General features: G+C 43.3%; 1 protein-coding gene across 1 annotated transcript; it reads right to left on the reverse strand.

The window, feature by feature from the left end:
• Window positions 1-7,406: 7,406 nt before the first annotated feature.
• LOC309601555 (zinc finger protein 608-like) lies at window positions 7,407-109,661 on the reverse strand (the record flags this gene model as incomplete). Its single annotated transcript, XM_082334617.1, has 9 exons — window positions 7,407-7,519; window positions 8,553-8,612; window positions 9,865-10,018; window positions 12,135-12,307; window positions 12,828-13,242; window positions 15,027-17,478; window positions 17,943-18,030; window positions 45,215-45,473; window positions 108,771-109,661. 9 exons carry the CDS (start codon window positions 109,659-109,661, stop codon window positions 7,407-7,409), a joined length of 4,605 nt encoding a protein of 1,534 aa, XP_082190743.1.
• Window positions 109,662-144,179: the final 34,518 nt, after the last annotated feature.

The following is a 144,179-nucleotide window of genomic DNA, read 5'->3' on the forward strand; positions in this document are numbered from 1 at the left end:
GGTTTTGGTAGCTGGTTTTGGGCTGCAGGGGTGGCTTCTGTGAGAAAATGCCAGAAGCTGCCCCCATGTCCAACAGAGCCAGTCTCAGTCGACTCCAAGACAGACCCATTGCTGGCCAAAGCTGAGCCAATCAGCAACAGTGGTAGTGCCTCTGTGATAACATATTTAGGAAGGGCAAACAGCACTGCATAACAACAACTGGGAGAGAGGAGTGAGAATATGTGAGAGAAACAACCCTGCAGACACCAAGGTCAGTGAAGAAGGAGGGGGAGGAGGTGCTCTAGGCACCAGAGCAGAGATTCCCCTGCAGCCTGTGATGAAGACCATGGTGAGGCAGGTTGTCCCCCTGCAGCCCATGGAGGTCCACAGTGGAGCAGATGTATCCACCCGTTGCTGTAGGAATTATACAGCCACCACCTAGACTATGGTAGGAATTATGCAGATGCCACCTCAACAGGGCTCATCCCTAGGTTCCGCTTTTTAACAGATCAGATCAACTCTTTTGTATATATTTATTCATAATGCATGTGATCTACAGCTCGAGCTGAGTGCCTCCAAAGAGGGACCCCACCTGTCGATTGTTACCGGATTTTATAGTCTCTGTAGGTTGCTTGATTTCCTGATGGCACTTCTGTTCATCCAGTCCTGTTTGTTTGTGGATTCTGGTATATTTTGTTCTGATTCACTCTCGCAGCCTCCAGGCACCCTTTTTGTCTGTGTCTTGAGACATTTCCTTATCTTCTGTTACAGAGCATCCTGTAGTTAAAGTTTTACTTACACTTCCTTATCTACAGGTTACATTTACTTAGATAAAACCAAAGGTTAAAGTACAATTCATGCAGCCTAAGGCTTCCTTTAGTCACTAGTGCTAAGCTCTGGCACAAATTAGTCTCTCACTACACCTTGGAGGACGCCACACTGGAGCAGGTGGATGTGCCCTGAACAAAGATGTGACCCCATGGAGAGGAGCCCACGCTGGAGCAGGTTTTCTGGCAGGACCTGTTGCCCCACAGGGGACCCATGCTGGAGAAGTTCATTCCTGAAGTACTGTACCCCATGGAAAGGATCCATGCTGGAACAGTTTGTGAAGAACTGCAGCCTGTGGGAAGGACCCACGCTGGAGCAGTTCGTGAAGGACTATCTCCCGTGGGTGGGACCCCATGCTGGGGCAGGGAAAGAGCGTGAGGAGGAAGAAGCGGCAGAGACGAAGTGTTATGGATTGACCACAACCCCCATTCCCTCAGTATCTGAGTGTGCTCTGGTGAGGCACTGAACACCTGTAATATCAGTACCTTCGCTAGCCTGCCCTCTAAGGAGAAAATACATATATACTTTGGGGGTGTGTGGTGTCCGTGTACATGTTGGGCTGTGTGTGTTTATTTATGAAGGCCAGGATGCTTTGACTTACACCTTAAGATCTTTCTGTTGAGGAGCTGCATGTCTTGTCAGAAGACCCTAAAAACAATAAATTCCAATGGATCATCTCTGTGAGGTAAAATGAATATATTCGATAAACTCAATAAATTAGACACCTGCATGCATTTTTTTTAATGGGACAACATAAAAGAGGTCTTATAAAACAACAAAACCCTACTTTGAATATTTGCCAAGAGACGAAATAGGTTTTATAAAATAACATGATAATGAAGGAAAAAAGTTATCACTAATATATTTCCATTGTAGTATATCTCTGCTTTTACTTATAAGCATGGTAATTTAATCTTTTATACTGTATAGATAACAGATAAAGTCACAGAAAGGCTGGATTCTTTTTCAAAGGAATATGAATTTTAGTTGTTCAACAATGATGTAGATTCAAGAGCCATGTTGGCACAATCAATATAGCTTTATGAATACTTAGTTTATTATTGTCATAAATAATGAATTCAGTCCAGGTAGACTCCTTTAAAAAGCAAATCACTAAGCTGTCAACCAATACAAAACCAAAATACCAGGAATACATTTTACCAAGAGACATGACTTTAAAAAAAAGAATTAATTATTAGATTAAAAATATGATAAACACTTTTCTTCTGAACCCTGCAGTACAACTGCAACATTGTCTTCACAAAAAAATTATGATTATGTAAAATGGGGGACAAACAGAAGATTTTATTTTAAATAATAAAGATTTTTAAAAAGTGACATACTATAAGAGGTATTTCTCATCTAAAAGGGATGGTAAATGAATGCATTACTTCACAATGATTTAAATATTGTTCAATAATTAATGCGCTGCTGTGCTAACATGGCATTATAGAGAAGAACTAATTCAAAGGCAATCAGTAGTATTAGATGAAATTTTTGCTTTGGAGACTTTTATTACTTAGAAGTTATTTTTTATGATTAATTTAAACCTGATTGATAGCTTACATTTAAAGCTATGTGGTGTTTTGTTCCAGGAGGTGCTGTGTTGTCCCAAAAAGCAGGGTTCTTTTACCCAGTGTGCAAAAAAACCGAATAACACACAGAGTCGAGATATTTGTTTATTTCATGTCTGCGCAGAGATGGGTGCTAGGTGGTAACTCCACAAAGCTAGCACACCTTGGTTAACATACAGTGACATTTTATACATTCTGAGTAGCTGTTATCAGTATTTTCACAATTCCACTTATTCATCCTTGCTTCTATTGGTTCTCACAAGCTTCATCTCCACTTAAAGGTACAGTGTGTTTTAATTTTACAGCGCATGCTCAGTGGGTAGGGGTCTTTGCTTGGGCTGGGGGCTTCACTGATGGAGGTGTGGGTTTTACTATGTTAATTAGGATAGTCCACTCATGGTTCAAGTGATTCTTACTTCGGCTTTATCAGCGGCCTTGTTTTCTCGTGCTTATCTTGGTATTTCCTTGCTAGACTGTTTTGTGGTGTCCTCCTGTTTCTTCTCTCAGGCCAGGTCTTGTTAACTGTTTACAGAGGCTGATTAACATCCTCTGCCTTAGCATCCTTTGTCTTATTTCTCGCATATCTCCAACAAATCCCCCCTTTGAGACTTGAAGTCTCACCTGAGATCCTTTAAGTCTCACTCACTTTTCATAATATAGTTCTATCCTTTTCTCAAATTCTGTGGGGTTTTCCCATGCTAATAAATCTAGTTGGACATCTCTGTTTTTCAGAGAGAGATTGTCAGGCTTAAGAGATTTATCTCCCTTTGTCATGAGCATGAACATTTTGTGTGATTTCATTAGGGTTACTTGCTTAATCAAGTGCCAAACTTTAAAATACAATAAAATTACAAGCAGCAAACATAAACATGTTAGTGACAATAAAAAGGTCCCTTCCACTTTTCCTTCAACGGTCCGTCTTTCTAAGTTCAAATGTAGACCAAATCTCCTGGTTGGAAGTTGTGTGCAGTTGAGTTCAGAGGTAGAGGAGCTTGTTGATTAAGATACCTTTGTAAAGATGACAAAATCCGCGAAAGAGACAGCAAATAATTTTTCAGTATTAGCCAGGTAAGGTTTACCGTATAGGATTTCAAATGGACTTTACCCCTTCTCTAACTCTGGGAGTAATCCTAATTCTCATCAAGGCAATGGGTAAGACACCTACCCATTTAAGATGAGTTTCTTGGCATAATTTAGCAATTTGTCTTTTGATGGTCTGGTTCATTCTTTCTATTTTCCACTAGACTGTGGCCTCCAAGGGGTGTGCAAATTCCATTTGAACTGAAGGAATTTGGACACTCCCTGGACTATTTCTGCAATAAAATGGAGTCCATCATCAGAGGACAATCCCTTTGGAGCCCCAAATCTAGGAATTATTTCTTTCAATATCACCTTAACAACTTCTCTAGCCCAATTGGTACAGCAAGGGAAAGCTTCCGGCCATCCTGAAAAAGTATCTACTAAAACAAGTAAATACCTATACTGATTGCACCTTAGTAACTCAGAAAAATCTATCTGCCAGTGTTCCCCAGGGGTGATTCCTCTCTTTACATCCCCCGCAGGTGGTCTTCTTTGTATTTTTGGATTATTTGCACAAGAGGTCTGACATTTCTTCATTATAATGTCTGCAGCAGTTTGCATTTTTTGGTCCTATAGCATATCTTTTAACACTACTTAACATAGCATCTGCTCCCATATGAGTTTCTTCATGCAGCTTTTTAAGGAGGGTTTCCATCATTTTCTCAGGAACCAATAATTTCAATAAATAAACCAATAGTTTCACTGGTGTTACCCACCATCATCAATCATTTTTGGAGCAATCCAATTGTTTCGCCAATTGGTTTTCTTTGTCAGTGTATTTTGGTGGTGATAGTTCTAAACAAGATCCTGGAATCAAGGCTGCTTCTAAAGTTGGCTCCTTCAGGGCTGCCTCTTTAGCTAACCAATCTGCTTTTCGATTACCTCTTACAACTCCGCTATTTCCTTTTTGGTGAGCCTTACAATGTATGATTACAACCTCTTTTGGTTGAAGAACTGCTTGTAAAAGTTTCATAATTTCTGCCCCATATTTTATTGGAGTCCCTTGTGAGTTTAATAGTCCTTTTTCTTTCCAAATTGCCCTGCATGCATGCACCACTCCAAATGCATATCTGGAATCAGTATATATATCAACTCTTTTCCTATGACTCAGTTCTAGAGCTCGAGTCAGTGCTATCAATTCTGCCTTTTGAGCGGATGTATTACTGGGTAATGCTCTGGTTTCTAATGTTTGGGTGTTTGTTACCACTGCGTATCCAGCTCTCCGTTTTCCTTCCAACATGTAGCTGCTACCATCGGTGAAGAGCTCCGCTTCTGCGTCAGGCAAGGGTTCATCCTATAGATCTGGCCTGCTGGAATACAGTTGTTCAATAGTGGTTAGACAATCATGTTGCAAAGGCTCTTGTTCCGCAATTGACAATAGTGTGGCCAGGTTCAAAGACGACACTACTTCAAGGGCCGTGTCATCTTGTTTCAGTAGAGTGGCTTGGTATTTTGCCAGTCGACTCGGGCACATCCAATGATGTCCCTTTTGATTTAAGATGGTAGTTACAGCATGTGGGACAGACACCATAATGGGCTGCCCTAGAGTTAGCTTGCGGGCCTCTTCAATCAATAAGGCAGTGGCTGCCACAGCACATAAACAGGCCGGCCATCCTTTTCTCACTTCATCTAACTGCTTTGAGAAATATGCTACTGGCCTTTTCCCAACTAGATAGATTGGAGCACTGGGCAATCATTAATGGCATGAAATTTAACAAGACAAAATGCCGGATTCTGCACCTAGGATGGAGTAACACTGGGCACAAGTATAGATTGGGAGAGGAGTGGCTGGAGAGCAGCCCTGCAGAAAGGGATCTGGGGGTGCTGGTTGACAGCAGGCTCAATAGGAGTCAGCAGTGTGCCCTGGCAGCCAAGAGGGCACACTGCATTCTGGGGTGCATCAAACACAGTATAACCAGCCAGTCAAGAGAGGTGATGATCCCTCTGTATTCAGCGTTGGTGCAGCCTCACCTTGAGTATTCTGTGCAGTTCTGGTCCCCAGAATTTAAGAAGGATGTGAAGGTCCTTGAATGCGTCCAGAGGAGGGTAACAAAGCTGGTGAAAGGGCTGGAAGGCACGTCCTATGAGGAGCGGCTAAGGACTTTGGGCTTGTCTAGTTTGGAGAAAAGGAGGCTGAGGGGCGACCTCATTGCTCTCTACAGCTTCCTGAGGAGGGGAAGTGGAGCGGGAGGTGCTGATCTCTTCTCCCTGGTATCCAGTGACAGGACGCGTGGGAATGGTTCAAAGCTGCGCCAGGGGAGGTTTAGACTGGACATTTGGAAGCATTTCTTTACCAAGATGGTGGTCAAACACTGGAACAGACTTCCTCGAGAGGTGGTTGATGCCCCAAGCCTGTCAGTGTTTAAGAGGCATTTGGACAATGCCCTTAATAACATGCTTTAACTTTTGATCAGCCCTGACGTGGTCAGGCAGTTGGACTAGATGATCATTGCAGGTCCCTTCCAACTGAAATATAATATTCTAGTCTAGTCTAGTCTAGTCTATTCTTATTTCTCATTATCCTACTCTGATTTGATTGGTAATAAATTAAATTAATTTCCCCGAGTGGAGTCTGTGTTGCCCGTGACAGTAATTGCTGACTGATCGCCCTGTCCTTATCTCAACCCAGGAGCCTTTTGTCATATTTTTCTCTCCCCTGTCCAGTTGAGGATGGGGAGTGATAGAGCAGCTTGGTGGACACCTGGCATCCAGCCAAGGCCAACCCACCACAAATTTATAGTATACACAGCTGCTCTACAAAAGGCATTAGAGATTTAAGAACCACTAATATTACACAAGGTTATTAGGGGCCTTTTTCAAGCCTACTGAAGCCAATGGACAGAGCTCCACTTCTATTTTCTGGCTTGGGTCCCACACCACCACCCAGGAGAGGACCATATTGCAGGCCTAGTAGGGAAGGTATCGGATCACTGTAGGTGCACACTATTAACTGAGTCCCAGGAAGCACTTCTGAGGATATGGACTAGTAGCTGTGTGGTACCTTCAGACTCTGCTATCTATACCTATGACACATCTCTCAAAGTGGGCTACAGGAAAGCAAGTTGAAACAGACCGCAAGAAAGTACAAAACCAACTTTTTACTTTATTCTGATTGCCAAATTATTTAAGGCAGGTATAAAAATGAAAGCATTCAATATACGTTTTACATAAAATAAACTAGATTATAGCATAAAACAAGTAACCAGGCAGTTAAAAGTCTCTCTTCTAAAACTGTATAATTGTAAACATTAAGAAAAAGACTGCAGGACTATTCAAGTAAGAGAACAATCACAGATGTCTTCAGATATGCAGACTACTGAGTTATTTGCCATTCAAGACTATAAAAAAAGACATTTCATTATTCACAGATGCTTATTATTTCCCCATTTTAAATTAATATATTATGTACAACACAGTTTTTGTGGTACTGGCAACCCCATGGCTTCCAAATGTATATCTTTCACAATACACAATTACAATGAAACAGTGCATACAGTAACATTTTACACTGATGCATCCTAATAGGAGCCACCAAATAGACATCTACATTGTACCAAAGTGTCATCACAGTTAGCCTTTCTGAGAGCTTGTGGGAAATACCAGAAGGATATGCAAGATTCAGGCACACTGCTACATAACATTATTTATTTACAATTAGAAAGCAAGAGAAAAAAAAAAAAGAACAGAAAGGAAACAAAAAGCAGTCTTTCATGGTTGACACTTTCTAAACATGACAAATACATTTCTCCTTTACTGTGTGGTTTGCAACTTAGCAGCAGACCCTGTGTGTGAGCCTGGTTACCGATACAAAATAGTAAAGAATATATATATTTGTTATATATATATGCACACACATATATATATATATAAACAGAAGTCTAATTACAGCAACATTTGTTATTCTGTGATGAAATCTGCAATTTACAAAAATGAAATGACTGGGTTTTACCTGCCATTAAGGAATTTCAAATTAATACCATGGAAATGATGTCTGTAATAAAGCACTTCCTCATGTGATCCAGTCACATGACAATGTACATTTCCAAACTCATCATTCTCTGAAAAGAGAAAGAAGAATGTTTTACTATGGGGTGTCCTTTTTTCCTAACATTCACAGATACACTGTGAAATGAAATCTGCACAGTACTCTCAATCCCAAGTGGAAAAGACAGCAAGTCATGTCCTCTTCCCTCCCTTGCCAAGCTAACAAATAACTATACTAACAATGCTAACAAATAACATGTTGGGATTTATCTTCTGAGTTCTGAAACTCTACCATGCACCAGGTCTTTCAAAGCTAGAGACCTTTTTCATTCAAATAATTAAAGCTAAGAGTCTTATAATGGTGACTTGTTTTCAGTCAACTTTCAGAAAGACACCAATAACCATGGAACTTTATAGTGCTATCTAATACATTAAACACTCTGAGACTTAACATGGAAGTGATGAAAGAGAACCTACTGTTAAGGGTGCTTTGTGTTTTTCACTTAAAATGGGACGATTATTATAAAGAAGAGTCTCTTTCCTGTTGGAAGCTGAAGAGCAATTCCAATTGAAAAACTAGTAAATAACTGAGAGGCAAATGCATGGGATAAGTATGTAACTTAAAAATAATGTAACCTCCCTAGAAAACCCTTCTGGAAATAAAATCAGCAAACCAGAAAGATTTGCAGATTAGATAAAAGCATACGTTTACCCGGTAGTAGATCGATCTAACTGAATGTGAAGTTTAAACTACTTTTAAAAATCATTTGGATCTTAATTATATTTCATAACCACTTGTTTTATCTTAATAATAACAATACCTAAAACATAGCCTATAGAAAATCTCAGAAGACAGATTATTTGTTCCCTCTTAATGATTTGTATTACAATTAAAGGACACAATTCAAGTACAAAATGTCATCTTAAAGAGAATAAAACTACAATTAACCCAAAGTCCAGTCAACCTTTTTCCCCACCTTAAAAACTGTGTCTTACAAGGAAATATATACCAGGCAATAAAATCTATGATTTCCTTTCTCCTCTCTGTATTAAGATGTATAATTCAAGATTTACTAGATATTTTTCTTCTTTGTGCAGGAAACATACCAGAGGCAGATGCCTGAGCAGCCACCTGCTGAGTGGTAACAAGGGCATCAGAGGTCAGTCCTGAAGGAAAGAAGAAACAAAAGAATGTGGATGTACTTCTGGTTTTAATGGATTTTTGTGTTCAGAGAAATGGTAGGAAGACTCTCTAATGCAAACAAATAAAAAACCCTACCATCAGAAAATGGCTTTTAATACTACACAAACAGCACATTTCAGGCAACAATATCAAGACAGTCTGCCCAGCATGACCAATATGCCTTCATATAGTATACTGACTTCTCCTTGATAGGTATTTTACAAGAATATACAGCATTCCAACTTACTGCATTCCTTTCCAAGTATTTCACCGCATGATGCTAAACGGTTTGTATAAATTTCTGAATAGGAAGCCCAGTAGAAATAATAAGTACCAGAAAACAACAAGAATCAAAAGTCACAGTGAATTACAGAAATGACATGCTAGCTGCTCAGAATACAATACTTTGATAAAAACTTATCTTTTCTACAGTTTTCCTACTGAACAAGCATAATGCATTCCATAAGTCATGTAGAATCACTGACTCAAACTGAGAAATTTCGAGACTTTTACATAGGAAAAATAACTGTGAAGGGACTGAGTGAGCATAATGAATTTATGTCATTTTAGCTGCCAATTGTGATAGCATGTATTTTCTGTATGGGAGCAAATCTTCTTTGAATTCATCTAGAATCCAGGGTTAGAGAAAAACAGTCAAAGACTGGTATAAAACCTAAGGAGAATGAATCACGTCTTACTGTGATACTTTTTCCCCGACTGCAACTTTATGCACTGCATTTGCCAAAATACAAAGAATTCTCTTTCGGATGCTCCAACTGTAATGAACTCAAACCCTTGTGACTGCAATGCCTTGTACATAAAATAAGTTCAGTATAAAAAGTTTTTGTCTTTGCCATACTTCTTTCATTGCTTACACAACCCTAATTATATAAAAAGGGGGTTGTTTGGTTTGTTTTTTTGCCACCTTTCAGGCAGTTAATGTCAGTTTGCAGTAGGATTCAAAACATTCACGTGAACAACCACTTAACTGGTAAATCTTTAATAATGCTCTGACAACCAGTTTTGGAAACAAAACTTGATATTTCTCAGGCCTGAAGATATTTATTTGATGTTAGTCCTTGCTGTGAATTTTCAAGCCTTCTTCCTAAATATTAAGCACTTTTGATTTAACAGGGGGATCTCTATTCAAAACGCTTCATGTACACATGACTTGCAATGTCAAGGTAACAACTTCACAAGGCAAGCTAATCCCACCATTGGAAACCTTCTGCTCACCTTGAAATGGGTCATATTGACCAGGTATAAGTGGGTAACCCATTCCAACATGTGTGTGATGGTGTGTATGGAGATGCCTCTGGTTAAAAGGAGAATGATGGTCTCGTTCCCTCTCTGCTTCCCGTTCACACTCAGCTGCGGATTTTTCCACAGGCTGACAATAAAAAGGTGAAAGAAAACTGATGTGAGAATTTTAAAAGGGAGGAAATCACAAAGAAAATCCACTTACTAATATTACCCTGCAATGACCTTTCAAATTCAAATAATGAAGCTGATTTTTTCTGATGAAGAAATCTCTTTACTGGAGATTTGCACTTGATCTTAGCCTAAAGCTGGTGTATCTGGTTAATGGAAGATTTTCAAGGCACAGAGATTTTGAGGTGACACACTACAGCATGAAGCCATCATGCTGACTACAAGTTTTGGGTTCCCTTAAGCCTGGCTGACTTGCAAATGCCCGAACAACCTATTATCTGAGCTGTTAAGAGTTGATGTAAATTAGTTCTCAGCCTTACTTAATGCACTCTGGGGATCAAACCTGCCTGAGCAGGAAGAAAAAAATTCTTTTAAAAATAGAATCAAGTCAGTGACTTGCTCACAATTAAAACTAGAACCAACCTATCTGAAAGTAAATGTATTGGGTTTGTGTGGCAAGGTTTTAATAGAGGGGGGAGCTACAGGGGTGGCTTCTGTGAGAAGCTGCTAGAAGCTTCCCCTGTGTCCAATAGAGCCAATGCCAGCCGGCTCCAAGACGGACCCGCCTCTGGCCAAGGACGAGCCAATCAGCGATGGTGGTAACGCCTCTGTGATAACATATTTAACAAAGGGGGGGGGGGGGGGGAAACTGCGCAATGGGAATTGTAGCCGGAGTGAGAATAGGTGAGAGTAGCAACTCTGCAGACACCAAGGTCAGTGAAGAAGGAGGGGGCGGAGGTGCTCCAGGCGCCAGAGCAGAGATTCCCCTGCAGCCTGTGCTGAAGACCATGGTGAGGCAGGCTGTCCCCCTGCAGCCCATGGAGGTTAACGGTGGAGCAGATATCCACCTGCAGTCCATGGAGGACCCCACGCCAGAGCAGGTGGATGTGCCCGAAGGAGGCTGTGACCCTGTGGGAAGCCCATGCTGGAGCAGGCTCCTGGCAGGACCTGTGGGCCCATGGAGAGAGGAGCCCAGGCTGGAGCAGGGTTGCTGGCAGGACTTGTGACCTCTCAGGGGACCCACGCTGGAGCAGTCCGTTCCTGAAGGACTGCACCCCATGGAAAGGACCCATGCTGGAGCAGTTTGTGAAGAACTGCAGCCTGTGTTCTTCTCCAACTCATGTTGGAGAAGTTCGTGGAGGACTGTCTCCCGTGGGAGGGAACCCCATGCTGGAGCAGGGGAAGAGTGTGAGGAGTCCTCCCCCTGAGGAGGAAGGAGCAGCAAAGACAACGTGTGATGAACTGACCGCAACCTCCATTCCTGTGCTGCTTGGCAGGGGGGTGGAGGTAGAGAAATCAGGAGTAAAGTTGAGCCCGAGAAGAAGGGAGGGGTGGGGGGAAGGTGTTTTAAGGTTTGTTTTTATTTTCTCATTACCCTACTCTGATTTTGATTGGCAATAAATTAAATTAATTTTCCCCAAGTTGAGTCTGTTTTGCCTATGATGGTAATTGGTGAGTGACCTCCCTGTCCTTATCTCGACCCACGAGCTTTTCGTTATATTTTCTCTCCCCTGTCCATTTGAGGAGGGGGAGTGATAGAGCAGCTTTGGTGGGCACCTGGCATCCAGCCAGGGTCAACCCACCACAATAGAACAATAGTGTTTGCTCCAACATGGAAATTTCTGAAATTTCCATGGAAAATTTCAGAAACAAATGCTTTTCAGAAATAGAGGCAATCTGCTTTTCGGAAGATATGGATGGCTTCATGGCAAATATACTGAGGGGATATTACCAAATCCCACAGTCCAACTTTTTATTTCATTATCTGTTTACAAACAGGAGCTTCCTGTTTAAGTGCAATAAACTCTGCACCAATGGGTATTTCAGAATATAGGTTTCTATATGAGTCCATTCATTTACGTTAAGAAGACTGAGCACAGAACTCTGTTTTATGTGTCATTTCCACTTTATGCCAAGAAAGCATCCTGACTTCAAATTACTTTTATTTTAAGCAGCAGTATAAAGAAGCATCATGCATTCATAGCTTGATGCCAGATTGTGTGTGCTTCTTAAAATGATGATCTCTACCCCTCCCCAAATGTATTGCTCTTCAGTAACAACAGATGAAGCCTTACAACAGGGGACTTGCTGTGATATCGGTTGGCATGCTGCTGGAGCAAATCCAGTGCTTTGGACTCAGCGGTTGATTTCACATTGATGCTTGGACTGGTATTGACTTTCTCTGCCTCTTCTCTTCTTGACGTCTTCCCATAAACAGGAGAATGAAATCCTGGAGTGAGGTAGGTCCCTGCAGGTAAACAATAAATGCCACATCAAGTTACTGTTTTTACAGTTTGGTTATATCAAGGTAGGAGGAGAGGATGCCAGGACAGAGGGCAACATCAAAAAAGGATCATGTGATTATCAAATTGTATCTATTTTTTTTCACCTAATTTTCTCTGGTGAATGAAGGCTATAGAGGGCTGAGCTCATAGCCTTTTCAGACATTTATGGTTTCTCTTTAAGTGAAAGGAATAATAGTTATAATGGTTGTGACGGCAAGTGCTTAGAATATTTTTCTAGGCAATAAACTATCTGTCAGTCTAACAGCAATAGCAGACTGTCAAGGGTTGAAGAAACTGTAGCTGGGAACTCTGACAGTTCATAAAAGGAACATCCTGTATTAAATGAGTTTCATCTACAGAACTTTTCCTAGCATAAGCACAAGCAAAATGAAGCTGCTAACAGAAATATTAAAATGCAGGCTTTACTGAACTTTGAGCATGTAAATCTTTACCAGTGTGCAAGGCAAGTTTCAGAATACATACCAGGATAGCTGTGCATTAGGACAGGAGAGACTGCATGATAGGCTGGATGGTTGGGATCGTACATCTGTGGATAAGGATAAGCATGCAAGTACTGGATATATGACTGATGCTGACTCATTGGTGAGGAAACTGCCACTCTAGCATCCCAAGAGTCCTTCCAATTTACAGGAGTCTCTTGATCATTGTTTTTTATCTTGCGCTCATCCGCTGATTGAGAATCAGAATGCTTGACCTCTTTAGGCTCCTCTTTAATGCTTGCTAATGAGACAGGAAGGTTAGGCAAGGAACTTTCCTTGTTAGGTGTTTTTCTAGGGCTGTCTTCTTTTAACTTTTTCTCACGATCAAGTTCTGATTTTTGCTGATCAAGGTATTTGGGCTGATAGACATAATGATGCCATGTTCGTGAATCTGGGTCCTAATATGGAGCAGAAAAAAAGTTTTCTCAACTTCAATGTTGAAATAAGATTATTATTGATATTTCCAATATTTCAGTTAATGTATTTTTAATAGCTGTTTTAATAACGTATCTGCATTACATAGTGGAGAGGTTTGCTTGCTACACAGTGCCTTGAGCTGCAAGTCAAACCAATATTCCCATGAAAGAGTAAGAGACTATTATCAATATTTAATTCAATTGCTTCATCTTATATCCTCCTTCATGCCTTTAACTAGCTTAATCATGAAATACATATGCATTGTATCAAAGTTCTGAGACCATACTATATATAAAACATTTTAATTAAAACCCACAGAGAGATTTTCCCACTAGAGAGCAAAAAATATCTGTCAACCACAAAATTAAAGCTGCCTAATGATATGTCAGAGCACTTAGATTACCTGGAACAGTGAACCTGAAAAGCTGATCTAGCTGGGAGATGCTTATGCTGCCTCTGATATTACAAACATGAATGAATGGAAATCAGATATTTAGGCAGACTCCTTCAGCTGACAGTCACTCTTATTTTAAGTTTGTAAAATTGCACACACATAAGTATTTACAGGATCAGGACCACAAGGTTTAAAGAACATGTACAGGATATCACGAGTACATTTTTGCATATTATGTAGAGCTGTTTATAAGTATGTTCTAGAAGTAAGTAGGTGAGTTCTTAGCAAGACTACATCAAATCAGTACTGAACAATAACAGGAAACTGTTAAATACAAGATATGCAAGAGCTAACTGTAAACATTGTGTCTAACATATACATTCACAGCACATGCAACAGAAACATAAGCACAGAACTAGATGCTTGGATGGTCTGGTTCAAATACTCATTTGAATCAGCAGAAATCATCTCCTTCTCATGCCCATACCATCCCATTTCCTTTATAGCTCCCTAAATCCTACTCACCTGACCCCACTGTATCTTGAAAGACAGCCCATTAGGGTGAAGTCTGGGATGTATCATACACCAGAACATAAAAGCATTAAACACTGAGGCTCTGATTCAGAGCATAGAAACAGTAACATTGCCTCAAATGAAGGAAATCTGACGTCTAGTAAGGTCAGCATGAGCCACTAGATGAAATTTTGGTTCTATTGAAGTCAATGGCAAAACTATCACCAACTTCAATGGAGAGAAGTTTTCATCCATTGTATAGGTGTGCTGGCTGGGGTTAAACCACAACAATAGGTCTGTAGGGGTTTGGGGTTGGTTGAGGAGGGAAAGGGAACTTAACTATTTCAAAAAGGTCACCTTGAGTTAAGATAAAGAGCTGAGCTTCAAGCCAGCTCTTCAAAGGATCAGCTCACCCATCTTTAGTAAATGCCAACTATCATTTAACACACACAAAAAAGAAACACTCCAAACTGTGTTTCAAATCTACTTTGTCCTCTCACAATGAAAGCTGCTTATTTTGCTCGAAATTTCTCATTTCTGAACTTAGAAAATTGCTTGGAATTTACATCTAAAAGAGAAATCTAATTCTATTTTATTCTTGCATGCAATTTAAAATAGTCTATTCATATTTTAAGCCTGGATTCTGTCACCACCTTGCTAGTTTTTTTTTTCTTTTCAAATAGCTCAACTGAAAGGCCTATTGGTCTATTCACAGACTACAATACTATCCAGCATGAAAAAAGCATGGCGGAGATCGGTTGGCTGCAAAGGTAAAAGAACATAACAAAATCAGAGACAAAATCTCACATGATTTAATTATAAGTCAAGACACATTTGTTCTCTTTTCTGTGATCTCACCTGTTTAAATCTTGTGGTCAGATCTACTCCTGTTTGCTTCATGGAGTCCATAAAAGATTTCATCTCCACAGCCTCCTTTATGAGCTGGTGGTTCTCCATTTGTTTGGCTTTGAAACTGTCAGACTGAAGTTGCTGCTGGTGATTGGAAAGGATCTGTGATTTGCTCATCTCCTTGCCTTTGTTAGGGACTGATGACCCTATTTTAGTGTTATTTTTGCTTGACTCTGGAGTTGAAGGGGCCTTTGAAATAGTAGCAGATGGGTTATTTTTCTGCTTATCACTGTTGCCGATTTCCTTCAAGGGGGGTTCATTTTTCCCTTCACAGTCTCTCCCAGTTTGTGCCATTTTCTGTTCTGCTAGTCTCTGGTCCGCATAGTATTTTTCATACTGCTGTCTGTAAGCAGGGTTAGAGGCCATTAAGGACTTTTGGTCCATATAGAGTCCATAAGCATACTGTCCATAAAAAAGTGACTGGGCAAGTGCAGGGTGTCTTTGCATTATTACTGACTGATTTTGTGGCTGCAAATTAGTGGAATTGGTTTCACTTTTCTTTGAATCTGACAGTTCTGTCTTCTCTTTCTTTTCAGCCTCTCCCTCGGCCTCTTTTTTGATCTTCAGTCCCTGTGGGGTACTGCTGTTCCCATCTGCTGGGGCATTGACCCATCCAGAGTGCACGTAACTTGGAGAATAATAAGGTCCATAGCCATGGTAATAGGGAGAATGGGACTCTTTTGCTTGAGCCGATTGTGTTGTGGTTGAAGAATGTTCTTTTACAACACTCTCCTTATTAGATATAATATCTGAAGGAGAGCTGGCCTTTGAATTCATGCCCTCTGACCTGCTGTCAGAGCCACCGTCATCAGCCGCATCAGAAATATCTGAGTAAGCAGGACTGTTGGTTTTAGTGGCTGCAAAATCTGCACCACTTTGTGTCAACACATGCAGCAGCGCAATTGAAGATTGTCCATTCACCAAAGTGCTGCGTTCCATCCTGGAGGCACTTCCTATAGAAAGGCTAGGTGCATTGTCTGTGAACATGTAAACCTTATCAGCTTCAGCCTTAATACTTGCCATCCTGCTCTCTTGAGACTCTGACAGTCCATTAGTTAATACTTCATTTTTATTGAGATGGTCCTTTAAAAAATGTCCAGATAATTCTTTCCCAGACCCTTTTGAATCCTCCAGCTTTCCCAGCTTAGAATCCATCTTAGGGCTTCCAGTCTCTTTGCTTTCTTTGTCTTTTAGCTTTCTCTTCTCCTTTTTCTTTCTGTCTTTGAGTGATGTGAGAGCTGGGTTTACAGTGCTTGGCTCTCCCATAATTGTGGGCTTTGGTTGAATAGGTTTTAGCGGAGGGCTCTTTGGTGTAGCCTGAACAACAGTAGTTGTTAGAGAGGGCAGTCCTCGTATTGTCCCTGTAGTGGTGGTTGTAAAGGCTGCAGTAGGTATAGCTATTAATTGGGGAGGAGTTGGTGCTGGCGCTGGGGCAATGGGCCTGGCCGTTTTCAGTTTGGAAAGGTTTTTATCCACTTTGCAATGATTAGCTTTTTTGCCTTTGTCTTTATCACCCAAAATTTTCTTGTCCATCAACCCTTCAGCCTCCAATTTGGGCATTTCAGTTTGCAAATTGCCATCTGCTACCAAACAATTGTCCAGTTCGGATGCCATATTAGAAATTACTGGAAGGCTGGTCAATTCACTGTTCGGACCCTTCTTTTTGCCAGAATTCTTGCCAGTTTTGGAACTGATAACTGAACTGGGGCTATTGCTGGTCAGCTCCCTTTTTCCTTTGGGGGTCCCTGGGGTAGTAGTGATGGAGGAAGGAGACGTCTGTGCTTTTATTGGATCAAAGCTTGACAAATTTGTGCTTGGCTCACTGCATTCAAGTGCCACATTACTCAACACTTCCTCACAGTCTGAAATGTTGTCTTCACTGTCAGGCTCAAACTCCAGTTTGTTTTCTGGATCTAAATGTGCATGAGCCTGGTGGTATCGGAGTCCATTAATGTGCTTGTACTTTTTGTTGCAATTGGGGTGAGGGCAATCAATCAGCACTGGAGAAGAGCAACCTTGGTCCAAAAAAGTAGCCTCGAGTTTCCCCTGTGGGGTGGTGGGAGTGCTTCTAGAGTTAGTACAAGCACGTTTTCCAGATTTATTGTCCTCTGAACTGGAGTTCAATTCTAGCTCCATTGGAGGCTTATTTTTCCTCTTGTTTGTGGATGAGGAGTTGTCTTTGACATCATCCACAGCACAGTTTGGTGGTGTCCTGCACCCACTTGCATTAAGGCTGCCCCTTCTTCCCTTCCCATTGGCACCACCTCGATTCTTATTTTGAAGTCCTCTAGACTCTGTAAAACTTGCATCATTTCCAGGTACAGCTGCAGTGGACCTTGCCCGCTTTCCTCTGCCCCGGCCTCCTCGCATTTCCAGGTCACTTGTTGGTGATTCACAAAACCTATATAAACAAGAGCAGATGTCATCAGCAGGAGCCATGAACTGAATAAATACCAAAACAACACTGCTTCCCGTAACATAACCTTCAGCCATGTTAAAGAAAGGTTGTCCTTCTTCCAAATGAGAACATTGCAGTCTCAAGGGAATGTCATTAAAAAAAGACAAAAATGGAAAAGAAACATCTAACTAGAACAACAAACAGAAAAAGTTTCCAAACTTCTAAAAATGTATTTTTAAATTAATTCTCCTTTGAGTTAATTCCCCACATATTTCCCCTTCCCTCTCAAATAAAAACTTTCACCCTAATGTCCCCACTTTTCAGTGTGGAACACAGAATTATTCATTCACTGGTACATGTTTTCAATTATACCCAGTTGTTTTTTATTAATCTCTGTATAGTCTCTTGACAGAGATTGGGGAGTGAAAATACAGCAGAGAAAAAAGAGACCCAGAATGATTGCCTACCTGGGAGGGGCCCAATCATGCTTTGTGCAGTCCAGCAGTGTTCCCACATAAGTCTTGTTCCTCCACGTAACATTTACTACTAGGACACCTGCTGGTAGGAGAAAAACAATTATCACAGTGAGAAGAAGAACTGGAGTAGGTTTTTTGTCTTGTTCTTTTTTTTCCTTTGCTTTTCTTCCCCAAAGAGTGAGAACTTTATTATCATTTCTTTTCAAAAGTTGTGCTCTATACTCTTCCTCTTTTCTGGTTTCAGTGACCTCAAGATAAAACCTACAGGAAAGAGAGCGAACAAGAAAAAACAAGAGTACATGCGTAAATGTGTGTGGGTGTAAGAAAGAATGTGTGCCTGTGTGACTGAGAGTGTGTGTAATCAAGATACAGCTGACAGAAGGAAATGGTATTTCATAGAATCATAGAATAGTTTGAGTTGGAAGGGACCTTAAAAGGTCATCTAGTCCAGCCCCCCTGCAATGAGCAAGGACATCTTCAACTAGGGTCAAGTTGCTCAGAGCCCCGTCCAACCTGACCTTGAATGTTTCCAGGGATGGGGCATCTACCACCTCTCTGGGCAACCCGTTCCAGTGTTTCACCACCCTCACAGTAAAAAATCTCTTCCTTATATCTAGTCTGAATCTACCCTCTTTTAGTTTAAAACCATTACCCTTTGTCCTATTGCAACAGGCCCTGATAAAGAGTCTCTCTTCATCTTTCTTATAAGCTCCCTTTATGTATTGAAAGGCTGCAATAAGGTCTCCCCAGAGCCTTCTCTTCTCCAGGCTGAACAACCCCAACTCTCTCAGCCTTTCCTCATAGCAGAGGTGTTCCATCCCTCTGATCATTTTTGTGGCCCTCCTCTGGACCCACTCCAACAGGTCCATGTTTGTCTTGTACTGGGGACCCCAGAGCTGGATGCAGTACTCCAGGTGGGGTCTCATGAGAGTGGAGTACAGGGGCAGAATCACCTCCCTCGACCTGCTGGCCACTCTTCCTTTGATGCAGCCCAGGTTATGGTTGGCTTTCTGGGCTGCAAGTACACATTGCAGTCTCATGTCCAGCTTTTCATCCACCAGTACCCCCGAGTCCTTTTCCTCAGGGCTGCTCTCAATCCCTTCATCCCCCAGCCTGTACTGATAATGGGGATTGCCCCGACCCATGTGCAGGACCTTGCACTTGGCCTTGTTGAACCTCATGAGGTTCACAGGGCCCACTTCTTGAGCTTGTCCAGGTCCCTCTGGATGGCATCCCATCCCTCAGGCATGTCAACTGCACCACTCAGCTTGGTGTCATCTGCAAACTTGCTGAGGGTGCGCTCGATCCCACTATGTCATTGATGAAGATATTGAACAGCACTGGCCCCAGAACGGACCCCTGAGGGACACCACTCGTCACTGATCTCCATCTGGATATCGAGCCATTGACCACTACCCTCTGGATGCGACCATCCAGACAATTCCTTATCCACCGAACAGTCCGCCCATCAAATCCATATCCTTCCAATTTAGAGAGAAGGATGTTGTGGGGGACCGTGTCAAAGGCCTTACAGAAGTCCAAATAGATGACATCCGTAGCTCTTCCCTTGTCCACTAATGTAGTCACTCCATCATAGAAGGCCACTAGGTTGGTCAGGCAAGGCTTGCCCTTGGTGAAGCCATGCTGCTGCCTCTAATCACCTTCCTGTCTTCCATGTGATTCGAGATGTAGGACATGTATTTGCCATGTGCTGCTGTAAAACAGCAACACTCACCGCTTAATTTTGCTTTTATTGCACATAATTGCTATTGTTTGGCAGCCAGTCAGCATAAACTGATCACCAGTTACAGTTTTTAAATTAGTAGGTGACTGAGAAGAACCTGCTTTACTTTCAATAATATGATAATCATGCTTCTATTTATTTGAAATTGCATATATCCAAACACATAAAACCACATGTACATATGTGTTGTAAGTTTTCTGTTTAGCAGTGTGCTGTTTTTGGCTGGTATAGAGTTAATTTTCTTCCTAGTAGCTCCTGTATTGCTGTGTTTTGGATTTAGGATGCGAATAAAGTTATCGATAACACACTGATGTTTTAGATGTTGCTAAGTAGTGTTTATACTAGTCAAGGACTTTTCAGCTTCCCATGCTCTGCCAGATGCACAAGAAGCTGGGAGGGGACACAGCTGGGACAGCTGACCCCAACTGACCAAAGGGCTATTCCATACCATATGACACCGCGCTCAGTATATAAAGCTGGGGGAAGAAGAAGGAAGGGGGGGACATTCGGAGTTATGGCGTTTCTCTTCCCAAGTAACCATTATGCGTGATGGAGCCCTGCTTTCCTGGAGATGGCTGAATGCCTGCCTGCCGATAGGAAGTACTGAATGAATTCCTTGCTTTGCTTTGCTTGTGCGTGTGGCTTTTGCTTTACCTATTGAACTGTCTTTATCTCAACCCATGAGTTTTCTCACTTTTATTCTTCTGATTCTCTCCCCATCTCACTGCAGGGGGAGTGAGCAAGCAGCTGTGTGGTGCTTAGTTGCTGGCTGGGGTTAAACCACAACGGTCCTTTTTGGCGCCCAACGTGGGGCATGAAGGGTTCGAGATAATGACAGGTTTGATTGGAATGTGCTAGATCGAATTCATAGCTGTTAGTGCTTTTTAGCTATTAATTGGCAGACTCCTGTGCTTGCCATGGGGCTTGCTTGCCTTACTGTATATTAGAGTCTAGTGCTCGTTAGTGGCTGCTTTTTGCTTTTGCTGCTTGCTGAACTGCTTATCATCTTACTCTGCTGTGCCTGGGAACATTTTGATAACAACAACAGCCATGCACCTGGGCTGGCAGATGGCCAGGGCATCGCTGCTGTTTTTTCTGTGCTGCCTGTACTGGACAGGCTAGAACTCCAGTGTGAAGTTGAGTCGAAGGGACTGTGACCTGTGGATGAGTCCATGTGGGAGCAGGACACCCCGAAGCATCTGTGGATGTGGATAAGCCCATGCCAGAGCAGGTACATCTCGAAGCGCCTGTGGCCATGGTTATGTCTGTGCCGCAGCAGGTATACCTCTTGAAGGGATTGTGGCCCAAGGATAAGTCCACGCTGGAGAAGGTACACCTCGAAGCATCTGTGGCTGTGGATAAGTCCGTGCTGCAGCAGGTACACCTTGAAGCATCAGTGGCTGTGCATGAGGTCATGCTGGAACGCCTCAAAGCATGTGGCCATGGGTAAGCCCACAACAGAGCAGGTACTCCCCTGGAGGGACTGAAGCCATGGGTAAGGCCATGTCGGAGCAGGTTCACTTCTGAAGGGACTATGGCTGTGGGTAAGGCCACGCTGGAGCAGGTATATCTCTGAAGGCATTGTGGCCCATGGAGAAGGCCACACTGGAACAGGTGCACCTCTAAGTGACTGTGGCTGTGGATAAGTCTATGCCGCAGCAGGTATACCCCTGGAGAGACTGTGGCTCATAGATAAGGCTCCACTTGGAGCAGGTAAACCCCTAAGGGACTGCAGTCTGTGAATAAGTCCAAGCCGGAGCAGGGGCAAGGGGAGGAGTCCATTGCAGTGTTAAACCCAATGGTCTGGTCCAAAGGGGCCAGGGGTGGAGATGATTGTAATGTAAATACCTTTAAATTGTTGTAACCTATGACTTGAGTAGCATGTTATAGGAATTACTATAGAAGGAACCACCTGAATCAATGGAGGACAAACCTTACAAGAAACACAAAAACGAATACAAAATATGTATTGTCATTTAATTGCTTTTCTAATTAAGTCTTCTATTAAAATGTAAATACATCTGCCCATCTAAGGCAGACTTAGAATTTTGGTTTGTTCAAAATATCAGTGTAAAATGTATACATGGTAAGGATGTCTTAAACAAAAATAAAAAAAATGGGGGAGGGCAGTTCATTCAAATGTTTTCACGCTCCCCTCAAACACTCCTTCACAGAGATAATTTATCATCATGTTTATGGACTAGTCAACAGAATTACCCTTTTACTTCTTTAACTACTGCAGATAAATATGTGGTAATATTCTTGAATCAGCCATCTCTTCTCTTTAGAACATACACCAAAATAAACAATTATTTTCCTATCCAAAGAAAGTCATGTGGTGCAAACTGTTTCCAGTTTATAAGAGGCATTGCATTAGACACTAAATTGCAGCCTTGTGATTTTTCTTTTCTTTACACTTTCTTTGTTCTTGCTCTAGCTTTTCTACAATAGATATAATAATGGCATTGTGACAAAATATTTCTAGCCTGTCTGTTTGTTTTGTCTTACCAGTGTGATTTGTAATTTTGCACCAGAACTATCTCTCTATGCTTCACCAAGGTAAACTAAGCATGTAACTTTTGTCCCAAAAAGCAGGGTTCTTTTACCCAGTGTGCAAAAAAACCGAATAACACACAGAGTCGAGATATTTGTTTATTTCATGTCTGCGCAGAGATGGGTGCTAGGTGGTAACTCCACAAAGCTAGCACACCTTGGTTAACATACAGTGACATTTTATACATTCTGAGTAGCTGTTATCAGTATTTTCACAATTCCACTTATTCATCCTTGCTTCTATTGGTTCTCACAAGCTTCATCTCCACTTAAAGGTACAGTGTGTTTTAATTTTACAGCGCATGCTCAGTGGGTAGGGGTCTTTGCTTGGGCTGGGGGCTTCACTGATGGAGGTGTGGGTTTTACTATGTTAATTAGGATAGTCCACTCATGGTTCAAGTGATTCTTACTTCGGCTTTATCAGCGGCCTTGTTTTCTCGTGCTTATCTTGGTATTTCCTTGCTAGACTGTTTTGTGGTGTCCTCCTGTTTCTTCTCTCAGGCCAGGTCTTGTTAACTGTTTACAGAGGCTGATTAACGTCCTCTGCCTTAGCATCCTTTGTCTTATTTCTCGCATATCATCTCCAACATAACCAGCAGCTTAATTTCTCAGGGATCTTAACAGCAGAGAAGTATTTGAAGTGTTGTTTGCTGAGGTACATTGGAAGAAGGCCTTGGTTTCCTTGAAAATTCTCAATAGCAGATATGAAAATTATTTCCCAAATCATTTTAAGTTGCCATTATGATAAGGTGACTATAATATTTCATACATTTCATACAACACAGTCTAAGGGATAAAAGATGATAAACTACTCTTTCAGTCAGGGTCAGAACCAGACTTTGGATACATAAAAGGATAAAGCTAAAAATTGATACATAGGCAACCAGAATTAAGTTTATTTTTATGATCTATGCAAATTTAGTAGCCTGGAAAAATATATTTTAGTCTTACTCCCTTCAAATAAAAACAAACACCTGAAAAAGCTATTGAGGGGAAGCAATGTTTTTCTCATCTTTTGCTCTGTAGTGCTTCATGTGTGGTGTCAATGACCTTTCTGACTGCTTAAAATTCTTCAGCATGTCATCTATATTTACAGCACTGGAATATATTTATGTTTCCAGAAGGTTACTCTGTTTTTGCCTCAGACACAATAGGTTGAATTGCTGTGTTCCAACGCCTCTGATATAGCAAAAATCTATAATTAAAATTGCTTGAAATGAAACATGAAAGAAACAACAGCCCCCCATTTTTACAGTAATAAAATTAAACACAGGAAAGTCTGTGCAGACACTTCCCATTTGTCTGCAGTGAAAGTGTTTTGTTGCTGCTGGCCCCACAGGGCTCCCCAGGCTGCCCAGCCCCGCCTGCCATTGGGACATGCCCTCCGGCAATTCCAATCCCTGATAGTCCGTGCAGGGCTCTGCGACACTTGCCACAGCAAGCCGCGGCCATCCATTGGTGGGTTGGGGGTGGTGTGATGCAACACCCCAGCTGGGGCTGGGGAAGGGGGGAGGGATGATGGTGGGAAGGAGGATGTATATGCAGAAACTGTTTTATCATCAGGCAGGAATAATCATCTTAACAATGTCTAATGCTTCCTGTCCCTGTAAATCAAACCCGGGTTTGTTTGCATTAACTAGGCTTGCCAATGTGATGAAATGGTACTGTCTGTTCAACTGCATTGTGTTCATACATCAAAGCCCACATCGCTGAACTGTTTAAGTTAGCACTTGGGCCCACTCCAAACTGCAGGAACTGCATTTCCTCATAGGAAAACAGGATTAAGATGATCTAAGAACAAGCCATTAATCACTAGTTTTCTGCAGTGTGGCTATGGAAGGGCAACATTTGACAAACAGCACCCACACTGGTTCCTTCAACCACCCTCTATTATTTCTTGGGGTCTTATTCAAGGAAAGTCCCCAACAAAATCTGTGCAGTGTTACGTTGTGATTGATAAGCAAATACAAGTAAATGGAGGTAGTCTGATCTTCAAGAAGAAAGCAGGGAGACCATGCCCTTCAGGAAATCACATGCCTCTAAAAGGGTTAAAGCAATGCTCTTTTGATTGAGAGCCTTACAGCTGCATACTGAATTGTCTCTGACACTATTCTGTTTGTAAGCATGTGTCTGAGACAGGAACAATAATTTCCAGAGCTTCTCTTCTATCAGTCCCTGTGTGAATTGCTCTCATGTAGGAAGTATACATTCAGAGAATATATGCCACTAAAGCCAAAGGAGAATGGAGCATTTTGGTTCTGGTACAGGAAATGGTGTATCTTGACCAGTCCTGGTCAACCGGGGAGGTCCCAGCTGACTGGAAGTTAGCTAATGTGTTGCCCCTCTACAAGAAGGGTCAGAAGGAGGATCCGGGGAACTACAGGCCTGTCAGCCTGACCTCGGTGCTGGGGAAGGTCATGGAGCAGATCATCTTGAGTGCCATTACGCGGTACGTGTGGGACAATCGGGAGGGATCAGGCCCAGCCAGCATGGGTTTATGAAGGAAAGATCCTGCTTGACCAACCTGATCTCCTTCTATGACAAGGTGACCCGCTTAGTGGATGAGGGGAAGGCTGTGGCTGTTGTCTACTTGAACTTTAGCAAGGCCTTTGACACTGTCTCCCACAGCATTCTCCTGGAGAAACTGACTGCTCACGGCTTGGATAAGTGCACTCTCCACTGGGTAAAAAACTAGCTGGACGACCAAGCCCAGAGAGTGGTGGTGAATGGAGTCAAATCCAGTTGGCAACCAGTCACGAGTGGTGTTCCCCAGGGCTCAGTATTGGGGCCGGTCCTGTTCAACATCTTCATTGATGATCTGGATGAGGGGATTGAGTGCACCCTCAGTAAGTTTGCAGACGACACCAAGTTGGGTGGAAGTGTTGATCTGCTGGAGGGCAGGAAGGCCCTACAGAGGGATCTGGACAGGCTGGATCGATGGGCCGAGGCCAATTGGATGAGGTTCAATAAGGCCAAGTGCCGGGTCCTGCACTTGGGTCACAACAACCCCATGCAACGCTACAGGCTTGGGGAAGAGTGGCTGGAGAGCTGCCTGGCGGAAAAGGACCTGGGGGTGTTGGTGGACAGCTGGCTGAATATGAGCCAGCAGTGTGCTCAGGTGGCCAAGAGGGCCAATGGCATCCTGGCTTGTATCAAGAATACTGTGGCCAGCAGGACTAGGGAGGTGGTTGTCCCCTTGTACTCGGCACTGGTGAGGCCGCACCTTGAGTACTGTGTTCATTTTTGAGCCCCTCACTACAAGAAGGACATTGAGGTGCTGGAGAGTGTCCAAAGAAGAGCAATGAAGCTGGTGAAGGGTCTAGAGCACAAGTCTTATGAGGAGCAGCTGAGGGAACTGGGGTTGTTTAGTTTGGAGAAGAGGAGGCTGAGGGGAGACCTTATCGCTCTCTACAACTACCTGAAAGGAGGTTGTAGCGAGGTGGGTGTTGGTCTCCTCTCCCAAGTAGCAAGCAATAGGACAAGAGGAAACGGCCTCAAGCTGCGCCAGGGGAGGTTTAGGTTGGATATTAGGAAAAATTTCTTCACCGCAAGGGTAGTCAAGCATTGGAACAGGCTGCCCAGGGAAGTGGTTGAGTCTCCATCCCTGGAGGTATTTAAAAGACAGGTAGACGTGGTGTTTAGGGACATGGTTTAGTGGTGGACTTGGCAGTGATAGGTTAACGGTTGGACTCGATGGTTTTAAGGGTCTTTTCCAACCTTAACGATTCTATGATTCTATGATTTTTCTCAAGTGCTGAAATCATGTCATGTTTTGTAACCTCTAAACCTACTTAAACATATGGGCAAAAACTTAAAATGATGAAAAGAAAATGCCGGTAGAACCACATAGGAAATATTTGTGAGTGGAAATTTGGTTCCTCTAAACTAGCAGCTCCGAGCTAAATGACCACCTGCCACTTGTGTACTAGAGAGATGCATTACAATAGTTTCTCTGGTAACCTTGATGCTTTCATCTCACTTTAATAGCTTGTCAGCTGTGATTCCATAAAGCTAAGAGTCAAAATCATGGGTATTTTCCATCTCTAAATTCTATTATGTAATACAGTCCATCTCCCTGCAGCAGCAGAATTTTTCCCTCCAGTTAATTTACCAGGGTTTGTCCAATTTTCTTCTAAACATACAAAGCAAGGAGGGCTTTTTGACTTTCCACAGATGATTATGAGAGAATTAAGCATGCTTTTCATTTCCTGCTGACTACTCCACCTGTATTTATCTTTTTTAAATGTAATTGTTACTTTTTTAAAAAAATCACGTCATATTCCTAAATAAGTCACCATCTTCCTCAATATTTGTATTCTTGTCTCTTTATGTGTCCCATATTTATTTATATAATGGAGCCATGGAGACTCTGTTATCTATTAATAGAACAGAAGGCAAAAGAGAAAGCATAAGGAGTAGATATAATAAAAAAATAATTAAAAAAACACCAAATCAATAAACATTTCAGTAATTCTTAGAAGACATTTAAATGACCTTCCAGTGTAAGAAAATCAATAGTTCAAAGCAAACACGAGTAAGTTCCTCCCTTAAAGTCAGTTACATTTATCATTTTATTAATTTTGTTAATCTTAGCTAAGGCCCCAGAATGCAAGTAGGAAGGAAGATTAATCCCCATGCTGTGTTAAGTAACTGTGGTAAGGAATAAATTTCCTTTCCTTAATGAATAGTACATTACTAAGCCACAGGTAAGATTTCATAGAACAGGCAGTCAAAGCAGCTCATTTAATATACTAAAATTATCATCAAAATGAGTCAAAATAATAGATGGAACATGGGAGCTAGGACTGACCCCTACGGAAACATTCAGCTAGAAAATTTATTAGACCAAAGCACTGGTAAATGAAAATAGATATGAGAAAGATATGTAGTCTACTCTATATGCTAGACGCATTACTGAATAGAAAGGACTATTCTTGCTGCACCCAGTCAGGGTGTACTATTACAGGTTTCTTTGATCCAAATATTTGTCCTGACACAGAGCTTAATTACATCTGCTTCAAAACAAAATTCTCTGCTGGAACTTCTTTCCAGGTTTCAGAGGCAGTACACAAATAGTACTCTAGCAGTCTTCAATACACTTCTGCATAATGCATCTGAATACACAGGGCAAGTAGTCATGGATCCATGACCCCTTCTCTAATTTGTTCTCACTCTTTTGTGTTTGTGTTGGGGCATAGCTCTCCACATACTAACACTATCTCATGAGGTAAGTAACATATCACATACAGGGCTGTGGGGCTGTGTCAAGCCATAAGAAATCTCTGTAATGAGGGTGGAGGGGTTTTCCTCTACATTAGACTGCATGCCCTGTAATATTTACATGGCATAGCCAGGAGCAACTGCGGGAGATATAAACGCAGTGAAACCGTAAGCAACACTCAGTCGGCGAGAAGCACAGCGGCGGCAACAGTAAGTTCCATGGCTGAGCGCAAGGCGACGAGGCTAAGGGTGGGGTTCCTGGAGCCCGGGAAACCCGTGGACGTGCCAAGGGACGCAGCGAGAGCCGCCAGCTCTCGCGAGCAAGGCTGACGCAGCGGGGAGGGGCGTAGCCAGGAGCAACCGCGGGGGATTTCAACGGCCTCTAGGGAGCGTGGCAAACAGGATGGGCAGCCAGGACGCGGCGCGGCAGCCAGGACGCGGCGCAGCAGCCAGGGCGTGGCACGGCAGTTTGCGCGGCAGTGTGCACAGGCAGGGTGTGCAGGCAGGGTGCTGAAGCTCTGCCAGCTCAAAAGGTAAGTTCAGCTGGTGGTCATCACCCTCTCAGAAGGAGCTCAGCTATGGTCTCCACCCGGCAGAAGGCCATGTCCTCTACAACCACCAGAATGGATGTGGCAACCCCTCCCCAAGGAGGGGACACAGCTGGGACAGCTGACCCCAAATGACCAAAGGGATATTCCATACCATATGACGTCATGCTCAGCATATAAAGCTGGGGGAAGAAGAAGGAAGGGGAGACGTTTGGAGTGATGGCGTTTGTCTTCCCAAGTAACCATTATGCGTGATGGAGCCCTGCTTTCCTGGAGATGGCTGAATGCCTGCCTGCCGATAGGAAGTAGTGAATTAATTCCTTATTTTGCTTTCCTTGCGCGCGCGGCTTTTGCTTTACCTATTAAACCGCCTTTATCTCAACCCATGAGTTTTCTCCCTTTTACTCTTCTGATTCTCTCCCCCATCCCACTGCAGGGGGAGTAAGCGAGCAGCTGTGTGGTGCTTAGTTGCCAGCTGGGGTTAAACCACGACAGTCCTTTCTGGCACCCAACGTGGGGTGACCACCATAACAGATGGAGCCCAAAGTCATGGACTAAATGAACTCAATGGACATTTATGGACATTTCACGGACATTTCACAGGGATGGTCCATAGACTAAGGGAATGATATCTGTGTATTATATCAAAGGACGGGAAGGGGGGTGGTGGTTAATTAGGATGTGTTGGATAGTGTGGGACCTGAGCATGATGTAAATGGTATGGAATAAGGGGTGGAGAATGTGCTGGTTTTGACCGGGATGACAGAGTTAAATTTTCTTGATAGTAGCTAGTATGGGGCTATGTTTTGGATTTGTGCTGAAAATAGCGTTGATAATACAGGGATGTTTTCATTACTGCTGAGCAGTGCTTACACAGAGTCAAGGCCTTTTCTGCTCTTCAGACTGCCCCACCAGCGAGTAGGCTTGTGCTACAAGAAGTTGGAAGGGGACACAGCCACGACAGCTGACCCCAAATGACCAAAGGGATATACTGTACCATATGACATCATGCTCAGGAAAGGGAGACGGAAGAAGGAAGAAGAAAAAGGAAGAGGGGGACGTTCGGAGTTATGGCGTTTGTCTTCCCAAGTAACTGTTACGTGTGATAAATCCCTGCTTTCCTGGAGATGGCTAAACACCTGCCTGCCGATGGGAAGTAGCGAATTAATTCCTTATTTTGCTTCGCTTGCGCGTGTGGCTTTTGCTTTACCTATTAAACTGTCTTTATCTCAACCCATGAGTTTTCTCACTTTTGCCGTTCCAGTTCTCTTCCCCCATCCCACTGGAGAGGGAGTGAGTGAACAGCTGTGTGGTGCTTAGCAGCCTACCAGGGTTAAAACACAACAGATGATAACTATCTGAAACCATAAAAGTAATTAGCAAAACCAAACAAACACTGTTGTTCTCCCCACTACTTTCACCAACAAATTAAGAAGGCTTAGAGGGAGGGATGGAGTAGAATCACACAGAATCAGGACATTTTATCTGGAAAAGTAGAAAGCAGCACTGACAGAGACGGATTGCCAATGAGGAAAAGGTGTTCTCCCATAGATTCCAGTTCTCCCATAGATTCTCCCATAGATGTGTCCTCCCATAGATTCCAGTTAATGGACCATAGCTCCAAACAATAAATGACAAAACGCAGTAACAATAGATGCCTCCACAAGAAGTTTGTAACACTAAGAAAAGGTGTGAAAGGAATGACAGTTGGCTACCTTTCTTGATTCTTCAGCAGAAGCCTCTCTCCTCATCCAGAAGGCAGCTGTGGCTGTGGCACCATTTCCTCATAGTTTCACTGTGTTTAGAGCTTCTACCAACGATCCTTTGGGTATGATATTTTAGTCAATTAGTTACCTAGATTAAAGAGGATAGGTTTCTTTCTTGGGGTCTGTCCTCTGACAGACTGTCCTCTGACAGAGACAGAAAACAGTACTAGCAGCTTGGAGAAGAGAAGGCTGAGGGGTGACCTCATCACAGTCTACAACTTCCTCAAGGAGGGCAGCGGAGGGGGAGGTGCTGATCCCCTCTCTCTAGTGACCAGTGACAGGACACGAGGAAATGGAATGAGGCTGCATCAGGGGAAGTTCAGATTGGACCTTAGGAAAAGGTTCTTCACTGAGAGGGTGGTTGGTCACTGGAACAAGCTCCCCAGGGAAGTGGTCACAGCACCAAGCCTGTCAGAGTTCAAGGAGCTGTCACGTCCCACCTGGGGAGGAGCGGGGAGCATGTCCAAAGAAGGGAAACGAAGTTGGTGAAGGGTCTAGAGCACAAGTCTTATGAGAAGCGGCTGAGGGAACTGGGGTTGTTTAGTCTGGAGAAGAGGAGGCTGAGGGGAGACCTTATTGCTCTCTACAACTACCTGAAAGGAGGTTGTAGTGAGGTGGGGGTCGGTCTCTTCTCCCTAGTAACAAGGGATAGGACAAGAGGAAATGGCCTCAAGCTGTGCCAGGGGAGGTTTAGGTTGGACATTAGGAAAAAATTCTTCACCGAAAGGGTGGTCAAGCATTGGAACAGGCTGCCCAGGGAAGTGGTTGAGTCTCCATCTCTGGAGGTATTTAAAGAACGGATAGATGTGGTGCTCAAGGACATGGTATAGATGGACTTAGCAGTGCTAGGTTAACAGTTGGACTCGATGATCTTAAGGGTCTTTTCCAACCTTAACGATTCTATGATTCTATGATTCTATGATTATGACTCTGTTAGCAGTGTCAATTTGACTAATATGTCTTCATCCAGAAGGATAGGTATGTTTAATAGTCTAGTTAAAAACAACTGAAAGATATGGGAATGAGTACCTGGAAGATAAGAGTGGAGTGGGAACTTTTTAAACTGGCTCATCTGACACAGAATAAGGATTTTGGAGCTGTGCCTGAAGGTACAAGTTTCACATTGCAGGCTCTGGGGCAGAAGAGCCAGCCTAAAAGCTTCCTGCTTCTTCCCCACTCTCTGCTCAAAAGTTAATTTCTGGAAGTACCTGAGCTAGCTCATATAAAGGTAGCCCTGGAAAGTCCCCACAAACCAAATTCCCTCTTTCACATCGCATGCCCTAAAATATGTCACTGGTTGAATTGAACCTAGGGTGTTTGCAGACATGCTGTAAGAAGACAGCTCTTTTTTTTTTTTTTTTTTTACACAAATAAGGTCCAGACAGAGCTAACTGATGACTGCACAATGAGTGGACCAAGCTCAAAAACTATGCCAATTAATATTGCTGTATTTAAAATGCTAGCAACAAGCTGTTTGAAGTCCATCTCAATGGGCATGTTTATATTTGTATGGAGGAATAACTGCTCCCTTTGTAGGTATGTTCCTGTCTTGTTTCCATTCATTTATATGTAAGAAGAGTAAATCTCTAGTCAGCCATCCTGCATAGGAGTAAAGTAAATAGGAAAGGCACAATTGTGGGATGTTTGAAGACTAAAATGAACCTGAATATGAGATGGTAGCATTTCTACTTTAGTTTTTCTAAGAAGTTATTAATGAGATAAAGTAAATGGATGCCTTGAAGGCTGGCTAATTTGTTTATAATAGTAAATGTCTCTGGTTTTGAGGGAGAGAAAAGCCATCAAACACTTATGTGCATGGCTGTTTATTTCCAAATATCTGAATAATGTTTGAGGTTGTATAATTGATGTATTCAGGAAAGGGATGCATACAAGTTGTTGCCTTTATCTACCAAACAGAACTTTTGCATACTTCCCGTATGTTAGTGAAAAACATTTTATGAAAAATTAGCAGCTTCATGCTTTGTAGCTGATGCCAGGTTTTTCCATGGACCAGTTCAAGGCAGAGCAAAGAGAAAAAATGTCTTGTTCTAGTGCCTGAATTACTCAGACAAGCTTTTACATTGCCCCTCCTCTTTATTAATATTCTTTTTGATGTGAGCTTGTAAAACAGAGGATTGGCTGTTAATCTCTGGGATCTCAAGGGCTTTTGTCAGTGACCCATACTAGATGAATATTAATGACTAGACAGCAGTGTTATCTCCCAACTAAATGAGTGTTGCTTATAAATCACACTTGATAAATTGCAGTTTCATTTCTTCAAAGGGTCTGTACATGTCTATATGCTTTGATAGAACTGCCAGAAGCATTTTATGATTTCATGACAGTTTAGATTAGGTTTATTTTTTTATTTCAGTAGGGCAAAATATGTGAATTTCTACCAAGTGTAGAAAATTGTTTTTTGTTGGTTTTGTTATAAACTCATAATGCAGTGATTAGAATAGAAAGGATATGAATGATTAGGGCAGAGCAGAGAATAGAAGGTGCAAGTAACTGTAGAATATCACACACGAAATGTGGAATACTTGGACTAATGATTTATTATGTTTTCTTATTTGAACAGAAGGGAAGCTTCATTTGCAGCAAGTGTTGATCACTTTGTTAGGCTACAACAGTAGTCCATGAGACAATGTAAGAAAGGAGAAAGATTAAGGTTAGATTGATGTACTGAAACACAAGGTGTTTCAACTATGGTGTCTTGGATATTCTGAGTGAAATCATGTCCTCTCCATGCCTCTATTATTTCTCAGAAAAACAGGAATGATAAGCCCTAACTGAAACTCTGCAAACATTTTTTTTTTGTCTGTGTTTGGGTGCTTAGAGAGCATGCTAATGAGGATCCCTAGGTAAAAAAGCAAAATCAAAAGGAAAAATGTCTTTGAAGTAGGGATATGAGAACAGGGATCTCTGTGACTGACCACAGCTGTTGCAAAAACCCCCTGACTTTCTCTCATAGAACCATAGAATCATTTTGGTTGGAAAAGACCCTTGAGATCATTGAGTCCAACCATAAACCTAACACTGCCAAATCCACCACTAAACCATGTCCCTAAGCACCACATCTTTCGAATACCTCCAGGGATGGAGACTCAACGACTTCCCTGGGCAGCCCCTTCCAGTGCCTGACTACCCTTTCAGTGAAGAAGATTTTCCTAATATCCAACCTAAACCTCCCCTGGCACAGCTTGAGGCCATTTCCTCTTGTCCTATCACTTGCTACTTGGGAAAAGAGATAGACAGCCACCTCGCTACAATCTCCTTTCAGGTAGCTGTAGAGAGCAATAAGGTCTCCCCTCAGCCTCCTTTTCTCCAGACTAAACAACCCCAGTTCCCTCAGCCGCTTCTCATAAGACTTGTGCTCCAGACCCTTCACCAGCTTCGTTGCTCTTTTTTGGACACGCTCCAGCACCTCAATGTCCTTCTTGTAGTGAGGGGCCCAAAAATGAACACGGTACTCGAGGTGCGGCCCCACCAGTGCCAAATACAGGGGCACTATCACCTCCATGGTCCTGCTGGCCACAGTATTCCTGATACAAGCCAGGATACTATTGGCCTTCTTAGCCACCTGGGCACACTGCTAGCTCATATTCAGCTGGCTGTCGACCAACACCCCAGATCCTTTTCCACCAGGCAGCTTTCCAGCCACTCTTCCCCAAGCCCGTAGCGTTGCATGAGGTTGTTGTGGGATGGGGGAGACAATTGGAAGAGCAAAAGTAAGAACACTCATGGGTTGAGATAAGAACAGTTTAATAATTGAAATATAATAATAATAATGATGATGATGATGATGTAATGAAAAGGAAAATTATGAGAGAGAGAGAGCTCACCACTCGCTGACTGATGCCCAGCCAGTCCCCAAGCAGCGATCGCTGCTCCCTGGCTAACTCCCCCCAGTTTATATACTGAGCATGACATCGTATGGTATGGAATAGCCCTTTGGCCAGTCTGGGTCAGCTGTCCTGGCTGTGCTCCCTCCCAGCTTCTTGTGCACCTGGCAGAGCATGGGAAGCTGAAAAGTCCTTGACTAGTATAAACGCTACTTAGCAACAACTATAACATCAGTGTGTTATCAGCGTTATTCTCATCCTAAATCCAAAACACAGCACTATACCAGCTACTAGGAAGAAAATTAATTCTATCATCCCAGCTGAAACCAGGACACAGAGTTAGCCGGACCAGCATGGGGGAAGTGAATATGTGGCTCTGCCTACACAGTGTTATAAAGACTTTTATACTCTTTTTATACTCTTTTTATAAATGATCTGGACACAGGAATCGAATGTACATTAAGTAAGTTTGCCGATGAGGAGGAGCTGTGGACTCCCTCGAGGGTAGAGAGGCCTTACAGAGGGATCTGGATAGACTAGAGAGCTGGGCAATCACCAGCCATATGAAATTTAACAAGAGCAAGTGCCAGATTCTGCACCTGGGATGGAGACCAAGATGGTGAAAGGTCTCAAGGGCAAGACTTATGAGGAGTGGCTCAGGTCACTGAACAAACACTGGTTTGTTCAGCTTGGAGAAGAGAAGGCTGAGGGGTGACCTCATCACAGTCTACAACTTCCTCAAGGAGGGCAGCGGAGGGGGAGGTGCTGATCCCCTCTCTCTAGTGACCAGTGACAGGACACGAGGAAACGGAATGAGGCTGCATCAGGGGAAGTTCAGATTGGACCTTAGGAAAAGGTTCTTCACTGAGAGGGTGGTTGGTCACTGGAACAAGCTCCCCAGGGAAGTGGTCACAGCACCAAGCCTGTCAGAGTTCAAGGAGCTGTCACGTCCCACCTGGGGAGGAGGGGGGAGGAGTGTCAAAGATTTGCAAATTGTCTCGGTGTGGATTAAGGTGGGCCAACACTCAAGGTCCGTACACAAACACTAGCTTTAATAGAAAGCTTCTATAGAGACAAATATTGTCTCTATATATACAAATACATATACAAATATTCGATACCCGCCAACCCTCTCACGGTTATATCCACCCCAGCTATGCGGGTTTACGGAAAATCAAGGTAGGCCATGCAGTACTTGACTACAGTTTAACAACTTTAACAACTTAATCACCTTAGGAAAAGTGAAAGAGAGAGAGAGAAGGAAAAGAGAATCACCAGTCCTGGATCCAGCGTTGGTCCTGCCAACAAGGGTATTCGGTGAGGAAAGAAGGAGAAGAGTGAGGAGAAGTGAAGGTTCTTATAGAGGTGTTGATTCTGCGCAGGGGACTTGGTGATGATAATTCCACAAATCACGCACGCACGAACATGAGCACAAACACCAACATGAGGACCGGCACACACGAGCACACAAACTACAGCATATTTATCAGGCTACATGATTAGTATAAACCTGCCTAAATTTACACTTATTGGTTAGTGATTAACATTTCATACACTATTGGTTTACTGTATTTAAATTAGCCTCGCTTGCTATGTAAATTAGCACGCATGCTCCTTTCAGGTGGGGGGGGGCAAGTCTTTTTGGTCCTGATTTGAGTCGGTGGTCGTGATCTCCCCTCGCCGCATTTACCTTTCACCTACTTTCTGCAGTTTTATCTTCTCTGGCCACCGTCCAGTCTTTGGTGCCAAGATGTTCACTTTTATCGGCTTGTTAGCTCTTCTTCAAGGTTAGAGCTGTTAGTTTTCCACAGTTTGTTATCTTTTAGCTCCCTCCCAAATTCCTTTCCCAAGGCACAAGTGGTTAGTAGTTTTGCTAATTGGAAAATTACATCAGCGACCAGTCAAACCAAGAGAAATAATACCAGGACTGTCCCCCAGGCAGTAGGTGTGGGGAGGGGGGAATAAGACGCTTCACAGACCGCGGGGAACTGGGCCGAGGCAAGGCCGCCCTGTCTCCACAGGGCTCCCTCCCTCACCCTCGCTCCAGGGTACTGTCCGGTCCTGGGTCCTAGCGACTGTCGCTCTGCATTGTGGTTTTAGCACCCAGGCTGTTTGAGACATCTTGTTGTTTTGCACTAGCAGTTCTCTACAGCACTGGAACAGGCTGCCCAGGGAAGTCGTTGAGTCACCATCCCTGGAGGTATTTGAAAGATGTATTGCTTAGGGACATGGTTTAGTGGTGGACTTGGCAGTGTTAGGTTTATGGTTGGACTCAATGATCTCAAGGGTCTTTTCCAACCAAAATGATTCTATGATTCTATGAGAGAAAGTCAGGTTTTTTTTGCAACAGCTGTGGTCAGTCACACCCTGCATTATTTCCTGAGCTTTATGGGCATATCACCCTTGCCCATCTCCTCTGAGCCTTCTTCCATTGTAGGGCTTTATTGGTCAGTCACACTGTCCTAAAAAGCTTTCCTACTGAATTGTTTCTGATTGTGCATAATGCATTGGACTGTGCAAAGAAAAAGAGGGTATCTCATAAGACACTAGCTGGGTCTGGGTTGTTTTTAATATGATGAAAGGAAAAAGATATTTTGTATCACCTCTACAAATGTTTTTCATGGACATTTAAAAATCTAGCTTACTCTCTTTAGCGGGTATTCTGATAGCTATTTTAGGTGGTTTGGGATATTCAGTAAGAAGAATATATCACTCTGTTTTTAAGTCTGCAGTCCTCCATCTCCAGTGGTGTTCTTTGTTTCTTCAAAAGTGAAATGTATCCCCTTCTGTGGTGTTTTCATCGGTCATTTTAACATTTCTTTCTCAAAATAATATCTATATAAGCTTTTCAACCAGAATAGGAAAGGTCTTCCAGGAGAAAAGAAGATTTCTGTACACAGGATCTACTTTTTTCTACTCTAACTTTACCAATTGACGCAAGTCCTACTTTTGTTACATTCCCAAAATAGGCAGAAGACCCTCCATCTTCTTTAGTCCCTTGACAGTTACAATAAATGTATGGTCCTACCTTAAATTCTAGTACTGTTTTCTGTCTCTGTCAGAGGACAGACCCCAAGAAAGAAACCTATCCTCTTTAATCTAGGTAACTAATTGACTAAAATATCATACCCAAAGGATCGTTGGTAGAAGCTCTAAACACAGTGAAACTATGAGGAAATGGTGCCACAGCCACAGCTGCCTTCTGGATGAGGAGAGAGGCTTCTGCTGAAGAATCAAGAAAGGTAGCCAACTGTCATTCCTTTCACACCTTTTCTTAGTGTTACAAACTTCTTGTGGAGGCATCTATTGTTACTGCGTTTTGTCATTTATTGTTTGGAGCTATGGTCCATTAACTGGAATCTATGGGAGAACACATCTATGGGAGAATCTATGGGAGAACTGGAATCTATGGGAGAACACCTTTTCCTCATTGGCAATCCGTCTCTGTCAGTGCTGCTTTCTACTTTTCCAGATAAAATGTCCTGATTCTGTGTGATTCTACTCCATCCCTCCCTCTAAGCCTTCTTAATTTGTTGGTGAAAGTAGTGGGGAGAACAACAGTGTTTGTTTGGTTTTGCTAATTACTTTTATGGTTTCAGATAGTTATCATCTGTTGTGTTTTAACCCTGGTAGGCTGCTAAGCACCACACAGCTGTTCACTCACTCCCTCTCCAGTGGGATGGGGGAAGAGAACTGGAACGGCAAAAGTGAGAAAACTCATGGGTTGAGATAAAGACAGTTTAATAGGTAAAGCAAAAGCCACACGCGCAAGCGAAGCAAAATAAGGAATTAATTCGCTACTTCCCATCGGCAGGCAGGTGTTTAGCCATCTCCAGGAAAGCAGGGATTTATCACACTGTCCTGGTTTCAGCTGGGATAGAGTTAATTTTCGTCTTGGTAGCCGGTATGGGGGCTGTGTTTTGGGTTTAGGATGAGAACAATGTCGATGATACACTGATGCTTTGGTTCTTGCTAAGTAGTGCTAAGCTGTCTCTGAATAGGTGCTAAGTGGCGCTCACAGTGGTAAAGGACTTTTCAACTGCCCATGCTCTGCCGGGTGCACAAGAAGCTGGGAGGGGGCACAGCCAGGACAGCTGACCCAGACTGGCCAAGGGGCTATTCCATACCATATGACGTCATGCTCAGTATATAAGCTGGGGGAAGAAGAAGGAAGGAGGGGGACATTGGGCATGATGGCGTTTGTCTTCCCAAGTAACCATTACGCGTGATGGAGCCCTGCTTTCCTGGGGATGGCTGAACACCTGCCTGCCGATGGGAAGTAGTGAATGAATTCCTTGTTCTGTTTTGTTTGCGTGCACGGTTTTTGCTTTGCCTATTTAACTGTTCTAATTTATTTTACTTCAATTATTAAACTGTTCTTATCTCAACCCACGAGTTTTCTCCCTTTTACCCTTCTGATTCTCTCCCCCATCCCACCGGGGGGGGAATGAGCGAGCGGCTGCGTGGTGCTGAGTTGCTGGCTGGGGTTAAACCACGACACACACGTAACAGTTACTTGGGAAGACAAACGCCATAACTCCGAACGTCCCCCTCTTCCTTTTTCTTCTTCCTTCTTCCGTCTCCCTTTCCTGAGCATGATGTCATATGGTACAGTATATCCCTTTGGTCATTTGGGGTCAGCTGTCGTGGCTGTGTCCCCTTCCAACTTCTTGTAGCACAAGCCTACTCGCTGGTGGGGCAGTCTGAAGAGCAGAAAAGGCCTTGACTCTGTGTAAGCACTGCTCAGCAGTAATGAAAACATCCCTGTATTATCAACGCTATTTTCAGCACAAATCCAAAACATAGCCCCATACTAGCTACTATCAAGAAAATTTAACTCTGTCATCCCGGTCAAAACCAGCACATTCTCCACCCCTTATTCCATACCATTTACATCATGCTCAGGTCCCACACTATCCAACACATCCTAATTAACCACCACCCCCCTTCCCGTCCTTTGATATAATACACAGATATCATTCCCTTAGTCTATGGACCATCCCTGTGAAATGTCCGTGAAATGTCCATAAATGTCCATTGAGTTCATTTAGTCCATGACTTTGGGCTCCATCTGTTATGGTGGTCACCCCACGTTGGGTGCCAGAAAGGACTGTCGTGGTTTAACCCCAGCTGGCAACTAAGCACCACACAGCTGCTCGCTTACTCCCCCTGCAGTGGGATGGGGGAGAGAATCAGAAGAGTAAAAGGGAGAAAACTCATGGGTTGAGATAAAGGCGGTTTAATAGGTAAAGCAAAAGCCGCGCGCGCAAGGAAAGCAAAATAAGGAATTAATTCACTACTTCCTATCGGCAGGCAGGCATTCAGCCATCTCCAGGAAAGCAGGGCTCCATCACGCATAATGGTTACTTGGGAAGACAAACGCCATCACTCCAAACGTCTCCCCTTCCTTCTTCTTCCCCCAGCTTTATATGCTGAGCATGACGTCATATGGTATGGAATATCCCTTTGGTCATTTGGGGTCAGCTGTCCCAGCTGTGTCCCCTCCTTGGGGAGGGGTTGCCACATCCATTCTGGTGGTTGTAGAGGACATGGCCTTCTGCCGGGTGGGTCCCTTCCAACTTGAGATATTCTACGATTATATGATTCTATGAAAACAACTAACAAAATTATTTCGAAGAGAGCAATGGACTTGAGCTGGTTTCATCCCACGTATTCCTTCCCGGCAACTGGGGACACCCAGCGTCATGATGGTGAGCATATTACAGAGACTGGTAATGGAGATCACATTGGTATTGTGATTGAACTGTGTATTGCAATTGCTATTTTTTGCTAAGTGTAACTTAGATTTGTATTGTGTTTTCAGTATATTTTCTATCACTCTTTTAAATCAGAAATCCCATGTAACATCAACTATCTCCAAATACATTTCATATTAAACATTACACCCTCCACATGCGAAATATCTAAAAGAACCTGGTCAGAGAGTATTGGACTCTGACGATGACAAAAGGCAAATCTCCAAAAGTGCTGATAAGCTTGAAAAACTGGGATGTGGAAGTAAAACTTCCTTAAACCAAAATATTTCAGGTGATTCTGTCAGTAGCTAGCCTTCAAGAGTCCAGAAATGTTTCCATGCAAAATGACAGCTGAGTTTCCCTCAAATACTTTAAAGTCTCACAGAGCAACACACACTGTTTTAGAAATCTTGAAGCAGAATCCTTTTTGTCTTTGATATGTCTTTTTTTAGGGATTAGATATATCCAACTCAAGTACGTTAGGGAATTGCCTAAAAAGAGCACTTTTGTCCACAGACACCCACAAATAGGAGGGCCTACCTGACAGAACACTGTCAGAATTTTGACATCTAGGTGATTCCACAGGGTCTTTCAAACTATTGCAACAGGATCTGAAACAAGAGTAGTTTAGGCTTCTGCAACAGAAAAAGAAAATGCTATTCTCAAAGACATCTCTAAAGATTGCTAGACACTAACAAACATCCAAGAAATCTTTATTGTCTGAATGGGAATCATTCTTAGTTGTAATTAGGACATCTAACTGGAGAAATTTAGGGGCCCTGGAAGTCAAGACAGAATGCTTCCAAAGAGACCTGAGCCAATTTTGGGCTATTTTTAAATATTTCAGATATTCACAACGATAGCTGTGGCAGACATAAAGGATGAATTTACATCTAGGAAAAACTGCCTTAAACTTATTTTTCTGACTATACTACCTCATCAATCCTGTCTAGATGATGACACAACCATAAGTTAAGTTCTTCTTAGCTGAAGATCTATTTTCTTCAAGGGCTTTGCAGTGGGAGATTAATAAATTATCTACATAAAATACTGTGGTGGGTTAGCCCCACAGTACTTGGGAAGACAAACGCCATACCCATGAATGTCCTCACTTCCTCCTCCTCCTTTCCCTGAACTTTTATTGCCAGGAACAATGTCATAGGGTATGGAATATCCCTTTGGTCAGTTGGGGTCAACTGTCCCAGCTGTGTCCCCTCCCAGCGTCTTGCCCATTGTCCTGGTTTCGGCTGGGATAGAGTTAATTTTCTTCCTAGTAGCTGGTATAGTGCTGTGTTTTGGATTTAGCATGAGAATAATGTTGATAACACACTGATGTTTTAGTTGTTGCTAAGCAGTGTTTATACTAAGTCAAGGACATTTCAGCTTCCCATGCTCTTCCAGCAAGGAGGTTGTGGTGGGTTGACCCTGGCTGGACGCCCGGTGCCCACCAAAGCTGCTCTATCACTCCCCCTCCTCAGCTGGACAGGGGAGAGAAAATATAACGAAAAGCTCGTGGGTCGAGATAAGGACAGGGAGAGATCATTCTTTCCTGAAAGAGAATTAAAAGAATTAAAAGAAACTTGAATTAAAAGAACTTGAAACCTAGGTTTCTCCTCTCTGCTAAAACTGAATTGCCTCAAAACTGAGGCAAGTAGGTAAGTAAATTCAGGATGGTCTTCCCTACTGACTCTAATTCCTGGTTTTGTCTTTATACTGTTAAATTTAATCTTTCATTCTCACTCTTAAGGACTATCTAACACTTTGCATCAATTTAGAAAGAGGGGGGGGGAAACATTGTGGGGGCAATAGGAATTATCAGTTTCCTCCACACATGGATTTTCTTGTTAAAAATCTTCACTGTACTTGGGGATTATTTTTGGATTTTTTTTAAGGCCTCTCAAAAAATTATTTGAAATGCTGACTTTCTCTCTCCCTGGTAAAACAAGCCCCACAATCCAAATTCATCCCAGTTATGCTTCAGTGGAACTACTATGGATTTACACCAGAGTAAAAGCGTACATCAGTTGAGACAAAAATTTGACTGTTATAATAAATTGGTATTCTCTAAGATATTATTTTGGCTTCCATGATCATGGGTCTACCTTTGAGAAGCCAGGTCTATTAGGAGCTGATGGGATTCACCTGACCAAGTAGGGCAAGACAGTCTTCACCAACAAGCTGGCCAGACTTACAAGAAGGGCTTTAAACTAGATTCAGTGGGGGAAGGGGACAGAGTTTTGAGCAACAGAGGAGAGCCAGGGGCTGCTGATGTATTAGGAACCAACAGGGAAACAGCTGTGAAATGCCTCAAAGGAATTAGGGCTTGTTCCTCTAAAAAGGTGACAAGGTCTACAGCACAGCTGAAGTGCCTCTATCCCAATGCATGCAGCATGGGTAACAAGCAGGAGGAGTTGGAAGCCACTGTGCAGCCGGAAAGCTACGATCTAATCACTATCACTGAAACGTGGTGATGCAATTGATGGCTATAAACTGCTCAGGAGGAACAGGCAAGGAAGGAGGGGTGGGGAGTTGCCCTCTATGTAAAGGAATGGATTGACTGCTGTGGTGGGTTGGCCCTGGCTGGATGCCAGGTGCCCACCAAAGCTGCTCTATCACTCCCCCTTCTCAGCTGGACAGGGGAGAGAAAAATATAATGAAAAGCTTGTGGGTTGAGATAAGGACAGGGAGAGATCATTCACCAATTACCATCATGGGCAAAACAGACTCAACTTGGGGAAAATTAATTTAACTTCTTACCAATCAAATCAGAGTAAGGTAATGAGAAAATAAAACCTAAACCTTAAAACACCTTCCCCCCACCCCTCCCTTCTTCTCGGGCTCAACTTTACTCCTGATTTCTCTACCTCCACCCCCCTGCCAAGCAGCACAGGAATGGAGGTTGCGGTCAGTTCATCACACGTTGTCTTTGCTGCTCCTTCCTCCTCAGGGGGAGGACTCCTCACACTCTTCCCCTGCTCCAGCATGGGGTTCCCTCCCACGGGAGACAGTCCTCCACGAACTTCTCCAACATGAGTTGGAGAAGAACACAGGCTGCAGTTCTTCACAAACTGCTCCAGCATGGGTCCTTTCCATGGGGTGCAGTCCTTCAGGAACGGGCTGCTCCAGCGTGGGTCCCCTGAGAGGTCACAAGTCCTGCCAGCAACCCTGCTCCAGCCTGGGCTCCTCTCTCCATGGGCCCACAGGTCCTGCCAGGAGCCTGCTCCAGCATGGGCTTCCCACAGGGTCACAGCCTCCTTCGGGCACATCCACCTGCTCTGGCGTGGGGTCCTCCATGGACTGCAGGTGGATATCTGCTCCACCGTTAACCTCCATGGGCTGCAGGGGGACAGCCTGCCTCACCATGGTCTTCAGCACAGGCTGCAGGGGAATCTCTGCTCTGGCGCCTGGAGCACCTCCGCCCCCTCCTTCTTCACTGACCTTGGTGTCTGCAGAGTTGCTTCTCTCACCTATTCTCACTCCGGCTACAATTCCCATTGCGCAGTTTCCCCCCCTTGTTAAATATGTTATCACAGAGGCGTTACCACCATCGCTGATTGGCTCGTCCTTGGCCAGAGGCGGGTCCGTCTTGGAGCCGGCTGGCATTGGCTCTATTGGACACAGGGGAAGCTTCTAGCAGCTTCTCACAGAAGCCACCCCTGTAGCTCCCCCCTCTATCAAAACCTTGCCATGCAAACCCAGTATGACTGCACAGGGCTGTCTTTGGAAAAGAGCGATGAACAGGTTGAGAGCTTATGGGTAAAACTTAGGGGCCAAGCCAACAAAGGAAACCTCGTGGCTAGTGTTTACTAAAGTACCCGGTCAAGCGGAGCGTGTTGACAAAGCGTTCTTACTTCAACTACAGGAAGAATCACGTTCGCAAGCTCTGATCCTGCTGGGGAACTTCAGTCACCCTGAGATCTGTTGGAAAAGCAGCACAGCAAGCTGTAAGCAGTACAGGAGACTCCTGGAGTGTGTCGAGGATAATTTCTTAATCCAGGTGATATAGACAGCCTGACCAGAGGAGAAGCATTACTGGACCTGTTGCTTACCAACACAGAAGAACTAATTAGAGATGTCAAGATTGGTGGCAGCCAGGGCTGCAGTGACCATGTCCTGGTGGAAGTCATGATCTCGAGGGATATGGGCCAGGTGAAGAGTAAAGACAAGACCCTGAATTTTAGGAGAGCAAACTTTGAGTTCTTTAAGGAACTAGTGGATGGGACTCCCCGGGAAACTGTCCTCAGGGATAAAGGAGCAGAACAGATATGGCAATGTCTTTGCCTCAGTTTTCACTGGATATCTCTTCCCATATCTCTCCAGCTCTTGAACCTCAAGACAGGGACTGGGGGAATGAAGGCCCTCCCATGGTAGGAGAAGATCAGGTTCGAGACCACCTGAGGAAGTCCATGGGACCTGATGAGATGCATCCCAGGGTCCTGCGGGAACTGGCTGATGTAGTTGCCAAGACACAGTCTCCTTATAGTTCTCAGAAAAAATGGCCCACTTATAAAATGGTAATTCTTTTGAAAGATGTTGTCCTTCTAATTCTAATTCCCTGGGGACCTCAAGCTTCCAGGTAGGCTTGCACAGCCACCCGCTAGATGGGGTGACCGTCAGGGCTGCAGCCTAACCCTGTGGGTGAGCAGAGCAGGTAGCAGCCCAACAACTGTCAGAGTGTGCTGCCTTTCTTGCGTGAACTGCTGTGGAAACTGTCACTGCCACTCCCTAGGGTCCAGTTATATGCAGCTTCCAGCAGTTTGAACTAGGTGTGGGGACCGCCGGCACCACCCAACTCTCAACCACCCCTCTCGCAAGACCTGTCGCATGCTGGCCAGTCCCTCCACATACATAGCCCAAGGGTGCTGTGGGCCCAGAAGCCCCTTCAGACACCTCCCAGGGACCTTACAAGCCTCATACTCCTCTCAGCACGCTGCAACAACTGCTGTTGCTGCTGCTGCTGCTGCTGCCGCCGCCACTGCTAGCATTGGCTTCCACTACTATCAAACCAAAAATTGCAGTAGTAGCTTAAAGTACACGTGCACTATTTTTAGCATTAACAAGAGAAAGCTGGCATTTTAATAATTAGCTTTTGAAAACCAAAATGGAAAAATCTGCATATCACAGTATAATCCTCTTTCTACTTACTTTGTTCTAAATCACAGCTAATCAACATCTAGTATTCCCCAAAGCTCTCCAGCACCTCTACTCGGCCAAATGCCTTTGAAGGGTATTAAAGAAACTGGTCTGGTTTAGCTAGCACTTGTTCACCAGATAGAACAAGAATGTTTTCCTCTTAAAGCATGTTTCAAACAACCAAAACGCAAACAATAATCATGACATCAAATACATTTTGCGGGGGGTCATCTCTGGGTCCTCTGTTATTATGTAATGGTGACATTTTTGATCATAGTATCTGAGTTCCAAAATTATTCAGCTTTGTAATTTTTCTCCTAAACTATTCATATATCCAGTCCTATCACATATAGTCCCCTCATGATGTACATTTACATAAAATCCTTCTGTTCAGCACATTTATGCTATTCTGATATCTATTTCTTCACAGACTTTTCTCAGTACAGCAATAGAAAACAATTCAATTGCTAATTGGGTTACGTGGAAGGTAATTTGGAAAATATGATTGCTTAAACAATAAAAAAATCTGCTGTTTGTTTGGAAAAGAGAAACTCACTAGTTTAGCTATAAAGCTGTGACTGCCATTCTACATAAGGGTGGACCAACAGACTAATGAGCCTCCAGTTAGCATCCAGACAGATACAGCACTGTTCTCATTAAGATAACTAGCAGACAAACCTAATGGAAAAACAGTTTACCTTCTTCAGTTTCATGCCACACAATTCCTTCCAAGTTCACGCTGGTCCCAGGCTCGCAGAGTCCAAGGCATTCTGGTTCTGTTACTACTCCAACCTCACAAGTATTTACACCCAATGAACGAGTCGTCTGTACCAAAAGCTGCTTGACTGGTGCTGCAATATTAGATGAGGATGGGGAAAAGTAGGAAGGCAGAATCTGAGGTGTGATACTGCTGGAAATCGGAGGTGGAGGTTCAGGCACTGTAAACAGGGGATCAACCTGAAAACAACAGACAAACTTACTATAATGGTGCTTTGAGATTATTAAAAAAAAAGTTTGCTTAGACTGTATATATGTATGCAGGGATTCGGTGTATCATGGCTAATTTCAGTCTTATGAGCTTGTAAATTTTTTTAATATATCAGTCCAAATGCTGCACATGAAAAATTAAGTACAAAAAAATTTATCACACTAAACAAGACAAATTGCTACGTTTCTACAAGACTATTCCCTGTTGTCATAGACTGCTAGCATGAAATAATAAAAATTTTAAAAAGGATGAAAGCCATTTTTTCTTGTTGCTGACAGAGACTGCTTTGTGGATGGAAATTAGTTTTGCAAATTGGGAACTGCATTTTCTATTTCATGAAAAACATTATAAAGAAAGACAGTGCAAAGACACATGAATGCCATTTTTTTTCCCAGTGCATCACAGAGAAATTAACACTTGGAACAATTCTAATATTCATATGCCATCAAATATAATCTCTTATCATCCAGTCATTTAAAATACATTAGGATCACCCACCTAACAGCTTACAGATAACATTTACATCTTTCTACTTGAAATAACAGATGAAGACTTTTACAAGAATCTATTAAAACAATCTAATTTCTAAGGATTTTCAAAATGTGTATATGGAAGGATACAACTCACCAGACAATCAGTCTGTACACAGACAACTCACAGACATAGAGAAAATATCTATATATAAATTGAAGAAGTTACTATTCTTGCACAACTTCCATTTTCCCCATTAACAGATTTTCTGTATACAGGTTTGGTCCTGAAGGTGCATGCTATTTTACTGTGGCCACAAGGTCCTTTGTCACATAAAAGATAGTTAAATGAGGATATCAGTGCCCCCACTGAAATAGCTAAAAGAATCATCTGTACCACCTAAAATTCATGTTTATTTGGCCCACTGGATCATAGATATCACGCGAAGAAATCCTTCTTCAAACCAAGGGTTTAAAAAATGGCACTACCTGCTTTCAAATAGATGACGAAATGTCTTTAAGTCTATGTTGTTTATCATTCTGGACCCCTGTAAAAAGGTCCAACAGAAAAGACGTGCTGACTCACTGCACATGGCCATCTAGGTTTCATTTAAATGAACCATAATATAGATCAAAGTTGATTTTGCTTTCTTTTAAAGCCAAGTTAGCAAATGGGGAGACAAAGATAGGAAAGGACTGAAGAGTATATCCTTGTATCATATACTCTTTCTATCACAGCTCAGATCACTTCATCATGTGGCCAGTTTTCATAATGAGAAAATGAAATGGAAATCTAAAATTAAAAAGAACTTTTGAAAAATCACAAATGGCCCTTGTAACAGTGGATTCTTTTGCTTTTAGCATCATTCATATAAACTGAGAGCCAGCACTTTTTGTCTGTGCACACAAGCCTAAGTGTGCTAAATATTTTTTAAAAATTAATTGTATGATCATTTTTTTTTGTCCTACCAGGCCATAAGCAAATGCTAAAAGAAAACAGCTTGGATTCTCTTCTTGATTACACTAGAACTGAACTGGGGAAAAGACAGGAGAGAACTATAATCAGAATCTTCCCCAATATTTTTTTAATTTTTTTGTTTATTGTCTTTTTTTAGGAATAAATAATTTTTAGATTAGAAACAGAACAAAGAAAAAAATTAATTAGAGCAAAACAGGACTACTAAAACATCCATTAAGACTAAAGGCCTGCTAATATCAGTAGAACTCCACTGAGTAAAGCAGAGTTACTATGGCATAAAACCAAAGCAGTCAAGCAGAGAATCAAAACTTACATCTTCATTCTTCTCTTTATGCCATCACCCTTGAAAAGTTAGGCAGAGCACATGCAAGAATGCTTTGTGGAGCAGACTTGAGTGCATGTAGGCAAGTCAAATATCAACTGCCCCTCAACAGCAGTTTCGCCCTGGACTAAGCAAGCATGACAAAACAATAACCCTGTATGCCTAGTATGAGGGGACACTGATTTTTTGCTATACAGATTCTAGCTCTAGGGTGCTGAGTGGAGGCAAGTAGAGACAAACGGTTACATGGCACAGAGCCCTGCTCCCCAGTACGGGCAGCGTAATGAGGTTCTGTCAATGGAAAGGGGGCAATATGTACCCCAGGCATAATTTAGAGGAGCTCTTAACATATTTGAACTCAAGCCAGAAGAGAATAAGGGACAGAAACTGGAAGGTCAATGGAGCCCAGGTGCTAAAGAAAAGCTAAGCCATATACTATGAAGGGACACGTAACCTGTGAAGAATATAGGGACACTGCCTGGATGTGTAGGGATGGGATCAGGAAAGTTAAGGAACAGTTGCAGCTGAATTTGGCAAGGGATGTGAAGAATAAGAAGAAGGGCTTCTACAGGTATGTTGCTCAGAAAAGGAACATCAAGAAAATGTACCCCCGGCTTCATAAATAAGACAAGAGAACTAGTGACAACCGACATGGATAAACCTGAGTTACTCAACAATTTTTTTTGCCTACGTTTTCAATGGTAATCACTCTTCCCAAATCTCTCCAGCCCCTGAATCTCAAGGCAGGGATTGGAGGAATAAAGTCCCTCCCATGGTAGGAGAAGATCAGGTTCGAGACCACCTGAGGAACCTGACCATACACAAGTCCATGGAACCTGATGAGATGCATCCCAGGGTCCTGCGGGAACTGGCTGATGTAGTTGCCAAGACACTCTCCATCATATTTCAAAAGTCATTGCAGTCAGGCAAAGTCCCCAGTGACTGGAAAAAGGGAAACATCACACCCACTTTTAAAAAGGGTAATAAGGAGGACCCTGAGAACTACTGACCAGTCAGCCTCACCTCTGTGTAAGATCAGTAAGACCATTGAACAGATCCTCCTGGAAGCTATGTTTAAACCTATGAAAGACAGGGAGGTGATTAGAGACAGCCAAGAAGGCTTCACCAATGGCAAAATGTGCCTGTCTAACCTAGCGGCCTTCTACGATGAAGTGGCTGCATCAGTGGACAAGGGAAGAGCTGCAGATGTCATCTACCTGGACTTATGTAAGGCCCTTGATATGGGTCCCCCACAGCATTCTGGCTCCAATATTGGAGAGATATGGGTTTGATGGATGGACTGCTGGATGGATAAGGAATTGTCTGGATGGCCACATCCAAAGAGTTACAGTCAATGGCTCAATGTCCAAGTGGAAACCAGTGATGAGTGGTGTCCCTCAAGGGGACCAATACTATTTAATATATTCATCAACAACATAGATATAGTGGGATTGAGTGCACCCTCAAACAGTTTGCAGACAACACCAAGCTGAGTGGCGCAGTTGCTTCATTAGAGGGAAGGGATACCATCCAGAGGGACCTGGACAAGCTTGAGAAGTGGGCCCATGCGAACCTCATGAAGTTCAACAAGGCCAACTGCAAGGTCCTGCCCCTGAGTCGGGGCAATCCCTAACATCAGTACAGTCTGGGGGATGAATGGCCTCAGAGCAGCCCTGCAGAGAAGGACTTGAGGATACGGGTGGATGAAAAGCTGGACATGATCCGGCAATGTGCGCTTGCAGCCCAGAAGGCCAATCGTATCCTGGGCTGCATGAAAAGAAGAGTGGCCAGCAGGTCGAGGGAGGTGATTCTCCCCCTCTACTCTGCTCTCGTGAGACCCCACCTGGAGTACTGCATCCAGCTCTGGGGTCCCCAGTACAAGAAAGACATGGACCTCTTAGAGCGGGTCCAGAGGAGGGCCACAAAAATGATCAGAGGGATGGAGCACCTTTCCTCTGAAGAAAGGCTGAGAGAGTTGGGGTGGTTCGGCCTGGAGAAGAGAAGGCTCTGGGGAGACCTTATTGCGGCCTTTCAATATATAAAGAAAGCTTATAAGAAAGATGGAGAGAGACTTTTTTTACCAAGGCCTGTAGTGACAGGACAAGGGGCAACGGTTTTAAACTGAAAGTGGATAGATTTAGATTGGACATAACGAAGAAATTCTTTACTGTGAGGGTGGTGAGACACTGGAACAGGTTGTCCAGAGAATTTCTGGGTGCCCCCTCCCTGGAAGTGTTCAAGGTCAGGTTGGACGGGGCTTTGAGCAACCTGATCTAGTGGAAGATGTCCCTGGCCATGGTAGGGGGGTTGGACTAGATGATTTGTAAAGGTCCCTTCCGACCCAAACCTTTCTGTGATTCTATGGTCCTGTGTTTGTAAATACTCTTAGCTGCATTTGAGAGTAAAGATTTTTTATTAAATACAGATCTTGAATAGCAGGTAGTTTTAGGGATAGCTAAATAATAATGATTCAGCTCCCTTTTCAGTAAAATTATCAGAGTGAAAAAGTGAAATGCTATTTAAAAATTATTCCATTTAGTGACTTCCTGAATGTTCATGTCCCATTCTTATAGTATGAATACCATCTTGTTGTTTAAATAAAATTAGGACTCTGTATCATACTCTTGGTCATCTATGTAGATAATAGTGTTGTGTGAGAATGAATGTAGGATCCCATATTGGTTAGTTTCTCTCTATCAGAAGCATAGGTGGGGCACTTAAAGCAATAATATAATTGAAGATATTTACCATAGATGCATCTATCTTGCCTAAAGGCTAGCTAAATTAGAATTTTTGGGGTTGGTGGACACTGATAGATTTTGGTTCATGATGTCAGCTTATGAATTTTCAGAACATGCTGGAAAACACCATCCATAATAATGTAGTTTACACGAAGAAAAAAAATTTGGTATATCAAGGGAGGTAATTTCTGTTTCTGAGGCTTATAGAAGTTCTTTGACAAGCTATTGCAAGAAAAAATAATAGTTCAGTAGATTCTATCACCAAAATGTTCTTGAACTGAGGAAGCAGGAGCCTGAATTATAATTTATGTGACTTCAAAGTCACAAAGTACAGTAGACAACAAGTAAGTAGAAAGCAACAAAAAATCTAGTGATAAGACACTGACATACAGGAGAGTTAAGAGATGCAAAGTAGCCGGACTAAAAGATATAGCTCTTTTTTGAATCTTGCTTTAGTATGGAATATACAAAGCACATTTCTGGAAAACTTGCAAAATTATACTGATTCTTTATATCCCTGCACTCCAGAATGGCTGAAGATGCAACTATTCCACCAGACTGCAGTCATGTCATTGACTAACTGAAACTGTATGCTGGTAATGGAGGACTTCTGCTGCAGGGTCACAGGGATGTGGCATGATTTGCCTGGACATTGAGAATAAACACTTGAAAGTAGCTAAATGCATTTCAGTCATGGTGAAATTAAATAATCTGTTCTTTTCCTATATACAATTAAGGGTGGAAAAATTTTCCTTGATAAATTGCTATCTTGATATGTCATACATCAAGTATAGCTTCATTCCTAGTCAAAGTCTCAGACCTGTTAGAACTGACCATTTGCAACTTCAAGGTATCAGTTATTAATAATGCTGTGGGATTTCCATAAACAAATACCTTATCTTTTTGTCTAGGTTCATAACACTGAAGGGTTGAATCTAGAAGAAATCTATGGAGAAAAATATGTGATTGCCTTCTTTAAAATTAAAATCTTCATTGTTGTAGGTTTCCTTTTCCAAAAGGTCATAGAACTAGCTAAAGCAGTATCTAATCCATTACCAGGACATGGCTATGCCTCGATTTTTACCATATTCAGATGCATGACACCATCTAGTACAGGAGATCGTCTTATCCACATTCTGTCTAAACCCAAACAGTTCTGAGAAATTCCTTTCTTCAGTGTAGAATACCGTGAATCTGTCTAGACAGGACAGGGATCTTGAGGGAATTACAGTGCTTATTTATTGTGTACTAAAACTTAGCAAAGGGGTCAGACAATGACTGAAAGAAAAAGTTTGGAAGTGCAGATTGAGAAATTGTCCAGTAGAAATCAAGTTTCAATGGAGAAAGGGGCTCTAGAGACCTTCAGGCAAAGTTATCTCAATCAATATGATTTTCTTGGACTGAGAGAGGAGAAATGTCTTTACTAGAAATTTGCAGGTAGCGATCTGGGCATCCTCCCAGGCCTCTGTCAAATGTTAGCGTTGACATACAGTTTTTCACAGACGTAGCTTTTGGCAGAAGGATATTGCTGGCAGCTGTCAAATGCTAATCTTTCCCATACTAAAACATGTCATTGGCTCTGGGAAATCCCAAGCATCTGAGCTAGAATAGAAGATATAAGGGAGAATAAGGAATTTTACTTGTCTGTTGTTTTTCTTGGTTTTCATTGATCTCCCTTGAAAGTTCATGTTCTGAGTAGTTTATCACCATTATTTCTGCATTAGACCCTACTGAAAAATTTGAGATCTCGTCATAGTCATCCTTGTATATTAGTACTGTCCTAAAAAAAATCATTATCATTATACTATCTGTGGAACTGCTGCTGATATAGTCCCACAACGTCTGAGGAGGTCTGGAAGTCTGCATACAGAAAGAGTATGTAATTATCAGAAGATCATGTGTTTGCGGAACTATGTTTGCCAGTTCCACAACTGATTGCAGTGGCACAGAAGATCTTGAATACAAGGGGGAAATTTTCCCCTTTTCCTTGTAGTAGAAGATTAATAGTATAGTAAGAGTTTTAAGAGGATTATTTTGCTTAATAATAGGAAATACTTGGAATTTCCAAGTAGGTGCTACTTGTATTAAAGCTCTGGTTTCTCATCCATACTACAGTATTTGGAAAGCACTTTTTTTTTATTACTCTCATACATAGGATCTTAAGGCTAAAATTTGGATGAAATTTAGGCAGTATGAATCTCTTCCATGCTTCCTTCACATTCAAACTCTTGTGATTCTCAATTAAATTGGCCACAAGTAACCAACCTCCTTAGTACCTCTGACTTTTCCATATGTTGAATGTAAAGCTTGTAATAGATCTGTCTGTCTTGTGATTAAAATTCTTTTCTACATCCAGGTCTTGTAATCTTTTTTTCCTGTTTTCCAAGCATGTCTTTCATGGCACTGATCTTTTTCTTCCCCATTAATTTGATGTAGAATGTTTGTTCATCTAAAATGTCTTTATTAGTTAATATATATGTGCTTTAGTAAATAAAAGGTCTTTTTAGGTAATGATCAAGTATTTCAAAGATATAATTAAACCCTTCTCATCTCAAAGTTGATACTAGTTTGTTTAAAAACCAAACATCTGTTCTGTTAAGTCTGATCTGAATTCTCTCAGTGCCAGGAGGCACACAAGGCGCGAACATCGTTCTTCCACTTCGATCGGTCCGCGGCTGCGTGCTCTGGAGTCAAGGGCCACAGCGCAGTCTTCCGTCGGTTTCCCCCTCAGGACACGACCGATCCAGCTCCATCTCCTCCTCCTCACTTCGTTAACGATTTTCTCCATCCCCGCCATTTCTGATGCTCGTCGTTTCTGCAACTTTTTTTTTTTTTTTTTTTTTTTTTCCCCGGGAGGAGGTAGTTGGCCTCCTGCCCAACCCCCATGACTTGGAGGGACAGTGGTTTTTCTGTCAGGGTGGCCTTCCCTTAGGCTGCGTTGGTTCGCGGCACCTTCTTCAATTTTATCCGGTGCACCCTCCAGAGAGGGATCCCCTATCCACCACCCAGGGGACGCGCCTTCTAGCCATGCAGCCCCAGCCGAAGGTGTTCTGTTAAGTACTGCGGCAAAATTCTTCTGAGTGGCTTCTCGAGTGAGTTTAGATGCAAAAAATCCTGAATTGAGACTGAGATTAAATTCAAGTTTTCCAGATGAAGCAGAGATTCTTTGTAGGGGGCCATTTCTGTTATATGGTAGAATATGGAGGGATAGGTTTAGTTCTTAGATGTTTAAGTTCTTTGTGGGGAAAGGCTTGCTGGGAAAAGAGGTATCTTTTATTAGATCAATAATGTCTGGAAAAGCAGACACACTTAGCACACAAACATTTTTTTTGCATGGCACATTCTCCCATTAGAATTACTTCTCATTTATGGTGCTGTGAATGAGATTAGAATGAGGTCTTCCAGGGTCATTTTTACTTTAGAACTCCATGAAGAAAGGGCAGGCATATTATATATAAAACCAAGTTAATCATCTCCCCTTTACCCTAAAATCTTGGGAAATAAATTTGGATAAAAGCAAAACTTCCATATAGGATGGAATTCATTTATTTTCTGCTTTTCATTTCAGATGTAGTGATTCTGTGAAGTATTATTTTGTAACTCTAAATAAATTGTCAATGCCAGTTTCAAGGTTGGAGGTTTCTCATTCCTTTTAGTCTTACATTGGAGTCTTTTTCAAGGAACGGTTAGTTTTGCAAAGGGTCAGGCATTGGTTTTTAGGTTTATCTCGTAATAGGTTTGGGATATTCTTTTTTCTGCATTCTTTCTACTGCTGCAGACATTCCCACTGGGAATGCTTACAGTAGATTTTTCTCAATTCAAAAAGTAGCGCTTTCTTGGAAGGGTCTATCGAGCTTTGAACCTGCTTCTCTGACTTTGTGCCGGCTATATGGTGGTGCGTGGATTAAATGGCTTTTGGAATGTGCGTTTCAAAAGCACATGGTGGGTGACACTGCAGCAGTGTATGACCCTGTTGAGTCTTAGTCTGATAGCCTATGATGTCTGTTGTCCTTCAGAGTTCATTGCCAAAGGCATATCTTCATTAATAAGATGGAACTACATACATTTTCATAGTTATACATGTGCTTGCACACTTCAGTGGTTCATATCGTGTTGCCTGACTGTTTGGGAGCTATAGCTATTAGTTATTTAGTTTGCATTTTGTGATTTATGACAAAAACATTTCACACACCACATTTCCCTCTCTGAAAGTTTTCAATCTTGAAATGAATGAAATACCTAGATACAGAATGCATCCACTTGATAATATGATCACAAGTCTTCTGTTTAAGTCTCTGGGAAAAGCAAGATTATTCTGAGCAAAACTGTAAATTCCCTCTTGGTCAGATTAGTACCATGGCAAATAGGGTCATAGGTGTTCCTGGGATTTCACTCTTCTTTCATTCAGATGGGCTTTCCACAGGAGTATGTGAGAGAATCTGTCCCATAAGGATTTAAAATACTTCCATCCCTGCAGGAATACAATATGGCTTCTCTGAGCTCAGCATTATCCACTGGAATCCTTCCTGATTGTCAGGAAATTGCTTACAAAAGACACAAAATGCTAATTTTCAAACATGATTTTAAAAGCTTACATTGCATCAGAAAGACAAGCTTTGATAAGCAGAACTTAATTTCAGTGTGTAAAATAAAGTGCCTGAGTAACTGAAGGAACTGAGTAACTGAACGAGCAGGAAGTCAGGCAAAAATGCCGGGAGGCCTGCATGGATGAACAAGGAGCTCCTGGCCAAACACAAAAGGGAAGCATACAGAGTGGAAGCAATAACAGGTAACCTGGGAGGAATACAGAAAAATTGTACAAGCATCCAGGGATGAAGTTAGGAATGTCAAAGCTCAAATGGAATTGAATCTGGGAAGCGATGTCAAAGGCAACAGGAAGGACTTCTATAAGTACTAGGTGACAAAAGGAAGGCTAGGGAAAATGTGGGCCCATTGCTGAATGAGGCAGGGGACCTGGTGACACAGGACATGGAAAAGACTGAGGTACTGAATGCCTTTTTTGCCTCAGTCTTTACGAGCAAGACTAGCCTTCAGGAATCCCAGGCCCCAGAGACCAGGGGGAAAGTCTGGAGCAAGGAAGACATACCCTTGGTGGAAGAGGATCTGGTCAGGGAGTACTTAAGCAAACCGGATGTACTTAAGTCCACGGGCCCTGCTGGGCTGCACGCGTGAGCGCTGGGGGAGCGGGCAGGTGTCATTGTGAAGCCACTCTTGATAATGTTTGATCAGTCATGGCGATTGGGAGAGGTGCCTGAGGACTGGAGGAATGCAAATGTCACCCCTCTCTTCAAGAAGGGCAAGAAAGAGGACCCTACAGGCTGGTCAGCCTCACCTCGATCCCTGCGAAGGTGATGGAGCAGCTAATCCTGGAAACCACTTCCAGGCACGTGAAGGACAAGACGGTCATCAGGAGTAGTCACCGTGGATTCACCAAGGGGGAGTCATGCTTGACCGACCTGATAACCTTCTATGATGAAATGACTGGCTTGGTAGACGAGGGGAGAGCAGCGGATAGTGTCTACCTAGCCTTCAGGAAGGCTTTTGACACCGTCTCCCGTAAGATCCTCGTAGAGAAGCTGATGAAGTATGGGCTGGATGAGCAGACAGTGGGGTGGGTTGAAAACTGGCTGAACAGCTGGGCCCAGCGGGTGGTGATCAGTGGCATGAAGTCTAGTTGGAGGCCAGGAATGAGCGGTGGACCCCAGGGGTCAGTCCTGGCTTCAGTCCTGCTTAACATCTTCATTACTGATCTGGATGATGGGGCAGAGTGTACCCTCAGCAAGTCTGATGATGACACAAAAGTGGAAGAAGCGGCTGATACACTAGAGGGTGGTGCAGCCATCTAGAGGGACCTCAACAGGCTATAGTCCTGTGTCCAGTTCCAGGCACTCCAGTACAGGAGAGACATAGACATACTGGAGAGAGTCCAACGAAAGGCCACAAAGATGATGAAGGGACTGGAGCACCTTACTCAAGAGGAAAGCCTGAGAGAGCTGGGACTGTTTAGCCTGGACATGAGAAGGCTCAGGGGGGATCTCATCAATGGATATAAATACCCGAAGGGAGGGTACAAAGAAGACGGAGCCAGGCTCTTTTCAGCGGTGCCCAGTTACAGGACAAGAGGCAATTGGCACAAACTGAAACACAGGAGGTTCCATGTGAACATCAGGACATACATACTTTTTCACTGCGAGGGTGACTGAGCACTGGCAGAGGTTGCCCAGAGAGCTTGTGGATGCTCCCACCTTGGAGATATTCAAAAGCCATCTGGACAAGGTCCTGGGCAACTGGCCCTAGGTGGCCCTGCTTGAGCAGGGACATAAGACCAGATGACATCCAGAGGTCTCTACCTCAACCATTCTGGGATTCTGTGAAATCCCTGTTTATTTGAAAGACTTGCCTATTTCTAGTTGGGATGACATTTCGTCTCTCTTCCATACCCTCTCTCACATGTAGACTAACATCATGCAGCCACCAAAATGTCTTTTTGTCATGTGCAGATAGAGGAATGCTCCATGGAGCACTTACTACAGTGGTTGGCAGGCATTCTTCATTTTCTGTGAGCTTTCTACTACTGAGAACTACAGCTGCCTGATACAACACTTGGCAGTGGAAAGCTGCCATGAATAACACTCCAGCTTTGTAGCCTTCATTGTTAATCAGCTCTCAAAAGCCCTTGAAATGAGGTGAATGAAGATAATATTGCTTGAATAATGATGTAATATTTGGAGCCTTTTGATTATGCATATTAAGAGAGTATCTGTGTAAATAACCTTCCTCAGGTTAAGCTTTTTGTTTTCATATTGGAATCTCATGTGAAAAATAGCAAGGTTACTGCTTAGCATCCACCAGCACCTGGGAATAATCATCCAAAAAATAACAGTGAGAAACTGCACAGCATCTGTTCTTGACATTAACTTTCCTCAGTTTACAGACTGCCACCACCAGATGTTAGACTTATGTGCCTGTTTTCCACTTGAGATGGTGGCCTTCCATTTTCTCTCTTTGCCTCTAACAGCTTACATCAGTGCCCTGTGGAGAATTCATGAAAACAGCTGTGTCACCACAATGATCACTAAGAATTACCATTTGGCTGTGCTGATGATTATCAGACAAGATGGGATGATTTTAAAGCATGGGAAACTGGAGCAATATTTAAGCTCTGCATATTTTTTTGTGGGTGAGTTTGTACAGGTTTCGGCTGGGATAGAGTTAAATTTCTTCATAGTAGCTTGTATGGGGCTATGTTTTGGATTTGTGCTGAAAACAGCATTGATAACACAGTTTTAGTTACTGCTGAGCAGTGCTTACACAGCATCAGGGCCTTTTTTCTGCTTCTCACACTGCCCTGCTGGCAAGTAGGCTGGGGGTGCATAAGAAGTTGGGAGGAGACACAGCTGGGAGAGCTGACCCCAACTGACCAAAGGGATATTCTATACCATATGACATCATGCTCAGCAAGAAAACTGGGGAGGTGGAGGTTGGTGGGGGCTGCCGTTGCTTGAGGACTGGCTGGGCATTGGTCAGTTGGTGGTGAGCAATTGTTTTCTTTTGCTTTCTTTTTCTTGTTTTTCTTGGCTTTTTTTTTTTCTCTTTGTTGTTTTTTTTTCCTTAATTTTTTTTAATTATTAAACTGTCTTTATCTCAACCCACAAGTTTTCTCATTTTACCCTTCCAATTCTCCCCCCCCATCCTGCTGGGGGGGAGTGAGCGAGCAGCTCTGTGGTACTCATCTGCCTACTGGGGTTACACCATGACAAGGTCATACTTGAACAATTAACATGACTTCAGGGACAGTAAATGTCCACTTACTTCTCCACCAAAGGCCTAGTCTTCTTGTTTCAGAAACAGACGCTTTTACTGCAGTAACCACTTTTTTGCTTTGTCCTGTTTGAGTGTTTTCAGTGGAAAACATGAACATTTATTAACAGGTCAAAATAAATCAGAATTGAGTACAAATATTTTTAACAAAGAACTTTATAGGGGACACTGTCAGATCTGTGATTTTTTTTTAAATTCCCCCTCTCTGTTTATAATACTTGGAAAATGAAAGACATATGTCAATTTAGTCTACATTCATTTAAAACATTTGCTGTTTTAGTATGATAATGGCAAACATTTAGTTTGTTTGCTCTGGTTCTATGCTGACTATGTTTAACGGAAGAATGATGTCGCATGTGTACTGGGAGTTTTTACACAGGTTTAGAAAGTAACATGTAAACTATCAAGCAAGCCATTCATTAGCATTTCTCAGTTTTATAAAGATAGAATAATAGAAACATAGAATGGTATGGGTCGGAAGGGACCTTTACAAATCATCTAGTCCAACCCCCCTACCATGGCCAGGGACATCTTCCACTAGATCAGGTTGCTCAAAGCCCCGTCCAACCTGACCTTGAACACTTCCAGGGAGGGGGCACCCAGAAATTCTCTGGACAACCTGTTCCAGTGTCTCACCACCCTCACAGTAAAGAATTTCTTCGTTATGTCCAATCTAAATCTATCCACTTTCAGTTTAAAACCGTTGCCCCTTGTCCTGTCACTACAGGCCTTGGTAAAAAAAGTCTCTCTCCATCTTTCTTATAAGCTTTCTTTATATATTGAAAGGCCGCAATAAGGTCTCCCCAGAGCCTTCTCTTCTCCAGGCCGAACCACCCCAACTCTCTCAGCCTTTCTTCAGAGGAAAGGTGCTCCATCCCTCTGATCATTTTTGTGGCCCTCCTCTGGACCCGCTCTAAGAGGTCCATGTCTTTCTTGTACTGGGGACCCCAGAGCTGGATGCAGTACTCCAGGTGGGGTCTCACGAGAGCAGAGTAGAGGGGGAGAATCACCTCCCTCGACCTGCTGGCCACTCTTCTTTTCATGCAGCCCAGGATACGATTGGCCTTCTGGGCTGCAAGCGCACATTGCCGGATCATGTCCAGCTTTTCATCCACCCGTATCCTCAAGTCCTTCTCTGCAGGGCTGCTCTGAGGCCATTCATCCCCCAGACTGTACTGATGTTAGGGATTGCCCCGACTCAGGGGCAGGACCTTGCAGTTGGCCTTGTTGAACTTCATGAGGTTCGCATGGGCCCACTTCTCAAGCTTGTCCAGGTCCCTCTGGATGGCATCCCTTCCCTCTAATGAAGCAACTGCGCCACTCAGCTTGGTGTTGTCTGCAAACTGTTTGAGGGTGCACTCAATCCCACTATATCTATGTTGTTGATGAATATATTAAATAGTATTGGTCCCCTTGAGGGACACCACTCATCACTGGTTTCCACTTGGACATTGAGCCATTGACTGTAACTCTTTGGATGTGGCCATCCAGACAATTCCTTATCCATCCAGCAGTCCATCCATCAAACCCATATCTCTCCAATATTGGAGCCAGAATGCTGTGGGGGACCCGTATCAAGGGCCTTACATAAGTCCAGGTAGATGACATCTGCAGCTCTTCCCTTGTCCACTGATGCAGCCACTTCATCGTAGAAGGCCGCTAGGTTAGACAGGCACATTTTGCCATTGGTGAAGCCTTCTTGGCTGTCTCTAATCACCTCCCTGTCTTTCATAGGTTTAAACATAGCTTCCAGGAGGATCTGTTCAATGGTCTTACTGATCTTACACAGAGGTGAGGCTGACTGGTCAGTAGTTCTCAGGGTCCTCCTTATTACCCTTTTTAAAAGTGGGTGTGATGTTTCCCTTTTTCCAGTCACTGGGGACTTTGCCTGACTGCAATGACTTTTGAAATATGATGGAGAGTGTCTTGGCAACTACATCAGCCAGTTCCCGCAGGACCCTGGGATGCATCTCATCAGGTTCCATGGACTTGTGTATGGTCAGGTTCCTCAGGTGGTCTCGAACCTGATCTTCTCCTACCATGGGAGGGACTTTATTCCTCCAATCCCTGCCTTGAGATTCAGGGGCTGGAGAGATTTGGGAAGAGTGATTACCATTGAAAACGTAGGCAAAAAAAATTGTTGAGTAACTCAGGTTTATCCATGTCGGTTGTCACTAGTTCTCTTGTCTTATTTATGAAGCCGGGGGTACATTTTCTTGATGTTCCTTTTCTGAGCAACATACCTGTAGAAGCCCTTCTTCTTATTCTTCACATCCCTTGCCAAATTCAGCTGCAACTGTTCCTTAACTTTCCTGATCCCATCCCTACACATCCAGGCAGTGTCCCTATATTCTTCACAGGTTACGTGTCCCTTCATAGTATATGGCTTAGCTTTTCTTTAGCACCTGGGCTCCATTGACCTTCCAGTTTCTGTCCCTTATTCTCTTCTGGCTTGAGTTCAAATATGTTAAGAGCTCCTCTAAATTATGCCTGGGGTACATATTGCCCCCTTTCCATTGACAGAACCTCATTACGCTGCCCGTACTGGGGAGCAGGGCTCTGTGCCATGTAACCGTTTGTCTCTACTTGCCTCCACTCAGCACCCTAGAGCTAGAATCTGTATAGCAAAAAATCAGTGTCCCCTCATACTAGGCATACAGGGTTATTGTTTTGTCATGCTTGCTTAGTCCAGGGCGAAACTGCTGTTGAGGGGCAGTTGATATTTGACTTGCCTACATGCACTCAAGTCTGCTCCACAAAGCATTCTTGCATGTGCTCTGCCTAACTTTTCAAGGGTGATGGCATAAAGAGAAGAATGAAGATGTAAGTTTTGATTCTCTGCTTGACTGCTTTGGTTTTATGCCATAGTAACTCTGCTTTACTCAGTGGAGTTCTACTGATATTAGCAGGCCTTTAGTCTTAATGGATGTTTTAGTAGTCCTGTTTTGCTCTAATTAATTTTTTTCTTTGTTCTGTTTCTAATCTAAAAATTATTTATTCCTAAAAAAAGACAATAAACAAAAAAATTAAAAAAATATTGGGGAAGATTCTGATTATAGTTCTCTCCTGTCTTTTCCCCAGTTCAGTTCTAGTGTAATCAAGAAGAGAATCCAAGCTGTTTTCTTTTAGCATTTGCTTATGGCCTGGTAGGACAAAAAAAAATGATCATACAATTAATTTTTAAAAAATATTTAGCACACTTAGGCTTGTGTGCACAGACAAAAAGTGCTGGCTCTCAGTTTATATGAATGATGCTAAAAGCAAAAGAATCCACTGTTACAAGGGCCATTTGTGATTTTTCAAAAGTTCTTTTTAATTTTAGATTTCCATTTCATTTTCTCATTATGAAAACTGGCCACATGATGAAGTGATCTGAGCTGTGATAGAAAGAGTATATGATACAAGGATATACTCTTCAGTCCTTTCCTATCTTTGTCTCCCCATTTGCTAACTTGGCTTTAAAAGAAAGCAAAATCAACTTTGATCTATATTATGGTTCATTTAAATGAAACCTAGATGGCCATGTGCAGTGAGTCAGCACGTCTTTTCTGTTGGACCTTTTTACAGGGGTCCAGAATGATAAACAACATAGACTTAAAGACATTTCGTCATCTATTTGAAAGCAGGTAGTGCCATTTTTTAAACCCTTGGTTTGAAGAAGGATTTCTTCGCGTGATATCTATGATCCAGTGGGCCAAATAAACATGAATTTTAGGTGGTACAGATGATTCTTTTAGCTATTTCAGTGGGGGCACTGATATCCTCATTTAACTATCTTTTATGTGACAAAGGACCTTGTGGCCACAGTAAAATAGCATGCACCTTCAGGACCAAACCTGTATACAGAAAATCTGTTAATGGGGAAAATGGAAGTTGTGCAAGAATAGTAACTTCTTCAATTTATATATAGATATTTTCTCTATGTCTGTGAGTTGTCTGTGTACAGACTGATTGTCTGGTGAGTTGTATCCTTCCATATACACATTTTGAAAATCCTTAGAAATTAGATTGTTTTAATAGATTCTTGTAAAAGTCTTCATCTGTTATTTCAAGTAGAAAGATGTAAATGTTATCTGTAAGCTGTTAGGTGGGTGATCCTAATGTATTTTAAATGACTGGATGATAAGAGATTATATTTGATGGCATATGAATATTAGAATTGTTCCAAGTGTTAATTTCTCTGTGATGCACTGGGAAAAAAAATGGCATTCATGTGTCTTTGCACTGTCTTTCTTTATAATGTTTTTCATGAAATAGAAAATGCAGTTCCCAATTTGCAAAACTAATTTCCATCCACAAAGCAGTCTCTGTCAGCAACAAGAAAAAATGGCTTTCATCCTTTTTAAAATTTTTATTATTTCATGCTAGCAGTCTATGACAACAGGGAATAGTCTTGTAGAAACGTAGCAATTTGTCTTGTTTAGTGTGATAAATTTTTTTGTACTTAATTTTTCATGTGCAGCATTTGGACTGATATATTAAAAAAATTTACAAGCTCATAAGACTGAAATTAGCCATGATACACCGAATCCCTGCATACATATATACAGTCTAAGCAAACTTTTTTTTTAATAATCTCAAAGCACCATTATAGTAAGTTTGTCTGTTGTTTTCAGGTTGATCCCCTGTTTACAGTGCCTGAACCTCCACCTCCGATTTCCAGCAGTATCACACCTCAGATTCTGCCTTCCTACTTTTCCCCATCCTCATCTAATATTGCAGCACCAGTCAAGCAGCTTTTGGTACAGACGACTCGTTCATTGGGTGTAAATACTTGTGAGGTTGGAGTAGTAACAGAACCAGAATGCCTTGGACTCTGCGAGCCTGGGACCAGCGTGAACTTGGAAGGAATTGTGTGGCATGAAACTGAAGAAGGTAAACTGTTTTTCCATTAGGTTTGTCTGCTAGTTATCTTAATGAGAACAGTGCTGTATCTGTCTGGATGCTAACTGGAGGCTCATTAGTCTGTTGGTCCACCCTTATGTAGAATGGCAGTCACAGCTTTATAGCTAAACTAGTGAGTTTCTCTTTTCCAAACAAACAGCAGATTTTTTTATTGTTTAAGCAATCATATTTTCCAAATTACCTTCCACGTAACCCAATTAGCAATTGAATTGTTTTCTATTGCTGTACTGAGAAAAGTCTGTGAAGAAATAGATATCAGAATAGCATAAATGTGCTGAACAGAAGGATTTTATGTAAATGTACATCATGAGGGGACTATATGTGATAGGACTGGATATATGAATAGTTTAGGAGAAAAATTACAAAGCTGAATAATTTTGGAACTCAGATACTATGATCAAAAATGTCACCATTACATAATAACAGAGGACCCAGAGATGACCCCCCGCAAAATGTATTTGATGTCATGATTATTGTTTGCGTTTTGGTTGTTTGAAACATGCTTTAAGAGGAAAACATTCTTGTTCTATCTGGTGAACAAGTGCTAGCTAAACCAGACCAGTTTCTTTAATACCCTTCAAAGGCATTTGGCCGAGTAGAGGTGCTGGAGAGCTTTGGGGAATACTAGATGTTGATTAGCTGTGATTTAGAACAAAGTAAGTAGAAAGAGGATTATACTGTGATATGCAGATTTTTCCATTTTGGTTTTCAAAAGCTAATTATTAAAATGCCAGCTTTCTCTTGTTAATGCTAAAAATAGTGCACGTGTACTTTAAGCTACTACTGCAATTTTTGGTTTGATAGTAGTGGAAGCCAATGCTAGCAGTGGCGGCAGCAGCAGCAGCAGCAGCAGCAACAGCAGTTGTTGCAGCGTGCTGAGAGGAGTATGAGGCTTGTAAGGTCCCTGGGAGGTGTCTGAAGGGGCTTCTGGGCCCACAGCACCCTTGGGCTATGTATGTGGAGGGACTGGCCAGCATGCGACAGGTCTTGCGAGAGGGGTGGTTGAGAGTTGGGTGGTGCCGGCGGTCCCCACACCTAGTTCAAACTGCTGGAAGCTGCATATAACTGGACCCTAGGGAGTGGCAGTGACAGTTTCCACAGCAGTTCACGCAAGAAAGGCAGCGCACTCTGACAGTTGTTGGGCTGCTACCTGCTCTGCTCACCCACAGGGTTAGGCTGCAGCCCTGACGGTCACCCCATCTAGCGGGTGGCTGTGCAAGCCTACCTGGAAGCTTGAGGTCCCCAGGGAATTAGAATTAGAAGGACAACATCTTTCAAAAGAATTACCATTTTATAAGTGGGCCATTTTTTCTGAGAACTATAAGGAGACTGTGTCTTGGCAACTACATCAGCCAGTTCCCGCAGGACCCTGGGATGCATCTCATCAGGTCCCATGGACTTCCTCAGGTGGTCTCGAACCTGATCTTCTCCTACCATGGGAGGGCCTTCATTCCCCCAGTCCCTGTCTTGAGGTTCAAGAGCTGGAGAGATATGGGAAGAGATATCCAGTGAAAACTGAGGCAAAGACATTGCCATATCTGTTCTGCTCCTTTATCCCTGAGGACAGTTTCCCGGGGAGTCCCATCCACTAGTTCCTTAAAGAACTCAAAGTTTGCTCTCCTAAAATTCAGGGTCTTGTCTTTACTCTTCACCTGGCCCATATCCCTCGAGATCATGACTTCCACCAGGACATGGTCACTGCAGCCCTGGCTGCCACCAATCTTGACATCTCTAATTAGTTCTTCTGTGTTGGTAAGCAACAGGTCCAGTAATGCTTCTCCTCTGGTCGGGCTGTCTATATCACCTGGATTAAGAAATTATCCTCGACACACTCCAGGAGTCTCCTGTACTGCTTACAGCTTGCTGTGCTGCTTTTCCAACAGATCTCAGGGTGACTGAAGTTCCCCAGCAGGATCAGAGCTTGCGAACGTGATTCTTCCTGTAGTTGAAGTAAGAACGCTTTGTCAACACGCTCCGCTTGACCGGGTACTTTAGTAAACACTAGCCACGAGGTTTCCTTTGTTGGCTTGGCCCCTAAGTTTTACCCATAAGCTCTCAACCTGTTCATCGCTCTTTTCCAAAGACAGCCCTGTGCAGTCATACTGGGTTTGCATGGCAAGGTTTTGATAGAGGGGGGAGCTACAGGGGTGGCTTCTGTGAGAAGCTGCTAGAAGCTTCCCCTGTGTCCAATAGAGCCAATGCCAGCCGGCTCCAAGACGGACCCGCCTCTGGCCAAGGACGAGCCAATCAGCGATGGTGGTAACGCCTCTGTGATAACATATTTAACAAGGGGGGGAAACTGCGCAATGGGAATTGTAGCTGGAGTGAGAATAGGTGAGAGAAGCAACTCTGCAGACACCAAGGTCAGTGAAGAAGGAGGGGGCGGAGGTGCTCCAGGCGCCAGAGCAGAGATTCCCCTGCAGCCTGTGCTGAAGACCATGGTGAGGCAGGCTGTCCCCCTGCAGCCCATGGAGGTTAACGGTGGAGCAGATATCCACCTGCAGTCCATGGAGGACCCCACGCCAGAGCAGGTGGATGTGCCCGAAGGAGGCTGTGACCCTGTGGGAAGCCCATGCTGGAGCAGGCTCCTGGCAGGACCTGTGGGCCCATGGAGAGAGGAGCCCAGGCTGGAGCAGGGTTGCTGGCAGGACTTGTGACCTCTCAGGGGACCCACGCTGGAGCAGCCCGTTCCTGAAGGACTGCACCCCATGGAAAGGACCCATGCTGGAGCAGTTTGTGAAGAACTGCAGCCTGTGTTCTTCTCCAACTCATGTTGGAGAAGTTCGTGGAGGACTGTCTCCCGTGGGAGGGAACCCCATGCTGGAGCAGGGGAAGAGTGTGAGGAGTCCTCCCCCTGAGGAGGAAGGAGCAGCAAAGACAACGTGTGATGAACTGACCGCAACCTCCATTCCTGTGCTGCTTGGCAGGGGGGTGGAGGTAGAGAAATCAGGAGTAAAGTTGAGCCCGAGAAGAAGGGAGGGGTGGGGGGAAGGTGTTTTAAGGTTTAGGTTTTATTTTCTCATTACCTTACTCTGATTTGATTGGTAAGAAGTTAAATTAATTTTCCCCAAGTTGAGTCTGTTTTGCCCATGATGGTAATTGGTGAATGATCTCTCCCTGTCCTTATCTCAACCCACAAGCTTTTCATTATATTTTTCTCTCCCCTGTCCAGCTGAGAAGGGGGAGTGATAGAGCAGCTTTGGTGGGCACCTGGCATCCAGCCAGGGCCAACCCACCACAGCAGTCAATCCATTCCTTTACATAGAGGGCAACTCCCCACCCCTCCTTCCTTGCCTGTTCCTCCTGAGCAGTTTATAGCCATCAATTGCATCACCACGTTTCAGTGATAGTGATTAGATCGTAGCTTTCCGGCTGCACAGTGGCTTCCAACTCCTCCTGCTTGTTACCCATGCTGCATGCATTGGGATAGAGGCACTTCAGCTGTGCTGTAGACCTTGTCACCTTTTTAGAGGAACAAGCCCTAATTCCTTTGAGGCATTTCACAGCTGTTTCCCTGTTGGTTCCTAATACATCAGCAGCCCCTGGCTCTCCTCTGTTGCTCAAAACTCTGTCCCCTTCCCCCACTGAATCTAGTTTAAAGCCCTTCTTGTAAGTCTGGCCAGCTTGTTGGTGAAGACTGTCTTGCCCTACTTGGTCAGGTGAATCCCATCAGCTCCTAATAGACCTGGCTTCTCAAAGGTAGACCCATGATCATGGAAGCCAAAATAATATCTTAGAGAATACCAATTTATTATAACAGTCAAATTTTTGTCTCAACTGATGTACGCTTTTACTCTGGTGTAAATCCATAGTAGTTCCACTGAAGCATAACTGGGATGAATTTGGATTGTGGGGCTTGTTTTACCAGGGAGAGAGAAAGTCAGCATTTCAAATAATTTTTTGAGAGGCCTTAAAAAAAATCCAAAAATAATCCCCAAGTACAGTGAAGATTTTTAACAAGAAAATCCATGTGTGGAGGAAACTGATAATTCCTATTGCCCCCACAATGTTTCCCCCCCCCTCTTTCTAAATTGATGCAAAGTGTTAGATAGTCCTTAAGAGTGAGAATGAAAGATTAAATTTAACAGTATAAAGACAAAACCAGGAATTAGAGTCAGTAGGGAAGACCATCCTGAATTTACTTACCTACTTGCCTCAGTTTTGAGGCAATTCAGTTTTAGCAGAGAGGAGAAACCTAGGTTTCAAGTTCTTTTAATTCAAGTTTCTTTTAATTCTTTTAATTCTCTTTCAGGAAAGAATGATCTCTCCCTGTCCTTATCTCGACCCACGAGCTTTTCGTTATATTTTCTCTCCCCTGTCCAGCTGAGGAGGGGGAGTGATAGAGCAGCTTTGGTGGGCACCGGGCGTCCAGCCAGGGTCAACCCACCACAACCTCCTTGCTGGAAGAGCATGGGAAGCTGAAATGTCCTTGACTTAGTATAAACACTGCTTAGCAACAACTAAAACATCAGTGTGTTATCAACATTATTCTCATGCTAAATCCAAAACACAGCACTATACCAGCTACTAGGAAGAAAATTAACTCTATCCCAGCCGAAACCAGGACAATGGGCAAGACGCTGGGAGGGGACACAGCTGGGACAGTTGACCCCAACTGACCAAAGGGATATTCCATACCCTATGACATTGTTCCTGGCAATAAAAGTTCAGGGAAAGGAGGAGGAGGAAGTGAGGACATTCATGGGTATGGCGTTTGTCTTCCCAAGTACTGTGGGGCTAACCCACCACAGTATTTTATGTAGATAATTTATTAATCTCCCACTGCAAAGCCCTTGAAGAAAATAGATCTTCAGCTAAGAAGAACTTAACTTATGGTTGTGTCATCATCTAGACAGGATTGATGAGGTAGTATAGTCAGAAAAATAAGTTTAAGGCAGTTTTTCCTAGATGTAAATTCATCCTTTATGTCTGCCACAGCTATCGTTGTGAATATCTGAAATATTTAAAAATAGCCCAAAATTGGCTCAGGTCTCTTTGGAAGCATTCTGTCTTGACTTCCAGGGCCCCTAAATTTCTCCAGTTAGATGTCCTAATTACAACTAAGAATGATTCCCATTCAGACAATAAAGATTTCTTGGATGTTTGTTAGTGTCTAGCAATCTTTAGAGATGTCTTTGAGAATAGCATTTTCTTTTTCTGTTGCAGAAGCCTAAACTACTCTTGTTTCAGATCCTGTTGCAATAGTTTGAAAGACCCTGTGGAATCACCTAGATGTCAAAATTCTGACAGTGTTCTGTCAGGTAGGCCCTCCTATTTGTGGGTGTCTGTGGACAAAAGTGCTCTTTTTAGGCAATTCCCTAACGTACTTGAGTTGGATATATCTAATCCCTAAAAAAAGACATATCAAAGACAAAAAGGATTCTGCTTCAAGATTTCTAAAACAGTGTGTGTTGCTCTGTGAGACTTTAAAGTATTTGAGGGAAACTCAGCTGTCATTTTGCATGGAAACATTTCTGGACTCTTGAAGGCTAGCTACTGACAGAATCACCTGAAATATTTTGGTTTAAGGAAGTTTTACTTCCACATCCCAGTTTTTCAAGCTTATCAGCACTTTTGGAGATTTGCCTTTTGTCATCGTCAGAGTCCAATACTCTCTGACCAGGTTCTTTTAGATATTTCGCATGTGGAGGGTGTAATGTTTAATATGAAATGTATTTGGAGATAGTTGATGTTACATGGGATTTCTGATTTAAAAGAGTGATAGAAAATATACTGAAAACACAATACAAATCTAAGTTACACTTAGCAAAAAATAGCAATTGCAATACACAGTTCAATCACAATACCAATGTGATCTCCATTACCAGTCTCTGTAATATGCTCACCATCATGACGCTGGGTGTCCCCAGTTGCCGGGAAGGAATACGTGGGATGAAACCAGCTCAAGTCCATTGCTCTCTTCGAAATAATTTTGTTAGTTGTTTTCATAGAATCATATAATCGTAGAATATCTCAAGTTGGAAGGGACCCACCCGGCAGAAGGCCATGTCCTCTACAACCACCAGAATGGATGTGGCAACCCCTCCCCAAGGAGGGGACACAGCTGGGACAGCTGACCCCAAATGACCAAAGGGATATTCCATACCATATGACGTCATGCTCAGCATATAAAGCTGGGGGAAGAAGAAGGAAGGGGAGACGTTTGGAGTGATGGCGTTTGTCTTCCCAAGTAACCATTATGCGTGATGGAGCCCTGCTTTCCTGGAGATGGCTGAATGCCTGCCTGCCGATAGGAAGTAGTGAATTAATTCCTTATTTTGCTTTCCTTGCGCGCGCGGCTTTTGCTTTACCTATTAAACCGCCTTTATCTCAACCCATGAGTTTTCTCCCTTTTACTCTTCTGATTCTCTCCCCCATCCCACTGCAGGGGGAGTAAGCGAGCAGCTGTGTGGTGCTTAGTTGCCAGCTGGGGTTAAACCACGACAGTCCTTTCTGGCACCCAACGTGGGGTGACCACCATAACAGATGGAGCCCAAAGTCATGGACTAAATGAACTCAATGGACATTTATGGACATTTCACGGACATTTCACAGGGATGGTCCATAGACTAAGGGAATGATATCTGTGTATTATATCAAAGGACGGGAAGGGGGGTGGTGGTTAATTAGGATGTGTTGGATAGTGTGGGACCTGAGCATGATGTAAATGGTATGGAATAAGGGGTGGAGAATGTGCTGGTTTTGACCGGGATGACAGAGTTAAATTTTCTTGATAGTAGCTAGTATGGGGCTATGTTTTGGATTTGTGCTGAAAATAGCGTTGATAATACAGGGATGTTTTCATTACTGCTGAGCAGTGCTTACACAGAGTCAAGGCCTTTTCTGCTCTTCAGACTGCCCCACCAGCGAGTAGGCTTGTGCTACAAGAAGTTGGAAGGGGACACAGCCACGACAGCTGACCCCAAATGACCAAAGGGATATACTGTACCATATGACATCATGCTCAGGAAAGGGAGACGGAAGAAGGAAGAAGAAAAAGGAAGAGGGGGACGTTCGGAGTTATGGCGTTTGTCTTCCCAAGTAACTGTTACGTGTGTGTCGTGGTTTAACCCCAGCCAGCAACTCAGCACCACGCAGCCGCTCGCTCATTCCCCCCCCGGTGGGATGGGGGAGAGAATCAGAAGGGTAAAAGGGAGAAAACTCGTGGGTTGAGATAAGAACAGTTTAATAATTGAAGTAAAATAAATTAGAACAGTTAAATAGGCAAAGCAAAAACCGTGCACGCAAACAAAACAGAACAAGGAATTCATTCACTACTTCCCATCGGCAGGCAGGTGTTCAGCCATCCCCAGGAAAGCAGGGCTCCATCACGCGTAATGGTTACTTGGGAAGACAAACGCCATCATGCCCAATGTCCCCCTCCTTCCTTCTTCTTCCCCCAGCTTATATACTGAGCATGACGTCATATGGTATGGAATAGCCCCTTGGCCAGTCTGGGTCAGCTGTCCTGGCTGTGCCCCCTCCCAGCTTCTTGTGCACCCGGCAGAGCATGGGCAGTTGAAAAGTCCTTTACCACCGTGAGCGCCACTTAGCACCTATTCAGAGACAGCTTAGCACTACTTAGCAAGAACCAAAGCATCAGTGTATCATCGACATTGTTCTCATCCTAAACCCAAAACACAGCCCCCATACCGGCTACCAAGACGAAAATTAACTCTATCCCAGCTGAAACCAGGACAGTATCCACCCCTTATTCCATACCATTTACATCATGCTCAGGTCCCACATTATCCAATACATCCTCTTTAACCACCACCCCTGTTGTCCCCAAAATGTCCATTGAGCTCGTTTAGTCCATGACTTTGGGCTCCATCTGTGATAGTGGTCACTCAGGACAGGAGAGGTGGTGTGTTGCGTGGAGTTCTTGGGCACCAAAGCCAGCTCAGGTCAGGTCACTGCTGCACTTGCCCTGCTTCTTGTAAGGCTTCTCCTCCATTGGTTCAGGTGGTTCCTGCTATGGTAGTTCCTATAACATGCAACTCAGATCATGGGTTACAACAATTTAAAGGTATATCCATCACAATCTCCACCCCTGGCCCCTTTGGGCTAGGTTTAACATTGCAATGAACTCCTCCCCTTACTCCTAGCCTGGCTAGCAACAAGGGGTTCCTGCTATAGTAATTCCCATAACATGCAACTCAAATCCCGGGTCACAACAATTTAAAGGTATTTCCATTACAGTCTCCACCCCTGGCCCCTTTGGGCCAGGTTATAGGGTTTAACACTGCAATGGAGTCCTCCCCTTGCCCCTGCTCCGGCGTGGGGTCCCTCTGACAGCACAGTCCCTGAACTTCTCTAATGTGAGTCCTTCCCACGGGCTGCAGTTCTTCACTAACTGCTCCAGCGTGGGTCCCCCACAGGGTCACAAGTCCTGCCAGCAAACCTGCTCCAGCGTGGGCTCTTCTCTCCACGGGTCCACAGGTCCTTCCAGGAGCCTGCTCCAGCACAGGCTTCCCATGGGGTCACAGCCTCCTTCGGGCATCCACCTGCTCCAGCATGGGGTCCTCCATGGGCTGCAGGTGGATCTCTGCTCCACTCTTAACTTCCATGGGCTGCTCTGACATGGGATTATCCACGTCCACAGACGCTTTGGGGTGTCATGCTCCCGCAGGAACTCGTCCACAGGTCACAGCCCCTTCGACTCGAGTTGACACTGGAGTTCCAGCCTGTCCAGTACAGCAGCACAGAAAAACAGCGATGCCCTGGCCATCTGCCAGCCCGGGTACGTGGCCATTGCTGTTATCAAAATGTTCCCAGGCACAACACAGTAAGATGACTCTAACATACAGTAAGGCAAGCAAGCCCCATGGCAAGCACAGAAGCCTGCCGATTAACAGCTAAACAGCAATAACAGCTATAAATTCGATCTAGCGCATTCCAATTAAATCTGTTGTTATCTCGAACCCTTCGAGCCCCACGTTGGGCGCCAAAAAGGACTGTCGTGGTTTAACCCCAGCCAGCAACTCAGCACCACGCAGCCGCTCGCTCATTCCCCCCCCGGTGGGATGGGGGAGAGAATCAGAAGGGTAAAAGGGAGAAAACTCGTGGGTTGAGATAAGAACAGTTTAATAATTGAAGTAAAATAAATTAGAACAGTTAAATAGGCAAAGCAAAAACCGTGCACGCAAACAAAACAGAACAAGGAATTCATTCACTACTTCCCATCGGCAGGCAGGTGTTCAGCCATCCCCAGGAAAGCAGGGCTCCATCACGCGTAATGGTTACTTGGGAAGACAAACGCCATCATGCCCAATGTCCCCCTCCTTCCTTCTTCTTCCCCCAGCTTATATACTGAGCATGACGTCATATGGTATGGAATAGCCCCTTGGCCAGTCTGGGTCAGCTGTCCTGGCTGTGCCCCCTCCCAGCTTCTTGTGCACCCGGCAGAGCATGGGCAGTTGAAAAGTCCTTTACCACTGTGAGCGCCACTTAGCACCTATTCAGAGACAGCTTAGCACTACTTAGCAAGAACCAAAGCATCAGTGTATCATCGACATTGTTCTCATCCTAAACCCAAAACACAGCCCCCATACCGGCTACCAAGACGAAAATTAACTCTATCCCAGCTGAAACCAGGACAGTGTGATAAATCCCTGCTTTCCTGGAGATGGCTAAACACCTGCCTGCCGATGGGAAGTAGCGAATTAATTCCTTATTTTGCTTCGCTTGCGCGTGTGGCTTTTGCTTTACCTATTAAACTGTCTTTATCTCAACCCATGAGTTTTCTCACTTTTGCCGTTCCAGTTCTCTTCCCCCATCCCACTGGAGAGGGAGTGAGTGAACAGCTGTGTGGTGCTTAGCAGCCTACCAGGGTTAAAACACAACAGATGATAACTATCTGAAACCATAAAAGTAATTAGCAAAACCAAACAAACACTGTTGTTCTCCCCACTACTTTCACCAACAAATTAAGAAGGCTTAGAGGGAGGGATGGAGTAGAATCACACAGAATCAGGACATTTTATCTGGAAAAGTAGAAAGCAGCACTGACAGAGACGGATTGCCAATGAGGAAAAGGTGTTCTCCCATAGATTCCAGTTCTCCCATAGATTCTCCCATAGATGTGTTCTCCCATAGATTCCAGTTAATGGACCATAGCTCCAAACAATAAATGACAAAACGCAGTAACAATAGATGCCTCCACAAGAAGTTTGTAACACTAAGAAAAGGTGTGAAAGGAATGACAGTTGGCTACCTTTCTTGATTCTTCAGCAGAAGCCTCTCTCCTCATCCAGAAGGCAGCTGTGGCTGTGGCACCATTTCCTCATAGTTTCACTGTGTTTAGAGCTTCTACCAACGATCCTTTGGGTATGATATTTTAGTCAATTAGTTACCTAGATTAAAGAGGATAGGTTTCTTTCTTGGGGTCTGTCCTCTGACAGAGACAGAAAACAGTACTAGAATTTAAGGTAGGACCATACATTTATTGTAACTGTCAAGGGACTAAAGAAGATGGAGGGTCTTCTGCCTATTTTGGGAATGTAACAAAAGTAGGACTTGCGTCAATTGGTAAAGTTAGAGTAGAAAAAAGTAGATCCTGTGTACAGAAATCTTCTTTTCTCCTGGAAGACCTTTCCTATTCTGGTTGAAAAGCTTATATAGATATTATTTTGAGAAAGAAATGTTAAAATGACCGATGAAAACACCACAGAAGGGGATACATTTCACTTTTGAAGAAACAAAGAACACCACTGGAGATGGAGGACTGCAGACTTAAAAACAGAGTGATATATTCTTCTTACTGAATATCCCAAACCACCTAAAATAGCTATCAGAATACCCGCTAAAGAGAGTAAGCTAGATTTTTAAATGTCCATGAAAAACATTTGTAGAGGTGATACAAAATATCTTTTTCCTTTCATCATATTAAAAACAACCCAGACCCAGCTAGTGTCTTATGAGATACCCTCTTTTTCTTTGCACAGTCCAATGCATTATGCACAATCAGAAACAATTCAGTAGGAAAGCTTTTTAGGACAGTGTGACTGACCAATAAAGCCCTACAATGGAAGAAGGCTCAGAGGAGATGGGCAAGGGTGATATGCCCATAAAGCTCAGGAAATAATGCAGGGTGTGACTGACCACAGCTGTTGCAAAAAAAACCTGACTTTCTCTCATAGAATCATAGAATCATTTTGGTTGGAAAAGACCCTTGAGATCATTGAGTCCAACCATAAACCTAACACTGCCAAGTCCACCACTAAACCATGTCCCTAAGCAATACATCTTTCAAATACCTCCAGGGATGGTGACTCAACGACTTCCCTGGGCAGCCTGTTCCAGTGCTGTAGAGAACTGCTAGTGCAAAACAACAAGATGTCTCAAACAGCCTGGGTGCTAAAACCACAATGCAGAGCGACAGTCGCTAGGACCCAGGACCGGACAGTACCCTGGAGCGAGGGTGAGGGAGGGAGCCCTGTGGAGACAGGGCGGCCTTGCCTCGGCCCAGTTCCCCGCGGTCTGTGAAGCGTCTTATTCCCCCCTCCCCACACCTACTGCCTGGGGGACAGTCCTGGTATTATTTCTCTTGGTTTGACTGGTCGCTGATGTAATTTTCCAATTAGCAAAACTACTAACCACTTGTGCCTTGGGAAAGGAATTTGGGAGGGAGCTAAAAGATAACAAACTGTGGAAAACTAACAGCTCTAACCTTGAAGAAGAGCTAACAAGCCGATAAAAGTGAACATCTTGGCACCAAAGACTGGACGGTGGCCAGAGAAGATAAAACTGCAGAAAGTAGGTGAAAGGTAAATGCGGCGAGGGGAGATCACGACCACCGACTCAAATCAGGACCAAAAAGACTTGCCCCCCCCCACCTGAAAGGAGCATGCGTGCTAATTTACATAGCAAGCGAGGCTAATTTAAATACAGTAAACCAATAGTGTATGAAATGTTAATCACTAACCAATAAGTGTAAATTTAGGCAGGTTTATACTAATCATGTAGCCTGATAAATATGCTGTAGTTTGTGTGCTCGTGTGTGCCGGTCCTCATGTTGGTGTTTGTGCTCATGTTCGTGCGTGCGTGATTTGTGGAATTATCATCACCAAGTCCCCTGCGCAGAATCAACACCTCTATAAGAACCTTCACTTCTCCTCACTCTTCTCCTTCTTTCCTCACCGAATACCCTTGTTGGCAGGACCAACGCTGGATCCAGGACTGGTGATTCTCTTTTCCTTCTCTCTCTCTCTTTCACTTTTCCTAAGGTGATTAAGTTGTTAAAGTTGTTAAACTGTAGTCAAGTACTGCATGGCCTACCTTGATTTTCCGTAAACCCGCATAGCTGGGGTGGATATAACCGTGAGAGGGTTGGCGGGTATCGAATATTTGTATATGTATTTGTATTTGTATATATAGAGACAATATTTGTCTCTATAGAAGCTTTCTATTAAAGCTAGTGTTTGTGTACGGACCTTGAGTGTTGGCCCACCTTAATCCACACCGAGACAATTTGCAAATCTTTGACACTCCTCCCCCCTCCTCCCCAGGTGGGACGTGACAGCTCCTTGAACTCTGACAGGCTTGGTGCTGTGACCACTTCCCTGGGGAGCTTGTTCCAGTGACCAACCACCCTCTCAGTGAAGAACCTTTTCCTAAGGTCCAATCTGAACTTCCCCTGATGCAGCCTCATTCCGTTTCCTCGTGTCCTGTCACTGGTCACTAGAGAGAGGGGATCAGCACCTCCCCCTCCGCTGCCCTCCTTGAGGAAGTTGTAGACTGTGATGAGGTCACCCCTCAGCCTTCTCTTCTCCAAGCTGAACAAACCAGTGTTTGTTCAGTGACCTGAGCCACTCCTCATAAGTCTTGCCCTTGAGACCTTTCACCATCTTGGTCTCCATCCCAGGTGCAGAATCTGGCACTTGCTCTTGTTAAATTTCATATGGCTGGTGATTGCCCAGCTCTCTAGTCTATCCAGATCCCTCTGTAAGGCCTCTCTACCCTCGAGGGAGTCCACAGCTCCTCCTCATCGGCAAACTTACTTAATGTACATTCGATTCCTGTGTCCAGATCATTTATAAAAAGAGTATAAAAAGAGTATAAAAGTCTTTATAACACTGTGTAGGCAGAGCCACATATTCACTTCCCCCATGCTGGTCCGGCTAACTCTGTGTCCTGGTTTCAGCTGGGATGATAGAATTAATTTTCTTCCTAGTAGCTGGTATAGTGCTGTGTTTTGGATTTAGGATGAGAATAACGCTGATAACACACTGATGTTATAGTTGTTGCTAAGTAGCGTTTATACTAGTCAAGGACTTTTCAGCTTCCCATGCTCTGCCAGGTGCACAAGAAGCTGGGAGGGAGCACAGCCAGGACAGCTGACCCAGACTGGCCAAAGGGCTATTCCATACCATACGATGTCATGCTCAGTATATAAACTGGGGGGAGTTAGCCAGGGAGCAGCGATCGCTGCTTGGGGACTGGCTGGGCATCAGTCAGCGAGTGGTGAGCTCTCTCTCTCTCATAATTTTCCTTTTCATTACATCATCATCATCATCATTATTATTATTATATTTCAATTATTAAACTGTTCTTATCTCAACCCATGAGTGTTCTTACTTTTGCTCTTCCAATTGTCTCCCCCATCCCACAACAACCTCATGCAACGCTACGGGCTTGGGGAAGAGTGGCTGGAAAGCTGCCTGGTGGAAAAGGATCTGGGGTGTTGGTCGACAGCCAGCTGAATATGAGCTAGCAGTGTGCCCAGGTGGCTAAGAAGGCCAATAGTATCCTGGCTTGTATCAGGAATACTGTGGCCAGCAGGACCATGGAGGTGATAGTGCCCCTGTATTTGGCACTGGTGGGGCCGCACCTCGAGTACCGTGTTCATTTTTGGGCCCCTCACTACAAGAAGGACATTGAGGTGCTGGAGCGTGTCCAAAAAAGAGCAACGAAGCTGGTGAAGGGTCTGGAGCACAAGTCTTATGAGAAGCGGCTGAGGGAACTGGGGTTGTTTAGTCTGGAGAAAAGGAGGCTGAGGGGAGACCTTATTGCTCTCTACAGCTACCTGAAAGGAGATTGTAGCGAGGTGGCTGTCTATCTCTTTTCCCAAGTAGCAAGTGATAGGACAAGAGGAAATGGCCTCAAGCTGTGCCAGGGGAGGTTTAGGTTGGATATTAGGAAAATCTTCTTCACTGAAAGGGTAGTCAGGCACTGGAAGGGGCTGCCCAGGGAAGTCGTTGAGTCTCCATCCCTGGAGGTATTCGAAAGATGTGGTGCTTAGGGACATGGTTTAGTGGTGGATTTGGCAGTGTTAGGTTTATGGTTGGACTCAATGATCTCAAGGGTCTTTTCCAACCAAAATGATTCTATGGTTCTATGAGAGAAAGTCAGGGGGTTTTTGCAACAGCTGTGGTCAGTCACAGAGATCCCTGTTCTCATATCCCTACTTCAAAGACATTTTTCCTTTTGATTTTGCTTTTTTACCTAGGGATCCTCATTAGCATGCTCTCTAAGCACCCAAACACAGACAAAAAAAAAATGTTTGCAGAGTTTCAGTTAGGGCTTATCATTCCTGTTTTTCTGAGAAATAATAGAGGCATGGAGAGGACATGATTTCACTCAGAATATCCAAGACACCATAGTTGAAACACCTTGTGTTTCAGTACATCAATCTAACCTTAATCTTTCTCCTTTCTTACATTGTCTCATGGACTACTGTTGTAGCCTAACAAAGTGATCAACACTTGCTGCAAATGAAGCTTCCCTTCTGTTCAAATAAGAAAACATAATAAATCATTAGTCCAAGTATTCCACATTTCGTGTGTGATATTCTACAGTTACTTGCACCTTCTATTCTCTGCTCTGCCCTAATCATTCATATCCTTTCTATTCTAATCACTGCATTATGAGTTTATAACAAAACCAACAAAAAACAATTTTCTACACTTGGTAGAAATTCACATATTTTGCCCTACTGAAATAAAAAAATAAACCTAATCTAAACTGTCATGAAATCATAAAATGCTTCTGGCAGTTCTATCAAAGCATATAGACATGTACAGACCCTTTGAAGAAATGAAACTGCAATTTATCAAGTGTGATTTATAAGCAACACTCATTTAGTTGGGAGATAACACTGCTGTCTAGTCATTAATATTCATCTAGTATGGGTCACTGACAAAAGCCCTTGAGATCCCAGAGATTAACAGCCAATCCTCTGTTTTACAAGCTCACATCAAAAAGAATATTAATAAAGAGGAGGGGCAATGTAAAAGCTTGTCTGAGTAATTCAGGCACTAGAACAAGACATTTTTTCTCTTTGCTCTGCCTTGAACTGGTCCATGGAAAAACCTGGCATCAGCTACAAAGCATGAAGCTGCTAATTTTTCATAAAATGTTTTTCACTAACATACGGGAAGTATGCAAAAGTTCTGTTTGGTAGATAAAGGCAACAACTTGTATGCATCCCTTTCCTGAATACATCAATTATACAACCTCAAACATTATTCAGATATTTGGAAATAAACAGCCATGCACATAAGTGTTTGATGGCTTTTCTCTCCCTCAAAACCAGAGACATTTACTATTATAAACAAATTAGCCAGCCTTCAAGGCATCCATTTACTTTATCTCATTAATAACTTCTTAGAAAAACTAAAGTAGAAATGCTACCATCTCATATTCAGGTTCATTTTAGTCTTCAAACATCCCACAATTGTGCCTTTCCTATTTACTTTACTCCTATGCAGGATGGCTGACTAGAGATTTACTCTTCTTACATATAAATGAATGGAAACAAGACAGGAACATACCTACAAAGGGAGCAGTTATTCCTCCATACAAATATAAACATGCCCATTGAGATGGACTTCAAACAGCTTGTTGCTAGCATTTTAAATACAGCAATATTAATTGGCATAGTTTTTGAGCTTGGTCCACTCATTGTGCAGTCATCAGTTAGCTCTGTCTGGACCTTATTTGTGTAAAAAAAAAAAAAAAAAAAGAGCTGTCTTCTTACAGCATGTCTGCAAACACCCTAGGTTCAATTCAACCAGTGACATATTTTAGGGCATGCGATGTGAAAGAGGGAATTTGGTTTGTGGGGACTTTCCAGGGCTACCTTTATATGAGCTAGCTCAGGTACTTCCAGAAATTAACTTTTGAGCAGAGAGTGGGGAAGAAGCAGGAAGCTTTTAGGCTGGCTCTTCTGCCCCAGAGCCTGCAATGTGAAACTTGTACCTTCAGGCACAGCTCCAAAATCCTTATTCTGTGTCAGATGAGCCAGTTTAAAAAGTTCCCACTCCACTCTTATCTTCCAGGTACTCATTCCCATATCTTTCAGTTGTTTTTAACTAGACTATTAAACATACCTATCCTTCTGGATGAAGACATATTAGTCAAATTGACACTGCTAACAGAGTCATAATCATAGAATCATAGAATCATAGAATCGTTAAGGTTGGAAAAGACCCTTAAGATCATCGAGTCCAACTGTTAACCTAGCACTGCTAAGTCCATCTATACCATGTCCTTGAGCACCACATCTATCCGTTCTTTAAATACCTCCAGAGATGGAGACTCAACCACTTCCCTGGGCAGCCTGTTCCAATGCTTGACCACCCTTTCGGTGAAGAATTTTTTCCTAATGTCCAACCTAAACCTCCCCTGGCACAGCTTGAGGCCATTTCCTCTAGTCCTATCCCTTGTTACTAGGGAGAAGAGACCGACCCCCACCTCACTACAACCTCCTTTCAGGTAGCTGTAGAGAGCAATAAGGTCTCCCCTCAGCCTCCTCTTCTCCAGACTAAACAACCCCAGTTCCCTCAGCTGCTCCTCATAAGACTTGTGCTCTAGATCCTTCACCAACTTCGTTTCCCTTCTTTGGACATGCTCCAGCACCTCAATGTCCTTCTTGTAGTGAGGGGCCCAAAAATGAACACGGTACTCGAGGTGCAGCCCCACCAGTGCCAAATACAGGGGCACTATCACCTCCATGGTCCTGCTGGCCACAGTATTCTTGATACAAGCCAGGATGCCATTGGCCCTCTTGGCCACCTGAGCACACTGCTGGCTCATGTTCAGGCGGCTGTCAACCAACACCCCCAGGTCCTTTTCTGCCAGGCAGCTCTCCAGCCACTCCTCCCCAAGCCCGTAGCGTTGCATGGGGTTGTTGTGACCCAAGTGCAGGACCCGGCACTTAGCCTTGTTGAACCTCATACAGTTGGCCCCGGCCCAACGATCCAGCCTGTCCAGGTCCCTCTGCAGGGCCTTCCTACCCTCCAGCAGATCGACACTTCCACCCAACTTGGTGTCATCTGCAAACTTACTGAGGGTGCACTCAATCCCCTCATCCAGATCATCAATGAAGATGTTGAACAGGACCGGCCCCAGTACTGAGCCCTGGGGAACACCACTCGTGACCGGCCGCCAACTGGATTTGACTCCATTCACCACCACTCTCTGGGTTCGGCCATCCAGCCAGTTTTTAACCCAGCGGAGAGTGCACCCATCCAAGCCGTGAGCAGCCAGCTTCTCCAGGAGAATGCTGTGGGAGACTGTGTCAAAGGCCTTGCTAAAGTCCAAGTAGACAACATCCACAGCCTTCCCCTCATCCACTAAGCGGGTCACCTTGTCATAGAAGGAGACCAGGTTAGTGAAACAGGATCTCCCTTTCATAAACCCATGCTGGCTGGGCCTGATCCCTCGGTTGTCCCGCACTTGCTGCATAATAGCACTCAAGATGATCTGCTCCATCATGCATGGAAGGACACACAGGCAGGAAGCTTTTCAAGCAACAGATTCATATTGCAGAATTGCCCCTTCAGTAAACAGCTGGAGCAAAGAGCTATCAGTCCCAGGTTATTTGTTCAGGTAATCATGGCAGTGTTAGCCACCACAGTTTTAACTGCTTCAGGAACATCTATAATGGCGATTTTAACTAAGGGTACAGTTTTGTATCAGCCCTTCTGTTCATATAGCCGAACACGTGGGCAAATCAGATCTGTCAAAAAAACAATACATTATTTTTTTGTGCCTTTGGTGGGATTCACCTTGACATGCCAGCTAGTGATCCAGAACCCACGGGAAAGTGGGACAATAACAGCTCAGTTTGAGACTGGTTTCTGCAGAGGTGGAACCACACGCTAAGTGTACACTTTGCACTGAAGAGGACAGGGGACCCTCACACAATCCATTCTGCTGGCACAGCCATAGAGATGGCAACTGCTGGCAGAGACCTGTAACATCTTATACTAACAACACTGGTGTTTTTGATAACTGAATATTGCATGTCAAAGTCCTTTGCTAACTTGGGTTAACACTTTTTTTTTTCCCCATAGAGAAAGCAACACCTAAAAGTATAGCCTGCAGTACACAGACCTGGTCCTTAAATATCTATTACTTACCACTTAAGAGCAGACATAATTTTAGAAATACCTTTTATATTCACTATTTTCAAAGAAAAGATTCTCTCTGATATATACCCAAAAAGGATATGTCTTTTACATGTCCAATAAGGATACCTTGCTGTGAGAGGCCACCTTCAAAAACCTGAAGTTTTTTATTTCAGTATATTCTTTCTTTCTGTCTCTCTGAGGACTACTGATTTTGATATTCAACTGTTTAAAAGCTAACCTGAGAAAACATATTTCTCAGAGACATATCTTCTAAATCAGTAACTTATCATAGTAACTTATCAGTAACTGCATCATAAAATAAGAAAGCAATTCAAACATTGTACAGCTGATAGTGGCAAAAAAAAAAAATCAGAATGAAAAGAAGTTAAATATATTAAGAGGTCATGTTTTTGTTCAGTTGGCCGAGACAGCAAATTTGTCCAAATGTTCTCTAACATTGTTTTCAAATTTGAATGAACTAATACAAACTAATGCCAAATTTTGAACTTAATGTGTCCAGGGACAAGTTAAGTTTAATGGGAGTGGTGTTCCAGTATCTAGCAAATAATAGAGAGAGACTGTTTGTTTATCTATTTTTAGACTGTTTTCAAAACAGAGTCAAAATTTTCAAAATTTCCAGCTCAAGACATCATTTTCAGAAAGTGCTAAATAGTCTGTGTACAAAAATCTGGGACTTCTCTGAGATGTCTCAAATAAAGCATTTGGGGATCTCTTAAATCGTTATTGAAAAATTTGGTTTAAGGACATGAACAATTAATATATGGCCTGGATTAAAGGATCCTATTAGAAAAGTGGAAAGACTTTAAATGACTCGAATTACTTTTAGATTGGCCCTTAATACACCTCCTAACTCAGACTATCAATAAATGCAGGATAAAACAGTGACAACAAACCCTTTCATAAAGTAAGCAGAGGGCAGGGCTTAAATCAATTTACTCTTTATTGGTGGCAATCCTGTACAAATCTTCTGCAGGTTCTACATGGCACAGTTTTCAAGGAAGCCTCGAAATGATATAGATATGAGCGCTATAAAACAGGGAATGCATGCAAGTCTAATACCAGTTGGATGATGGCCTTAATACAGAGCTCCTGAAGATGAAAGTACTTTGCCTGTATTACTACTAGCATTTTAGGTAACTGAAAATGGAAGAAGTTAGATTTGCTTGTCATTGCTTTTATTTACTTCTGGAATTTCACTCCTTATGGGTACTAAAAGCAGCCTAGTAAGTCTTCCTTTTTGTATTTGAAATATGAAAGGTGAAAATATAACTCCGTTTTTATTTTTGCAAAATTTCTTTGATGTCAACAGTGTTTACGTGACAGGTCCTGATACTACACTGTTAAAAACTCATTGAGAATAAAGCTTCCATTATTATTGGAATATCATTATGTCTAATGGCCAAGCAGAAAAGACTGAATGAAAGATTCCTGAAGATGCACTGTTTGCTTGTTGAGGTTAGAGAAAGAAGATAAGGCACACCCAAAATAACTTTGGAAAAAGCCTAAACAGACATCTGAGATACAGATATGGAGTTGGTGGATCTCTGAATATAAGCAAAGAACTTCACATATACATTCTTACACTGTAACATATCTTTTCTATAGAGAAAAAAAAAAGGCCAAAAGACTCGGATAAGCACAAACCTCTTGGATTGTGATATGCATGACATAATATGGAAAATTCTTCATTCTTACACAGCAAAGAAAATATTTAACCTCCCCTAGACTGGATTAGCCTGAGTATCTACTGAAGACTTACCACTTACTTTCAATATTGTTGATAATTAAAGGGAGCATCAGATAACTGTATATTTTATTACAATTAGTATCATGGCCTTTAAATTCTGCAGAGTACTTGTTTACTGCTCCATAGAAACAATGTAGCGTTTGCTGTACCATTCAAAAACAAGTGAATATTAACTCATATTCTCAAACTGTGTTAAAGAAACTGATGATAATGTTGGAATGGATACAGCCAATGTTTATGGCATACTATGACTAATTTCCAGAACATAGTGCAATTACTTTGCTTTGTGGTTCTAAAACCTAGAAATCTTAATATCACGGACATATTTCTTTTGGTCTGAATTTAGGCTCTAAAAGCCACTTCTGAGCGAGCTATTCAGTATAAAAATGTATTAACAATTTTCAGTAACCCCATGATCTCTCCATCTCAGATTCACCATCTATTAAATGGGGATAGCCTTTTTTCCCCACTCTGGGTATTATGAAGTGGCCACTCCGTGGTCGGAGTGGGTATAGTATTTAATTATAACTTATAAATTAAAACACAGAACTGATGCCAGATCAATCAAAAGAGAAGGCCAGATATTCAGAAGAAAAAAGCACACTGCGAGTAGGTCTTTCCTTCAGACTCTCATTATGACAAAAGTATGTGCTAGACTGTTGAAAATATTGCCACAGTTGTAGGTGTTAACCACATAAAAATCTGGTTTTCAAAAAATTAACTAACTCCTAACTCTGGGGAGGTCCCTGCTGACTGGAAGCTAGCCAACGTTATTCCAATTTACAAGAAGGGCGTGAGGGAAGACCCAGGAAACTACAGACCTGTTAGTCTAACCTCAGTTCCTGGGAAAATTATGGAGAAGATCATACTGGGTGCTATTGAAAGGCATTTAAAGGGCAATGCAATCCTCAGGCACAATCAACATGGGTTCACAAAGGGAAAGTCCTGTTTAACTAATTTAATATCCTTCTACGATAAGGTCACCTGCCTAGTAGATGAAGGGAAGGCGGTAGATGTAGTTTTTCTGGATTTTAGTAAGGCTTTTGATACTGTCCCTCACAGCATCCTTCTGGACAAGTTGTCCAACTGTGGGATGAGCGAGTTCACAGTGCGCTGGGTGAAGAACTGGCTGAAGGGCAGGCCTCAAAGGGTTGTAGTGAATGGGGCTACATCTGGCTGGCGACCAATCACCAGCGGTGTTCCTCAGGGTTCAATTCTAGGGCCAGTTCTGTTCAATATATTGATCAATGATCTGGATGCAGGAGTTGAATGCACCCTTAGCAAGTTTGCTGATGATACCAAACTGGGAGGTGCTGTTGACTCTCTTGAGGGACAGGAGGCCTTGCAGAGGGACCTAGATAGATTGGAACATTGGGCTATGATTAATGGGATGAAATTTAACAAGAAAAAATGCCGGATTCTGCACCTAGGATGGAGTAATGCTGGACACAAGTGTAGATTGGGAGAGGAGTGGCTGGAGAGCAGCCCTGCAGAAAGGGATCTGAGGGTGCATTTGGACAATGCCCTTAACATGCTTTAACTTTTGGTCAGCCCTGAATTGGTCAGGCAGTTGGACTAGATGATCATTGTAGGTCTCTTCCAACTGAAATATAATATTCTATTCTATTCTGTTCTGTTCTGTTCTGTTCTGTTCTGTTCTATTCTAACTCCTCTAAGCACTTTGAGATCCTTGGAAGAGGAAGAAAACAACTAAGCAAAGAAATATTTAGACCTAAGTCCTTTTTTCATTCACAGAAAATGACTCTGGAATTAGGTCTTTCATTTGTTTGGGGGCAAGGAAGAGACTGTTTCTTGGCTTCCTTCTTCCTCAGTATCACACAGGAAGCCTTGTGGGTTATTTTTCATGTGTTTGTTCTAAATAAAAGAAAGAAAGAAAAATAAAACTGGTGTAGGATGCCAGTGGATAAATCTGAGAAATCAAGCTGTTTCCTTCTGCCACACACAAGCTTTCAGCTTAGTCCCATATGTCACAGCAGCTCAATAGAGCATAATGTATTGTCTTTTTCTGCTACACTCAAATTTGCATGAAAAAGGAGCAGTCAAATGAAAACTATCCAATTAAAAAGCACTGGTTCAGAATACTGTACTTCAGGAAAACATTCATTATTATTTAGTGCTTGACAAATAACTTGGCCATCAAATACTAGTAGAAGAAAAAATGCTATGTGAAAAAGAGGCTTGTACTTATGCAGTGCTAATGACCATCTAAAAGAGTGATTCTGCACGGTTACCTTCTCCTTTAGATTCACAGCAGCAGTTTCACAAGAGCAGCTATACATTGTAATCTGCAGACATTTTAGGCTATCCTTGTGCTTTAAAGAGCAATCTGGGCAGTAAAAGAACCACTAATCTGCGAAGTAAAGTTCCCAATCAATGACAAGTTTATTTAACAAAGATGATTAGGGAGGAAATATTCAAATTTTTATACAGACAACATAGCTCATTGTAACAGCAGCGACAAATAGTTGAGAGTTCTCTATATTCATTAGAGAATAAACATTTCCATTATTAGATTTTGATTTTTAATTAAATATAACACAGACACAGAGTAGCACATAAGCTGTATCTTTAAAGAGGTCAGATAACTATTGTAAAATTATCATACCCGTTAATTAATGTCAGGAATTTGTTTCTTTATTAACATGCTGATCCTATAAAAACAACTAATTAACAGTCACTTTTCAAAAAGTTAACATCTTGGGAACAAATATAATTTCACTGTAATTTGAGACAGTTTCATAGTCAAAGGCAAGCATATAGATAAATGTTAACATCCACTAAATTAGTCACAGATTTTGTGAGAAAGCCAAATATACCCTTTACTTTCTAATTGTGTAAGAAAGATTTACAGCCACACACATCGCAGCAAAATATTTTCTCCAATTATGCACATTTCTATAAAGTGCACGTAATAGGGAAGCAAATATAGGTCTCTGAACAGCACATATCTGTGGCTTATTGGCACAACTCTTTAGATCTTTTATCAGGTTAGTCAAAAAGCAAAACAGTCTGGAAGTTCTTTTGGCATTACTGTATTTGTTCACCTGTGGCCTACTACAGTGAAGTGACTACATCAGTGGACAAGGGAAGAGCTGCAGATGTCATCAACCTGGACTTCTGTAAGACCTTTGACACAGTCCCCCACAATATTCTTGCCGCTAAATTAGAGAGACATGGGTTTGACAGATGGACTTTTAGATGGATAACGAATTGGCTGGATGGCCACATCCAAAGAGTTACAGTCAATGGCTCAATGTCCAAGTGGAAAACAGTGACGAGTGGTATCCCTCAAGGGTCCATATTGGGACCAATACTATTTAATAATTTCATCAGCGACATAGACAGTGGGATTGAGTGCATCCTCAGCACGTTTGCAGACGACACCAAGCTGAGTGGTGCACTTGATACTCTTGAGGGAAGGAATGCCATCCAGAGGGACCTTGACACGCTTGAGGAGTTGGCCTGTGCAAACCTCATGAAGTCTAACAAGGCCAAGTGCAAGGTCCTGCACCTGTGTTACATGCGGGATTCAGAAAAACGTTAATCACCAAGGACTGCTTAGAAGAAGTTAATCGCCAGCAATTGACAGCTACCAAGGACAGAGTAGAGCTAGGAAGAAAGTTAATCACCAGCATGCCAGTAGAAACCAAGGACAGAGGAGAGGCCTGTAAGATAAGAAGGAATCTCTGAATGAAAGAGTGAGCTCAGAACAAAGATAATGGGGAGTCTGAACATAAAACAAGAAACTCCCTGGACATTGAGGAGCATCAGCTGTGTTCTTAACAAAAGAAAACAGCCAAATCAGCATGATTAGGTGGAAAAAAAATCAACGAGGTCAACAAGCGGACAGCTCGAATTTGAGGATAACGACCACCAAGGACCCCTGAAAGAATCCCCCGAATTAAACAGCGCATGCTCCTGTGGGAGGGGAAATATGTTAATGATTTCTGGGAAATAATTGTAATATTAATGACTTTTCTCAGAAAATTAATGAATATGTATGTTTAAGTTTTATAAATACCTTGCTGGCGTGACCTACGGCATACATACTAGGTGGAGATATCCCCCGTGCATCCAGTGCTGCAATAAAGAATGCCTACTTTCTAAATGCCAAATCGGTGTTAGAAAGTTTTTGGACCAGTTTGCGGTAACAGTTTTGGCAACCCAGATGGGACTCTGCTTCTGAACCTCGACGGATCCGCGGGATCGCAGGACCTCCAGCCAGCACTGAGGGATTCTTGGGACCTCCGATCCCTGGACCGAAGAGCTCTAAGCAAGACCCTTGGGAAGGTAAAAGGCATTCTTTAATTTTGGGGGTTGCAACCGAGTAAAGGAGATTGCCTGCCTGTCAGACGGGGTGAAGGCCTCACAGGGTCGGGCCAAGGAGGGACCTGCAGGTGGAGGAAAGTCCTACTAGAGGGCAAAAGTCTGTGGGGCGCCCGAGCTTTGGGTATATGATATTTTGTTCACAAACACAGATTAAGAATTGGCTGTGGTAAGACTGAATTAATGAATTAATATTTTGTGAAAAGTTTGGTTTAATTTCACTAAATTTTGAGTTAAGTCATTGCCCTTGTGTCTCTGTGTTAAGTTATTGTTTTGTGCTTTTGTGTCGCTCTTTTGTGGTTTTTTTTGTGATGGGTAATAAACCCTCGGCGGAAGGGGAGATTCTGAAAAAATCTCCCCTAGGATGTATATTGAAACATTGGAAGGATGTAGGTGGCAGCTGGGGGGGGTACGGCTATCAGGAGGGATTTAATTAAGTATTGTAATCAATGGTGGCCACTATATAAGCTGGATGATGGAGAAAAGTGGCCGAAAACCAGAACTTTAAGTTATCACACCTTGTTGCAATTGATGTTGTTTCTTCGGGAAAGAAAATGGGATGAAGTGTTATATGCTGATATGTTCTTTACTTTGCATGATCATCCTGAGTGGCAGAAGGATTGCAGAATAGTTCTGAGGGATCCTATGGTACTGGCTTTGGAAAAGGAGAATAAGAAAGTTGGAAAGGGGTTGAGAAGGTGTTGTTCGTCATGTAGTATTGGGCAGAGATGTTTGAAATGTGAAGAGGAAAAGGAGGAAGATTTGGATTTATTAGTGGCGCCACAGAGGAGAGTGGAACAGAGGGAAGAATTGTTGAGTGAGAACGAAAACCGAGAAGGGGCTGGAGTGGGTGTAGGTACAATACAAAAGGGTAAGGGAAATGAAGGATTTAGTCCAATAGCAGGAAGAACAAGGGGACATCAAGGAGAGGTAATTCAAGCTCCTCTAAGATAGGCAGTGGGTAACAAAGGACCAGTAACAGTAAAAGTGCTGTTTTCAATAACTGATCTTACAAAATGGAAAGAGACTGCCAGGAGTTAGGAGTTACAGAGAAAATCCAGAGCAGGCAGCCAGCGTTTTTGAAATGCTAATAAAGACTCAGGATCCTGATTGGGGAGATATACAAGTCATTTTGGGAATCCTGTTTGATAGTACTGAAAAGGATATGATTTTATGAACAGCAAGGAGGCAAGTTGAGGCTGTGGTGATTGCGGGACAAGGACAAGGGACAATGGAGCAGCTATTTCCATCTGTCAATTCTAAATGGGATCCTAATCATTCTGGTCCTAGGAGTTTATTGACCCAATATCAGCAATAGGTTCTTTACGGAATCTGAAATGCAATGCCAAAGGCTATGAATTGGGCTAAATTGTATGAAGTAAAACAGGAGAAAGGAGTCTCCAACTGCCTTTTTAAATCGGCTTAAGGAGACTGCTAAGAAATACACTAGTTTGGACCCAGAAAGCGCTGATGGGAAATCCCAAATGACCTCATTATTTATTGGACAATCATCTGAGGACAATCGGAGAAAGCTGCAAAAATTACAAGGGGGGGAGGCTAGAGATTTGGAAAAGTTACTTGATGTGGCTTGGACAGTATATAATAACAGAGAAAAAGAAAAGGAGATCAGACAGGAAAAGAAAAATACTCAAAGAAATAATCAGTTGATAGCTGCTTTGACCAGGCTTCCTCAATCAGGAGAAGGTTGAGGCGGATGTAGGGGCAGAGGAAGGGGAGCCTATCTTGCCTGCCCTAGAACAAGGTTAGCAGAGAATCAATGTGCCATATGTAAACAGTTTGGGCACTGGAAAAAGGAGTGTCCGCAGAAATCTGGTCGGGAAGTGGTGACCAAACCAGTGAATGTGATGAATTTAGATCAGGAATGAAAGAGACCGGGGGATTCCTTCCCAGCAGAACCCCTGGTTAAAGCTGAGCTGGGGAATGAATAGAATTTCTGATAGATACAGGAGCAACTTATTCAGTGTTAAATACACCTCTGGGAAATTTAAGCCCGGATGCTGTAACTGTTGTTGGTGCCACTGGGAAACAGGAAACTCAGCTTTTCTTTCAACCATTGACTTTTAAATTGGGAAAAAGATGGATGATACATCAATTTTTATATATGCCAGAATGTCCAAGACCCCTCATGGGAAGAGACTTGTTAAGCAAATTGGAAGCACAAATCTCTTTCCAGGACAGAGAAATTCAATTCTCAGTTCCGGAATCTAAAGCCATAGAGGCAAGAATTTTTATGTTACAGGATCCTGCATCCAATGAGGGGGAAATTCCAACGGAGACAGAGAATGCAGTAATTCCTATGGTGTGGGTGGCAGATGTTCCGGGAAGATCCAAATCAGCGGAACCGGTAAAAATCACTTTAAAACCAGGGGCCAGGCCAGTAAGATCAAAACAGTATCCACTCAAACTTGAAGCCAGACAAGGATTAGAACCTTTAATACAAAAATTTTTAAATTACGGATTGCTAGTGGAATGTGAATCAGAATATAATACTCCAATACTACCAGTAAAGAAACCTAATGGTAAAGGATATAGATTAGTTCAGGACTCACAGGCTATTCAAATTGTGCAAGATATCCATCCCATAGTGGCTAACCCTTACACTTTATTGACAACACTTAGAGAAAAATATAAATGGTTTACTGTGATAGATTTGAAAGATGCCTTTTTCTGCATACCTGTGGAGGCTGATAGTCAAACCATTTTTGCATTTGAATGGGAGAATCCAACTACGGGACGAAAAACACAATTAACTTGGACTGTATTACCTCAGGGTTTCAAAAACAGTCCTACTATTTTTGGAAACCTATTAGCTAAAGAATTGGAACAATGGAGAAAAGAAAATATGGAAGGAGCCCTACTCCAATATGTGGACGATATCTTTTTAGCCGCAGAGACTGAAGAAGAATGTATTCAATTAACAATCAGCTTATTGAACTTCTTAGGCCTTAATGGATACCAGGTTACAAGGGATAAAGCACAAATCGTTAAGAAAACTGTATTTTATCTTGGATTTGAGATTTCACAGGGACAGAGACGACTGGGAAATCATCGAAAAGAAGCTATATGCCAGACACCAGAGCCGCGAACCGTGCGGGAATTACAAACATTTTTGGGAATGGCCGGATGGTGTCGCTTGTGGATTGCCAACTACGGAATACTAGAAGACCTCTATATGAAACTTTAAAATTATCTGGAGGACAATTTCTTGAATGGACCCCTGAGCGTCAAACTGCCTTCAGGAATTTGAAAAAAGCCCTTACGTCCGCTCCTGCTTTGGGACTGCCAGATTTAACGAAACCTTTTGAATTATTTGTACATGAAAAGCAACACCTGGCCTTGGGGGTACTAGCTCAACAATTAGGGAACTGGAAACGGCCAGCGGGATATTTTTCTAAGCAGTTGGATAACGTAAGCCAAGGCTGGTCAGGATGCTTAAGAGCTGTGGCCGCAACCGTTTTATTGATTCAAGAAGCAAGGAAATTAACCCTGGGGCAACGAATAACTGTTTATGTGCCTCATATGGTTATTTCCGTATGAGAACTAAAGGGGGGACATTGGCTTTCCCCCAGCAGAATGCTTAAGTACCAGATGGTTCTTTTAGAACAAGATGACATAGAATTGAAGATTACCACCGCCGTGAATCCAGCTACCTTTTTGAATGCTGAAAATCCAGAAGAATCACTGGTACGTGATTGTATACAAACAATAGAGCAAGTATACTCTAGCCGACCTGACCTTAAAAGCGAACCCTTGATTAACCCAGATTTAGAAATGTTTACAGATGGAAGCAGTTACGTTACAGACAGACAGTGGAAAGCCGGATACGCAGTAGTGACACCTACTCAGGTATTGGAGGCCAAGGCTTTACCTGTGAGTACATCTGCTCAGAAGGCAGAACCGATAGCCCTGGCACGAGCCCTGGATTTGTCTCAAGGGAAGAAGGTAAATATCTGGACAGACTCTAAATATGCTTTTGGAGTAATCCATGCTCACGGAGCAATTTGGAAAGAAAGAGGATTATTATCCGCACAAGGTACGCCTATTAAACACTCAGAGGAGATCTTACAACTTTTAAAGAGTGTTCAGAAACCAGCCGAAGTAGCGGTAATGCACTGTAAAGCTCACCAAAGTGGACGATCACCCGTTATTGATGGTAATAGATTAGCAGATAAAGCAGCCAAGGAGGCTGCAGAACAAGGCATCTTTGTAGTAATGCCCAAAAAGAAAATATCACTACCGGATGAGGGACCTAAATATGGATCAGCAGATAAGCAGTTAGCTGATCTTTTAAAAGCTGTTCCTAATGAAGAAGGGTGGATGATAACCCCAAATTATCAGGTTGTAGTAACTCCAGCCATAATGACTGAAATAATGAAAAGGGAGCATCAGCAGACCCACTGGGGAATAGAGTCCCTAGTACAAGGATTACAGAAAGTTGCTGCAAGTATTGGAATGATAAAAATAGCTAAATCAATTGTTGATAAGTGTTCGATTTGTCAAAGAAATAACCCTAACATTATCAGAAAACCTCTCCTGGGAGCTTTACCCCAGGGAAATACGCCAGGAGATTACTGGCAAATTGATTTTTCGGAATTGCCGAAACAAGCAGGATATCGATATCTATTAGTAATGGTTGATACTTTTTCTGGGTGGCCCGAAGTGTTTCCCTGTCGCACCAACCAAGCTAAAGAAGTGACAAAAAAATCTGTTAAAAGAAATAATTCCGAGGTTTGGGGTTCCTTTGGGAATGTCATCAGATAGAGGCCCACACTTTACGGCGGAAGTTGTTAAGCAATTAAGTAAGGTATTAGACATTAAATGGGATTACCATACACCTTGGAAGCCTCAATCTAGTGGTAAAGTAGAAAGGATGAATCAGACATTGAAAAGACAACTTAGCAAAATCTGTCAGGAAACTTCGTTGAAATGGCCTCAAGCATTACCTATAGCTTTACTTCGCATTAGAGTCCAGCCTAGGTTGAAGGATCATTTAAGTCCATATGAAATTCTGTTTGGAAGACCATACCAGAGTCCTAAATTTCCAGAAAACCTACATGTACGAGGGAAAATTGATTTAAATCAATATGTAATTTCTTTAGGAAAAACTATTAATGCATTGCAGAAATATATTGTGATGTCACGACCTCTCGGACCGGATGCTCCGGTACACTCCATTCAACCAGGTGACTGGATCTATGTAAAGAACTGGGATTCCCAGCCTCTGACCGAGCTATGGGAAGGACCTTATCAGGTATTGTTAACAATTTACACAGCTATTAAAATTGCAGAAAAGGAGCCTTGAATACATTATTCAAGGATCAAAAGTGCACCGGCTCCAAATTGGACTGCGCAGGAGGCAGTACCTTTGAAAATAAAACTCAGAAGAACTCAAGGAATTGTTTCTGGACTGAGATTATAGCCTTTGCAGAAGTAGATTGCCCTCAGGGCACACTAATGATAGCACTGCTTTGTTTCTTTTTCCTTATTTTCCTTTGCTGAAATATGTATCTGAGACGTATAATTAAGACGTATAATGACCTACAGCATGCATGCTAGGTGGAGATATCCCCCGTGCATCCAGCGCTGCAATAAAGAATGCCTACTTTCTAAATGTCAAATTGGTGTTAGAAAGTTTTTGGACCGGTTTGCGGTAACACCTGGGTCAGGGCAATCCCCAGTATCAATACAGGCTGGGGCATGAAGGGATTGAGAGCAGCCCTGCAGAGAAGGAATTGAGGATACGGGTGGATGAAAAACTGGACATGAGCCAACAATGTGCTCTGGCAGCCCAGAAGGCCAACCGTATCCTGGGCTGCATGAAAAGAAGCGTGGCCAGCAAGTCAAGGGAGGTGATTCTGCCCCTCTACTCTGCTCTGGTGAGACCCCACCTGGAGTACTGCATCCAGCTCTGGAGTCCTCAGTACAAGAAGGACGTAGACCTGTTGGAACGGGTCCAGAGGAGGGCCACAAAAATGATCAGAGGGATGGAGCACCTCTGCTATGAGGAAAGGCTGAAAGAGCTGGGGTTGTTCAGCCTGGAGCAGAGAAGGCTGCGGGATGGCCTTATTGCAATGTTTTAATACTTAAAGGGGGCTTATAAGAAAGGAGAGAGACTTTTTACCAAGGCCTGTAGTGACAGGACAAGGGGCAACAGTTTTAAACTGAAAGTGGATAGATTTAGATTGGACATAACGAAGAAATTCTTTACTGTGAGGGTGGTGAGACACTGGAACAGGTTGCCCAGAGTGGTGGATACCCCATCATTCAAAGTGGGGTTGGACGGGGCTTTGAGCAACCTGATCTAGTTAAAGATGTCCCTGCCCACGGTAGGGAGGTTGGACTAGATGATTTGTAAAGGTCCCTTCCAACCCATACCATTCTATGATATATTAATATCTTTGTCTCTTTGTAACTGATTGGCTCAGCTTTGGCCAGCGGTGGGTCCGTTTTGGATCTGGCTGGAACCGGCAGCATCCGGCACAGGGCAGGACCCCCTCCCTCCACTACCAAAACCTTGCCATGTATACCCAATATAGTACACTAAAAACATATCTATTCCTTTACTGGATTTCAAGTGCAATGAGTTCTTTTTTCACTATCTTTTAATTTTTCTTTACATAAACTTGTCACTCGTTAAAATGATCCAAATCTCAGTGTCTATTTTACTATATTTTGAAGGCGATCAAATTAAAAATATATTTTAAAAATTACTACAAATAGGAAGATAACTTGCCAAACTCAGCTATGCCCATTCCTTCCCTCTCCCAAGTTTACTATGGCCACTGTAGATGGAAAATGGAATATTTACTGCTTATTTTACATAGTCCCAACATCTTCAAAACATTCAAAATCTGATCAAATCTAAACCAGTTTTCACATAACCAGTCATGACATTTTTCAAGAAGGCTTTGCCTACCAAGCTACTGACAATGCGGATGTTTTTTTTTTTATAAATAAAATATTAACTTTTAAATGATTTTTTTTTTCCTAATATACCTTCTCCATTTTCAGACTTTGCAAATTCATTTTCATGGCAGTAATGCTAGGGAAATTACAGTATAAAAATACATCATGGAAAATTCAACTCAAAAGGTTATAATTTACTGAAAAACAGGAGGCTCAAATGAAAAAGCTTAAAAAACCTTTAAGGTAGAGGTTACTCCACTTCTGCTATAATGCTTTCTTGACTTTGATCTTTAAATCAGTGATTCATGAAAACGATATTTTCAAATTTACAAGCCACCAGTAAGTGTGGCCTTTAAGTCTTAAAAAAAAAAACCCACAAACAAAACTTTGTACAACAATAAAGCAGGAACCACAAGCCCTTCTTAACCATTTGGACTGCCCACTAATTAATTAGGATACTAAAACAAAGGTCCATTTACACAACTTGCCTTTAAGGGGGGAACACATGAGCTTGTGAGCAAGCCAAACTGCATTTCAGAGAGACAGGATCAACAAAATGTATTATGTTTGCTCAAATTAACAGAGGCATTTCTCCCACCCCAATTCAGACAAACAAAATAGGGCAGGTTGTCTTGCCAACAATTGATGTCCCTTAGCAAGAAGCAGCTCCAGTTAATAATAATTGTAAAATTGGTCTATAATTAAGTGAATTATTATAAATGAAAAGTTGAATTTACAGGTGCAAATCTCATTTAGAAATTACAAGTAATTAGCAATATCAACTTCAGCAATTTACTTTAAATTAATTTCTGCAAGCCTATTTAAAGTCTATTACGGCTGCTGACATCAATCTACCAAGCTGCAAAGTGCTAAGCTCTACTAATTTGCACCCTGTGGTGGGTTAACCTTGGCTGGCTGCCAGGTGCCCACCAAGCCACTCTCACTGCCCCTCCATCAACAGGACAGGGGGAGAAAACAAGACGAAAAAGTTCGTGGATCAAGATAAGAACAGGGAGATCACTCACCAATTACCATCACAGGGAAAGGAGACTTGACTTGCAGAAGATTAATTTAATTTATTGCCAATTAATAACAGAGTAGGATAGTGAGAAATAAAAACAAAACTAAAAACACCTTCCCCCCACTGCACCTTCTTCCCAAACTCAACTTCACTGCTGATTCTTCTACCTCCTCCCACCGAGCAGTGCAGGGGGGATGGGGAACGGGGGTTGCAGTAAGTTCACAATATTTCATATCTGCCGCTCCTTCCTTGTCACTTTTTTCCCCTGCTCCAGCTTCAGTGAGGGATCCCTCCCATGGGATACAGTCCTTCGTGAACTGCTCCAGCATGGGTCCTTTTCCACAGGATACAGTGCATCAGGAACAGACTACTCTAACATGGTGTCCTCCATGGGCTGCAGGAGGACAACCTGCTTCCCCATGATCTTCTCCACGGGCTGTGGGGGAATTTCTGCTGCAGCACCTGGAGCACCTCCTCCCCCTCCTTCTTCACTGCTCAGCAGTAGCCAAAACATTGGTGTGTTATCAACAGAGTTCTAGCCACAAATGCAAAGCACAGCACTATATGGGCTGCTATGGAGAAAATTAACTCCATCCCAGCCAGGCCCAAAATAGTATATAATCCTATCCTTTAAAAGAAACTAGCAACACAAATTTTATTACAGGAAACTACACCTTACTAACTGGTTGAAGGGGTTAGGAATGTGAATTTAGTTATCTGTAGTAACAAAGGATGTGGAAAAACAATTCCTAAATCGGATATAAAACTTAGAGCAGCAAAACAAAGTTCAAATGAGAAATTAGGTCCATTTCACAGAATCACAGAATTGCTGAGGTTGGAAGGGACCTCTGGAGGTCACCTGGTCCTATGTCCGTGCTCAAGCAGGGCCACCTAGAGCCAGTTGCCCAGGACTGTGTCCAGACTGCTTTTGAATATCTCCAGGGTGGGAGACTCCACAACCTCCCTGGGCAACCTGTTCCAGGGCTCTGTCACCCTCACTGTAAAAAAGCATTTCCTGATCATAGAACCATAGAATGCTTAGGGATGGAAGGGACCTTTAAAGGTCATCTAGTCCAGCCCCCCTGCAATTGGCAGGGACGTCTACAACTAGATCGGGTTGCTCAGAGCCCCATCTATCCTGGCCTTGAATGTTTCCAAGGATGGGGCATCTACCACCTCTCTGGGCAACCTGTTCCAGTGTTTCACCACCCTCATTGTGAAACATTTCTTCCTTATATCTAGTCTGAATCTACCCTCCTTTAGTTTAAAACCATTACCCCTTGTCCTATCGCTATTGGCCCTGCTAAAAAGTCTGTCCCCATCTTTCTTATAAGCCCCCTTTAAGTACTGAAAGGCCGCAATAAGGTCTCCCCAGAGCCTTCCCTTCTCCAGGCTGAACAACCCCAGCTCTTTCAGCCTTTCCTCATAGCAGAGGTGCTCCATCCCTTCTGATCATTTTTGTGGCCCTCCTCTGGACCCGCTCCAACAGGTCCATGTCCTTCTTGTACTGAGGACCCCAGAGCTGGATGCAGTACTCCAGGTGGGGTCTCGCCAGAGCAGAGCAGAGGGGCAGAATCACCTCCCTCGACCTGCTGGACACGCTTCTTTTGATGCAGCCCAGGATATGGTTGGCTTTCTGGGCTGCCAGAGCACATTGCTGGCTCATGTCCAGCTTTTCAACCTCCAGTACCCCCAAGTCCTTCTCGGCAGGCCTGCACTCAATCCCTTCATCCCCCAGCCTGTACTGATACCGGGGATTGCCCTAACCCAGGTACAGGACCTTGCACTTGTCCTTGTTGAACCTCATGAGGTTCACACAGGCCCACTTCTTCAGCTTGTCCAGGTCCCTCTGGATGGCATCCCATCCCTCAGGCGTGTCAACTGCACCGCTCAGCTTGGTGTCATCTGCAAACTTGCTGAGGGTGCACTCGATCCCGCTATGTCATTGATGAAGATATTGAACAGCACTGGCCCCAGAACGGACCCCTGAGGGACACCACTCGTCACTGATCTCCATCTGGATATCGAGCCATTGACCACTACCCTCTGGATGCGACCATCCAGACAATTCCTCATCCACCGAACAGTCCGCCCATCAAATCCATATCCTTCCAATTTAGAGAGGAGGATATTGTGGGGGACCGTGTCAAAGGCCTTACAGAAGTCCAGATAGATGACATCCGTAGCTCTTCCCTCGTCCACTGATGCGGTCACTCCATCACAGAAGGCCACTAGGTTGGTCAGGCAGGACTTGCCCTTGGTGAAGCCGTGCTGGCTGTCCTGAATCACCTCCCTGTCCTCCGTGTGCCTTAGCATAGCTTCTAGGAGGATCTGTTCCATGATCTCCCCAGGCACAGAGGTGAGGCTGACAGGTCGGTAGTTCCCAGGGTCCTCCTTTTTACCCTTTTTAAAAATGGCTGCAATACTTCCCTTTTTCCAGTCCTCAGGGACTTCACCTGACTGCCATGACTTTTCAAATATCATGGAGAGTGGCTTGGCAACTACATCAGCCAATTCCCTCAGGACTCTGGGATGCATCTCATCGGGACCCATAGACTTATGCATGTTCAGGTTCCTCAGGTGGTTGCGAAGCTGATCTTCTCTTACAGTGGGAGGACCTCTGCCCTCCTGATCCCCCTCAAATGGCCCATTGACTCGGGAGGTGTGAGGAGAGAGATTGCCAGTGAAGACAGAGGCAAAAAAGTTGTTGAGTGCCTCAGCCTTCTCCTCGTCTGTTGTTACCAGCTCACCACTTCTGCTCATCAGAGGGGGTACGCTTTCTTTGACCTTCCTTTTCTGGTTGACGTACCTGTAGAAGCCCTTCTTATTATTCTTTGCGTCCCTCGCCAGGTTCAGCTCCAGCCGAGCCTTGGCCTTCCTGATCCCATCCTTACACAACCGGGCAGTGTCCCTGTACTCTTCCCAAGATACCAGTCCCTTCTTCCACTGCCTGTGCAATCTCTTCTTGCCCTTTAGTTTGACCCACAGGTCATGGCTCAGCCATGCCGGCCTCTTCCCTTCCTTGCCCGATTTCCTGCACCTGGGGATCGAGAGCTCTTGTGCTCTATGGAAAGCGTCCTTAAAGACCTGCCAGCTCTGTTCTGCTCCCTTGTCCCTGAGGGCCATTTCCCAGGGAGTCCTGTTGATTAACTCCTTGAAGAGCTGGAAGTTTGCTTTCCTAAAATTCAGGGTCCTGACTATACTCTTCACCCGACCCTTACCTCTCCGGACTGTGAACTCTACCAGTGCGTGATCACTGCAGACGAGGCTGCCTCCAATCCTGACATCACCAATGAGCTCACTTGCATTGGTGACCACCAGGTCCAGCACTGCGTCCCCTCTGGTAGGGCTATCTATTACCTGGCTTAGGAAATTGTCATCCATGCACTCCAGGAGTCTCCTAGATTGCCTGCTGCCTGCCATGCTACTTTCCCAGCAGATGTCAGGGTGGTTGAAATCCCCCATCAGGATGAGAGCCTGTGAACGCAAAGCTTCCTGTAGCTGAAGAAAAAAGGCTTCGTCAATAGGCTCCCCTTGATCAGGCAGCCTGTAGCAGACCCCAACCACAAGGTTCCCTTTGTTGCCTCGGTCTCTAATTCTTACTCATGTTCAGGTGGAACCTCCTGTGTTTCAGTTTGTGCCCATTGTCTCTTGTCCTGTAACTGGGCACCACTGAAACAAGCCTGGCTCTGTCTTCTTTGCAGCCTCCCTTCAGGTATTTATATCCATTTATGAGATCCTCCCTGAACCTTCTCATGTCCAGGCTAAACAGTCCCAGCTCTCTCAGCCTTTCCTCTTTAAGTGAGGTGCTCCAGTCCCTTAATCATCTTTGTGGCCCTTCATTGAACACTCTCCAGTATCTCCATGTCTCTCCTGTACTGGGGAGCTCAGAAGCTGACACAGGACTCCAGGTGTGGCCTCACCAGCGTTGAGTAGAGGGGAAGGATCACCTCCCTTGACCTGCTGGCAATACTTTGTCTAATACATCCCAAGATACCATTAGCCGCCTTTGCCACAAAGGCACATTGCTGGCTCATATTCAACTTGGTGTCCACCAGGACCCCCAGGTCCTTTTCTGCAAAGCTGCTTTCTACCTGGGTGGCCCCCAGCATATATTGGTGCATGGGGTTGTTCCTCCCCAGGGGCAGGACTTTGCACCACTTCCCCTTGTTGAACTGCATGAGGTTCCTGTCAGCCCATTTCTCCAGCCTGTCGATGTTCTTCTGGATGGCATCACCACCCTCTGGTGTATCAGCCACTCCTCCCAGTTTTGTGTCATCTGAAAACTTACTGAGGGTACACTGTGCCCCATCATCTAGCCCATTAATGAAGACCTTGAACAGGATCGGACCAAGTATTGACCCCTGGGGTACACTGCTAGTTTCTGGCCTCCAACTAGACTTAGTACCGCTAATCACCACCCTCTGGGCCCAGCCATTCAGCCAGTTTTCAATCCACCTCACTGTCTGCTCATCCAGCCCATACATCAACAGCATGTATATGAGGATCTTATGGAAGACAGTATCAAAGGCCTTTAACTATTTCTAAAAGTTCTAAATAGTTTCCACTAAATTATAATAATTTAGTATTATTATAATACTAATTTATTTCTAATTGTATTTGCTTCTAACCGTTACCTTTTGTTGGAGAAAGACAGATCTAGTTTTGTTTCCCTTCTTCAAAAAGGAAGGGTTGGCAAAAACATGAAACCCAGAAACATACAACTACTGCCATTATTCCACTCTTATAAGCCTATAATAAAGTATAGATTTGATAGTACTATTGAAAGGGTTAAAAACCACAAGAGCAAGAAAAATGTTGTAAATACCTTAGTCACTTAATTAGATCAGAAGACACCCTGGTGTGATTTAAGGATGTTGTGAATACCTTATGGTTTGATGTGATTTAGGGAGTAGCTAGAAGAACAGTTACAAGATAAGGGGGGCTCCAGGATAATCTCGTTACAGACAACTCGGCCTTGGGAGAACAGATGCACGGAACCATGAAGATAGGAAGAAACAGAAGAATGGCAACAATAGCCTTGAAGGACAACGTTTACGTGATCCTAGGACTGAGTTTGCGCAGAAGCAAGGGTCAATCAGCGAGCACAGTGAAGAAGACTATGAGCCTTCATCCGAAGACCCCCAAAGACCACTTGAAGACCACCAGGGGAGACGACTGCGCATGCGAATCAGATATTTATATATGCTAATAAGTTCCTGGAAACCTCATGTTTATGTAAATAAATTCTCAGAAATCCTATGAATATGTATGATTGTATAGTATATATTCTCTAAAAATTCATCAACTCTTTGGAGCACTTATGGTGGAGAATCCCCAATGCTGCCCAGCGCTGCAATAAAGAATACCTGCTTAATAGTAACTTCGTTGTTGTTGAGTTTCATTTCAGGGACTCTCTGAATACTCCGTTTCTCCCTTGGGGAGATTCAGACTGTGAGGAGAAGCATCCGTGAATTTTTGTATCGCTATCCATGTACTATGGTGAACCACACACAAATAAACATTCCTCCATGAAGAATGAAAACTCAAAGACCAATCCCTTGCAATTCAAACATTATTGTTGCTTTTAAAATGAGCCATCTGCAGAAATCAGTCAGGGAAGTGACAGGAAGTCCAAAAATATTTTGGCCTGTCCCAATGCACTATGAGAAAGGAGATTACAAGTTGCTTTTGACTTTTCTTAATAGTTGAGTTAAAGGAAGCAGTGAAAACTATAAAATCCAAGCTTATGTAACTCCTATGGTACTATTCCCGTGACAGAGACATGTTTCTATCATAGATCACCACTGTATCACTAAAATTCATCAATGAAGGAGGCATTTGAGTAGACTAAATTTATGTTGGGGGGGAGACTTAACAAAACCTCTGAATTAAGTCAATGGCTAATGCAAAAGGCTAGAAGTGTGCAAAATCAAACTGTCTAGTGTGCACATTAAAAAGGCCAGATGTGTCTCAATATTTCCTGAGAAACTGAGCCTAAACTTGGGCACTTTCTTTCATCGGAAGGATGAAAGAAAGTAACTTCTAGGAGTTTACAAAAGTGTGATCAATTGGAGCTTAGTTTTCTTTTGAAACATAAAAAAAATTAGCCAATTTCTGAGGACAAACTACAAATATATACTGTTTGTAGTCCATTGTCACATGCTAAAAAACAGAATCAAGCTGACTGGTAGAAACTTAACTGGCAACCAAAGACCAATCTATAAAGCACAATTAAAAGTTAATAGCCTGATCTTTATATTTGCCCAAATGGCTACTCATAGTCTGGAGTAAATTATGTTTTTATTTTGTGAATGTAACCAAAAAAAAAAAAAAATAATCTCATTTTATGGAAAACCCCTCAAGTCTTGCTATGAAAACTGGTAATTATCTTTATTCATATTATCTTATTTCAAACATATTTTTTAACAAATTTAAAAATGATAGCTTATATTATTATTCACTTTGGTTAAACACTGCACCACAAAAGATATCCATTGGGCAGAAACATTCTAGTGTGAAAGGGGAAAAACAAGTAAATTCTGTCAAATTTAAAAAAGAATGAAGAAATATAAATAATAATTTCTAAATTTTAGAAAGGTATTTACATTTTGTAATTACATCATCATCAGAAATTTTCAAGGACTGCCATTTTGCTGTCTTTCACCTAACAGGGAATGTACAGACCAAAATAAGAAAACATGATCAGTATAATTCCTCTGATTATTATTAAGAAATAAACAATTACTTGACATGTAAACTTACTAAAACAAACACAAGATTTTAGCAAAACTATGGCCTACTTCAACTGATGTCACCGCATCCGCAGATCCACAAGTGTGACACTATCTAAGGATCCATGAGGGTGTATTTCTATTATAAGAAATAAAGCACAATTAAGAAGCCAGATAATCCAATCTTTTGTGGAAATTCAGCAATATACCAATGTATGCTATAACATTATTTAAGTACAATGTAAAGCTGGTATAGTGCATATTAAATAAAGAATAACCTGGTTGTTGGATCATCTTTCTGTGTCCAACAGGAAGTATCTTAGCTCAGAGCAAGGTTGACTCTAAAACTCTTGATTATATTCAGCAATCCTAATTGTATACCATGGAACAAATCTGGAATATATGGCTGATATGCAATTCAAACTATGTAAGTGAGCATTATAACTGAGAAGTACAGAAGATTCGGCAAAGTCAATACACACATCCGCCTAAATAGACATGGAAGTGATCTAACTTTTTTGCAAGGGTGGGTGATGGAAATCCAAACTATATAACTGTATGTCTTTATCCAAACTAGAAGTGAAGGTGGTATTCCTGTTAGCAGAAATATTAGCAATTCTGAGACCTTATTCCTGATAATGTTTGTAACGTGCTCATATAGCACAGGTACCAGTAACACCAAGACTTGGAGAAACACAGCCCATAAGTAAAAAGAACGCTTCAACAAGACCATTATAACAAATACTATGGTTCAAAAGGTAAACAAAATTGCATGATCTGTCAGGACACTGACGACACACTGGGCATTCTGAAGGGAACTCTGATTCTAAATACATTTGGCCTGTGTTTCCCAACTCCATTTCTATATGCCCTCTCTTCAGGCTAGTCTTCTGATCTAGTATTTTACAGGCCATGTTCTGTGGCCTTTAATTCCATGCGTGTTTCCTGGACACGAGTAATCTTAGTGGCTTCGGGGGGGGAAGGTGCCAGGATACAATTTGGTATTTTGCTTAATATTAACCTCACACTTGACACCATTTCAAGGATGTCTCAGATCACCTGCTCTCCTACCTCTCTCCTTGGATTTTAACAAGTGCATGCATACAAATGTCCTCCGGTCTAGCTCTCAACTGGATCAAGGTCTTGAAATAACCCGAGTAGCAAATTAAGTCAGCAGGACATTGTCCTGGTTTCAGCTGGGATAGAGTTAATTTTCTTCTTAGTAGCTGCTATAGTGCTGTGTTTTGCATTTAGGATGAGAATAATGTTGAGAACACACTGATGTTTTGGTTCTTGCTGAGCAGAGTTTAGACTAGTCAAGGACTTTTCAGCTTCCCATGCTCTGCCAGGTGCACAAGAAGCTGGGAGAGGGCACAGCCAGGACAGCTGACCCAGACTGGCCAAAGGGATATTCCATACCACATGATGTCATGCTCAGTATATAAACTGGGGGAAGAAGGAGGAAGGGGGGGACATTGGGCGTGATGGCGTTTGTCTTCCCAAGTAACCGTTACTCATGATGGAGCCCTGCTTTCCTGGAGATGGCTGAACACCTGCCTGCCAATGGGAAGTAGTGAATGAATTATTTGTTTTGCTTTGCTTGTGTGCGCGACTTTTGCTGTACCTATTAAACTGTCTTTATCTCAACCCATGAGTTTTCTCACTTTACTCTTCTGATTCTCTCCCCCATCCCACTGCAGGGGGAGTGAGCGAGCGACTGTGTGGTGCTTAGTTGCTGGCTGGGGTTAAACCACGACAGACATACACAAGTGTTCTGAGATCCAGTAATTCCCCATATTGACCACAGCAAATTGAGAACATATAAACATGCCACTGGGACCAGTCAACTGTCAGGCCTGCTGGCAAAGAACATGCTGATGGATTTTCTGGACACGGTCAGCAAAGTACTACTAAGGAGAAACAGGCAGAGCTGTGTAGCTCTGTATCATGTCAGGTTTTCAGTTTATAACAGGTACCATTACATTATGCTCTCCCACTGTACCCTCAACAGTATTTTATCTAAGGAAATGTAATTTTCACTGCTGTGGGTTTGCTTGCTTTTTTTTTTTTTAATCCATCTGTTTTACAAAGCAAGCACAGGACAAATCCTGCTCTCACTGAAGCAAACAGCATTTAGTCTACTTATACAAATGCAAATCACACAGATAACAAAGACTAAATCAACATCCAAAGAATGTGTTCGAATTAACAGAAAGCAGGCCACAGACTTTCCCATAAATGTCAGTATTAGAGACCCTAGAACTAACACCTTTTAAAACTAGATCACGCATTTCTTATGAAAAAACACACAAGTTTTATCATGCAAGAAAAGCTTTGCATTTCAGATTTATGATTTAAGTTGTTGTTGATGAAATAACTTTCCAATTACCAAGGCCTTCATAGGAGAAGCAGGAATGCATTATGTGTTAATGATCACAACCAGGGGGTCCAAGCTTTACTCTCTTGCCAAAAGTACAGCAGATCCTCCCTGCAGCTTCACCATGCCTGTTTCCTGTCAGACCACTCAGAGATAATGTCATTCATCTCAGGGCGGCACAAGACCTGTCATTAGCTTCAATAAAAGACCTTAAAAAAAGGCTGGATGGCATTTTATCCAGAGTTCATAGGCTGCAGTCAGGCATCTCATTGCCTAACAGTTCAGAACTTGTTATCTTTAAAAGAATAATTTTTCAGCTAACAACAATTCTATAACACTTCTCTGAAGAGCAGAAAACTCTCCGCATGGAAAATTTTAGTCAATGGTTTTATCATATACAGTTAGGTGACTGATCAGAGCTTGCTAAAGTTATCCTTTGAGAGTCTGTCTGGGTTTTTTTTTCCTTTTTTTTACCTCTTAGGGAAAAATTGACAGAACTGTCAGAATAATTCAGGTTCTAGCTAAACAGTAAGATCTGTAGTAGTAACTGACCCTTATTGTGTTTGCCTGCAGGAGGCGATTTACTATTATAAATTCTTCAATGACTGAGCTTCTTATTGTTAGAGACCCATAGTTACCAGTGTTTTTAACAGCCAAATCTTATGTAGCTTTCAAAACAGTTTGCTGTCAAATAACAATAGACTTTGTTCTTTAATTACAGCAAGTGACCTCCTTGCCCTTTTATTTCACAGTGAATAAACTAGAGCCAAGGCCAGCTAGAAAAGTACATGAAAAGCATATCTCCATAATATCTTTAATCAAAGCATGTACTTAAATGATTTAAATCAATATGTAAAATGCACACAGAATTTCCTGATGAAGTGGAAAACATTCTCATTTCTGCTATAAGAAGAATAAAATAAATAATACCAGCCAACAAGTTAATTTGCTTGACAACTTTCAGATGTGAAATGCAGTCTTAATGAAAAGCAATACACTAATACAAGAGAAATAAATTCCAATCTGAATATTACTATTGATTCATTTAAAAAAGGCAACTTTTTGTTTGGCTGGTTTTTTACAGCTCTGACGATACATTCAGACCTTCTGTATTATTTCCATTTAAACGCACAGATTTGCATACACCAAATATAACTTTCCCATCTCGGAGTAAAGTGTGCCTGCTTGAATACCCAAACTCTCCCTGTAACACATACAAAGCAAAACTTTCTAGATAATCTGAACACTTTTCAATGTAACAGTTGTTAAAATTACAAAAGCATAGCTAAAGCAAATGAAGAGTTCATGCTGAGAAACAGCCAGTAACTGTGCTAAAAAAGTGTGGATGAGGAATTACAGGTTGTAACACCAAAAATCTTTAGTAGTTAGCCTACATGTCAAAGCTACTTATTCAGACATGTCACTGGTGGCTTAACAACAAAATGGGCTGCACGAATATAGCTCAAACATCTTAGAATTACAGCATACTTTGACTTTATTAGGGGAGTAGTAATTTTTACAACATACTTGCAGATTCTGCATAAAAGTTCTGCCAGCAGAACAGAGTCATTGATTTAATTAGGTTTCAGAAGATCCAATTTATCATGTTTTACATTACTTTCTGCAGCAAGGAAACAGAATAAATAGACCAAAACCTGAAGCATGCTGTGAAAATTAAACAGTGACTACAATTCTTGGGAATCTGCTCCAAGCTTTTCAGAGACAGTAAACAAATGCAATATTCCACATCACATACAAAAACCTTCAGATTTTGAATCAGCATTAACTCGTTTGTATCTAGGAAGAAAGTATCCAAATTCATGAGACATGTCTTTCATGAACATTAAGACAACTGGAAATTGATTTTAACATGCAGGCTTGAAAATTATATATTTATCTACAAATACAAGGTGTTTTGTGCAAGTATAGCATATATATTCTAGTGTGTAAATAGTCAAAACAAGACCACAACAAATCTAAAATCCTTTAAAAGAAATCATTCCAATTATTATTAAACATTTGGAAAAAAGCCAAAACAGCAAACAAAACACTGAAGTTTCACTAATAATACCACAGGCTAGGTTTAAAGTTGCAACCATCGTCAGCAACAAGTGCTGAAAGGAACATTCTTTAGGAAGAGAAACACTAAGGAACATTATTAAGACAGCAAGCAAACACACCATTATGCCAGAAAATGGCCTACACTGCATGACTAATGTGCGAAGCCTATATTAAAGCAGGGCAGTGGCTGTTACTGGAAATGCAAGCTCTACATCTCCTAGAAGAGCAGCAACTACAATACAAAGTGTACTACTGTCTCTAAACCACTCCATTTATGTTTGCTCTTAATTTACATATGATCCAATTTACATTACATAAAAGATTACTTACTTCATACAATTTCCTGTGTGACTACAGAGTAAAAAGAACACAAAAACTGGAGAAACCACACCACTCTCTAACCTCTGTTGTCATGACAACAGCTTTTGAGATACTGAAATGTTCAGATTGCCAGCTAAAAAAAATTGTTGAATGTGAACATTTAGCTGAAATATGAAAACGCTAAGGGGGTTGCAAAATGGCAGTACCTCCCACATTCCAGGCAGCCACTGAATCCAATCAGATGGCTGACTCTTTAACCACAACCATTGTGAAGGCCAGATTAGGGCAATTTATCTAGATATTAAAGTGGACTAGAGAACTGCAATTTGAAGAGTATTGGCAACAAAAGTAAATGTCTACTGTACTAAGTTAATAAACAGACGATAGGATTTTAGGATGCTTTTTCACAGTGAACAAAACTTTCATAAATCAAAGTGCAAATATAAACCTATGAATTAAAGCAATCTGGTTTTCTTTCAATTGTGTTTAGAAAAGGTCACAAGGCTCATTCAAATTCATCTGTAGATATGCTATCTTAAAAGCAATAATGTGCATACAATATGAAATTTAATCTGCTCCTTGTCTTAAACACAAGGTCTTGAAATTATCTTCAAGTTTTCTTAACAAATATTTGATGTGACAGACACCCAAATCTAATCCTCAAAAGTCTACTTAAATATTACACAACCTTCAATATCACTGAAAAATAAAAAAGCCAAAAACAGGTCATAAAAAGGCATAATTTCCCTGAGATCTTCAGTCCTCCCAGGTACTTGCAAACCATGCTGTACAGTTAACACCAACCCAAAAGTTTTCCCATCACTGAACATTTGCTCAGGGAAGTTGTAAAAGCAGACAATAAAGTTGCAAACACCCTAAAATTGGTCATTTGAGGGGGGCATGGTTTTGCTTTACTTTTCAGGTAGACTTTGTTTAACAACCTGTAGAATTCATCTGACTTGCAATCCTGGGCCGACGCTAGCCCTCCAAATTCCCAAGAAGCTGCTTTCTGCGCCCTTTGAACAGAACATATTCTGCTGATACCAGAACCTGCCTAAATGAGCACTAACAAAAGCCAAGTTCTCCCTCCACCCTTCCCTAAGAATACATGACCATTTTTTCTTACAGAGAGCATCCTTCATACATTAATAGAAAGGAAGAAAAACACACACCCTCATTCGATTTATTTTATACATTTCAACTCCTCAATAAACAATTAGTTCACATCCAAGAACCCACAGGGCTCAGATTAAGAAAGCTCCCTCAAACAAGAGACAAACTGTTCCCCTCTGTTCCGAAAGCTGTTTTGCACACATATCTCAGTACAAGGTGTATCCCCCTCCTCCTTTCAGGAGGACCAGAGGCACCGCCTGTCTGCTGGCTCATTCCTCCTCATTCTCCACACCAGCTTCTGAGGCCTTTGGCCTGCTGTACCACCACAAGAGCCCCCAGTAAAATAAACATCCAGCATCTCTGCAAAGGGGAGTGACAGAGCCCAGGTCTCTGTTGATGCCTCTCTTCTCCCAAATGCAATCTTAACTCCAGAGAGGAGGGTCAAAGGAGAAAGGGTCCCTTTAGACTTTGGGAAAGGAATGACTGCAAATACCCACCAGTGTTGTAGCAAAGGGACAGCATGTACAACTCCAAGACCTACTGATGGTGGAGCCTGAGATACACACCACCACCACCATCCCAGACAAACACATAAACCTTCAGCCTGCAAACACATGCCATCCCACTGGTACCAACACTGCTGCTCTCTGCTAAAATCAGGAACAGCTCAGTCAGGGTCATCTCAGGGTTTGTCCTTTTGGGTGAATGCAATCAAAAGAAGCAGACAATGCAAAATAGAAATGTTCTCCAGGTCTGGGGATGGGAAGGGGAAATCAAAAGGAAAAGAAGCACGCTCAAAACATAGTGTCTCCTGTATAGGGAAGGGGTTTGGTTTTTGGGGTTTTTTTTTTAGAGGAAGAACAGATGCATGTCACAAATACACAACTGAGATAACAACAGGAGCCAAGCACACAGTTGTGGGAAGTTTATCATAGACACAGGGAGACACAGAAGAGAAGGGATGGAGAGAAGCTTGTCCTACCTTTTCTATTTTCAGTCTCTTGATTTGCCTGTGGCTCTCCTCCTCCTCTTCCTTCTTTACCAAAACAGAGTTCCCCAATAACCCCGAATCCAGGGTACTTTTGCTCACCTCCCCCATGGTGGAGGAGGCACAGTGGAAGGAGCTGCTGCTCCCACCACCACCTCCCTTGGCGCCATAGCCATACAGGTGCCCAGAGGGAGCTTGGCTGCTGCCACCCCCACTGCCATTGGGGTGGCCCTGCTGCAGGTCATGCTGCTTGTCTTTCCTGGATTTCCCCACATCCTTATCCTGCTTGGAGCCTCTGCTGCCCTTTTTTTTACCTGGTTTCTCCTCTTTGTTTTTCCCACAAGAGGCACTAGTGCTGTTTCTGGTGGTGTTATTATTGCCATTTAGGTTACTGCTCACATTCTGACCCAGTGCTGAATTCATGCCAGTTGTCTTTCCAGGGCGCCCTTGGACTTCCTCCTGCCTCTTGCCAGCACTGCTGATCTCAGGAATCCCATACAAGGCAGCAGAAGGCAGAGATTTATTAGCATCCTTAGAAGTTTTGCTCCTTTTCACTTTTGATTTGCTAGTCTCTTTGTGAAAGGAACTCCCCTGGGGAGCAGAGGGCTGAACAGAAGCAAATTTTAGGCCATCAGCTAAGGCTGAGGTAGCATTAGCCCCACTAGAAGCCAGACTCCCACAATCCTTGGAGCTGGTGCTGCCGGTGGTGATGGTGGTGATATTAGTGGAATTATTCATCTCAAATTTCTGTCTGTCCTTCTCCAAATCAGCATCCAAATCAATTATTAAATTCCCAACCCTGATTTCCCAATCATCGCCATTGTCATAAGCATCAACTGCATTTGGATCCACACCTTTTCCTGCAGTGGAAGTGTTCACCGACATCCTGAAGATGAGATCTCTAGAATAAAACTCCGATGAACTTTCCTTTGGAGATGTGGGGACATTTGTTTATCTCTGTTGGGCTTTTTAAAATTTAACTCTTCTTATCTTCCTCCCCCAGGTATGTCTAGGTTTATACCCTGCAGTCCACGTCCACCTTTTCCTGTGAGAAGGGGAAAAGTCGAATGTTTCTTGTCTGGGTGTTACCAGAATAATGACTAATAAAAAGGGGCCAAGATAGAGGGAGCAAAATAATTCAGTATTTTCACAGGTTTGTTTTTAAGTTTGTTAAACTGGAGCATCTTGAATCTAGTTGTATCTCAATGTCCACGATTGCTCTTAAAAAGTCATGTCCAAAAAAAAAGAAAAAGAAGGAAAGAAAAAAAAAAAAACACAAAAAATTAACTATGTGATTTAAATCCACAAATCTCAGGAAATACAGACTTAGGACTGGTGCCTAGCTGTTGGAACACAAGTTGTAATCTAACCCCCTGGACCACCACCTAGGCACAAAAGGGAAAAAAGAAAGGACAGATTCACTCTTCAGTGCATTCCATGGATTTTGTGGCTTTAAACCAGACCCTTGAAGTTTTGTGACTTTGCTATATTATCTATTACCCCTTATACTTAATCGGGGGGGAGGGGGGGGTGTGATAAGGAAAGCGAGAAACCTAATTTTCCTTGACACAATACAGCTTCTATTAAAAACCAATGACCTATAAACACAAACGTTTACTGGAACATATTAAACTCCATAGGTTTAAAAAAAAAAAGAGAGAAATAAAAAGGTCTTATTTCTTTTAAAAATATGATCAAGAATATAGTTCTAAAAGCAGTTCTGATGTACTCCTAGTTCACAAAATGGTTAGGTCTGTTAAATATAGTATTATTTACTCTACAGGAAACTGATTAAGATATACATTTAAGTGATCTGCACCAAGGTGGCCTCAATGACTGTGAATGAATGCATGTTTGACAAAGCTTAGTTAAAATGATTTTTAAAGGGATCTCTCCCTTTTATAGTCGACTGTCAAAATATTTATACATATATAGGCATATTGCTTACCTTTTTTTAATTAAACCAGCAAATCAAAATGCTGTTTCCACTCGTCTCAGCAACAATTCTGTGCCTCATTTTACTTAAAGAGCAAGTGATCAAGAAGTAGAAAGCAAGTAACATCTCAGCCAGTATAAATCAGTCAATAACATATCTCCCCCTATTTTGGGGCACAGATCAGAAGTCCTTTTTTCTTTCAGTTTTTCCTCCTTGCTTAAAAAAAGCACTGGACCTCAGAGTCATCCTGATCAGCAAGTAATGATCCATGGAACAAGCCTAAAGGCGTCCGGGTGTTAAGACAAAATGTGCTAACATCGAGATAAATTAGTGAAAGGGAGGAAGGAAAAAAAAAACAAACCACCACACAAGAAGAAAGGACTGAAAATCTGGGCTGGATTCCACCTGTTGGGAAGTGGCATTTTTTTTCATCTGTCCTGATTTTTTTGAACTAAGAGTTCCAAATTGCTGTCTATAAAAATAATTTTTTAAAATCGGGAGTTTGGGCTAATCAGTCATGTGGTAAGTAATTCAGTAATTATAGAATCCAAAGAGAGAAAACAGACGACCTTTTTTCGGGACAGATCGTTCCCCCCCTTATTGTCTCAGGAAACCTTACGGTCTATTTCTTCCCCCCCTTCCTCCACCAGTTTATCCGCTCCACCCCCCCACCCCCCGCCTCTCCTTCCCTCCCCCCATAAGTCAGACGGTCTCGAACTTTAGCTTAGTATTTTTAACTAGTCGGCGTCGGGAAACTAAAAGCCGTAATGAATAGCCGGTGACGAGGCAGTGGGGAGGAGCGTTCGTGCTAGCAACCGCCAATCCCTGAGGAGCGGCGGTTCCGTTACAGTTCAGGTCTCTCGCATCACGTGAGGCTCACAGGCTCTATTGGTTGTCGTGAGAACAAAATAGGGTGACAAGCATATCAAATAAATACTGATCTAGTCTAAAAAAACCAAACAACTTCCCCACCCACACACAGCCTTTAAGGTTTCTCTCCCCGGCCGCTACAAGTTACGGAGATGAAGCATTTTCTTCCTCAGCAAAGAGGATCCCTGAAGGTTTTTGTTTGGTTTTCTTTTTTTTTTTTTTTTTGGGGGGGGGGGGGGGGTTGGGGGAGTGCGCCATGGCAAAGCATATGTTTTAGAGAAACAACTTACAAGCATTTCCTCGACTTATCTGCAATTTGTAGTAGTTCAGAAAGGAGATATGGCGGCGGGGGGAGGGTATTTCGAGGTCTTTGTGTCCTCTTGCTTCAAGGACGGTAACGCGATATTTGATAGTCCTGAGCCAGCCTCCGTGACCACGACGCGACAGTTTGGGGCTTGCTTGGTAGGAGACATCGGGAGGAAACGTTCAAGACACCAGTAACAAATGGTCGATTCTATCCCCTGGTTTTAGCCTTACATTTCTGGCATTAACATGTGACAGAAGAAATAGCTCCTGTGCCACCGAGATCTGTCTGTATCCCATCACTCCTATTAGCAAGTTTCTTGCTCTTGGGGGGATGATGTAATGAAGACTTACCTGTAATTGTGTCACTTTAATTTTTCCCTCTTTGTTAGATAAAACCCCCAAAAAGGCGCTAATGTTTTTACACCCCCAAGTGCACTGCCAAGTATGATTTGTGCCTACAGTGCTTTCACCCTCTCATTTCCCTCAAATCCTGCTTGTGGGAATCTTTGTTTTTCTTTTTTAACCCCCCCCCCCCCCAAAAAAAAAACAACTAGCTGTTTCAACGCCCAAAACTCTTAACATTCCCCTTTGCATTTAAAAAAGTGCTATAGACACACCACGCAACTGTACTTACGATCTGTATTGGATCGAGTTGACCTTTTCCTTCTAACTGTATTGAGTGTTTTGTTGTTTTTTGGGTTTTTTTTTGTTTGTTTATTTGGTTTTTTGTTTTGTTTTTTTTTTTTCTGCAGCCGCTTTTTATTTTTTTGGGGAAAAAAAAATCTTATGTCTTCAATGGATTTATTGTGTTTGGAAAAAGAGAGCACTAAATACCATGAACCTTCCTTTCTTAAAACAAAAACCAAATCCCCCTGTACACACTGCACACAATACACACTGCACAACAAGCTACCTTATGGCAGCAATGAGCAGCAACAACCAAGAGCGAAGAAGGGGGAGTAAAAGCCAGCTCCAGTTCGGTATCTGAAAGAAAATTCTCTTTGTTCCCAATACCCTTTCCCACACAGCCAATCAGAGACCAGTTTTTATGAAACCGGGCTCTCTGATTGGTCCACCGCTTCTTCTGTCTTCTGGTGGGTGTGAGAGGCAGAAATACGCACACAGCTCCGCATTTTGCAACTCTCAGCTTACGTCGAGTGTTATAGTAGGCAGCCTCCCGCTGCAGCGAGATACAACTCATGTTTCCTATTTCAGTTGCTGTATTATCTTATATAATGTTTATGCTTTTAAAAAAAAAAAAAAGAGAAGGAAAAAAAATAGAAAATCAAGATGGAGAGTAGTTCTCCCAAGATGTTGGGAGGAAGACTGCATTTCGTTTTAATTTAATTTCAGGGCAGTTTTCGAAGCAATGAGGAATGATTTTTCTGTGCCGGTTTCAAAGATACAACTTCAAATCTCATAATTTTTAAATGCCCCATAATTCAAATTATAACAGCTTGAACCTAGCGAGAGGGGGCTGGTAATACACATGATATTATTTTCATGCTTAATGCAGGAGAGAAGCAAACCATCTAAAGGAAGGGGCTGAAGAGGAGTTCAGGGTAAGGCAACACCCCCATCTCTGCTTTGAGGGACACTGGGATGCTGCAGTACATTCGGATCAGCCCCATTTCTTAGGTAAATCCTGTTCCCCTCCTCACATACTTTATTTCATGTTCATTTTTACAATATGGCTTAAGTTAGGCATGTCGGGTTTTATTCTTTATTTTTTATTTATTTTCAGAAGGAGGGGGAAGCAGAAAATAACCCTTTTGTTTCCAGGCTCCTGATTTACTGCTGCAAGCACTGAACTGTAAATGCAAGCAACCATACAACTACCACGTGAACATCTTTTCACAGACATTAGTAACACCAATCTTCCCTATCGGGCTTTGTGTAGCTCGAAAATATACCCCTTATATTATACCCCTTAATCATTCCTTTTGTTTAGGTTGGGAGACATTATGCTACACCACTGAAAACTGCGTTTAACCCTTTGCAAACTGCAGGCACAGTTGTGGGGGTGGGGATGAGAGCTGCCGCTACCACGCAGGACAGGGAGGCTACCCCTGCCCTGTGCCGACACCTGCCACTAGCAGCTGTTGATGCCCGTGTGGAAACTGCCTTGCCTTCAAGCCTAGGGGGTATGATTTTCTTTTTTTAATCTTGTTCGAAATTATCTCCATGTGAAAAATCAATTAGGGGATGTTTTTCTCATCAAATACAAACATTGGCAAGTCATGGTTTCCAGCAAGAAGTTAAAGCATGAAATTTACAATGTCCTGCACACACGTGACAGTGTGACAAAAATACATGTGTTTGGATTTCATCCAGCTGAGCAAATTATGGGCATTAGCATCCCTTTGTTACACACTTTCCATCAAAGGGGTGATTAGCAGAGAATTTATGGAAGAGTAAAAACACCTAAACCTGCTCACTACAGGGCCACTATGGAAGGTGACACAATTTGGGATGTAAAAGCTGCCCATGATGCAGTATCTCACTGGGCTGCAGCAGCTGGGCCACAACAAAAGGGCCCCTCAGAGGCAGCCCTCAGCTCCTGGTCCTGTGAACCCCAACTAATGGTTGTCTTTCCTACCCTACACTGAAGGCTGTGGGGTAGCCAGCACACACTCCCTTGGAAGGCCTTAAAACAGCCTGGAGAAAATCATGCTCCATTTCCCCTGGTGTAAAAATGCTTCTCCTTCAGGGCTTGTCACGAATGAGCGGTTAGGTCGCTTAAATAATCACCGCCACAGATATTTGCAAATAGTGATTTTAATAGAAATTCGTAAAAGGGTGATTTAACAGAGTTCGACGGCAAGGTTCACTCTATTACTTATTAAATGAATGGAATATATGGCGGGGGGGGGGAGAGGGAGAGAGGGGAAGATTTAAGTAGAAAGGAATACAAGGGGGGGGGGGGGGGTAAAGGAGGCCCTCCTGTTGAGTCATGAGGTTCGAAATGGACCCCCTTGCTTTCTAAACTCCTTCTCAGAGAGGAGCCTAGGTGCAGCTGGATCCAACTCAGACTTGGTCAACGGTTTACGTCTAAGGATTATATGTATTTAGCAGCAATTTAGATTTATTCACAGTAAGGAGAGAATCACAAGAATTTAGTAGTAACTAATCATTGGTTACTCTAGCATCTACAAAGTGATTAAATAAAGCTTACTACAATATTTGTATTAATACACACACACAATCACACAATAGGCCTAATAAAAGGTACCTCTTAAAATCCCTCACGAGTTTGATATGCGCAGATAAAGATACCCATCAAAAATTCCCCTCGAGTTCAGTGAAATACTCACTTCAATGATTGTCTCAACAGGCAAAGGGTTAAACCTCAAGGAGTGAAGGGCACTGGAGATCAGCCCAGGTCCTGTTGCCAGGCCTCCGTATGCAAACTTAAGAGTTTGCAGCTCTGAGAGGCGTCCCACTCAGAAGGAGATACTAGCACAGCCCACTGCAGTCTAGAAGAGCTCAAAGGGTCTCCCGTGGTACTGCTGTTTATAGGGTTGCGAGATGATTGACTTTAGACATCAGTAAATTTCCATTCTGGCCACAGCTGTGGTCAGTTATTGCTGAGTTCTCATTAATCTCAGCAAGGCAGGTACCATCCTCCCATACCATCTGCCCAAGTTACAATCCACAATGACATGTTCCCAAGCTGTCAAGGGGTGACTGATTATGCCAGGTGAGATCAAGGCATTCTTGTTCCCTAGCTCAGCCATGCAAGAGTACCTGGTACAACCAAGGGGCATCTGATGGCCAGACTCATTGCTCAGAGGCCAAGCCTTGACAGGAGTCCCTGTGGTCATAAGGTGGTCCAGAGGAAGGGGTGGGGGGATGCACCACCAAAGAGCTGATAATGAAGGGTTCATTAGTTCCGATAAGTTCATTGCCAACCAGGCCCTTGATCACATTATATTTTTAAGTGATTACAAAAAGAAAAAACACAAACAAACAACAAAAAAACCCACACACAGCTCACATATAGTACAACAAGAAATACCACGAGGGAAGTTTGCTGGTCTGGCCTATGTGAAGGCCTGAGTGTGAGACCAGCCCCTGTGAAGGCACTGGTGTGACACAGCTGTTGTGGTTTAAGCCTAGCCAGCAACTAAGCACCACACAGCTGCTCACTCACTCCCCCCACAATGGGATGGGGGAGAGAATCAGAAGAGTAAAAGGGAGAAAACTTGTGGGTTGAGATAAAGACAGATTAATAGGGAAAGCAGAAGCTGTGTGACAAGCAAAGCAAAACAAGGAATTCATTCACTACTTCCCATTGGCAGGCAGGTGTTCAGCCATCTCCAGGAAAGCAGGGCTCCATCATGCTTAACAGTTACTTGGGAAGACAAACGCCATCACTCCAAATGTCCCCCCCCTTCCTTCTTCTTCCCCCAGTTTTTATTGCTGAGCATGACATCATATGGTCTGGAACATCCCTTTGATCAGTTGGGGTCAGCTGTCCCAGCTGTGTCCCCTCCCAACTTCTTGTGCACCCTCAGCCTACTCACTGGTGGGGCAGCATGAGAAGCAGAAAAGGCCTTGAGGCTGTGTAAGCACTGCTCAGCAATAACAAAATCATCCCTGTATTATCAACACTGTTTCCAGCACAAATCCAAATCATAGCCCCATACTAGCTACTATGAAGAAAATTAACTCTATCCCAGCCAAAACCAGCACAATGGCCCAGCCCATGTGAAAGTCTTGGTGAAGCCATCCCTAGAGGTGAGCTGCAGGACTGCTGAATGGGGGTTGGGGGCTGCAGAGTCAGTGTGGGGTCCTGCCCAGGGCCCTCCCACACAGGCACTCCCATTACACACAGGGCTGGGACAATAACAAAAAATACTTACGAAGTGCATGCTTTCCAGCCAGTGTGGCATCCAAGATGATTGGAAACATCGCCAGTGGTACCTGGGATGACTTGCTTGTGTCTGGCATTTGCAAGCATACATAATGTTATAAGGTACTGAAAATCTGTATCTCTCTAGGGTAACTTTTAGGTTATTTTACTTGGTAGTTAGCAAATATTTTAAGATCAGCAACACCAAACCTACTTGCAGATCACTGTTGCTGTTTCTTTATGTTATGCATTTTTCAAATGTAGATAATAGCCCTGATTTCTCAAAGTCAAGCTCTGTTTAGACACATTTCACTTTGGGCTGCTTCTTGTCTGCAAAATTACAGTCATTTTCATGTTATTATACACTGAGTAGGAGACACTGTATTTAGCATTGGGTGGGAGAAGGATTATTATGGGAAGTGATCTACCACCATCAGCACATAATTTCAGCCCAAAGAAAATTACTCCTGAATAGCTGATCTATTAACTAGCCAAGGAACTCAATATGAGAGATTGCAAAAACATCTCTGCTTTATCTGCATTACACCATCAATTTAATTTCTCAAAGCAATGGTCAGTGGAAGAGCTGTTTCTGCAACCACAACTGCCAACTGCTAGGTAAAATATCCTCACAAACCTCCTTAGATTGTGGTACTCAGAGCCTTGCCTCTTCCCTCTCTCCCTCCTGGCTTTTGTATATAACTATACAGGGAAGGAGGCTGTCTAACATACTACATGATTATTGAAGAAGGCTTTTATCTATTTCTGAGGTAGAAATTACTACAAGCCCACTTGCAGGCCTGTGGGTACATCTGCAGCAGTCACCTACCATGAGAGGTTGCAAAAAGACCACTTAAATCATACAATCTTGTCAGGGTACAAATATCCTTATTTCACAAAGAAGCCAATGCCCACTATATGATTTAGTGGTTTTTTTCCACTGTTATTAATTCCTGCCTGCTCACAAAATTAAATTACAGCTTTGTATTTCTGTATATTTTTACAAGACAGGCAGAAGGCTAATAAATCAGTGATGTTTGTCTAAAATAGGAAATCTCTAATTATTATCAGTCTGCAGCTGCATTAATCTCAAAGAAAAACTCAGCCCCTTTTTTTTTTAATCTTATCAGACATATGCATCATATACACTAAGAAAAATAACCAGCAAACATCTATTTTTAGCAAAAAGAATGCAAAATTTTTATCTTACACTCTTGGATGCATTTTTTATGAATAAATGCTCCTTTTTCCTTCTCCCAGAAAAACCTAGCAACAAAATAAATCAGTACAATCAGTTGGAGAACATTTAGCAAGAAACAGAGCAACAGAAAGACATTCTCTCTGTCTGCCTCACACAGCACTTCTCACTTCACCTCCATTGGGGAAATGAGCTTTCCCACCCTCTCATTGACTGAACCTGAGCCTCAGCCCCCAGGTGCTGTGCAGTGTGGTGCGGTGCCTGGCCAGGCACCGCACCACACCAAGCCCAACTTCTGCCCTCAGCACAGAAGATAGTTTGGTCACATAGATGTTTAATATTCTCTGCAAGCCCAAGGCACCTGTGTCCACAGGCAATTTTCAGGGGGAAAGCACAGATCTAAGTAAATATTTCTTAGTGGACAACTTTTGGAAGGGCTTCTTTTCAATTCTTATTGATGCCCATATCCCAATGAAAGAACCAACTTCAATAAATTTAACACCACTGATTTTAATGTTTGAAAATGCCATGTAGTCTTATTATCATTTGCAGCTGGGTCTTAATTACCTTTTCTCAGGAGATCTCTTCTAATTGCACCCTTTGTTCCTGGATTTCATGTTGCAGGAGCAGATACATGTACGTGCTGACAATCTCAATATTGAACATAGTACATCTGCAGTGATTAAATCAGCATTTTTTTTCTTTAAATTTGTACTAAAGAGAGGACAAAAATCTATTTCTCTTGAGGATTTATTTTCCAGATTAATTAGTAAACTGAGAATGGTATTTCTCTTGTATATAACATTTTGCAAATACAAAGTTTCTCACAGTAGATTTGAAAGTAGTACATTGGAAACTATGATATTGATCCAAAAATTTTTGATTAGCAGATCATTACAAGCCTCAAAATTTATCACAGCCTACCCTGCAGTCTTATGATAAAACTTTTAATTGATGTATGCAAACATTACTGGCTCTGCAGATTAGCTGTGGATCATTTATTATGGCTTTGCATATTACCAGTGATCCATAGACTGGACTGTGGGAACTGGTGATGCAAACATACAGACAAGTCATTATACACTTGGCAAATACTTATGTTACATACTACTTTTTTTTCTTTTTTGAGAGGCAATGCTAACAATGTTTTCTTCTTTATAACAGTCCACAGACTCTTTTACATTCATCTGCATACTTACAAGGACTCTAAATTTGCTTTCTAATCTAAAGGTCAGTATCTCTGATGGATCAGCACACAAATATATGTTGTATATGGAAACAAATTACCACTGTGGTGTTTCTAGAAGAGCAAAACAAAAATGACCTGGCAACTACAGGGAATGACTTATGAAAGACTCTGTGTGTTTGGGGATATGGAAAGAGTGCAAAAGGTAGACAGTATAGAACCTGTCTTTCTAAGAGCAAGGGAGATAAAAATAAAAAGAAGAAGAAGAAAAAAGACAGTTTAATATCAAAAATAAGATTCCTTACGGTAAAATGTGCTAATCAGTGAAATAAATGATGTCCCAAAGGAAGTTGTTAAATCCCATTGCTTCGACTTTTAAAACTCGGCTGGAAAAAGAACTAAAAATATATAGAATAGAATAGAATAGAATAGAATAGAATAGAATAGAATAGAATATCTTGAGTTGGAAGGGACCCATAAGGATCATTGAGTCCGACTCCCTGCTCCTCGCAGGACTACCTAAAACTAAACCATATGACTAAGAGCGTCATCCAGACACTCCTTGAACTCTGACAGGCTTGGTGCCATGACCACTTCCCTGGGGACCCAGTTCCAGTGACTGACCACTCTCTCAGTGAAGAACCTTTTCCTAAAGTCCAATCTGAACTTCCCCTGATGCAGCTTCATACCATTTCCATGTGTCCTGTCACTGGTCACTAGAGAGAGGAGATCAGCACCTCCCCCTCCACTGCCCCTCTTGAGGAAGTTGTAGACTGTGATGAGGTCACCCCTCAGCCTTCTCTTCTCCAAGCTGAACAAACCAAGTGACCTCAGCCGCTCCTCATAAGTCTTGCCCTTGAGACCTTTGACCATCTTGGTCTCCCTCCTCTGGACACACTCTAATAGTTTGATGTCCTTCTTATATTGAGGCACCCAGAACTGCACACAGTACTCGAGGTGGGGCTGCACCAGTGCAGTGCAGAGTGGGACAATCACCTCCCTTGACTGGCTAGCTATGCTGTGCTTGAGGCACCCCAGGACACGGTTGGCCCTTTTGGCTGCCAGGGCACACGGTTGACTCATATTCAACTTGCCATCAACCCAAACCCCCAGATCTCTTTCCGCGGGGCTGCTCTCCAGCATCTCCTCCCCCAATTTGTATGTATAACCAGGATTACCCCATCCCAGGTGCAGAATCCGGCACTTGCTCTTGTTAAATTTCATACGGTTGGCCCAGCTCTCTAGTCTATCCAGATCTCTCTGTAAGGCCTCTCTACCCTCGAGGGAGTCCACAGCTCCTCTTAATTTAGTATCATTGGCAAACTTACTTAATGTACATACTTAATGTCAAGCCCCGGGGATGGCAGTGGGGTTGGAACCAGATGATCTTTAAGGCCCCTTCCAACCCAAACCATTCTATGATTCTATGATTCTATGATTCTAGGACTTTCCCCTTGTGAACCCGTGTTGGCTATGACCAATGACTGCATTGTCTCTCAAGTGTTTTTCAGTAATTCCCAGAATAACCTTCTCCATAATTTTACCAGGCACTGAAGTGAGACTGACAGGCCTGTAATTACCAGGGGCTTCCTTCTTACCCTTCTTGAAAATTGGGACAACATTTGCCAGCTTCCAGTCGACTGGGACCTCTCCAGACTCCCAAGACCGTTGAAAAATAATGGAGAGAGCTCCCGCGATAACATCGGCCAGCTCTTTCAGTAACCTGGGATGAATCCCATCGGGCCCCATAGACTTATGTGCATCCAGCTGGAGCAGCAAGTCTCAAACAAGTTCAGAGTCAGATAGGAGTTTATCATCCCCCCAGTCACAGTCTTCCAATACAGGGCTCCGGGGGTCCCAGGGCCCATCATCGGTGTTGAAGACAGAAGCGAAGAAGGCATTAAATGTCTCCGCTTCATCTACGTCCCTATTTGTGAGGTGACCGACCTCATCAAGTAAAGGACCAATGTTACCTCTGACCCTCCTTTTGCTGTTAACATATTTTAAAAAGCCCTTTTTGTTGTCCTTCACAGTGCTGGCCAGCTTGAACTCTAATCGAGCTTTGGCCGCATGAATTGTCTCCCTGCAGTGGCAAACAGCATCTCTGTAGTCCTCCCATGTTGCCTGTCCTTGCTTCCCCATATGCTATGGGGAATGATTCTATTTTGGCACTGGAATGGACTGAATGACCTAGTAAGTCTTTCCCATCTCTTAACTTAGCAGTTCAGTGAAATGTTGCTGTAGAAACTGAACTACAAACCTTTGACTCAGACATGAGTATAGCTTTCAGTTTGCTATATAGACACTCAATTTGTGCTCAAGTATTTTAAGCAACAGATTGTTTATCTAGTGTGTTGTTTAAAAATTCAAATAATATTAAAAATATTTCTTGCTTAATAGACTGTGTGATGAGAAACAGGCAATATATGTTAAAATCTATGTTATAGCCTTTTTTCACAGCCTTATTACTGTATATACACAATGCATTTTTACAGCTTCTTTCATACAAAATAGCATAATGTTTCATGGTCAATTATAATTTGTAATACAAATGATGGACGAAGGTACAATATTTTAGTCGGGCAGCATACGCATATAGTACTGCTAAGGTGAAAAACATAAAAAAGGCCAGAGGCTGGGTGCCACACTTCAGATTTTTAGAGAGAACAAATGAGCATGGGGAAATGAAACTGAGGGAATCGGATTAGATTGTTTTTTTAGAGAGAAGGCTTGGAGTTATAGGCCAGGGAGAGGCAAGATGAGTATTGAAATGGAATTTGCAGAGAAGTAGTCAATTAGGTGTAAGGAGTCTGCAGTATAAGCTGGGATGAGAGGATGTTGTTGTCCATTGTGAAAGGAGAGAGAATAGGCAGAAGTCTGATGCTGGATGAGCAGATTAAATGGGCCAAAGGTAAGATTAGATAGTACATATTAGGAGTAAGATAATAATGACTAAGAGGCAGAGTATGTACTGGCTGATGAAATGAGTAATGAATCTGTGAAAGTTTCTGATACCGAGGTTAGGTATTTCAAGCTCAGGGGAGGAATGAGGAAACATGCTGCTCCATTTTCAACAGAAAGAAGCTTGAAGAGGAAAGACCCTGAGAACTCACTAAACCTAAGTAGTTCTTTCTCGGCTGGCAAAGAACTGACTTTTACATGAGCAGGTCCCTTCTTGTACAACTGAGGCTATACAGTTCTCTCTGCGTTCTCTTCCTGCTCCAGTATAGCAAAGGAAACAACAGGGGAGCAAAAAGGACAGTCAAGAAAGCAAGAAGCTGTAATTGGCTGCTCTGGCACACATACATAACTACTTAGGTTCTAGCATAGAATTACCAAAGGAATTTATTCTTTTATTTTAGCTATGCACATAGCAGTGCCCCAGCCTAATACATGGAGGACCCCAATACAGAGGAAAGCAGGGTTTATATATGTAACAATATAGTTGTGTAGACCAATCAAATTAATTACTCATGTTAAGGGGTGGGCTAATGAGTTACTATTGCTCACATAATCGGTATGTACTTGTCCCATGCGGGATCATTACATGCTTGCCCCATGCAGGTGGTGCAGACGTATGGTCAGTGGTGTGTTCATCTTCATTGTTCTAAACCAATGTCCCATGCAGGTGGTGGTGGGGTTTATACTGGATTCTGGTCAGTTGCTGTTCTGACCATGGTTATACACCTGTTTTTTTTTGAAAGGTAAATCTTCTATTGTTTTGTCATTGGTATGGGGTGTTCTCAGCCGGTAAGAGCTGGCTTAGGTCACATTGACCCTGAGGTAAAAGCTCATAGTCTCAGGTAGTGTTCATTCTTCTAAGCAAGTCGTGCTGCAGTTAGCATCTTGCCTTTCACACTGGAAAAGCAGTGTGAGGACACAGAGGTCAGGCAGTAGAAAAAAGGAGAGTGGGTTTTGAGACCAAGAATCATAGAATCATAGAATCATAGAATCATTAAGGTTGGAAAAGACCCTTAAGATCATCGAGTCCAACCGTTAACCTATCACTGCCAAGTCCACCACTAAACCAGGGAGAAGAGACCAACCCCCACCTCACTACAGCCTCCTTTCAGGTAGTTGCAGAGAGCAATAAGGTCTCCCCTCAGCCTCCTCTTCTCCAGACTAAACAAACCCAGGTCCCTCAGACGCTCCTCATAAGACTTGTGCTCTAGACCCTTTACCAACTTCGTTTCCCTTCTTTGGACACTCTCCAGCACCTCAATGTCCTTCTTGTAGTGAGGGGCCCAAAAATGAACACAGTACTCAAGGTGCGGCCTCACCAGTGCCGAGTACAGGGGCACTATCACCTCCCTAGTCCTGCTGGCCACACTATTCCTGATACAAGCCAGGATGCCATTGGCCCTCTTGGCCACCTGAGCACACTGCTGGCTCATGTTCAGGCGGCTGTCAACCAACACCCCCAGGTCCTTTTCCGCCAGGCAGCTCTCCAGCCACTCCTCCCCAAGCCTGTAGCGTTGCATGGGGTTGTTGTGACCCAAGTGCAGGACCCGGCACTTAGCCTTGTTGAATCTCATACAGTTGGCCCCGGCCTATCGATCCAGCCTGTCCAGGTCCCTCTGTAGGGCCTTCCTACCCTCCAGCAGATCGACACTTCCACCCAACTTGGTGTCATCTGCAAACTTACTGAGGGTGCACTCGATCCCCTCATCCAGATCATCAGTGAAGATGTTGAACAGGACCGGCCCCAATACTGAGCCCTGGGGAACACCACTTGTGACCGGCCACCAACTGGATTTGACTCCGTTAACCACCACTCTCTGGGCTCGGCTGTCCAGCCAGTTTTTAACCCAGTGAAGAGTGCACTTATCCAAGCCATGAGCAGCCAGCTTCTCCAGGGGAATGCTGTGGGAGAAAAGAAAGGGAGACTGAGAAAGAGGACAGTGTAAATACAATGGGGAAGAATCACAGAATGACAGAATCATACAATAGTTTGGGTTGGAAGGGACCTTTAAAGGTAGTCTACTCCAACCCCCCTGCAATGAGCAGGGACATCTTCAACTAGGGTCAGGTTGCTCAGAGCCCGGTCCAACATGACCTTGAATGTTTCCGGGGATGGGGCATTGTCCTGGTTTCAGCTGGGATAGAGTTAATTTTCTTCTTAGTAGCCAGTATGGGGCTGTGTTTTGGGTTTAGGATGAGAACAATGTCGATGATACACTAATGTTTTGCTTCTTGCTAAGTAGTGATAAGTAGTTGCTAAGTGGCGCTCACACTGGTCAAGGACTTTTCAGCTTCCCATGCTCTGCCCGGTGCAGAAGAAGCTGGGAGGGGGCACAGCCAGGACAGCTGACCCAGACTGGCCAAGGGGCTATTCCATACCTCATGACATCATGCTCAGTATATGAGCGGGGGGGAGTTGGCCGGGGGCGGGGGGGGGCAATGATCGCTGCTTGGGGGACGTTCTGGGCATCAGTTGGTGGGTGGTGAGCAATTGTGCAGCATGTCGCTTGCTTTGTATTACTATTGTACTATTATTACTTGTTTTTACTATGATTGTTATTATTACTACTGTTCTATTTTTATTTTACTTTAGTTATTAAACTGTTCTTATCTCAACCCACGAGTTTTCCCCTTTTGCCCTTCCAATTCTCTCCCACATCCCAAAGGTGGGGGAATGAGCGAGTGGCTGCGTGGTGCTTAGTTGCTAGCTGGGGTTAAACCACAACAGGCATCTACCGCCTCTCTGGACAACCCATTCCAGTGTTTCACCACCCTCATCATAAAAAACCTCTTCCTTATATCTAGTCTGAATCTACCCTCTTTTAGTATAAAACAATTACCTCTTGTCTTATTGCAACAGGCCCTGCTAAAAAGTTTGTCCCCATCTTTCTTATAAGCTCCCTTTAAGTATTAAAACATTGCAATAAGATCTCCCCAGAGCCTTCTCTGCTCCAGGCTGAACAACCCCAGCTCTTTCAGCCTTTCCTCATAGCAGAGGTGCTCCATCCCTTCTGATCATTTTTGTGGCCCTCCTCTGGACCCGCTCCAACAGGTCCATGTCCTTCTTGTACTGAGGACCCCAGAGCTGGATGCAGTACTCCAGATGGGGTCTCACCAGAGCAGAGCAGAGGGGCAGAATCACCTCCCTCGACCTGCTGGACACGCTTCTTTTGATGCAGCCCAGGATATGGTTGGCTTTCTGGGCTGCCAGAGCACATTGCTGGCTCATGTCCAGCTTTTCAACCTCCAGTACCCCCAAGTCCTTCTCGGCAGGCCTGCACTCAATCCCTTCATCCCCCAGCCTGTACTGATACCGGGGATTGCCCTAACCCAGGTACAGGACCTTGCACTTGTCCTTGTTGAACCTCATGAGGTTCACACAGGCCCACTTCTTCAGCTTGTCCAGGTCCCTCTGGATGGCATCCCATCCCTCAGGCGTGTCAACTGCACCGCTCAGCTTGGTGTCATCTGCAAACTTGCTGAGGGTGCACTCGATCCCGCTATGTCATTGATGAAGATATTGAACAGCACTGGCCCCAGAACGGACCCCTGAGGGACACCACTCGTCACTGATCTCCATCTGGATATCGAGCCATTGACCACTACCCTCTGGATGCGACCATCCAGACAATTCCTCATCCACCGAACAGTCCGCCCATCAAATCCATATCCTTCCAATTTAGAGAGGAGGATATTGTGGGGGACCGTGTCAAAGGCCTTACAGAAGTCCAGATAGATGACATCCGTAGCTCTTCCCTCGTCCACTGATGCGGTCACTCCATCACAGAAGGCCACTAGGTTGGTCAGGCAGGACTTGCCCTTGGTGAAGCCGTGCTGGCTGTCCTGAATCACCTCCCTGTCCTCCGTGTGCCTTAGCATAGCTTCTAGGAGGATCTGTTCCATGATCTCCCCAGGCACAGAGGTGAGGCTGACAGGTCGGTAGTTCCCAGGGTCCTCCTTTTTACCCTTTTTAAAAATGGCTGCAATACTTCCCTTTTTCCAGTCCTCAGGGACTTCACCTGACTGCCATGACTTTTCAAATATCATGGAGAGTGGCTTGGCAACTACATCAGCCAATTCCCTCAGGACTCTGGGATGCATCTCATCAGGACCCATAGACTTATGTATGTTCAAGTTCCTCAGGTGGTTTTGAACCTGCTCTTTTCTTACAGTGGGAGGGACTTTGCTCACCCAGTCCCCGTCTTGCAGTCCATCCACTCGGGAGGTGTGAGGAGAAAGGTTGCCAGTGAAGACTGAAGCAAAATTGTTGTTGAGTGCCTCAGCCTTCTCCTCGTCTGTTGTTACCAGCTTGCTAGTCATGTTCATCAGAGGGGGTACGCTTTCTTTGACCTGCCTTTTCTGGTTAATGTACCTATAGAAGCCCTTCTTATTATTCTTTGCGTCCCTCACCAGGTTCAGCTCCAGCCGAGCCTTCACCTTCCTGACCCCATTCTTACACAACTGGGCAGCGTCCCTATACTCTTTGCAGGATACCAGTCCCTGCTTCCACCGCCTGTGCATTTCCTTCTTGCCCTTTAGTTTGACCAGCAGGTCTTGATTCAGCCATGCTGGTCTCTTGCCTTCCTTTCCTGATTTCTTACACCTGGGGATCGAGAGCTCTTGTGCCCCATGGAAAGCATCCTTAAAGAGCTGCCAGCTCTGTTCTGCTCCCTTGTCCCTGAGGGCAGTTTCCCAGGGGGTTGTCCTGGTTTCAGCTGGGATAGAGTTGATTTTTCTTCCTAGTAGCTGGTATAGTGCTGTGTTCTGGATTTAGGATGAGAATAATGTTGATAGCACACTGATGTTTTAGTTGTTGCTAAGTAGTGCTTACACCAGTCGAGGACTTTTCAGCTTCCCATGCTCTGCCAGGTGCACAAGAAGCTGGGAGGAAGCATAGCCAGGACAGCTGACCCAGACTGGCCAAAGGGCTATTCCATACCATATGATGTCATGCTCAGTATATAAACTGGGGAGAGTTGGCCAGGGGGCAGCGATCGCTGCTCAGGGACGTGCTGGGCATCGGTCAGCAGGTGGTGAGCAATTTTATCTTGTATCACTTGCTTTGTATATTATTATTGTATTATTAGATTATTATTATTATTATTATTACTACTACTATTCTATTTCATTTTACTTCAATTATTAAACTGTTCTTATCTCAACCCACGAGTTTTCTGACTTTCACCCTTCCATTTCTCTCCCCCATCCCACTGGGGTGGGGGGAGTGAGTGAGCGGCTGTGTGGTGCTTAGTTGCTGGCTGGGGTTAAATCATGACAGGGGTCCTATTGACTAACTCCTTGAACAGCTGGAAATTTGCTTTCCTAAAATTCAGGGTCCTAACTTTACTCTTTGCCTGTCCCATATCCCTCAGGACTGTGAACTCTACCAGTGCATGATCACTGCAGACAAGGCTGCCTCCAATCTTGACGTCACCAATTAGCTCACTTGCATTGGTGACCAACAGGTCCAGTATCGCATCCCCTCTGGTAGGGCTGTCTGTTACCTGGCTTAAGAAGTTATCCTCAATGCACTCCAGGAGTCTCCTGGATTGTCTGTAGCTCACTGTGCTACTTTTCCAGCAGATGTCAGGGTGGTTGAAATCCCCCATCAGGATGAGAGCCTGTGAGCGCGAAGCTTCCTGTAGCTGGAGTAAGGCGGCTTCGTCAATAGGCTCCCCTTGATCGGGCGGCCTGTAGCAGACCACAACCACAAGGTTCCCTTTGTTGCCTCGGTCTCTAATTCTTACCCATAAGCTTTCAACCAGCCCATGGCTGGTCTTCAGACAGCTCTTCACACTCTATCCATTTTTTGACATAGAGAGCAATGCCTCCACCCCTCCTTCCTCGCCTGTCCCTTCTGAACAGCTTGTAGCCTTCGACAGCTGCACTCCAGTCATGGGATTCATCCCACCAAGTTTCAGTGATGGCAACTGGGTCGTAGCTTTCTAGCAGCACGGTGGCTTCCAACTCCTCCTGTTTGTTGCCCATGCTGCATGCATTGGTGTAGAGGTACTTCAGCTGGGCTGTTGGCCATGTCACCTTCTTAGAGGAACACCCCTTAATTCCTTTGAGGTATTTCCCTGGTGTTTCCCTGTTGTCTGCTATTACCTCAGGAGCCCCTGGCTCATCTCCATAAGACTTCAGGTGTGCTGCAGTGTACCCAGCACATCTCAGAGCAACAGGCTGAGGGCCCTCACTAGCACCCCGTCCCTCTAACCTTGGCGTGTCATCCCACAGCTTGTTATGGGCAAGCCTGATATTATCCCCCTCTCCCTTCAAGTCTTGAATGATCTTCTTAGTGTAGAGGATGGGGAACTGGAATTCTTTTCGCAGTTGTCACATAGTTATTATGTGACCTTGGGAAGGTCATGGTACCTCTCTGTGACTGAGATATCTTGTCTTGAGAGAGTAACAAAAATAATGCACGTAAGATAAAAACATCCTTAATTCCTCTGCTAAATATAATGCAGTTAGTTACATTTTTTAGTGGAAATGGAGGCTCAATCAGGTGTGACTGTTAGCTCAACTCCTGTTCAGATTTTCAGCTAACACATCTCATGGTAAGGCCTGATGTATGCTGGGAGCAGCGCCATTAGGTCAAAGTGAGGGCAACACATAGGCAGGACAGGTGGCCAGATAGAGCTAAAGGTCACTATGCAGCCATTATCACCTGCAGCTTGCTGTCTCCTGCAGCCATCATTCTTGCATATTGATTGTCTGGCAGTTTCTTCAGAATCTGCTAACTCATGGAAATGCTATAGACCAAACTTCCCAACTGGAAGGTATAAAAACATCAGCTTTCCCAAAAAGCTTTTGAAGCGGATCCAACAGCAGCTGGACTGCTGAGGCTTTCGTGCTTCCTGGTGTGATACAGGGGACGCCCGCACCGTGAGGGAGGAGGAAGGATGAGTACTCTCATTGTCGGCTAGGTAACTATTTTGCTCATAGGTGCACGAGTTATGAGTTGCAAGTTGTGAGTTACGAGTGTATTGCAGAAATTCTTCAAGTATCCTCAATACTTTATTATCCTATAAGCATTTTCTAAAAATCAAACCATCCTATCTTGTAACTGTGGGTTTTGGACTCTTCAATGCACTAGCAGAAAAATATGAAAATGATTCCTGCAATATTCTTAAATATGCTGAAAGCTATGATCAGATAAAAGGCAGATTTTAGTGTAGAAATCCAATTCTCCCTCACCTGCCCACAATATTGCATAACCTCTAATTAGCTTTGAGCTAGAGTTTCCCTGTGCAGTTCAGCAGGACAAAAACTGAGGCTTATTGAATAAGGCAGAGTCCCAGAACACACTGGAACCATCTTAATCATGGCAGAACACAGGGCATGAGACAAGTCTTTCTTATGTGAAGATTTTAACTATTGATGCAGACAGGCAGTTGGCTTAGAGCAAGCACTTGAGGGGTTTATTGGTCCCACACAAAAGATATTGTGGAAAGGAAAACTCCCCCTCAATCGCCACACTCAACCTCTCCAAATCCACAATATAGAAAACATTTTGGAGTATCTAAAGCCACAATAATAAATAACTACTCTAGGCTGAGTGTAACTCAGTTTCATTAACCACAGGAATCATACACAGGTAACTGACAAGTCCATTTATATTTTAAAGCACAATTTATAGTGTGATCCCAATCTGGAAGGTCTTGACTCCTATGCTGCTTATTTTAATAAATCCTGGATAAGTAGTTAATTATAATAATGCCCTCCCTCAAAGTGCAATTTTGACTATCATTCAATAAAAATAAACCTACATATGCATGATCTCTTGTTTCATAGAGTCCATGAACAGGTTTGATCAATCATAAAACAAAGTGCCCTAGGGGGGTCAAAAATATAGGCAGGAAGTAATAAGATGAGATTGAACCTGAAAAAAATGCAGGCTAATGTGTCTGAAGAAAAAAAAAATGAAATAGATATTCAGCAGGAGGGTGTGGCAGTGTGCTCCCCCCCCCCCCCCCCACCTGACCTTTTCCCATAACTCTGATCAAGTGATAAACGTTAGTGGTGCCCATGATGGGTGCATCTCCCACAGCATTCTCCTGGAGAAACTGACTGCTCATGGCTTGGATAAGTGCACTCTCCGCTGGGTAAAAAACTGGCTGAATGGCCGAGCCCAGAGAGTGGTGGTGAATGGAGTCAAATCCAGTTGGTGGCCGGTCACGAGTGGTGTTCCCCAGGGCTCAGTACTGGGGCCGGTCCTGTTCAATATCTTCATTGATGATCTGGATGAGGGGATCGAGTGCACCCTCAGTAAGTTTGCAGATGACACCAAGTTGGGTGGAAGTGTCGATCTGCTGGAGGGCAGGAAGGCCCTGCAGAGGGACCTGGACAGGCTGGATCGTTGGGCCGGGGCCAACTGTATGAGATTCAACAAGGCTAAGTGCCAGGTCCTGCACTTGGGTCACAACAACCCCATGCAACGCTACAGGCTTGGGGAGGAGTGGCTGGAGAGCTGCCTGGCGGAAAAGGACCTGGGGGTGTTGGTTGACAGCCAGCTGAACATGAGCCAGCAGTGTGCTCAGGTGGCCAAGAGGGCCAATGGCATCCTGGCCTGTATCAAGAATAGTGTGGCCAGCAGGACCAGGGAGGTGATAGTGCCCCTGTACTCGGCACTGGTGAGGCCGCACCTCGAATACTGTGTTCATTTTTGGGCCCCTCACTACAAGAAGGACACTGAGGTGCTGGAGAGTGTCCAAAGAAGGGCAATGGAGTTGGTGAAGGGTCTAGAGAACAAGTCTTATGAGGAGTGGCTGAGGGAGCTGGGGTTGTTTAGCCTGGAGAAGAGGAGGCTGAGGGGAGACCTTATGGCTCTCTACAACTACCTGAAAAGAGGTTGTAGCAAGGTGGGGGTTGGTCTTTTCTCCCAGGTAGAAAGCAACAGGACGAGAGGAAATGGCCTCAAGTTGTGCCAGGGCATATTTAGATTAGATATTAGGAAAAATTTCTTCATGGAGAGAGTGGTTAGGCATTGGAACAGGCTGCCCAGGGAAGTGGTGCAATCACAGTCCCTGGAAGCGTTCAACAAACGTGTGGATGTGGTGCTTAGGGACATGGTTTAGAGGTGGACCAGGCAGTTCGGTTAATGGCTGATGTGATGATGTCAGAGGTCTTTTTCAACCTTAATGATTCTATAATTCTATGATTCTATGATCTGGTCTTGATGGCTGCATACGGGTCAAGGCTCAATGTGGATGGGGGAGACAGATAACAACACAATAGCCAAGGGCTAATTTATGATAATGCACCCACCAGGCTGCACGCTGGGATCTCCCCTTGAGTAGGGACGCCTCTCAAGGTTACTCCTCGAGGTTGAGAGAATCCTTATCACATCAGATAGATACTCGGTAAGTGAATTGGGAACAAGTGCACTGAAACTTTGAAACCTTAGCTAAGTAATATAAAGGATTGATTGTGCATATATAATCCTTTAGACATAAACCGTTGACCACGTCTGAGGCTAAGCCTGGATCCAGCCGCACCTAGACTCCTCTCTGAGAAGGAGTTTAGAAAGCAAGGGGGTCCTCTCTGAACCTCGTGACTCAACAGGAGGGTCTCCCTGACAGTCTTGTCTGACCCTGTCCCCTATGCAGTAAATAATCCAGTGTACCTTGCCATCGAATCTTGTTAAACCACTGTTGCATTTACTATCAAACTTTGTTATCAATAAACATATTGCTGCTTCTCTCCTATGAGTGAAGTGCCTCACTCCATCTGCAACACCATGAAACATCAGAACATCTAAGGAGAGATGTAACGTACAGATGGACTCGCAATTGAGGTGTGGACCTGACCATGGAGGCCATCATACAGGTCACTCATGAATGTGAAATATGTGCTGTATTCAAGCAGGCCACATGAGTAAAATCTCCCTGGAATAGAGGGCAGTGGCTGGGATATTAATATCACAAGGCCTGGCAGATCGACTATATTGGTCCACTGTCATGAACATGCCAAGGCAAGTGCTATATACTCACCATGGCAGAAGCAACTACTGTTGGCTAGAAACATACCCTGTAAACCATGCCACTGCCTGAAACACCATCTTGGGACTTGAAAAGCACATTCTGTTGCAAAACGGCACCCCAGAAAGAACTGAGTCAGACAACAGGACTCATTTCTGAAATAAATTCATAGACTTCTGGGCCAATAAACACAGCATTGAATGGGTGTATCACAGCCCCTATCACCCACAAGCCTCCGGAAAGACTGAGATATAATGGACTGTTAAAGACTATGCTGAGAGTGTTGGGCAATGGGGCATGGAAGCACTGGGATGTAAATGTAGCCAAAGTCACTTGGCTGGTTAACGCCAGAGGATATGCTAACCATCCTGGTCCTGCTCAGACAAAGCCCCTACGTACTGTAGGAGGAGATAAGGTCCCCGCAGTGCATGTAGGGAAGTGGCTGGGGAAGGCGGTGTGGATTGCTCCTCCCATGGGAAAAGGCAAGCCCATTTGTGGGATTGTCTTCGCTCAAAGACCTGGGTGTGAAGAATGAATTTCACAAGGAACTGGGTGAGTGCAGCAATGACCCAACCCAAGCCAGTCTTGGTGCCCAGCAATCCAACACACTGCTTCTCCTGTCCTCAGCGTTCACCTTGACAGATAGGGCCCTGAGACTGATGGAGTTATAGCTCTGTAAAAGAACATAGATCGCAAGAAGATCTTTGGCTATTTCAATCACTGTTTTAACCAGAAGCATTTTGAGTTCTTAAGAAATACTTGGCCAAGTCCAAGTCCTTCCTTAGTTAATGCTCTGTATATTGCAAATATCACACACCACATTTGGTCACCTGGCTGTCAGCCAAGCATCCACACAGCCACTCACTCACTCCCCACCACCACCAGTGGGACAGGGGAGAAAACAGGAAGAACGGGAGCAAGAAAGCTAATGGGTAGAAATAAAGACAGGGAAATCACTCACCAATTACTATTGTGAGCAGAACAGATTTGACTTGGGGAATTTAATTTAAAACATTTAATTACTGATTCAGGTATTGGGAAACAAAGAAGACAAACATTTAAACACTTAAAGAAAACACCTCTCTCCCCCGACTTTCCCAGCCTTAACTTCACTCCAGACACATGTCCTCCCTCTTTGTTATTGCCACAGGTTACACTTAGTCCCTTCAGTGAGACAAGCAGCACAGGGGACTGGGGTTAGTGCATAGTAGTTTCTCTCTGACACTACCTGTTTCTCACTGCCACTCCCTGTTTCTCACTCTTTCCTACTGCTACTCCTTCCTTCTTACTCATTTCCTATGCTCCGGTGTGAGCTTGTCTATGGGCCGCAGTCACTTCGGGGGCGTGCCTGCTTTGCCGTGGAGCACCCCTACTCCTCTGACCTTGTAGTACCCTTGTTCCCTCCATTGTTCCCTTGTTCCCTTGTTATCCCTGTTGTCCCTCCATTGTTCTCTCTGTTGTTCCCTTGTTCCTTTCTTTGTTCCCTCTGTTGTTGCCTTATTCCTTCCTTCCTGGCATTTTCTGCCCTTTCTTAAATATGTTTTCACAGAGGCACCAGGCTCAGCTTTGGCCTGTGGTGGGGCCGTTACGGAGCTGGCTGGAACCAGCCGTAACCAGCACAAGACAGTCTCCGCCTCTGACCTGACCTCCTCCCACAGAGGCCACGCCTGCAGCCTCCCCCACCCCCCACAGAGGGAGAGGAAGAAGAAAAGGAGGAAGAACATCACCAATAGAAAAAGTGTATTTGTCAAAAAATACATTTTAGGTTTTAAATGTTTAGACTTTTTTCTTTACTGTGATAATCATTTTTATACATTTGTGATGCTTACTATAAACTAAAAAAAACCCAAACAATAATGCCTTAGCTCCTTTGGAAATGCAATCATGCCTCCTCTCAATACATTTATAAATGGGCTGCTGGGTTTGAAAAAAAATTATAGTACATGAAGGCCTGCTCAAATGCTACCTGGATTACACTGAACTGTTCAACTGCTGTCTGAACAGAAGAGAGAAGAAAGTAGCAAACTCAGGCTGGCAGTGAGCTGCCAAGGAGGGAAGGGATGACACTCCCACCACCCCCTGGCACTGCACACCCACTGGCACTTTTCCTGGGGGAGCCCAGGGCAATAGGGAGCCACTGGCTCTGTGACTCCTTTTCCCTCAGAGACCTGGTGTTTGCATCTAATCAGCTCTGCAGCCCTGAAGTTGCATCTTCTCCTTGGCAGGGTTTTTTAATGGAACATATTTTTCCATGCTTCTGTAGGAGATCAATTGGTGTGGAACAGCCTCCAGTGGAATGGGGAGTTAACACCACAGAGGGGTGAGGTCTTCTTTCACAATTGCCCTCTTTGCACACCTCCGTGCTCATCTTCCAGTGGAAGTCTTATGGGTTCAAAAGTACAACAGTGGTAATATCTATAGTCTCTCTAGCTGTACTAGGCCTATTTGTTACCAAAGCTCCTGTTGTTTAATGATGTCAATTATAATTTCTTCCAAAAATAAAAACAAACAAACAAACAGCCCTTGTTACACAGCTTCATATCCTAGCCATTTTAATCATGGCAAGCCAAATGTCAGTGACAACATTTACCTTGGATTACCTCTTAAGGGGGTGAGAATTTCTTTAAAAAAACCAAGAAATTAACACTGTCCTTAAAAAGCACACTTACTGAACTACGTGAGATAAACCAAAGATGTTAGGGCATTTCCTAGTTATTCTTTCCAGATCATATTATTATTATTATTATTATTATTACTATTAATAATAACAATAACAATAACAACAACATCAATGGCATTATTAATCAACTTGATTAAAGTCAAAAGTAAATGACGCCCGCACCGTGAGGGAGGAGGAAGGATGAGTACTCTCATTGTCGGCTAGGTAACTATTTTGCTCATAGGTGCACGAGTTATGAGTTGCAAGTTGTGAGTTACGAGTTATGAATTAGAGAACTTGTGAGTGAGAAAGCTCATGAATTAAGTGATGAATTACTGAATTCACATGTTAGACTAGTCTGTGCAAAGGGGCTTGAGCCCTTGTTTGTTGTATTTGTATTAATGAAGTTTTTCGAAGCAAATGTTCTCAAAGACAGAAAAGAGGAGCCAAACCTGTTTTTTAAACGTTTTTTTTGAACTTTTATTTTCCACAAATAGTAAAAGAATAAGAGAGTATGGTTTCTTTCTCAAGCAGGTGTTTATGGTATATTATTTCAGAGTATGTGGCAGAACCCTAAAGATGACAGAAATATCTAATAGACAGATTACTGGACAGACAGGTAATATGGAAGGGTGCAACTTCGAGTGTCATCCACGAAGTCTGTGGCAGAACCAGAAGCACAGTCTAAATCATTGGACTCCTTGCCATTTTGCAAGAGAACATAAGAGCATAGGCCTGGAAAGGACACTTTGTTCAACAAGTCCAAACCCCTGACATTGCAGAAAACCACACAATAATTATAATAGGAGATGTACAGAATATGTATTCTACATACTACTGAAACATCATAGGCCACAGAATTCATTCCAAAGTTCTACAACAAACATAAGACCTATATCCAAACAACGAAAGCCACAACTATAGTATGTCCCAGCAAGACAGCAGGCATTTTTCCAACGTTATAAGGCTCTGCAACAGAAGGGAATATATTAGAGAAACCTCCCAGATGACCACTGGGAAAAGACTATGCCTAATTCTACAGAAGAACACCAAGAATATATGCCAATCAGAACTGAATAAAAATTGTTTCCAGACCTCAATTTGGTATAATTGCATGAAAAGTACATATGAACCAGATGCCTGAGAAATTTCATCACTACCAGAAGCATCTCCTGCTTTCAGTTGTGACCACTGCTAATGATGATCCATAAGAGGAACACGCCATGGTTAGAGGGACGGGGTACTAGCGGGGGATGGGATGCTACCAGGGGCCCTCAGCCTGTTGATCTGAGGCATGCTGGAGACACTGCTGCACAGTCGAAGTCTTACGGGGATGAGCAGGGGGCTCTTGAGGTAATAGGAGCCAACAGGGAAATATCAGAGAAATTCCTCAAGGAAACCAAGGGGTGTTCCTCCAAGAAGGTGACACGGACGACAGCTCAGCTGAAGTGCCTCTACACCAATGCATGCAGCATGGGCAACAAACAGGAGGAGTTGGAAGCCACTGTGCTGCTAGAAAGCTACGACCCAGTTGCCATCACTGAAACTTGGTGGGACGAATCCCATGACTGGAGTGCAGCTATCGAAGGCTACAGGCTGTTCAGAAGGGACAGGCGAGGTAGGAGGGGTGGAGGCATTGCCCTCTACGTCAAGAAACGGATAGAGTGTGAAGAGCTGTCTCTGAAGAATAGCCATGAGCAGGTAGAAAGCTTATGGGTAAGAATTAGAGACCGAGGCAACAAAGGGAACCTTGTGGTTGGGGTCTGCTACAGGCCGCCCGATCAAGGGGAGCCTATTGACGAAGCCGCCTTACTCCAGCTACAGGAAGCTTCGCGCTCACAGGCTCTCATCCTGATGGGGGATTTCAACCACCCTGACATCTGCTGGGAAAGTAGCATGGCAGGCGGCAGGCAATCTAGGAGACTCCTGGAGTGCATGGATGACAATTTCCTAAGCCAGGTAATAGATAGCCCTACCAGAGGGGACGCAGTGCTGGACCTGGTGGTCACCAATGCAAGTGAGCTCATTGGTGATGTCAGGATTGGAGGCAGCCTCGTCTGCAGTGATCACGCACTGGTAGAGCTCACAGTCCGGAGAGGTAAGGGTCGGGTGAAGAGTATAGTCAGGACCCTGAATTTTAGGAAAGCAAACTTCCAGCTCTTCAAGGAGTTAATCAACAGGACTCCCTGGGAAATGGCCCTCAGGGACAAGGGAGCAGAACAGAGCTGGCAGGTCTTTAAGGACGCTTTCCATAGAGCACAAGAGCTCTCGATCCCCAGGTGCAGGAAATCGGGCAAGGAAGGGAAGAGGCCGGCATGGCTGAGCCATGACCTGTGGGTCAAACTAAAGGGCAAGAAGAGATTGCACAGGCAGTGGAAGAAGGGACTGGTATCTTGGGAAGAGTACAGGGACACTGCCCGGTTGTGTAAGGATGGGATCAGGAAGGCCAAGGCTCAGCTGGAGCTGAACCTGGCGAGGGACGCAAAGAATAATAAGAAGGGCTTCTACAGGTACGTCAACCAGAAAAGGAAGGTCAAAGAAAGCGTACCCCCTCTGATGAGCAGAAGTGGTGAGCTGGTAACAACAGACGAGGAGAAGGCTGAGGCACTCAACAACTTTTTTGCCTCTGTCTTCACTGGCAATCTCTCTCCTCACACCTCCCGAGTCAATGGGCCATTTGAGGGGGATCAGGAGGGCAGAGGTCCTCCCACTGTAAGAGAAGATCAGCTTCGAGACCACCTGAGGAACCTGAACATGCATAAGTCTATGGGTCCCGATGAGATGCATCCCAGAGTCCTGAGGGAATTGGCTGATGTAGTTGCCAAGCCACTCTCCATGATATTTGAAAAGTCATGGCAGTCAGGTGAAGTCCCTGAGGACTGGAAAAAGGGAAGTATTGCAGCCATTTTTAAAAAGGGTAAAAAGGAGGACCCTGGGAACTACCGACCTGTCAGCCTCACCTCTGTGCCTGGGGAGATCATGGAACAGATCCTCCTAGAAGCTATGCTAAGGCACACGGAGGACAGGGAGGTGATTCAGGACAGCCAGCACGGCTTCACCAAGGGCAAGTCCTGCCTGACCAACCTAGTGGCCTTCTGTGATGGAGTGACCGCATCAGTGGACGAGGGAAGAGCTACGGATGTCATCTATCTGGACTTCTGTAAGGCCTTTGACACGGTCCCCCACAATATCCTCCTCTCTAAATTGGAAGGATATGGATTTGATGGGCGGACTGTTCGGTGGATGAGGAATTGTCTGGATGGTCGCATCCAGAGGGTAGTGGTCAATGGCTCGATATCCAGATGGAGATCAGTGACGAGTGGTGTCCCTCAGGGGTCCGTTCTGGGGCCAGTGCTGTTCAATATCTTCATCAATGACATAGACAGCGGGATCGAGTGCACCCTCAGCAAGTTTGCAGATGACACCAAGCTGAGCGGTGCAGTTGACACGCCTGAGGGATGGGATGCCATCCAGAGGGACCTGGACAAGCTGAAGAAGTGGGCCTGTGTGAACCTCATGAGGTTCAACAAGGACAAGTGCAAGGTCCTGTACCTGGGTTAGGGCAATCCCCGGTATCAGTACAGGCTGGGGGATGAAGGGATTGAGTGCAGGCCTGCCGAGAAGGACTTGGGGGTACTGGAGGTTGAAAAGCTGGACATGAGCCAGCAATGTGCTCTGGCAGCCCAGAAAGCCAACCATATCCTGGGCTGCATCAAAAGAAGCGTGTCCAGCAGGTCGAGGGAGGTGATTCTGCCCCTCTGCTCTGCTCTGGCGAGACCCCACCTGGAGTACTGCATCCAGCTCTGGGGTCCTCAGTACAAGAAGGACATGGACCTGTTGGAGCGGGTCCAGAGGAGGGCCACAAAAATGATCAGAAGGGATGGAGCACCTCTGCTATGAGGAAAGGCTGAAAGAGCTGGGGTTGTTCAGCCTGGAGAAGGGAAGGCTCTGGGGAGACCTTATTGCGGCCTTTCAGTACTTAAAGGGGGCTTATAAGAAAGATGGGGACAGACTTTTTAGCAGGGCCTGTTGCAGTAGGACAAGGGGTAATGGTTTTAAACTAAAGGAGGGTAGATTTAGACTAAACACAAGGAAAAAATTATTCACAATGAGGGTGGTGAAACACTGGAACGGGTTGCCCAGAGAGGTGGTAGATGCCCCATCCTTGGAAACATTCAAGGACAGGATAGATGGGGCTCTGAGCAACCTGATCTAGTTGTAGACGTCCCTGCCAATTGCAGGGGGGCTGGACTAGATGACCTTTAAAGGTCCCTTCCATCCCAAAGCATTCTATGATTCTATGATTCTTTTTTGCTCATAGGCATGCGAGTTATGAGTTAGGAGTTACAAGTTATGAATTAGAGAACTTGTGAGTTAGAAACTTCATGAATTAATGAAGTGATGCATTAGTGAATTGACATGTTAGATTAGCCTGTACAAAGGGGACTGAGCCCTTGTTTGACGTGTTTGCTTGCTTGCTTTCATAATGAGCTCATAAAATAAAGTTTAATTTACAGAGTACATTGTCTTGTAAATTTAAGAGATCTAAATGGACCACGACAACATGTCACCTTTTTATTTATTTATTACATTTCAATTTTTTATTTATTTCTGTTTGCTAGGCAGGTTTTTCCTCAAGCTCTTACAAGCTTTTTTTATTATTCATTTTCATCCCAGGAAGGAAAACTTGAAATATTTATCCACAGCATATTATTTTTTTAAAAATACTTTCCACAAATGCCAGATATGTTAAATGGCTAAATTCTTTCTGAAACAACCAACAAGATTGTCTTCTCTGAAATCTCACTTTAAAATAGGATAATAATTAAAACATTTTACTCTAAGCCAGGCAAATAGTTAATAGGATGAAATGGTTACTTGGAGAGAATCTGTGGAGTGAATGTCTTTTATTTCAGCAGGCTTTTAGTTTTATTTTGTTTAGTTTTTTTTTCTAAGTCTAACAAAATTTATAATTTCTGAGAAATGCTAACCACAATGGCAGACCTCTCTATGCTGAATGTTTTACAAGGAAGCTGTTTCTAGCCATAAGCTGCCACCGTGAGAAAACAACTGATGGCCAGAATTGTTTTTGTCAGATGCTGAAAAAGGAATCAATAAAAAGAAATGGCAAACGTTCAATCAGAATAGGCACCACTAATACAAATGGCCTTTTGGGACCCACAGAAGCATGGAACTGCTTTTCCATGTTAATTTCTCCTTGCTATGCTTGGGGCTATCACCTTCTTTGTCCCCTGTAAATTGAAAACTGTCTCCTGTTAAAGTTCTTTGGCACACATTTGCTTTGTGTCAACCCATTTTGCTGCCTGCTGAGAGAGGAAATGAAGGGAAGTAGAATTCTGAAACTGTTATGTGAAGCTGCCAGAATCTTTCCTCATAACTGCCACTTAACACAAACGTACACATTTCTCTCTCTGTCCCTTCAAATACTGAGATGAACTTAAAGATGACATACAAAAGGCAGACTTTAAATATTCATTATGCAACTGTGTCTTTTTATGAGGGTTCAAGTAGCCCTGATTATGGCTGTGCAAATAATTGATTTTTCTGATTGGCAGCCAAACAAAAAAAAAATAAGAATATACATTTGATAGACTCAATTAAAGTTCATCTACAATTTTTTCTTTTTTTTCTGTCTTGCAGAAGTGAAAGCTACTCCTCTGCCCCCACTCCTCCCAAACTGTCTCAGGCTCATGTTTAATTTTACAAACAGAAAAATATTTCCTTTATGGACAGTTTATAAGAAAAGCAAGAGCAATGAAATGGCAGTTTCCAGAAATGGAAGGGAGTAGTAGCAGCTCCGTTTTACTTAATAGTTTAGTTAGATGGGTTCAATCCTGCTTCTGTCTGAAGGGATTTGAATCCCTCTATCCCAAGAGACCACAAAGGCATTCTAAGGGGAGAAGGCTTTTGGGCCCTGGTGTAGACATTCTCTTTCTGTGCATAAGTAATTAAATATTCATTAGATTGTGACACTAGCATCACTTCTGAGATTCCTTCCCTCTTTTTGGCTCAGTGACTATTTAATTATTTTATATAAAAGTGGAGCATCTCCAACAAAAGGGAGTATGGAAGCCCTATCCAGAATACCTTATAATGCAGTAGTTAAAACATGCATATAAAGCAGCAGGTCTCATGAGAGGGGCGGGCAAGAGTTAGGCGGTGCCAGCTGTCCCCATGGCCAGTTCAAACCACCAGAAGCCAGACATAACCGGACCCTAGGGAGCGCCAGTGACCAGGGGTGCACAAACAGGGCATGCATCTATCGGGAGCGGCATTGGCAGTTGGCACAGCAGTTGATGTGGAAGTGTGCACAGGAAGGGCTGCGCACTCTGCCAGTTATCGGGCTGCTGCCTGCTCTGCTCACCCACAGGCTTAGGCTGCAGCCCAGACGGCCACCCCAACTAGCTGGTGGCTGTGCAAACCTACCCAGCAACTTGAGGTCTCCAGGGAATTAGAAGGGCTTATTAGGCAGTGCTTTGAGGTTGTCAGAAGCATGGTGGTAGAGACCAGGCAAGGGCTGTGCTCTATAGCAGACAGGAATCAGCTACCTAGCCAGGCTAGCCTGGGATGAATGGAGGCAGCCATCCAGACAGAGCTTCCTATCAGGGAAGCTGCTGTCCAGGTGGAGGGCTGCAAAGACTGCATCCCCTCCTCCTGTGTGGAGGAGGGTGGAAGCTCCACCTGTGCAAGGTGTGCTCTGGTGGAGTCACTCAGGCAGCAGGTGGAGGAGCTGCAGGAGGAAGTCACCAGGCTATGCTGTATTAGGGAGGGGGAACAAGAAATAGAGTATTATTTGAGACTTTGCAAGAAGAAATACTAGGGCCCCGTGGCACTGACCTCCAAGGACTACCAGACAAAGAGCGTCAACAGCGAACAGACAGCACCTTGGAGAAGGAGGTGCCATGGTCTCTAGTGACCCATGGGAACAGGATATCACTTCACTCCCCTTCCTCATATGTACCAACCAGCAACAGATACGAAGCCTTGGCAGTGGACAAAACCAATGATCAAGATTCACAAGGAAAAAACGCACCAGCAGCACACACTAAAAGCTGCAAAAGGAAGCAGTGAGTGCTAGTAGCGGGTGACTCTCTGCTGAGAGACACCGAGGCACTCATCTGCCAGCCTGATATACAGTCAAGGGAAGTTTGCTGGTTGCCAGGAGCCAAGATCCGGGATGTCATAGTGAGACTACCTCACCAAGTTTGCTGATGACACCAAACTGGGTGGTGTAGTGGACACGTCAGAAGGGAGAGCCATCTTCCAGAGAGACCTGGAATGAGACAGGCTGGAAGAGTGGGCTAGCAAGAATAGTATGAGGTTTAACAAAGACAAGTGCAAGGTCCTGCACCCGGAACGACCAAAGAAAGAGACCAGTAGAGGCTAGAATCTGTGTGGCTGGGGAGCAGCCTTGCTGAAAGGGACCCAGGGGTCCTGGTGGACAACAAGCTGAACATGTGTCAGCAGTGCGCCGCTGCAGCAACAAAGGCAAATCGCATCCTGGGCTGCATCTGCAGGGGCATTACTAGCAGAGAGAGAGACGTGATCATCCCACTCTACTCAGCACTTGTCAGGCCACCCCTGGAGTACTGTGTCCAGTTCTGGTCCCCACAATTCAAACAAAGACGCAGACAGACTGGAGAGGGTCCCAAGGAGGGCCACGAAGACGATCAAAGGGCTGGAGAATCTGCCCTATGAGGAAAGACTGAAGGAGTTGGGTCTTTTCTTCCTTGGAGAAGAGAAGGCTCGGGGGGAACCTCATCACAGTATTCCAGTACTTAAAGGGTGGCTACAAAGAGGACGGAGGCTCTCTCTTCACAAGGAGCCACATGGAGAAGACAAGGGGCAACGGGAACAAGTCGCACCAGGAGAGAGGTTTCCTCTCGATACAAGACAGGCTTTTTTTTTTTTTTTTAAAATGAGAACAATTATCCACTGGAACAGCCTCCCCAGGGATGCGGTAGTCTCCCCATCGCTAGAGGCTTTCAAGATGCGATTGGACAGGGTGCTAGATAATGTCATCTAGGCTCCCTTTCCCACAAAAGGTTAGACCAGACGATCTTTCGAAGTCCCTTCGCACCTGGGCTATTCTATGATTCTATGATTTTATGTTTATGTGATTTGTGCTTCAATTACCCTTTTATGACAGTGTAACACACTAAAAAACAAGCAGAAGTTTAATGGAAGCTTACAAGAATGGACAGAGGAATTGTTACAGTCTACCACGTAGGACATAAAGGCCCAGTTTAAAATGCATATTTTATACTTGCAGCATGCAGCCACTTTAAATTATTTCAGTGTGAAATGTGAAACTTTATGGTACTAATATATGTGCACATAGAGAAAGAATAGCAAGTATATAAGTGGTAACTGATTTTAAATAGCTTTTGATTATTAACTTTGCTGTCTTAAAATATTGCAGGGTTCTATTACCTGTTTTTTAAAAATCCCAGAAGCCTAATTTGAGTTACATAAGAATGCGTTAATGCATTTTTAAAATATATGAATAAGTATAGGCGAAAAATCACTCTTACAATTCAGAGAGGATTTTAATGGTTTTATTTAAAACTTCTAAAAAATGGTTTAAATAAAGAAGACATCAACAAAGCCTTAAATCTATATGAGATGACACTAGCATAGTAGAAAAAAATCCCATATGATTCTGAAAGCTTGCTACAGCACTACTAACATATTTTGTTGCAGTGCTCTCAGTCCTTCACTGAATGTCTAATTTCGGATCCGTTTCACGTGCTGTCCTTGCAGGGTTTAATGTACATGATTAATCTTGACTTGGCTTAATACTGCTAGGAATGTGGCAATGACCTCAGGTGAACACTGGCAAAGTGATTAGTGTTACATGAACTGGGATATGTTTTATTTGGGATCCTGAATGAACACAGACATGCTGTATTCTGTTACAGAGCTTTGCTCAATTGAAAATCTACCATGGTTTCAAAGAGTAATGTTTCAGATGCAGTAAACAATGTTAGAGGAAACAAGGATCTTGTTAAAGAAAATGTTCTTTCAGGCTACCGTCCCAGTGATCATAAAAGATATATGATGCAATAAACAGAATGAACCACAGGCAAGACAGGTCTATTTGATGACTAATCACTGATTGAGTTTTCCAGCACTCCTGGGCATTCTGTGAAAAAAAAAAAAAAAAAAAAAAATAAAAGATCCCTTTTAAATATAAGATTGTTGTTTCTTTTTTTATTTTTATAGTGAGATCCAAGAACTGTATGAATTCCCCCTGTTGGTTGTTTGTGGTTTTGAATTTTTTATGATATGGGAAGACAGGCAAACATTTGCTGTGATTGTCAAATGTCTTAAATCAAGTACAGAAAATGCAATATAACACAGTTTCTGTGGCAATGCATTGTAACCTAGTACCTCTGGATTATGAACCAGCTCACATCTATGATCAT

The sequence above is a fragment of the Platalea leucorodia genome, assembly GCF_965183815.1.
Source record: "Platalea leucorodia genome assembly, chromosome: W".
Taxonomy (NCBI): Eukaryota; Metazoa; Chordata; class Aves; order Pelecaniformes; family Threskiornithidae; genus Platalea; species Platalea leucorodia.